The sequence below is a fragment of the Rutidosis leptorrhynchoides genome, chromosome 11 (assembly GCF_046630445.1).
Source record: "Rutidosis leptorrhynchoides isolate AG116_Rl617_1_P2 chromosome 11, CSIRO_AGI_Rlap_v1, whole genome shotgun sequence".
Classification (NCBI taxonomy): Eukaryota; Viridiplantae; Streptophyta; class Magnoliopsida; order Asterales; family Asteraceae; genus Rutidosis; species Rutidosis leptorrhynchoides.
This window is the reverse complement of record NC_092343.1, coordinates 332,109,714-332,253,892: the sequence shown is the minus strand read 5'-3', so window position 1 is coordinate 332,253,892 and position 144,179 is coordinate 332,109,714. Positions and strand designations below refer to the sequence as shown.

The 144,179-nt window shown below is 33.7% G+C and overlaps 1 protein-coding gene and 1 pseudogene across 1 annotated transcript; one reads left to right on the top strand and one right to left on the bottom strand.

The window, feature by feature from the left end:
• The first annotated feature begins 56,187 nt into the window (after positions 1-56,187).
• On the top strand, positions 56,188-59,520 carry LOC139875774 (putative disease resistance RPP13-like protein 1). The gene has a single exon (XM_071863073.1). It carries the CDS (start codon positions 56,188-56,190, stop codon positions 59,485-59,487), a length of 3,300 nt encoding a protein of 1,099 aa, XP_071719174.1. The 3' UTR covers positions 59,488-59,520.
• A 3,704-nt stretch (positions 59,521-63,224) lies between these two features.
• On the bottom strand, positions 63,225-120,541 carry LOC139875773 (G-type lectin S-receptor-like serine/threonine-protein kinase SD1-1; annotated as a pseudogene).
• Between the last annotated feature and the right edge of the window lie 23,638 nt (positions 120,542-144,179).

Below are 144,179 nucleotides of genomic sequence, written 5' to 3'. Positions count from 1 at the left end.
TCAAGTCTCAAATCAAAACCTTTTTGTGCACAAAATACAAACCGCTAACAGTTAGAACTCGCACCTTATATCGTTAGAAAGCTCTCTTGACGTAGAATGCAACTAAACACATTTCATCAACCAAAAACATAATTTGCAACAACCGACTTTCTAACTTAAATGATCAATCAATGCATCTCATTTATTGTTCAAGTTCATCAATGCACATTTATGATTCGGACATTTAATGCATACATATAACATGCCGTTCTGTAGATAATCAAGCATACAATACAACTAAACACTAACAAAACAACATGGCAAACATTCAATGCATCTAAGATTCATTTCTAGTTCACCAAACCCTAACCCAAATTCACCAAAATCACTAATCAAGTTTATGGAGTTTTCTCATGCAACCTACACATCCAATTGAAGCTAGTGACACTAGGAACACATTTAATACATGCATTTATAACATTTAACAACATTTAATCATCTAAAACTCAAGATTAAACACACCCATTTGACTAGTTCATGCTAGTTACTTCCAAACAACAAATCAAGCAATTCAAACACGTAATCATGTTAGACTTGAGCCATAGACACTAATTAACAACTTTATAACCTAAAAACATCAAGAACACAAAATCTAGTGATTTTAGAACGTTACCCAAACTTGATGAAATCGGTATGGAATCGAAGAGGAAGTTGCAAGGATTCCAAATATGTAATTTGTTTGGATTGAAGCTTGATTGATTTAAAATGGAAGATGATTTCTTGTTTGATGAATTGAGAGAAAAATTGGAAAGTAAGAAAGAAAAGAGAAAATAAAATGAAAAAGGAAGAGGATAAGAGTTGACTAGTCAAAAGCTAGTCATCTCTTTGGCATTTTGGCGAAACTAGTCCCAAGTTCGGTTGCGGGTGCGTTAAATTACCTAGACAAGATAATTTAAAACGCATATTAACGGGAGATGTTATAAACATATAACGGAGTTTAAAATAGTTTAACAGAAAAGTAATCGGAAAAGTAATCGGAAAAGGCAGGATGTTACATTACCTACTCCTTAAAAGAAATTTTGTCCCGAAATTTAAGCAGGCGTAGTAATCGTTGTTTCTTCCTCAGAATCTGACGTTTCCAAAACCGCGAATAGATGAGGGTATTTCTTTTGCATTTGATATTGCCTTTCCCAAGTAAACTCGGGTCCTCTTTTGGCGTTCCAATGGACCTTAACAATCGGGATCCGACTTTGTTTTAACTCCTTATCGGCGGTGTCCACAATTTCAACCGGTTCCTCCACAAAATGGATTTTGTCATTAATGGTAAGTTCCTCGAGGGGGATGACGATATCGGACTCGGCAAGACATTTCTTCAAGTTAGATACATGAAAAGTAGGATGGACGGAGCTTAGTTGAGGCGGAAGATCCAAACGATAAGCAACGGTTCCAACACGCTCTAAGATTTCGAAAGGACCAACATACCGCGGGTTTAGTTTTCCACGTTTCCTAAAATGAATGACACCTTTCCAAGGTGCGACTTTTAACATGACGCGGTCGCCGACTTGAAATTCGAGGTCGTTGCGTCTTTTGTCGGTATAGCATTTTTGACGACTCCTGAAATGTCCCGTTCTTATTGATTAAAAACGTTCCATATTAATTGATTTCGTTGCGAGGTTTTGACCTCTATATGAGACGTTTTTCAAAGACTGCATTCATTTTTAAAACAAACCATAACCTTTACTTCATCAATAAAGGCTTAAAAGCTTTACGTAGATTATCAAATAATGATAATCTAGAATATCTTGTTTACACACGACCATTACATAATGGTTTACAATACAAATATGATACATCGAAATAAGTTTCTTGAATGCAGTTTTTCACAATATTATACAAGCATGGACTCCAAATCTTGTCCTTATTTTAGTATGCGACAGCGGAAGCTCTTAATAATCACCTGAGAATAAACATGCTTTAAATGTCAACAAAAAATGTTGGTGAGTTATAGGTTTAATTTCTACCTATATCAAATCATAATAATAATAATAGACCACAAGATTTCATTTTTCATAACAACCATCTCAAGCAGGCATTTCGCATCGTACTTAGAGATAAAAATCATTCATATGGTGAACACCTGGTAACCGACATTAACAAGATGCATATAGAATATCCCCAATCATTCCGGAACTACCTCGGACCTGATTAAAATCGAAGTACTAAAACATCCGGTACTTTGGATGGGGCTCGTTGGGCCCGATAGATCTATCTTTAGGATTCGCGTCAATTAGGGTGTACGTTCCCTAATTCTTAGGCTACCAAGCTAAAAGGGGTATATCCAAATTCGATCATTCAACCATAGAAAGTAGTTTCACATACTTGTGTCTATTTTGTAAAGCATTTATAAAACCGCATGTATTCTCATCCCAAAAATATTTAGATTTTTTTAAAAGTGGGACTATAACTCACTTTCACCGAATGTTACTTCGTCGAGAAAAATGCTACGGGTTGATTCACGAACCTATAACAATATATACATATATCAAATATGATTGAAACATATTCACAATATTTTCTTTATTACGTGTTGATGATTTTTAGTTGTCCAGTTAGCGGTCCGAAGTTAGAAGTTCCATAATTTGTCGTACATGAATAACATAATATATATCTTGAATCAATCCACGACCCAGTGTATACATATCTCAGTATTGATCACAACTCAAACTATATATATTTTGGAATCAACCTCAACCCTGTATAGCCAACTCCCACATTCACATATAGAGTGTCTATGGTTGTTCCGAAATATATATATAGATGTGTCGACATGATAGGTCGAAACATTGTATACGTGTCTATGGTATCTCAAGATTACATAATATATAATACAAGTTGATTAAGTTATGGTTGGAATAGATTTGTTACCAATTTTCACGTAGCTAAACTATGTAATTTTTACCAATCTTGTATTACTCGCCATTTCTTCGTTTCTAATCCGTTTTGAGTGATTCAAGCGGCCACGGTTTCATATTGAACTTATATTTTTGAAACTAAACAGAAAAAGTATGAGTTTATCGTCGGAAATACAATTTTTAAGTCATTTAGTAAAAGATAGTCATTTCCGTCGAAAGAACGACATCTTGATGACCATTTTGAAAAACATACTTTCACTTTGAGTATAACCATGATTTTTGGATATGGTTTCATGTTCATAAGAAAAATCATTTTTCCAGAAATCTAGCTTTTAAATCAAAGTTCTTCATAGCTTTTAATTATCCCAACCAAAACAGCCCCCGGTTGTAGCTACGACGGTGTATATCCGATTTTATGGTGTTTATCGTGTTTCCAAGTTTCAAATCATTAAGTTAGTATATCATATAGATATAGAACATGTGTTTAGTTGATTTTTAAAAGTCTAGTTAGAAGGATTAAATTTATTTGCGAACAAGTTTAGAATTCACTAAACTATGTTCTAGTAATTACAAGTTATAATCTTCGAATAAGGTAGCTTTATATATATGAATCGAATGATGTTATGAACATCATTACTACCTCAAATATAGTAGGTAAACCTACTGTAAGTGACAAGAAATGATCTAGCTTCAAATGATCCTTGGATGGCTTGAAAGTTCTTGAAGTAGAATCATGACACGAAAACAAGTTCAAGTAAGATTTTCACTCGAAATAAGATTGTTATAGTTATAGAAATTGAACCAAAGTTTTAATATGATTATTACCTTGAATTAGAAAGATAACCTACTGTAAGAAACAAAGATTTCTTGAGGTTGGATGATCACTTGGAATGGATTTAGAAAACTTGGAAGTAAACTTGCAATCTTGGAAGTATTCTTGATTTTTATGAACTAGAACTTTTGAAATTTATGAAGAACACTTAGAACTTGAAGATAGAACTTGAGAGAGATTCATTAGATGAAGAAAACTGAAGAATGAAAGTGTTTGTAGGTGTTTTTGGTCGTTGGTATATGGATTAGATATAAAGGATATGTAATTTTGTTTACTTGTAAAAAGTCATGAATGATTTACCAAATTTTTGTAGTTTTATGAGATATTTCATGCTAGTTGCCAAATGATGGTTCCCACATGTGTTAGGTGACTCACAAGGGCTGCTAAGAGCTGATAATTGGAGTGTATATACCAATAGTACATACATCTAGAAGCTGTATATTCTACGAGTACGTATACGGGTGCATACGAGTAGAATTGTTGACGAAACTGAACGAGAATGTAACTGTAAGCATTTTTTTAACTGGAAGTACTTTGGTATATATCTTGAAGTCTTTTAAAAGTGTTCAAATACATTTAAAAACATTATAAGTATATACATTTTAAATGAGTCGTTAAGTCATCGTTAGTCGTTACATGTTTTGATTTGTTTTGAAGTCCTTAAGTTAACGATCTCATTTAATCTTGTTAATCCATTGTTTATTATATCAAATGAGATGTTAAATTATTATACTATCATGTTAACATGATATATGAATATATCTTATTAGGATATATACACATTAAAATGTCGTTACAACGATAATCGTTACGTATATGTCTCGTTTCGAAATTCTTAAGTTAGTAGTCTTGTTTTTACTTATGTAGTTCATTGTTGACACACTTAATGATATACTTACTTATCATTTTATCATGTTAAACATATATATTTATTCATATATGTATCATCATGTCATATATCACATATAGCGTTCGTGAATCATCGGTCAAACTGGGTGATCAAATATTTACAAAATTCCGTTTTCAATTAACCAAGTCTTAAAAAGTTTGATTGCTTAACATGTTGGAAACATTTAATCATGCAAATATAGTTTTCATGTATATATATAATCATAGAAGAGTTCGGAAAAGTTCGGGTCACTACATTACCTACCCGTTAAATAAATTTCGTCCCGAAATTTTAAGCGATTGAAGGTGTTGGCTCATCTTCTGGAAATAAGTGCGGGTATTTCTTCTTCATCTGACTTTCACGTTCCCAGGTGAACTCGGGTCCTCTACGAGCATTCCATCGAACCTTAATGATTTTAAATGTATTTTGCTTGAGTCTTTTAACCTCACTATCCATTATTTCGACGGGTTCTTCAATGAATTGAAGTTTTTCGTTGATTTTGTTTTCGTCTAATGGAATAGTGATATCTTCTTTAGCAAAACATTTCTTCAAATTTGAGACGTGAAAAGTGTTATGTACAGCTGCGAGTTGTTGAGGTAGTTCAAGTCGGTAAGCTACCGGTCCGACACGATCAATAATTTTGAATGGTCCAATGTACCTTGGATTTAGTTTCCCCCGTTTACCAAATCGAACAACGCCTTTCCAAGGTGCAACTTTAAGCATGACCATCTCTCCAATTTCAAATTCTATATCTTTTCTTTTAAGGTCCGCGTAACTCTTTTGTCGACTTTGGGCGGTTTTCAATCGTTGCTGAATTTGAATGATTTTCTCGGTAGTTTCTTGAATAATCTCTGGACCCGTAATTTGTCTATCCCCCACTTCATTCCAACAAATCGGAGACCTGCACTTTCTACCATAAAGTGCCTCAAATGGCGCCATCTCTATACTCGAATGGTAACTGTTGTTGTAGGAAAATTCTGCTAACGGTAGATGTCGATCCCAACCGTTTCCAAAATCAATAACACATGCTCGTAGCATGTCTTTCAAGGTCTGTATCGTCCTTTCGCTTTGCCCATTAGTTTGTGGATGATAGGCGGTGCTCATGTCTAGACGAGTCCCTAACGCTTGTTGCTATGTTTGCCAGAACCTTGAAATAAATCTGCCATCTCTATCAGAGATAATAGAGACAGGTATTCCATGTCTGGAAACAACTTCTTTTAAGTATAATCGCGCCAGCTTCTCCATTTTATCATCTTCTCTCATTGGTAGAAAATGTGCTGATTTGGTGAGACGATCGACTATTACCCAAATAGTATCATAACCACTTGCAGTCCTTGGCAATTTAGTAATGAAATCCATGGTAATGTTTTCCCATTTCCATTCCGGGATTTCAGGTTGTTGAAGTAGACCTGATGGTTTCTGATGTTCAGCTTTGACTTTAGAACATGTCAAACATTCTCCTACATATCTTGCAATATTGGCTTTCATACCCGGCCACCAGAAATGTTTCTTAAGATCCTTGTACATCTTTCCCGTTCCGGGATGTATTGAATATCTGGTTTTATGTGCCTCCTTAAGTACCATTTCTCTCACATCTCCAAACTTTGGTACCCAAATTCTTTCAGCTCTATATCGGGTTCCATCTTCCCGAATATTAAGATGTTTCACTGATGCTTTGGGTATTTCACTTTTCAAATTCCCTTCCTTTACAACTCCCTGTTGCGCTTCTTTTATTTGTGTAGTAAGGTTAGTACGAATAATTATATTCATAGCTTTTACCCGTATAGGTTCTCTGTCCTTTCTACTCAAAGCGTCGGCTACCACATTCGCCTTCCCCGGGTGATATCGAAGCTCAAAATCGTAATCATTCAACAATTCAATCCACCTGCGCTGTCTCATATTCAGTTGCTTCTGATTAAATATGTGTTGGAGACTTTTATGGTCGGTATATATAATACTTTGGACCCCATATAAGTAATGCCTCCAAGGCTTTAATGCAAAAACAACTGCGCCTAATTCCAAATCGTGAGTTGTATAATTTTGCTCGTGAATCTTCAATTGTCTAGACGCGTAAGCAATTACCTTCGTTCGTTGCATCAATACACAACCAAGACCTTGCTTCGAAGCGTCACAATAAACTACAAAATCATCATTCCCTTCTGGCAATGACAATATAGGTGCTGTAGTTAGCTTTTTCTTCAACAATTGAAATGCTTTCTCTTGTTCATCCTTCCATTCAAATTTCTTCCCTTTATGCGTTAATGCAGTCAAGGGTTTTGCTATCTTGGAGAAATCTTGGATGAATCTTCTGTAGTAACCAGCCAATCCTAAAAATTGGCGTATATGTTTCGGAGTTTTCGGGGTTTTCCACTTTTCAACAGTTTCAATCTTTTCCGGATCCACCTTAATACCTTCTTTGTTCACTATGTGACCGAGGAATTGAACTTCTTCCAACCAAAATGCGCACTTTGAAAACTTAGCGTACAATTCTTCCTTCCTCAATACTTCTAACACTTTTCTCAAATGTTCTTTGTGCTCTTGATCATTCTTTGAGTAAATAAGTATGTCATCGATGAAAACAATGACAAACTTGTCAAGGTATGGTCCACACACTCGGTTCATGAGATCCATGAACACAGCTGGTGCATTAGTTAAGCCAAATGGCATGACCATAAACTCGTAATGACCGTAACGTGTTCTGAAAGCAGTCTTCGGAATATCGTCTTCCTTCACCCGCATTTGATGATACCCGGAACGTAAATCAATCTTCGAATAAACCGACGAGCCTTGTAGTTGATCAAATAAGTCGTCGATTCTCGGTAGTGGATAACGGTTCTTGATGGTGAGTTTGTTCAACTCTCTGTAGTCAATACACACTCTGAACGAACCATCCTTCTTCTTGACAAATAACACCGGTGCTCCCCATGGTGATGTGCTTGGTCGAATGAAACCACGCTCCAAAAGTTCTTGTAGTTGGCTTTGGAGTTCCTTCATTTCGCTGGGTGCGAGTCTGTATGGAGCACGAGCTATTGGTGCAGCTCCTGGTACAAGATCTATTTGAAATTCAACGGATCGATGTGGAGGTAGTCCCGGTAATTCTTTCGGAAATACGTCGGGAAATTCTTTTGCGATGGGAACATCATTGATGTTCTTTTCTTCGGTTTGCACCTTCTCGACATGTGCTAAAATGGCATAGCAACCTTTTCTTATTAGTTTTTGCGCCTTCAGGTTACTAATAAGATTTAACTTCGCGTTGCTCTTTTCTCCGTACACCATTAAAGGTTTTCCTTTTTCTCGTACAATGCGAATCGCATTTTCGTAACACACGACCTCTGCTCTCTCCTTTTTCATCCAGTCCATGCCGATTATCACATCAAAACTCCCTAACACTACTGGTATCAAATTTATCTTAAATACTTCTCCAACCAGTTTAATTTCATGATCCCGACATATCTTATCTGCTGACATTAAGTTACCGTTTGCTAGTTCGAGTAAAAATTTATTATTCATAGGCGTCAATGGACCGTTTAATTTAGCACAAAAATCTCTACTCATATAGCTCTTATCCGCACCCGAATCAAATAAAACATAAGCAGGTTTATCATCAATAAGAAACGTACCCGTAACAAGCTCCGGGTCTTCCTGTGCTTCTGCTCCGTTAATGTTGAAGACTCTTCCACGGTTTTGCCCATTAGTATTCCCTTGGTTTGGGCAACTTCTGATCATGTGGCCCGGTTTTCCACATTTAAAACAAACAACGTTGGCATTATTTGATCCAACACTATTTGTCCCATTAGTCTTGTTAAACTTCAATCCGTAGACCTCACACTTTACTGCGCCATGACCAGTTCTTTTACACTTGGTGCAAAATGTCTGGCAGAACCCTGAGTGATTCTCTTCACATCTTGGACATTTATTGTTCTGATTGTTGTTGCCATTGTTGTTATTGAGGTTGTTGTTAGGATTTTTATTGTTGTTGAAACGGTTATTGTTGGAACGATTGTTGTAGTTGTTGTTGTTGGGATGATTTTTTTTGCGGTTGTTGCGAAAAATGGTGCGTTTGTTGTTGTAATTTTGGGGTTGGTTGTTGACACGATAGTTATTGTTGTTGTTATATTCGTAACCCCTGTCACTGGTTTCTTCCCACTTTCTCTTGAGTGGTTTCGTGTTGACCTCTTCGGTCGCTTGATTATTCATTCTCCCTTGGATCTGGTTCATGAGCTTGTGAGCCATTCGACTTGCCTTTTGTATGGAGGCAGGGTCGTTTGAACCCACATCTTCCTGGATCCTTTCCGGTAACCCTTTCACAAACGCGTCGATCTTCTCTTCTTCATCTTCAAACGCTCTTGGACACAATAGGCACAATTCTGTGAATCTCCGTTCATACGTGGTAATGTCAAAACCTTGCGTTCGTAATCCTCTAAGCTCCGCCTTGAGCTTATTGACCTCGTTTCTGGGACGGTATTTCTCATTTACTAAGTGCTTGAATTCAGACCACGGTAGTGAGTAAGCAGCATCTTGTCCCACCTGCTCGAGGTAGGTGTTCCACCATGTCAACGCTGCACCTGTGAAGGTGTGCGTAGCGTATTTCACTTTGTCATCTTCAGCACACTTGCTGATAGCAAATACCGATTCGACCTTTTCAGTCCATCGTTTTAATCCGATTGGACCCTCGGTTCCATCGAATTCCAGCGGTTTGCAGGCAGTGAACTCTTTGTAGGAACATCCGACACGAGTTCTTGCGGCGTTTGTTCCGTTGCTAGTTTCAGAGTTATTGTTGTTATTATGCATCGCGGCTTGCACTGCGGCTATGTTCGCAGCAAGAAAGGTACGGAAATCTTCTTCGGTCATATTCAAGTTCTGGCGAGTCGTTGGTGCCATTTCCTTCAAAAATAGCCAAAATAATTTAGTTAATCATATAGAATATTAGAAGTAGTCAATAATATTTCGTAGCTTAATATGAACTTATTTATAGAAGCCTTTTCTTCATATTAGCGTTTTATAATCTTTAATTCGGGTAGTACCTACCCGTTAAGTTCATACTTAGTAGCTAACGCAAAAATTAACTACTACTTGTCAAAATAATATTCTATCATGAAAAACTTAATTCATTAATATTTCACATTTAAACTTTTGATACAATATTATACAATCATACCATAGTGCTATTTTACATATGACATAAAATATAGCACACACTAGCTTTTATACAAGGTAGTTGCGAAGATAACTCTAGCTAATGCGCAAGGCGTTCCGCAAAAGCAATAAAGATACGTAATTCATACGTCCAGAAACAAGTCATGCATTCTGGTTTAACTAAGACTATTTCCCATCCTAAGTCTTGTGGAACGTAACCGTTGTGACCTTTATCAAGACAACATGTTGTAGTGTCATCAAAAGGACGAGGGTTACGTAAAGTCCAACAGTTTTGTAACAACCTAAAAACCTTGTTTCTCACCCTAACTATCGAATCTGTCACTTCTGGAAATGTTTTATTCAGCAATTGTAATCCGATGTTCTTTTTCTCACTTTGGTGAGAAGCGAACATCACTAACCCGTACGTATAACATGCTTCTTTATGTTGCATGTTAGAAGCTCTTTCTAAGGCTTGAAGTCCTATATTCGGATACGTTGAGTCAAAATAGGTTCTTAACCCGTAGCGTAAGATAACATTTGGGTTCCCCGCATTATATGCGTTAAAGTAAACACGGCGTAACTTATGGACTCCCCAATGTGATATCCCCCATCTTTCAAACGAAAGCCTTTTATAAACCAAGGCATTTTTGGAACGTTCTTCGAATGTCTTACAAACTGATTTCACCGAAAATAGTTGTGCCGAGGAATCCTGACCGACTCTAGACAGGATTTCATTAATCATGTCTCCGGGTAAGTCTTCTAAAATATTGGGTTGTCTAACCATTTTGTGTTTTTATACTGTACGATAGACAAGAGTTAGATTCATAAAAGATACATATATATATCACATAATATTCACATGTTAAATATATAGTTTCCAACAAAATGTGTTAAGCAATCATTTTTCAAGTAAACACGGTCGAAGTCCAGACTCACTAATGCATCCTAACAAACTCGGTTAGACACACACTAATGCAAATTTCTGGTTCTCTAAGACCAACGCTCGGATACCAACTGAAATGTCCCGTTCTTATTGATTAAAAACGTTCCATATTAATTGATTTCGTTGCGAGGTTTTGACCTCTATATGAGACGTTTTTCAAAGACTGCATTCATTTTTAAAACAAACCATAACCTTTACTTCATCAATAAAGGCTTAAAAGCTTTACGTAGATTATCAAATAATGATAATCTAGAATATCTTGTTTACACACGACCATTACATAATGGTTTACAATACAAATATGATACATCGAAATAAGTTTCTTGAATGCAGTTTTTCACAATATTATACAAGCATGGACTCCAAATCTTGTCCTTATTTTAGTATGCGACAGCGGAAGCTCTTAATAATCACCTGAGAATAAACATGCTTTAAATGTCAACAAAAAATGTTGGTGAGTTATAGGTTTAATTTCTACCTATATCAAATCATAATAATAATAATAGACCACAAGATTTCATTTTTCATAACAACCATCTCAAGCAGGCATTTCGCATCGTACTTAGAGATAAAAATCATTCATATGGTGAATACCTGGTAACCGACATTAACAAGATGCATATAGAATATCCCCAATCATTCCGGAACTACCTCGGACCTGATTAAAATCGAAGTACTAAAACATCCGGTACTTTGGATGGGGCTCGTTGGGCCCGATAGATCTATCTTTAGGATTCGCGTCAATTAGGGTGTACGTTCCCTAATTCTTAGGCTACCAAGCTAAAAGGGGTATATCCAAATTCGATCATTCAACCATAGAAAGTAGTTTCACATACTTGTGTCTATTTTGTAAAGCATTTATAAAACCGCATGTATTCTCATCCCAAAAATATTTAGATTTTTTTAAAAGTGGGACTATAACTCACTTTCACCGAATGTTACTTCGTCGAGAAAAATGCCACGGGTTGATTCACGAACCTATAACAATATATACATATATCAAAATATGATTGAAACATATTCACAATATTTTCTTTATTACGTGTTGATGATTTTTAGTTGTCCAGTTAGCGGTCCGAAGTTAGAAGTTCCATAATTTGTCGTACATGAATAACATAATATTTATCTTGAATCAATCCACGACCCAGTGTATACATATCTCAGTATTGATCACAACTCAAACTATATATATTTTGGAATCAACCTCAACCCTGTATAGCCAACTCCCACATTCACATATAGAGTGTCTATGGTTGTTCCGAAATATATATAGATGTGTAGACATGATAGGTCGAAACATTGTATACGTGTCTATGGTATCTCAAGATTACATAATATATAATACAAGTTGATTAAGTTTTGGTTGGAATAGATTTGTTACCAATTTTCACGTAGCTAAACTATGTAATTTTTACCAATCTTGTATTACTCGCCATTTCTTCGTTTCTAATCCGTTTTGAGTGATTCAAGCGGCCACGATTTCATATTGAACTTATCTTTTTGAAACTAAACAGAAAAAGTATGAGTTTATAGTCGGAAATACAATTTTTAAGTCATTTAGTAAAAGATAGTCATTTCCGTCGAAAGAACGACATCTTGATGACCATTTTGAAAAACATACTTTCACTTTGAGTATAACCATGATTTTTGGATATGGTTTCATGTTCATAAGAAAAATCATTTTTCCAGAAATCTAGCTTTTAAATCAAAGTTCTTCATAGCTTTTAATTATCCCAACCAAAACAGCCCCCGGTTGTAGCTACGACGGTGTATATCCGATTTTATGGTGTTTATCGTGTTTCCAAGTTTCAAATCATTAAGTTAGTATATCATATAGATATAGAACATGTGTTTAGTTGATTTTTAAAAGTCTAGTTAGAAGGATTAAATTTATTTGCGAACAAGTTTAGAATTCACTAAACTATGTTCTAGTAATTACAAGTTATAATCTTCGAATAAGGTAGCTTTATATATATGAATCGAATGATGTTATGAACATCATTACTACCTCAAATATAGTAGGTAAACCTACTGTAAGTGACAAGAAATGATCTAGCTTCAAATGATCCTTGGATGGCTTGAAAGTTCTTGAAGTAGAATCATGACACGAAAACAAGTTCAAGTAAGATTTTCACTCGAAATAAGATTGTTATAGTTATAGAAATTGAACCAAAGTTTTAATATGATTATTACCTTGAATTAGAAAGATAACCTACTGTAAGAAACAAAGATTTCTTGAGGTTGGATGATCACTTGGAATGGATTTAGAAAACTTGGAAGTAAACTTGCAATCTTGGAAGTATTCTTGATTTTTATGAACTAGAACTTTTGAAATTTATGAAGAACACTTAGAACTTGAAGATAGAACTTGAGAGAGATTCATTAGATGAAGAAAACTGAAGAATGAAAGTGTTTGTAGGTGTTTTTGGTCGTTGGTATATGGATTAGATATAAAGGATATGTAATTTTGTTTACTTGTAAAAAGTCATGAATGATTTACCAAATTTTTGTAGTTTTATGAGATATTTCATGCTAGTTTCCAAATTATGGTTCCCACATGTGTTAGGTGACTCACAAGGGCTGCTAAGAGCTGATAATTGGAGTGTATATACCAATAGTACATACATCTAGAAGCTGTATATTCTACGAGTACGTATACGGGTGCATACGAGTAGAATTGTTGACGAAACTGAACGAGAATGTAACTGTAAGCATTTTTGTTAACTGGAAGTACTTTGGTATATGTCTTGAAGTCTTTTAAAAGTGTTCAAATACATTTAAAAACATTATAAGTATATACATTTTAAATGAGTCGTTAAGTCATCGTTAGTCGTTACATGTTTTGATTTGTTTTGAAGTCCTTAAGTTAACGATCTCATTTAATCTTGTTAATCCATTGTTTATTATATCAAATGAGATGTTAAATTATTATACTATCATGTTAACATGATATATGAATATATCTTATTAGGATATATACACATTAAAATGTCGTTACAACGATAATCGTTACGTATATATCTCGTTTCGAAATTCTTAAGTTAGTAGTCTTGTTTTTACTTATGTAGTTCATTGTTGACACACTTAATGATATACTTACTTATCATTTTATCATGTTAAACATATATATTTATTCATATATGTATCATCATGTCATATATCACATATAGCGTTCGTGAATCATCGGTCAAACTGGGTGATCAAATATTTACAAAATTCCGTTTTCAATTAACCAAGTCTTAAAAAGTTTGATTGCTTAACATGTTGGAAACATTTAATCATGCAAATATAGTTTTCATGTATATATATAATCATAGAAGAGTTCGGAAAAGTTCGGGTCACTACAACTCCGGGCCGTCCGAAGCCTATCTCGGATTTGAATAATCTTCTCGGTGGTTTCGTGAATGAGTTCGGGCCCGGTGATTTGCACGTCACCCACTTCGGCCCAACGAAGGGGAGAGCGACATTTTCGACCATATAACGCTTCAAAAGGTGCGGCCTTTATACTCGCGTGATAACTATTGTTATAAGAGAACTCGGCGAGAGGTAAGTGCTTGTCCTAAGCTTTTACAAAACCGACAACGCAAGCTCGTAACATATCCTCCAAGGTTTGTATTGTACGTTCACTTTTACCATCAGTTTGAGGATGATATGCGGTGCTCATGTCCAATCGCGTTCCCAACGCTTCTTGTAAAGTACGCCAAAATCTAGAAACGAAACGGCCATCTCGGTCGGAGATTATTGATAAAGGTACACCGTGTCGGGCTACAATCTCTTTAATCTAAAGTCGTGCAAGTTTCTCCATTTTGTCGGTTTCTTTCATGGCGAGGAAGTGTGCGGATTTGTAGAGGCGGTTAACAATAACCCAAATAGTATCATAACCGCCCGACTTTTTTGGTAGCTTGGTGATAAAATCCATCGTTATTCTTTCCCACTTCCATTGTGGAATTTCGGGTTGTTGAAGCAACCCGGACGGTCTTTGGTGTTCGGCTTTGACTTTAGCGCAAGTCAAACATTTGGCAACGTAAGTAGCAACGTCCTTTTTGATGTTCGGCCACCAATATCGTTCTTTAAGGTCGTGGTACATCTTTTTGGCACCAGGATAAATCGAGTATCGTGATTTGTGGGCTTCGTCTAGGATGAGGTTTCGTAAATCGCCATATCTAGGCACTGATATCGGCTAAAAAGTCACGTTTTCACCCCGGTATTGAGGCCCAAAAACAAGAAAGATTCCAACTTTGGCGGCAAAATACCCACTTCGTCGGTTAGAATTGAAGAACAAGTAATTACGAAGGCGGTGCAAAAAGAATCAAGAGAATCGGAGCTAAAACGAAGATTCTATAGCGAAAACGGTGAAAGTCAAGAAATCAAGTTACGATCCAGGAAACAAAGGGCTGACCAGGCACGGATCCGGCTTGCCATACGGCTTGCCATCCAGCTTGCCGAATGGGTCCGGCCTGCCATATCCGCCCCACCATGCGAGTTGCCAAACCGGATCCGGTTTGCCAGATACGGCTTGCCATCCGGCTTGCCGTACGGCTTGCCGGCCGGATTTTGGCTAAATTCCATGCTTATTTAAAGGGCTTTGTTCATTCATTTTCAACACACACTTCAATTCACTTCTTTCTCTCTCTTGTACAATATTAGTCATACTCTCAAGGCCTTCGACTCCGTGCGGGAAACCTAGTACCCGGAGAAGAACGCCGAAGATTGTATTAGGAGCGGTCTGGAGTCTTGAAGTTGTCACTTTTGTATTCAGAACTCATTTAATCTACTGGTACTTCTATCCCTTATCTTATATAATGTTTATTGATATTATTGCCATGATTAGCGAGTAGTTATCCTTAGTGTATGCTATGATGTAACCAGTTATAATGCCGAAATAATATTATGGCTTGCGTATGTCGTTGAAATGCTTTCCGATTATGCTTTGAACTCAATCGCTTTTCCAACTAATAGAACGTAGTTATAGGCTCTGTTATTGGGAAGTCGCGAACCCCGATTCAGAGTACACTATCTGTGTCACCCCTTGGTAAGAGAAATCTCTCGGATACAACGTAAGATCGACTGAGGCACACCGGTTGTAGTAAGTCTATCGAGCTTTGGATTCCGGTTGAGGACTCTTTCGTAGTGAAACATCTGACTAGACCCCTAGTACATTGTCGGTCCCAGACCATGCTGGTGTAGTCACTAGCATATAAACTTCGTACGTGCACGCCGAAGCACAGCAGTTGTTGTAGGCTGTACCTCTGCTAAGTAAGGCCATGGAACACGGTTAGTGTTGACCAGTACACTGCACCATGACACGGTCTCAAGCATTGCACCCCGTTGAGGGATTCTTAGTTAATTAAGGAACTGTTTGTTTAGACGCATAAAGGATTGGACCGTTAGGATAACCGGACGTGTTCATGGAAGTCATCTAGACTTGGCCATGGTGTTCCTTTATGGTTGAACTCTTTTTAGGGCCTAACTATCTTTTACCAATCATTAACGAAAGCATTGAAACACATCACGTCTCTCGGGTACGGTAAGTCATGTATTCTATTACGCTTAAGAAAGTTTAGACTATTTTGGAACGTTAATACGCCACCCAACCGAGTCGCTCAATTGGATGAGCCGTCTGAACGTGTATGCCTGTAGTCAGACTGCACGGGCGTCGGGGGTAAGGGGCGTTGCTGTCTATTCAGAATCTTCAAGCCTAACGCATTTCCCAGTGACCTGTCTTATAACAGTGGCGTTTAGGACTAGTGTAATGAATACAAGGCCTCTGCCTATTCATGAGCCAGCATTCCATAATCTCGGCAGAATAACTGATGAAGTCATAGTATGCACTTACTTTAACCTTATCTGAATTACAAATTTTATTGCATTTACTTTATCTATCTTATAAAATCGGAAAACCCCAAAACAAATATTTACTACTCCCTAACTATCTTAGGTAGAATATAGGTTCGATGCTACTGATATCTCAAAAATACGACCCTAGGTCATACTTCCCTTACTTATAAGGAGTATTAAGATTTAGGCCCCGCTAAATATAAATTTAAAACAAGTACCCTCTCCCACGAGTGGCTGATTCTGGCGAGCTGCGGCCTGACGACACCGCGCAAATAAAACTGTCCGTTTCGGCCATATCAGGAGAACTACTAGTTTTTGGCGAATCAGAATATTGATCCCGTTTCGGCCATATCATAGAAATTGATCCCGCAAGCATCAAAGTGGAGAATCAGAATATTGAAGAAACCCGTTCATCAGACGCATCCTCAGAGGAGCAAGATACCGATGATGACGAGGAAGAGCATAAAGAAGACATTCTGACTAACTCGCACTCTCCAACCGAACCAGATCAAGGAGAGCCGGACTCTTCCTCAGATCGAATTCCAGTTATATCCACACATGCAGACATGATAACCTACATTAATGATACCGATGATTTTGAAGACATTCTCGAGGCCATCCGAAAATCAACCATCGATTTTTCGCTACGCTTAACAGAACGAATCACGGCTATCAGAGAAGAGCACCGTCTCTATATCCGAAGAGAGGACAATGATGTTGAAATCCTGGAAGAGTGCATTCAAGACTTTATCAATTCTCTTCACGATCATATCTATCACGAAGAAAGGCAGCGAGAGCATAATTCAGTGGTTCGCACTATTTTAGAGACAAGACTCTGTCGAGATCAGAAGATCATTTACTCTAAGGTGTACAACGCCTTAGCCGGATCTGCACTTCCGTTCTCACGAAACGAACGAGCACTACTAACTCTCATCCGGAAGCATATGGATCTTTCCACCGGCCGCCCGGCTTATCACTCTGATTTGCAAATGATCGAGGATATTCATAGCTTTTTCGCTCTCTTAGATAGAGATAACTTTGAAAGCACACCAGACAGGCTAGTGATTTACGTAACAATTGATCTCCATGCTGATCTGATTATCAAGGAGTTACAAGACGCTGTTATGGAGGAAGCAAGGCGAAACAATCCGTTCTCTCATCTTGAACCAGATCGAGTCAACATCGCCACCTATGTTACAAAGCAGTTATCACGTATCTTCCACGAATCCACCGATCCTAATTTCATATTCAAAGTCGGATGTCGGGAGATATACTCAAAGACAGTGAAATTGATACTCGGATCAGGATTGATGTTCACTTCTTTCCAGCTTCGTCTTTTAACTGATCTGTGCAAAGCTACCGACTCTTATTGTGGAGATCACCGTTCCGAAGACTTCGAAATTCTAAAGATACAGTTTCTTACATTATTTGAAGACCTCAGAAATGAGCATCCCGTCAGAGAAATCATTAACACCAGCACTGCTACCATGATTGACATCCATGGGTCAACAAGCAGAGCTGTGGATCATATTCTCATCGGACTTCAGGACTTATCAAGAGCAGAAACTGCGCACTACTTATCTTTTAGAAGATCTTCAAGAGAAGTACCGGATCTATTACCACTTTTGGTCCGACACTTTCTCAGGATTTATCCACCGAGACTCACATTCCCTAGAGAAGACCAAGATTACTACCATCAGCGAGGAATGTTTGCTTTTTGAAGCGTCACTACGGTCGAGCCAACGACCTTAAACAAAAGCGCTTCCCGGGAGGCAACCCGTGCAATAAAGTAGAGTAGAAGAATAAAGGATGACAAATGCACCAATGAAGAAGCAAGGAAACCAGCCGTATCCGCTAAGGGTATTTCTTTCTTTCGCTACTAGCTCAAGATTCAAAACTATACCGCATCCTAGCTTATCACTAAGTGTGGGATAACACCCAATCAAAACACTAGACAAACACTCCCAAATCTTCAACTAAAACTCCTAAGTGTGGGATACACTGGGAACATTGAGGACAATGTTCGTCTAAGTGTGGGATGTTGGTATCTTTTATGCTATATCATAATAAACCATTACGAAGATTCCAAGTCCTTAAGCCAAATTTCAAAATTTTAACTCTTTTTGGAAAATATTTTTGAAAACCCAAACGTTTGTCAATAAAAATAAGGCTTAAGTAAGGTGGAATTCTTGTTAGGTTGAAATCTCTAATAGAGCATTGCATGACTAAGGCATTATCGACCTAAATTGATTATGGTGAGGTACCCCAAAAAGACTAGCATTCATCTTTAATGCTTCACTATTTTCCGTTGAGAGTGCCGATGTCTGTGCCCAGAATCAGAACTTACTCTAGATCTACATCTCCAAGCAGCAAAGCGTGTCCGGTTGTAATCAAAATAGCTTCTCATTTGTCAAACATAAGCCTTCCGCACCTCCGTTACTTCTACTCCACCACATCCACATCACCTTTATTACTTATCCAAAAACCCAGAAAATGACATTCATTCCGAAAACCCAATGTTATAAACCTCTCAAGTATCATGGCAAAGGTCTTGAAGAAAAGTTTACCGGCAAAAAGTTTCTCGAAAGAAAGTCTCTAAAAAATAAAAAATAAAAAAAAATAAATAAATAAATTTTATGAAGTTCTGAGAAAATGAGCAGAACTAAGAGAAATGCCGAAGAAGAACTTGACCGAAAATGATTATCAAAAGAAGAAAAGTTCGAAAGTGCTTCTCAAATACTTCAGCACTCCTATCTATTCAAATAAAAAGTCTTATAAAGACTATATTACCGTTTCATATCACCCCTCAAAAACAACTTCACCACCACTCCAAAATTCCCTCTCCATCATTGACAAATGACCCATAAAGCTGAGATTACTACCGTTTTCGCGTATGCAGCAAGGATTTGAGTCTTTATCAAGCCTATGATGATGGGTGCAACATGACTGGCTATGAGCGTACTTCATTTCTTAGATCTATAGGGAACCCCTAAACACTTGAGTGATTTGAGTGACCCGTGAAAGCTAGCCTATGTCATGTAACCTCCTCGCATGCTTGCAGAGATAATTTCAATCCTAACATAGATGACTCACCTTATCTTTTTGCGCTTATAATAAAAGCAAACCGTTTAGGCTATTAGAAAAGAAACGCCGAAAGGTTAAATGAGAGTTTGCTTGAGGACAAGCAAAGTCTAAGTGTGGGATATTTGATATCGGCTAAAAAGTCACGTTTTCACCCCGGTATTGAGGCCCAAAAACAAGAAAGATTCCAACTTTGGCGGCAAAATACCCACTTCATCGGTTAGAATTGAAGAACAAGTAATTACGAAGAGAATCGGAGCTAAAACGAAGATTCTAGAGCGAAAACGGTGACAGTCAAGAAATCAAGTTACGATCCAGAAAACAAAGGGCTGGCCAGGCACGGATCCGGCTTTCCATACGGCTTGCCATCCGGCTTGCCGTATGGGTCCGGCCTGCCATATCCGCACCACCATGCGAGTTACCAAACCGGATCCGGCTTGCCAGATACGGCTTGCCGTACGGCTTGCCGGCCGGATTTTGGCTAAATTCCATGCTTATTTAAAGGGCTTTGTTCATTCATTTTCAACACACACTTCAATTCACTTCTTTCTCTCTCTTGTACAATATTAGTCATACTCTCAAGGCCTTCGACTCCGTGCGGAAAACCTAGTACCCGGAGAAGAACGCCGAAGATTGTATTAGGAGCGGTCTGGAGTCTTGAAGTTGTCACTTTTGTATTCAGAACTCGTTTAATCTACTGGTACTTCTATCCCTTATCTTATATAATGTTTATTGATATTATTGCCATGATTAGCGAGTAGTTATCCTTAGTGTATGCTATGATGTAACCAGTTATAATGTCGAAATAATATTATGGCTTGCGTATGTCGTTGAAATGCTTTCCGATTATGCGTTGAACTCAATCACTTTTCCAAATAATAGAACATAGTTATAGGCTCTGTTATTGGGAAGTCGCGAACCCCGATTCAGAGTACACTATCTGTGTCACCCCTTGGTAAGAGAAATCTCTCGGATACAACGTAAGATCGACTGAGGCACACCGGTTGTAGTAAGTCTATCGAGCTTTGGATTCCGGTTGAGGACTCTTTCGTAGTGAAACATCTGACTAGACCCCTAGTACATTATCGGTCCCAGACCATGTTGGTGTAGTCACTAGCATATAAACTTCGTACGTGCACGCCGAAGCACAGCGGTTGTTGTAGGCTGTACCTCTGCTAAGTAAGGCCATGGAACACGGTTAGTGTTGACCAGTACACTGCACCATAACGCGGTCTCAAGCATTGCACCCCGCTTGAGGGATTCTTAGTTAATTAAGGAACTGTTTGTTTAGACGCATAAAGGATTGGACCGTTAGGATAACCGGACGTGTTCATGGAAGTCATCTAGACTTGGCCATGGTGTTCCTTTATGGTTGAACTCTTTTTAGGGCCTAACTATCTTTTACCAATCATTAACGAAAGCATTGAAACACATCACGTCTCTCGGGTACGGTAAGTCATGTATTCTATTACGCTTAAGAAAGTTTAGACTATTTTGGAACGTTAATACGCCACCCAACCGAGTCGCTCAATTGGATGAGCCGTCTGAACGTGTATGCCTGTAGTCAGACTGCACGGGCGTCAGGGGTAAGGGGTGTTGCTGTCTATTCAGAATCTTCAAGCCTAACGCATTTCCCAGTGACATGTCTTATGACAGGGGCGTTTAGGACTAGTGTAATGAATACAAGGACTCTGCCTATTCATGAGCCAGCATTCCATAATCTTGGTAGAATAACTGATGAAGTCATAGTATGCACTTACTTTAACCTTATTTGAATTACAAATTTTATTGCATTTACTTTATCTATCTTATAAAATCGGAAAACCCCAAAACAAATATTTACTACTCCCTAACTATCTTAGGTAGAATATAGGTTCGATGCTACTGATATCTCAAAAATACAACCCTAGGTCATACTTCCCTTACTTATAACGAGTAGTAAGATTTAGGCCCCGCTAAATATAAATTTAAAACAAGTACCCTCTCCCACGAGTGGCTGATTCTGGCGAGCTGCGGCCTGACGACACCGCGCAAATAAAACCGTCCGTTTTGGCCATTTCAGGCACCCAAATTCTTCCGGCATAATATCGAAGTCCGGTCTCCTTAACTTCAAACCGGGAGACGAGAATGTTTAAAAGTTCACGTGCAATGTTGTTGTCCTTAAGAGCCTCATCTTGGGCTACCCGAATTTGGCTATTAAGGTTGGTGTGGATGGTGATGTTTAAAGCTCGGACGCGAAGAGGCACCGCTCTTTCCTTTCGACTTAAGGCATCGGCCACTACATTTGCCTTTCCGGGGTGGTAACGAAGCTCGCAATTGTAATCGTTCAAGGTTTCAATCCACCTTCGTTGTCTCATGTTTAGTTGCTTTTGGTCGAAGATGTGTTGGAGACTTTTGTGATCGGTAAAGATGGTACTCTTGGTACCAAGAAGATGATGTCTCCATAACTTAAGTACAAAGATGACGGCTCCGAGTTCAAGATCATGCGTTGTGTAGTTTCGTTCGTGTACCTTGAGTTGTCGAGAGGCATAAGCAATGACTTTCTTTCGTTGCATTAATACACACCCATAACCGTTCTTCAAGGCATCGCAATATACAACAAAATCATCATTGCCTTCGGGAAGTGACAAGATAGGAGCGGTGGTTAGCTTTGTCTTGAAGATTTGGAATGCGGTTTCTTGTTCGGATGACCAAATGAACTTTCGCCCCTTGTGAGTTAACGCGGTTAAAGGACGAGCGATTAAGGAGAAATCCTTGATGAATTTACGATAGTATCTGGCGAGACCCAAGAATTGACGAATGTGAGTAGGAGTAGTAGGAGTCTCCCATTTACTAATGGCTTCGATTTTTGCGGGATCGACTTTAATGCCTTGATCACTTACAACATGACCGAGGAATTGAACTTCCTTCAACCAAAATTCACACTTGGAGAACTTGGCATAGAGTCGTTCTTTTCTCAAGAGTTCGAGCACGAGTCAGAGATGTTCTTTGTGTTCCTCTTCGCTTTTAGAATAGAGCAAAATATCATCGATGAACACGATAACGAATTTGTCGAGGTACGGTATGCACACGCGGTTCATGAGATCCATGAACACCGCCGGTGCGTTAGTGAGACCAAAAGGCATGACAAGGAATTCATAACTACCATAACGAGTCCGGAAAGCGGTTTTGGAGACATCTTCTCCCTTAACCCTTAGTTGATGATAACCCGAACGGAGATCGATTTTTGAATACACACAAGACCCTTGTAGTTGATCAAAGAGGTCATCGATGCGAGGAAGAGGATATCGGTTCTTAACCGCCAATTTATTTAGTTCACGATAATCAATGCACATTCGTAGGGATCCGTCTTTCTTCTTAACGAACAAAATCGGAGCGCCCCATGGTGAATGGCTAGGTTGAATGAAACCACGGTCAAGTAACTCTTGGATTTGACTTTGCAATTCTTGCAATTCGGATGAAGCGAGTCTATATGGCGCACGTGCTACGGGTGCGGCTCCCGGAATAAGATCGATTTGAAATTCAACCAGTCGATGAGGTGGAAGACCCGGTAATTCGTCGGGAAATACATCGGAAAAATCGCTAACAATTGGCACATCATCGATGCTCTTTTCATTGGCCTCGACTTTCTTAACGTGAGCAAGAATCGCGAAACAACGCTTGGGGAGTAGTTTTCTAACTTTAAGGCACGAAACGAGATTGAGTCCGGTGCAATTCTTGTCGCCATAGACAATCAATGGTTCACCATTCTCGATAGGAATTCGGATTGCGTGAAGATCACAAAGAATGTGAGATTTATTTTTGACCATCCAATTCATACCGATTATTACATCAAAACTCCCTAGTTCCATGGGTATCAAGTCAATTTCAAATTCATTACCCAAAATGTTCAATGTGCACCCCTGGTAATATGTGTCGGCGCTTAAAAATTTTCCGTCGGCCACTTCGATGGAATAAGTAGTATCTAAGGGGTGTGGTGGAGTGCAAAGAGTAGGAGCCAAAGTCTTAGACACAAAACATTTATCGGCACCCGAATCGAATAAGCAAGTAACATAAGTGTTGTTGAGAAGAAACGTACCCGTGACTAGTTCATTGTCATCCCGGGCTTCCTCGGTGTTGATGTTGAAGGCTCGGCCTCGGTTGTTGGGGTTGGCTTTCTTCTTCAGGCATTCGTTCCTATAATGGCCCGTTTGACCACATTCGTAACAAGTGGCCGTCTTGGGAGGATTAGGCCCCTTTCGAGCTACGAGAGCGGCGCTTGTGCAATTGTTGGCCTTGTGACCAACCCCTTGGCACCGGTGGCAAATTAGCTTGCTACATTCGCCATGGTGATGCTTGTGACATTTTTTGCAAAAAGGTAAGTTTCCGGCATAACCTTTCTTGTCGTCGTTGTTGAAAGGCTTTTTGGTGGAGGTGTTGTTGTTGTAGTTGGTTGATGGAGTGGCTTTCCATTTCCTTTTGTTGCCACCCGACTTGTGTAACGACCCGGCTTTTTCGATTTGCTTTTGTGCCTTGTATTTTTGCGAAACTGCGTATTTGTGCGTACTGCGTTACTTATTTACTCTGGAACCTTAGCACACGTGTTATATATGTATATATACTCTAAACGTGCCTTGGTATGATTAGAATGCTTAACTTGTACATTGGATGCTTTATAACCGTTAGCGATATTTGCCGTTACGATTAAACCGCGGACTGCGCGCACGTTTGACTTTTGTCGGAACCGGAACTTTTGGACAGCAAAGTATTAATTATTATTTTATAATAATAATTACTTGGGCCTTTGGATGCTTAATTTTAATTATTTAATTGTTAAAGCCCAATAGTTAGCCTTTTGGACTTTTAGCCTTGTTGGGCTCAAGCCCACCCTACTCTAGCTAGTGACCCAATTAATTAGCCCAACCATATTTACTAGTGGCCCATAATAATTAAATAATTCAATAATAAATTAATTAGTGAGTCATGAAGCATTATGGATAAGGTTTATCCTCATGTTCCATAAGATTCTAGCATAAGGACACACTTTAGACACCATTAACCAAAAAGTGAAAAAGTTGTCCTTCCCTCCACCACCATTGTCGTCCACCATATCCATCCCCATCCTTGCCATGTCATAAATCCATGTGATCCTTGAAAGTCTATAAATACTAGCCATTTCCCTTCATTTCAACACTTGATCATTTTGGTTTTTCACACACTTTCTTTCTTCCTTTTCCACACTTGTAAGTTTTCTTTTCTTCCTTTCTCTTCTTTTCAATTCGTGATCATCATCATCATTGTATGAAAGATCTAGTTTCCTTTTAGCTTTGATCTTACTTATATCTTGTTGATTCAAGTTTGAATCTTTCAAGAACAACAAAGATTCAAGCTTTCTAGCTTGAATCTTCATATCTTTTGTAGATCTAGTTATTTTATACTTTGTTCATGTTATTTGGTTAGAAAGATTCAAACTTTTGTTTGTAATCTTCATGCATCTTCAAGATCTAAGCTTTATGCTTCAAGATCTTCAAGAACACTTAAGATGCAAGCTTTCTAGCTTGAATCTTCATATCTTTTGTTGTATTTAAGTTCTTTTCTTACTTTGATCATGTTGTTTTGTTGAAAGGATTCAAACTTATGTTTGTAATCTTTATGTATCTTCAAGATCCAAGCTTTATGCTTCAAGATCTTCAAGAACACTTAAAGGTTCAAGCTTTCTAGCTTTGTGACCTTGTTACTTGTGTGAAATGGATCCAAGCTCTCTAGCTTAGGGTTCCATCACCTCTTTTGACTTAGGTTGTGGTTATACTTGCTTATTTGTTGTAAAGTTTGTAGCTTTAGTTGTTTTGTGATTTGTTTTGGTGTTAAGACTAAGGATATGATGTAACCTTGGTTCATCATTCATCTAAGACTCATGAATGAGTTGTATTCCTACTTGGTCTTAATATATTATGTATTGATGGTGAATCCTTAGTCAAAGTGATGCTAAGTCATCAACGAGTTGTACACTTGAAGCTATAAGCATCAAGGATGAGAACCGTGATGAGCATCAAGCACTAAGAATCCCACCGGAGCACATTAACCTCTGATTTTCGTGTCTGATCAAACCCCTAGGCTACTGGAAAACTTGATTTTCAGATATCCTAGTTCGAGTAGATGAATTTTCGTTTAAGACTCGTCTCAAACAGAGTTACCGTTTGAAAGTTATGGCCTTTTCCGTGTGGTAACACCTTTGTAACGTCGTGCTGAAAATTCGGACCTACTCGCACTCCGACCGTCACCACGGTCAAACTAAGTCGAGTTTGAGTCTAGAAATTGGTCAGCAACTATAGGACTCCCATACGGAACTATGGCCACTGATTTTGTGTGTTTTTGATTTACGTAGTGGCCATAGCAGCTGATCCATTTCAGCCTATCGTTTCAACCTCTACACTTGACTAGTTTACTTAGATTTTGCTATGATGATTGATGATGATGATGACACGTAGACTTAATTATGAACTTGATTACCTTGTATAGACAACCTACTGACTTAGTGACCTTTTACTTAGGTTGACGACCATTCGGACCGACTTGATACTTGTCTACTTTCGTTACAACTTGTCTTGCTTATTCACTGTGAGTTATAGCATCCCTTTTTACTACTTTTACTATTTTTGGGACTGAGAATACTTGCGCTTTTTATACGTTTTACATGTTAGGCACGAGTACTTAAACTTTATATATGTGTGGGTTATATATCGGCAGAAACATTCCCTTTAGCTCGGTAACGTTTAATCATTGGTTTTTGAACCGTGAACGCGAATCTTAGATATGGATCCATAGGGTTTGACATCCCCACTCGGGCTAGTCGCGCTAGCAATTAACGAGTGTTTAATACTTCGAGGTTATATGCACTTGCCAAGTGCACTTTCAGGGGGTACATAAACGTTAAGTTAGTTACCGGGTGCCCACGGTTAAGCATATACTTTTACATACTTTTGAAACGCTCGTTGTAGCACTGAAATCTCGTGGCCTACTTACATTACTGTTATACTAAAACTATAGCTCACCAACCTTTGTGTTGACATTTTTAAGCATGTATTTCTCAGGTGCTTAGAGGTTTGATGCTTCCGCTGTTAGATTGCTGTCATGCTGTTTTTGAATTGTTGTTATGGACTTGCTGTTTAGTTATCCGCTGCATACTAGAGATGTCTCAACTTATGGAACTTATGTTTTGCATTCGTAGACTTACGTCATTTTCGAACAATGTTTTGTATTAAGTCTTATGTCATGTTATCTTTTGTAAAACGTTATCTTTTCAATGAATGCAAATCGTTTTTCAAACCGCATATAGTGTTTGACCATGTAAAGATCCTGTTGTTGACGAATCGTACACGATGGTTTTGTACGGGGCGTCACATTTGGTATCAGAGCATTGGTTGTAGGGAATTAGGTTGCATTAGTGAGTCTAGACTGGACCTAAGTAGGCTACACTAATAGGACTAATCTACAACTTGCTAGTTTACTTGTTTCTGCGGACCACTGCATGCTACTATGTTATATTACTGCATGTTACTGCTTATTACAACTGCATGCTACTGCTTACCTTTACTGCCATGTAAACATACTGCATACTGCTACTTATTCTCGTTACTGCATGCTACTACCTACTTTTGCATGTTACTTCTGTTTAGAACTGTTCCATTGCCATGCTATACTGCTGTAGACGATCTAGGTTGCTGTAGTGCCTGATTACGTGCTTGTTACCTGCCTTCTATTCGCTGTACCGACTTGAGAAACTTACTTTTCCTAATTCAGAAGTTTTTCTGAACCCCTCTCCCGCTCGTCCAACCCGAAGGATTAGTATTATAAACCACCTGTTACTACCGTTCCACCGTTTCAGAGATCGAAATGTTACTTCACGAAATCTAGAAGGAGTACCCATCGGATTACACGCCCACTAAAGTTGATCCTCAGAGGAGGAAATACGTGAGGACTTGTCGGAGTAACCGCACCCCGTCCCATCGCCCGAGCTCACCCTAACTAGCCACATACAACGTATGAACATCAGGAGGTTGTTCAGTTTCCGCAAGTCGACTCGTATCCCGTACGCTTTCATGACCGTCGCTTATCCCTTTCATTCTTCCCCACTACTCGACGATCTAACGACACTTCTGGACTTAGGTCCCTAACACTCTTAGGAATTGGAGAAGTCAGGAAGGACATCTCCTTTCACAAGGTCATAGTATCTTTCACTAATGCCCAGCCATACCCAAATATTTGGGAGACTCCTCAAAACATATCGTACTACCACTTGCTACACGTACAACTCGACGTGAGACCCAAATTGAATTTCTAGAAAGGAACCCAACGACATTACCTGAACCCGAACATTTTGAAGGAATTTCGGGACAGTTAGGCATTGATGCATGACCTACGGAACCTACGCACCCACACCAAGAAACCGTGAGATTAATTATGTAGATTTTGTTTTGAGATAGCATAGATTAAGCACCGTTAGATAAAATTGAATAGAACTTGGAGTGATCACGTTACATTGACCATATGGAGCGATATTGGAATGAACGTACGACTTAGTACAATATAATGATGCCAGGCCAGCATGATTATATTGAAGTAAGTCATACAAGAAGTCCCAATGTTATTACATGAGGAATATGAAGTGATTCAAAGAAAGTTTTGGTAGGAACCAGTTGAGTACACGCATTATGGTCTGATAAAGGTAGGGAAAGAATAACCACTTAGCCCAGATACGGTACTAGAAGGGCCTTGATTGCAGAATTGATAAACCGAGAATTTGTTATGGATATAGACACCCTGGATACTTAAGGAAAAAGTTCTCAAACAGGAAAAACTTTGGACTTACTTGCGGTAGAGCAATTGTTATCTCAGCTATGGAAACTCGCATGGATCTTGATTTTAGTTAGGGTACGTTTCGAAGTTGTTTAATACTAGAGCAATAGAAACCTTAAGAACCTTAGTGTTATGACTAGTAAGCCATTAACAACCATGAGAGTTAACTATTCTATAGGACAAAGTAATGGTAAGCTGACAGAGATAGAGGAATAATTTAAGGTAGTACCTTAAAATTAACAGGTGGGTCATTGGAAATGACCTCATGTCAACTAAACTTGGAAGTTTTAAAGTAGTAGTTCGAAAGGATTAGTTAAATGCGCACAAGCAGATGTTATTTGAGAAGGTTGATAGAATTTTTTTTTTTGCGATAGTATAATAAGATTTAGTTGGAATGGACTTTAAGATTAACCTAATACTCATCAAATCAGGAAGTTTGATATAAAAGTTGGAATGGACTTTAAGATTAACCTAATACTCATCAAATCAGGAAGTTTGATATAAAAGTTGGAATGGACTTTAAGATTAACCTAATACTCATCAAATCAGGAAGTTTGATATAAAAGTTGGAATGGACTTTAGGATTAACCTAATACTCATCAAGTTTGGAAGCTTTGATGAAATAGTTGGAACGGACTGACTTTCAAGGATGAAAGCGTAAGTTATTTATAGTAAGGAGATTATTCATATACCTCGCGAGGATAGTGAGCCAAAAGCCATCTGGGTTACTTCAACAACCCGAGATCCCACAATGGAAATGGGAGGGGATGACAATGGATTTCATCCCGAAGCTACCAAAAACAACAGGCAGTTATGACACTACCTGGGTTATTGGTGATCGTCTCACCAAATCTGCTCACTTTCTAAATATGAAAGAAACCGATACAATGGATAAACCTGCACAACGATACATAAAGGAAATTGCATCCCGTCGCTTCAGCGATTCGAATTCTATATTAAGGGCTACCCAAATCTCACCTGATACTCATTCTTACGCGATTATGAATCCTAACTTATTCCGAGAGATTTCTTATTTGACGTTAATCATACCATCATCCTTCCTACTCCGATATTAGTCATACCAGTTCGAGATTTCCCATCCTCATACTCTCCCTTTCGTATCTCACTTATAAGCAACAACTTTACACTTAAACATTTTTGGTCGAAGGACTTATGCACTACTAATAGTTATCAACCACATTTAAATTCAACAGTTTTCATTACCTCGTAACATTTTTGCTCAAATGTCACCCGAAATTTACAAAAACCTTTTACTCAATCTTTTTCCAACTTGTAACCTTCGAATTATGAAAATTTTGTCTGCCAAAAATTTTTTTTCACACTATTTTACGGTACGATCTCCTCAAAGTTTTATAAAAGTAAATTTATTTTATTTGCCATTCGTGCAAATTTTTGAAATCATATATGTTATATAAAGTAAAGTAAATGATTACTTATTTTTGACAAATATTTTACTTCCACTTTTACAAATCGAATCTTTTATTCAAAAGATATTTTACCTTGAATGGTACGTGTTTTATATAACCCTAGTTACTAAGAACTTCGTTTCTTTTCTTACATTGTCACCTAAAACGATTTCTATAAAAAATTTCGTTGCTTATTATACAAAATTCTTCGTTGCTTATTCGTATCCAAGTCTTCATGGAGAATTTACAACCGTCGAAACTGAGAGATTCATGTGTGTGTATGTGATGAAGGCACTTACTACCACGCCATGCAGAGCCTTCGGGCATCCACTAACACCTAAACCATTCAAAATTCTCGCGTTACCCCAGGGATCTTATTTGTCACACCTGTCAGAGCAATGATCTTTCTTACAAAATTCTAAGTCCTGACTTATTCCAAGGGATTCTCATCTAGCGATATCAACGCCATCAGTATTCCAACTTTAGTATTAGTCATAACCTGTTTGGCATTTTTGCAAAATCAAGAAGCAATTAACTTCTCATCCTCATGCTCCATTCTTCATACCTCACTTCTTAGCAACGGCTCCGCACGTGAACATTTTTGGCCCAAGGACTTGTGTTATCAAAACTACATTTAATTTAATAGTTTTCATTACCTAGTAACGTGTCACCCGATGATTCAAAGATTTTCCACTCAAAATCTCTTTTTCAAATCGTAACCTCTGAAATACGAAAAACTATGTTTATCAAAGATTTTACCCGTTGATTTTTACACGTTGTTTATTTACGCGGTCCTCGCGAGATTTATGGAAAAATGAAAGTACTAAAAGCTTTTCTGTCACTTATGCCACATATATGTATAAATTTACCCCTACTTATTTTGGTTAGTACATACCAAGTTATACCTTCAAATTATTTAAACATCGCTCCTCTATTGAGTTGTTTAACTTAAGTCAAATAGTTTTGTTCAAAATGGTACACATTGTACACACTTCTAAATTTACTAAGAACTTCGTTCCGTTTATGTTATCACATTAAACGTTTAATGGTTTTCAAAATTTCCTCGGTTGATTTATTAAAGGTTTTCGTATTAAACTACACCATGTATGGATCACACTTCTTCTCGCCCTCCGATTAAGATTTTTGCTAAAACCCCTTGAGCCACTCTGGATGGCAGTTTTATAAAATTTGTTAGAAAGTCTTTGCGCTCATAAAATGTTCCTTTTAAGGTTAAACATGGCAAAAACACGGGCCGATAAATCCATCTTCTGAGGTACACTTAGTGGTCACCCTATCGTAGGAAGGGCATTTAACGGGTTTCTACTCTCAATATTTCACGACTAACCGCAACACCCTCATAAACATCATCTCTATGAATCAGTATATTGAGGTACAAGGAATCATTTTTGGAGATTCTTTTCACTTGGGGTAAACCATTCTTTAGGACCAAGAGTTCACGTATCTTCTCATCCGTGCATCCCCTTAAGTATAAGGATAAATTCAGGACGAACCTCTCGGAGCGTTCACTCTCATTCGAAGATCACATCTCTCGTGCGATTTTCTTTCAGAAATGTGGTGTAAAATACCTTGGAAATCTATGAATCTTGTTATCCTCTTGGAAGGGGACTGCTTAAACATCTACGACACTGATGTGGTTACTCTACATATTCCTTCCTACGTTGGTTACAACTATATGTTGTCCTAGATTAATGTAAACCCTAACTTCAACATGTAACTGAAAGGATAAAGTTACATTATAGAACTGTGCTTTCATTCCATCTCAAGATAAGTTCACCTGCAGTATGGTAAACTAGGTGATATCCTTCATTGCTCGTTCTGACCGTCCTGAAGACACTATAAATATGGTTGTGTTGCACATTAGTCCGATTAGTCACCTTCAGCTAAAATTTCAGTTCATTTAGTCAAATGAAACGTTCTCATATATCGGGTTCTTTAAGCCTATGGACTCATTCCGAAATCTAGGGGTTAGTAAAATCCGCGGCTAACACTATCCAGACATCAAATCGCATTGTTATGATCACCATGTTTTCCATTCTACCTGCCAGCTTGTATTGCGACAATAAGCGCTCGACGTTTTAGATGAGTTTAATAACATTCATGATGCATTTTACGCATCCAGCTTACTGAAGATGCCTGTAAGGCTAAACGCATCATCTTTCCCTCTGTGGATACATATATTCGGATGACATACTCATGATAACCGGAGACGAAATCAAATTGTTGATCTCTTAGGACAAGAGACTTAATTAATGGCATATGCCTATTCTTACTTTTATACGCCCAAGTACCTTTCGAGGCAAATAACTCACTTCTGAGCCCACGAGTCTCACGGAACTTTGATACGCTACTTCTTATTTAAATACTGTACCATTTTTGGTCACTCCTCAAATTTCGGGACGAAATTTCCATTAACAGGTGGGTAATGTAACGACCCGGCTTTTTCGATTTGCTTTTGTGCCTTGTATTTTTGCGAAACTGCGTATTTGTGCGTACTGCGTTACTTATTTACTCTGGAACCTTAGCACACGTGTTATATATGTATATATACTCTAAAACGTGCCCTAGTATGATTAGAATGCTTAACTTGTACATTGGATGCTTTATAACCGTTAGCGATATTTGCCGTTACGATTAAACCGCGGACTGCGCGCACGTTTGACTTTTGTCGGAACCGGAACTTTTGGACAGCAAAGTATTAATTATTATTTTATAATAATAATTACTTGGGCCTTTGGATGCTTAATTTTAATTATTTAATTGTTAAAGCCCAATAGTTAGCCTTTTGAACTTTTAACCTTGTTGGGCTCAAGCCCACCCTACTCTAGCTAGTGACCTAATTAATTAGCCCAACCATATTTACTAGTGGCCCATAATAATTAAATAATTCAATAATAAATTAATTAGTGAGTCATGAAGCATTATGGATAAGGTTTATCCTCATGTTCCATAAGATTCTAGCATAAGGACACACTTTAGACACCATTAACCAAAAAGTGAAAAAGTTGTCCTTCCCTCCACCACCATTGCCGTCCACCATATCCATCCCCATCCTTGCCATGTCATAAATCCATGTGATCCTTGAAAGTCTATAAATACTAGCCATTTCCCTTCATTTCAACACTTGATCATTTTGGTTTTTCACACACTTTCTTTCTTCCTTTTCCACACTTGTAAGTTTTCTTTTCTTCCTTTCTCTTCTTTTCAATTCGTGATCATCATCATCATTGTATGAAAGATCTAGTTTCCTTTTAGCTTTGATCTTACTTATATCTTGTTGATTCAAGTTTGAATCTTTCAAGAACAACAAAGATTCAAGCTTTCTAGCTTGAATCTTCATATCTTTTGTAGATCTAGTTATTTTATACTTTGTTCATGTTATTTGGTTAGAAAGATTCAAACTTTTGTTTGTAATCTTCATGCATCTTCAAGATCTAAGCTTTATGCTTCAAGATCTTCAAGAACACTTAAGATGCAAGCTTTCTAGCTTGAATCTTCATATCTTTTGTTGTATTTAAGTTCTTTTCTTACTTTGATCATGTTGTTTTGTTGAAAGGATTCAAACTTATGTTTGTAATCTTCATGTATCTTCAAGATCCAAGCTTTATGCTTCAAGATCTTCAAGAACACTTAAAGGTTCAAGCTTTCTAGCTTTGTGACCTTGTTACTTGTGTGAAATGGATCCAAGCTCTCTAGCTTAGGGTTCCATCACCTCTTTTGACTTAGGTTGTGGTTATACTTGCTTATTTGTTGTAAAGTTTGTAGCTTTAGTTGTTTTGTGATTTGTTTTGGTGTTAAGACTAAGGATATGATGTAACCTTGGTTCATCATTCATCTAAGACTCATGAATGAGTTGTATTCCTACTTGGTCTTAATATATTGTTTATTGATGGTGAATCCTTAGTCAAAGTGATGCTAAGTCATCAACGAGTTGTACACTTGAAGCTATAAGCATCAAGGATGAGAACCGTGATGAGCATCAAGCACTAAGAATCCCACCGGAGCACCTTAACCTCTGATTTTCGTGTCTGATCAGACCCCTAGGCTATTGGAAAACCTGATTTTCAGATAGCCTAGTTCGAGTAGATGAATTTTCGTTTAAGACTCGTCTCAAACCGAGTTACCGTTTGAAAGTTATGGCCTTTTCCGTGTGGTAACACCTTTGTAACGTCGTGCTGAAAATTCGGACCTACTCGCACTCCGACCGTCACCACGGTCAAACTAAGTCGAGTTTGAGTCTAGAAATTGGTCAGCAACTATAGGACTCCCATACGGAACTATGGCCACTGATTTTGCGTGTTTTCGATTTACGTAGTGGCCATAGCAGCTGATCCATTTCAGCCTATCGTTTCAACCTCTACACTTGACTAGTTTACTTAGATTTTGCTATGATGATTGATGATGATGATGACACGTAGACTTAATTATGAACTTGATTACCTTGTATAGACAACCTACTGACTTAGTGACCTTTTACTTAGGTTGACGACCATTCGGACCGACTTGATACTTGTCTACTTTCGTTACAACTTGTCTTGCTTATTCACTGTGAGTTATAGCATCCCTTTTTACTACTTTTACTATTTTTGGGACTGAGAATACATGCGCTTTTTATACGTTTTACATGTTAGGCACGAGTACTTAAACTTTATATATGTGTGGGTTATATATCGGCAGAAACATTCCCTTTAGCTCGGTAACGTTTAATCATTGGTTTTTGAACCGTGAACGCGAATCTTAGATATGGATCCATAGGGTTTGACATCCCCACTCGGGCTAGTCGCGCTAGCAATTAACGAGTGTTTAATACTTCGAGGTTATACGCACTTGCCAAGTGCACTTTCAGGGGGTACATAAACGTTAAGTTAGTTACCGGGTGCCCACGGTTAAGCATATACTTTTACATACTTTTGAAACGCTCGTTGTAGCACTGAAATCTCGTGGCCTACTTACATTACTGTTATACTTAAACTATAGCTCACCAACCTTTGTGTTGACATTTTTAAGCATGTATTTCTCAGGTGCTTAGAGGTTTGATGATTCCGCTGTTAGATTGCTGTCATGCTTTTTTTGAATTGCTGTTATGGACTTGCTGTTTAGTTATCCGCTGCATACTAGAGATGTCTCAACTTATGGAACTTATGTTTTGCATTCGTAGACTTACGTCATTTTCGAACAATGTTTTGTATTAAGTCTTATGTCATGTTATCTTTTGTAAAACGTTATCTTTTCAATGAATGCAAATCGTTTTTCAAACCGCATATAGTGTTTGACCATGTAAAGATCATGTTGTTGACGAATCGTACACGATGGTTTTGTACGGGGCGTCACAACTTGTCCTCGGCCTTAGGAGCCGGCACTATGATTTCGTCAACCGTTTCAATCAATTGGCGGGCCATGTTCAAAACGGCTTGATGATTAGTGGGTTTGGATGACATCACACCTTGTTTGATGCTTTTTGGAAGACCATCCATGTAGAGCTCAACCCTTTGAGATTCGGGGTTAACGAGATTAGGACACATCAAAGATAGTTCGGCAAAGCGTTGATTGTAGGCCTTGAGATCATTTCTGACCGCCTTCAAAGTTCTTAGCTCTTGCTCGAGTTTTCGGGTTTCTTCGCGCGGGAAATATTCAACAATCATCTTCTCCCTTAAATCAGCCCAAGAGAGGGCATGAGCTTCATCGGTACCCACCGATTGAACATAGGTGTTCCACCACGTGAGAGAAACACCGGAGAATGTGTGGGTGGAGTATTTGACCTTGTCTTGGTCCTGACAACCGCTTATGCTAAAGACGGCCTCCGTTTGTTCGAACCAACGAGTAAGAGTAACCGGTCCCCCGGTTCCATCATAAGTGTGAGGTTTGCACCCCATGAAAGCTTTGTAGGAGCACCCTTCGCTAGAGTTACCGGCTCCTTGGTTGTTGTTGTTGTGGTTGTTGTTATTGTTGTTGTTGTTGGTGGAGTGGTCGGCCATGGCGGCCTCAACGGCGGTGGCTACCATTCGTTGCAAAGCTTGTTCAGGAGTTTCACGGCGTGGCACACGACGAGGAGGCATTGTTCCTTCAAAACAAAAGAATACCGTTGGTTAGTATTCTAAATAATACTAACCGTGATATGGAATAAAGATAGAGAGAAAATTTATCCTTGACTCGCCTTAAATTCTTTATGTCATAATGTCGGAATGTTCATATGAGTCACCGTAATATAATCCCGAAAATTATATTACCCTAATTCATATGTGCATTCGACATTACTTCATATAGTCAAGGTGGTGTGTCAATTAAATTAAACAACGTAAGATTAAGATAGAATAAGAGTAGAGATGAGTAGGAGAGTTCGAGTATAAATGCACAAGTAGTCAAGTAATTTCTACGTCGAGTCTATATGCCGGTTGTAGTCTAGACTCACCAATGTACCCTATGACTCGGGGTCGACACCAATGAACTCTAAATCCCTACAACCAATGCTCTGATACCCCTTGTAGCGACCCCAACAAATCGTCAAATGACGGCGTCGTCTACGTATGGTCCCATTACATGGTCGTAAGTCTTTAAGACAACGTTTAACCGAAAATATGTCGCATTCATTTCATAAATAAGGATGTTTCAAAGTTTACAAAAGTAGTTCCCATAACTAGTACATAACATTGTTTAAAGTTGATATGAAACACGTGCGACACAGTTTAATGTAGTCAAAAAGACGCTCCACGTATGCAAGTATACTCGACATCCAAAGCAAGTATCAAAAAGTATGAGCGGAAGCATGTAACACCTAAGTTCAAGGACCTGAGAAAAACATAGGAAATCTGTCAACGAAAACGTTGGTGAAATCATAGGTTTAAATAAGTAAATGAGTAAAAGTAAGTCGAACCACAAGATTTGCAACATTTAAAAATAGTAATACATTCTAAAAGTTAATATTCACGAGCACCCAATTATCAAGGCTTAACATTCCGTCCGTTGAACCCCATCACAATAGTGTTAGAACATACACTGTTTCTCGAAAATATATTTCACCCGTAGATGGTAGCGAACCGTCCGAAGTGAGGGTTTGTCAAACCCATATGGCCATATAACATAAGTTCTCGCTTACACCCGTCAAGTGTAACTAATGATAATCGAATTGAGGATTTTGTTCTAAACTCGTATGTAGAATGTTTGTTTCCCTGTACTTGTGTTCACTTAGTTAAAAAGAAATGTTTATGTTTTCTCATCCCAAATGTAAGTTCAAGAAAAGTAAAAGTGGGACTATGATCTCACCTTGTATGCACGAACAAAAAGTACTTCGACAAGTAACGTGTGCAAAGGACAATGCTAGTCTTGACCTAAACAAATAGGTTGTATCAATAATGATAGTCACGAAGGGTCAAAGATGTTCAATTAGTCCTATGGCTCAATACGACTCGATTATGTAGCATGTGAATCAAATTGTCAAGTTTCATGCAAGATACAAGTATAGAATCATGTTAGAAAGGTTGCATAATCAATTGGTTAAGTTTGACAAAAAGTCAAACTTTGGTCGGTCAAAGTCAATGAAAAAGTCAACATGTTCGGGTCGGGCCTCGGACTATTTTTCTATGCTAGTTATTCATATATAAGCATGTTAGAACAAGTTACATGTGAATTGGAGGTCTAGAACATGGCAAACATTTTCCGTGAAATGGACATTGGAGACAGAAAGCTGGGCACGGCTTATGCCGCGCCGCAGCACCCAGTTGTCGCGCCGCGACAATGCACGGGAGCTGGTGTTTGGCCAGTCTCAAATGTTCAAGTCTCAAATCAAAACCTTTTTGTGCACAAAATACAAACCGCTAACACTTAGAACTCGCACCTTATATCGTTAGAAAGCTCTCTTGACGTAGAATGTAACTAAACACATTTCATCAACCAAAAACATAATTTGCAACAACCGACTTTCTAACTTAAATGATCAATCAATGCATCTCATTTATTGTTCAAGTTCATCAATGCACATTTATGATTCGGGCATTTAATGCATACATATAACATGCCGTTTTGTAGATAATTAAACATACAATACAACTAAACACTAACAAAACAACATGGAAAGCATTCAATGCATCTAAGATTCATTTCTAGTTCACCAAACCCTAACCCAAATTCACCAAAATCACTAATCAAGTTTATGGAGTTTTCTCATGCAACCTACACATCCAATTGAAGCTAGTGACACTAGGAACACATTTAATACATGCATTTATAACATTTAACAACATTTAATCATCTAAAACTCAAGATTAAACACACCCATTTGACTAGTTCATGCTAGTTACTTTCAAACAACAAATCAAGCAATTCAAACACACAATCATGTTAGACTTGATCCATAGACACTAATTAACAACTTTATAACCTAAAAACATCAAGAACACAAAATCTAGTGATTTTAGAAATTACCCAAACTTGATGAAATCGGTATGGAATCGAAGAGGAAGTTGCAAGGATTCCAAATATGTAATTTGTTTGGATTGAAGCTTGATTGATTTAAAATGGATGATGATTCCTTGTTTGATGAATTGAGAGAAAAATTGGAAAGTAAGAAAGAAAAGAGAAAATGAAATGAAAAAGGAAGAGGATAAGAGTTGACTAGTCAAAAGCTAGTCATCTCTTTGGCATTTTGGTGAAACTAGTCCCTCAAGTTCGGTTGCGGGTGCGTTAAATTACCTAGACAAGATAATTTAAAACACGTATTAACGGGAGATGTTATAAACATATAACGGAGTTTAAAATAGTTTAACGGAAAAGTAAACGGAAAAGGCGGGATGTTACAAAACGTGTACTGTTGTCTAACAAATGTAAGATCGAAAACCTAAGTATCGTAATTTGAGCAAACAATTCACATATAGCAAACCTTTTAGGAAATAAATATTAAAATAGTAAAATAGTAAGAGTATAAATGTAGGCCTGTTAATACCTTTCTTCTTCGATCTTCTTCGATCTTCTTCTTGTTGTTGTTCTTCGATGTTGTTGTTGCATCTTTAACCTCTAGTACAATCAATCCCTTTCTTCTCAGGATCAGATTAAAAACCCCAAAATTCAACAAAATCAAATTGAGGCAAAACAAAAGTTTAAATATTCATCCACATTTGGCCCACCTACAACGACACATTTCACTGCATTTTTTTTCTTTTTCGGTTGTTAGATTTACAAGGAAACAACAACGTATCCACCGAAACGAAAAAGATGGTTCCGAACTCAAAAACAAAAGAAAATATCAAAAAGAAGATAGTAAAAAGATACCTCCGCAGGGCGATGAAACCGTAACTTTTCAGAACTTCGCAATCGTTCGTAAACTGATAAACCTTAATCATCAAAACATAGTATCCTTATTTGACTACTCTTTCAATTATAGATTAACTAAAACAAATGATTAAGCCAAACTATTTGCATTTGCTATGAATTATACAGACGTATATGTAACGACCCTGGTTTTTCCAACTTTTATTAATAATATTTTATTATTAATGCTTGCGTTTAATGAATATATTTTATTACATTTACTTGTTAGTTGATTGCCATGCTAGTTAGGAGTTGCATGCTTGGATTCTGTGAAATATGTGCACTGTATGTTAGACACCAATCCTGTCATAAGGAGGGTTGGGACCTACCTTGTCTCAAGAGGGTACTGGTCCATATGAGGTCAACCCAGTCATTACAAGGGTTGGGTCAGGAATTGCTAGTTGTTCAGTATAGCATAGAAGGACGCATTCTTTGCGTCAGGATAGTTATGCAGTTGATTCAGCGTGATGGACTATTGGTATACTCTAGCCAGACCGGTTAGAGGTCGCATGCCCGTACAATCCGCCGATCCTCGTATTGTCTTTGTTTATATGCAAATTCAGGACGTTAGCTGAATATTATGACTGTTGCATGATTGATGCTTATGCTTAGTCTGTTAGATATATTTCATTCACTTAGCTTCGTGCTAACTCCCCCACATTTTCTACCCCTGCAGGTTTTGGTACTGCTAATTTAGCTGGGCTTTTGCATGTGAAACTTGTTTGACTCATGAACTCTGATGTGGACTATGTAACCAGTGTTTTGTATTAAGTAACATCATTTTGTATTTATAAACTTAATTACGCGACTTTTTGTAATTAATGTTAATGAGTTATATTTACTTAAAATGAATGCTTTCCATTGTGTTATATAAAAAAAATTTGGCAGGTGTTACAAGTGGGACATATTGTTTTTGTATCTACTGTTCTTTCTTTTCTTTTTTTTTTCCCTAAAAAATGATAACATTAAAATGAAGTTTTTTCATCAAAGATGAAAAAACGCACGAAGATGCAATCAGAGCAAAGGATAACCACGAGGCTAGGAAGCTGAAAAACAAACCCTAACGCTAAACATCGAGAACAAACTATCTAAACCCGTGCCTTGATCGAACTGAGCCATAAAGACAAACCCACAACCAAAGAAAGGCAAAGACCAAGCAACTTTGTCTTTTCCTTTCTTTGGACCAAGCAACTTAACAAAATTCACCGGGTGACCGAACCTTTACCAAAAAAAAAGCAACTTAACAAACTACCACAAACACACAACATATGAGAAACAAACAAACCAAACACGAAGCTAACAAAAGGAGAACACATTCAACAAAACTAAACAATGTCTAGATAACTAGTCGGCCCTCGATTTACCTTTACCTTTCCGACACTTAATGATCGACTTGACCAACACACCATCAACTGTCAAACGGTTAAATATGTTACCCGAACTCAATCACATATACTGTACTTATTAACACGGGAAATTGGTCAAGATACACTTTCTTTAAAAGTCTTAAAAAAATATACACTGTTTTCAAAAAAAAAAAATGGCAATATACACCATTCAGTCTACCAACCATTTGGTAGACTACCTCACAGTGTGGTCGACCACCTATTTTGCAAGGTAGTCGACCTAAAAATAACACGGGCGGCCAAAAATTTGGTCGGCTACCATATTTTTAAAGATGATACACATTAGAATTAGATGTGGTAGTCGATCAACATTTTGGTAGACTATCTCATAGAGTGGTCGACAGGGGCGGATCTATTACTACGGGAGTGGTAGCACGTGCCACCAGTGAATTAAATCCATATAGTGTAAATTTTTTAGAATTTTAGGTAGTGCAACCAGTGAAATTTCTTGTTTTCTTTGTATGCTACCATCAGGAAAATAATGGAGAAGAAGAATGGTGGAAAAGAGTGGGAGAGAAGAAGGAGAGAGGTAATATGGAGTGAGAATAAATGAAGATATGTAGTGTTTGTACTTTGTGTAGTACTTTTCAGAGAGTTGGTAAACATCACATATTTTAAGAAGTGTTTGTTAAAATTTTTTATTTTCATTGTATAGACATAAACATATATAAAAATATAAAATTTACTCCGTATATGTTAAAGCTTATTATTATTGTACTAGGTAAAAGTATAAAGTATTAGCATAATTTATGTAAAAAATTCAATTATGTTTATAAAAGAAGTGTGTTACTCTGTATGTCTTTAAATGTGTTTGACTCCACTCAATTTTAAATGTATCACTTTTAAATATGTTTGGTAGTCGGTGTTGTTTTTAGGTCGACTACCTTGCAAAATAGGTGCTCGACCACTATATAAGGTAGTCTACCAAATAGTTGGTGAACTACCATAATTAATTTTAGTGTGTACTATCTTTAAATAAATATGGTAGTCGACCAAATTACTGGTCGCCCGTGTTATTTTTTTGTCGACTACTATGCAAAATAGGTGGTCGACCACTCTATGAGGTAGTCTACCAAATGGTAATGTATACCATCTTAAAACAAATGATAGTCGACCAAATTTTTAGTCGCCCGTGTTGAGTTTTGGTCGACTACCTTGCAAAATAGGTGGTCGACCACACTATGAGGTAGTGTACCAAATGGTTGGTAGACTGAGTGGTGTATACTGCCAATTTTTTTTGAAAAAATTGTATATTGTTTGAAGACTTTCGAAATAAGTGTATCTCGGCCAATTTCCCAAAGAACATTTCGTTCATCGATCCTAAATCTTCGAATTCGTGTTCTAATCGCCAAATGTCCCGTTTTTCACCTACATCTCCATGGGCGCATCTAGTTTAATAGCAGTGGTAGGGGCTACCACTGAAATACGCAATTTAGTGAAAAAAAATTTAACGGTTTTTAACTAGTGATACCACTGGATAGTGTAAATTTTTTTGGGTGATACATAGTGTAAAATTTTTTGAACTTTTAACTAGTGACACCAGTGACTAATATTCCTAGATCCGCCACTGGTGGTCGACCACCTATTTTGCAAGGTAGCCTACCAAAAAATAACACGGGCGACCAAAAATTTGGTCGACCACCTATTTTGCAAGGTAGTCGACCAAAAAACAACACAGACGACCAAAAAAATAACACGGACGATCAAAAAAATAAAAAAATAACACCATCGACCAAAAATTTGGCCGACTACCATATTTTTTCCAACGATGGTACACATTAGAAGTAAATATGGTAGTCGACCAAATTTTTGGTCGCCCGTGTTGTTTTTTGGTCGACTACGTTGTAAAAAAGGTGGTCGACCACTCTATGAGGTAGTCTACGAAATGGTTGCACTACTACAAAAATAAGCAAAGAAACCCCTATTAAGGTTTTTTAAAAAAGTCCAAAAAAACCGGTTCCAAAAATCATAAGAGACCGGTTTCTTGAAGTTTAATTAAAAAGAGGTTTCTTTGGTCCACTTTAGAAACCTCTTTTTAACAAATATCCGCTTTCAACATTTGGAACCCCTTTTTCCTAAAAATACGGTGCATTTATTTTCAATTTAGGAACCTTTTTCTTAATAAAACCGGTTTTAAACTTTTGAAACTCTATTTTTGCATTTCTTTTAGAGGGAACTAAAGCGGGAAATGAAAAATTAAAAGCTTTATCTCAAAAACTTATACTTCAAAAACTGAAAACGCAAAGTAATTATCGCAAAAGTAAAATGCAGGCCAAAATTAAAAACCCTAATCCCCTTTTGTTAGCTGCCGTGATATGAAATGGTACGCTGAAGTTATAGAAGCGACTCGCAGCTAGCATCCTCAAGTGCGGTCGCTGCAAGTGTGGACTCGATCCAAATGAAGGCAATGAGATCTTCTTGGCCAATTCTCGTATGATATCATTCTTTTTCATGTTTCATTCACTTTTTCCATGTATTTTGTGCTCTGTATCATAATTTGTATTATTATCCATAATTGAAACGATTATTGTTTATATTTTTAGCTTATCACTGGTTATTTGTTGCTTATCCAATTAACTGTTCAGTTTAGACTAGATATATTAGTTGATTTTGAAATCAGCTTGCTTTGTATGTGATTGCAGATAAATTGGAATTCATATCGACTTATTGATAAATTAAGTCGTCGTTGATTTGTGGTTTTAATTTTATCTTAAGGAGCTGAAAGATATCGTTTGGTGTTATTTTTAAAGTTTATTAAATTGGAGTTGGATAAATACAAATTTTTAATAGCTATAGGTTGATAATATTAGAGAATGCAAGTAAGTTATTGTTTGTTTTATGACTTAATATGTATTAAGTGTTCTGCTTGAACATATAGTTAGATATATTGTGTGAGCTGTGTAGATCTGTGTCAGGCTCATTCACTTTTATTATTGCATCGGTAGCTAAAATGTTCCATTGTATAAATTAGAAATTAATGAAACTTTCAGTTTATATGTAGCTAAGCATCGCGGTATGTACAGTGCATATACATATTTTTCTTTATTTTTGTTTTTTAATCGGTTGACCATCCAATTGTGATGCTTGATATTTTTGTTGGTTTATACTCCGTAGTACTTAAATGCTCTCCTAAAGTTGTTTAACTATTGCATTACAGAACTGATGGAAAATCGTGTGTACTTTTAGTCAGATTAACGCAGCGGATAGTTAAATAATAATCTTTTATTATTGTATAAACTTTTACAAGATTAAATAATCACTTATTTAATTAAACATGCACACGATTAATCTTTCCCAATGATTCAGTTACACCATAATAGTTGTCATGAATATAAAATTAAAAGATGAGTTAACGATATACCTTTCTTGAAGAAATGGATTGACGAAGAGAAACACACGATCAAAAGTATGACCGTCTCTTTGGATAGTCCACACTACACTTCAAACGACCGTCAATGGATGCTAGTCCAAACCCAATTAATAATTAATCAACCTTTGATTAATATTATGAACCCAAAATAATACTCCGTATGAAACAATGTTATTTTTTTTCTTACTTTCTCTCTTTCAATTCTCTTGTATATTTTTATGAAGGCAAAAGACCATATTTATAATATGGAGTATATAAAAAACAAAAACAAGATTTTAAGATCTTTTATCATATCAAATATGATATGGAGTATATATTAAATGTAAAAAATCTTATGTATGTACAAAAACAAAATCTCATATATGTACAAAACAAAAGATATCTTGTAGGATTTTGTTCAAGTATACAAAACAAAATCTCATGTATGTACAAAACAAAAAATATCTTGTAAGATTTTGTTCAAGTATGTACAAAACAAAATCAAAACAAAATCTCATGTATGTACAAAACAAAAGATATCTTGTAAGATTTTGTTCAACTTGATTTATTTACTTGGTTAATATATATACATCATATATATATTTTATTTGACGTCTCGGTGTATATGTGTGTGACTCCGAAGGCTCAAATGAAGTTGGCCATATAGTTATATGTTGTACCTTGCACATTAATCCTACAGACTCCCACTTGTGCATGGCACAACTCCAAGTAACCATACAGACAATGGTAAGCGTCTAGCAACACGTCAGTGTCCCCAAATTCACGTGAGGGTAGTTTCTCGAAACTGTTTATGATAAGTGTTAAATGTCATTCGTCCTTTTGTTTCAGATACTTTAGTTAAACTTGAGATATGGATCATCGGTCATTCTCATTTGTTTAACAATTTTGTTTCTCGATCTTAGAACTGAATTAGATCACCAAATTAATTAAGTATCATCTTAATTACATCTGGGTGCGGCCACACAAATATCTTCTTCATTCATCGAGGAGCTCAAAAAGTATCTAACTCCAAACATTTTAGAGGAACAAATCCTATATTGCATACACGTGTCTATCATGAGCTTTACATTATACCCAATAATGGCCTTTATAACAGCCTTATTCCAGACAGTGTTTAACCATATCAAAATACAATGCTACACTCATCAAGACGGTCGCGCATCTCAAGTCTAAGGACACAAAGACATAATCACTAAAAGATTCACTACTGACTACGATCCATGTAGTGACATCTCATGGTTGGATCATTCCAATATTCATCATCAATGAATATATATGAATTTTGGTCTCAACAAGTTAACTATTCATCATCAATGAATATAACCAAACTTCACATTAATCTTAATTCATGTTATTCCCATAACATGACCGATTATGGAGATTTTGAATAATCAACAATTATTTATGGATTAAACATGCTAATATAGAACACAATGATATAAATGAAACTGATCATACCAACTATATATCAATTTATTAAGATAAAACTGCTTAATGTTCCAAAAATATCCAAATACTAAATTACAAATTAAAAAGATCAGCAGCATAACGAAGTCCAATACTACTAGCATGATCATCATGCTTGTTGTGTGTCATGGGCTTCGTGAACGGGTCAGCCACATTATCATCTGTATGAATCTTAAGAATACTAATATAATTCCTCTCAACGACTTCTTGAATATAGTCAAACTTTCAAAGAATGTGTCAGCTACCTTTACGTACACGTGATTCTTTTGCAAGTATAATAGCACTTGAATTATCACAGTACATTTCCATAGGGGATTCAATGCTGGGAACTACTCCGAGTTCAGCAATAAACTTCCTAATCCAGACAGCTTCTTGAGCAGCTATGTATTCTGCTTCCGTTGTAGACTGTGCAACTGTGCTCTGCTTTGAGCTTCTCCAATCAACTGCCCCGCCATTCATGACAAAGACATACCCTGACTGGGATCGAGAATCATCTCGATCAGTTTGGAAACTAGCATCTGTATAACATCTAATACTCAACTCTTCTTCCAAACCACCGTAAACCAAAAACATATCTTTAGTCCTTCGCAGATACTTAAGAATGCTCTTAACATCAATCCAATGTTCTTCACCTGGATTCTGTTGATAACAACTCGTCAAACTTAAGGCTAACGAGACATCAGGTCTAGTACATAACATGACATACATAATGGATCCTATAGCAGAAGCATACGGAACACATTTCATTCGTCTTATCTCATCAGGTGAGATAGGACTTTGAGACTTGCTCAAGGTTATGCCTTTTTGCATGGGCAATGCTCCGCGCTTAGAGTTTTGCATGTTAAATCTTCGTAAGATTTTGTCAATGTATGTACTTTGACTCAAACCAATAAGCCTTTTGTATCTATTTCTATAGATCCTGATTTCAAGAATATACTTAGCTTCTCCAAGATCTTTCATGGCAAAATATTTTCCAAGCCAAGATTTGACATCTTGCAAAGTTGGAATGTCATTTCCAATAAGTAGTATGTCATCAACATACAAGATCAAGAAGACAACTTTGCTCCCACTAGCTCTAATGTAAACACAGGGCTCATCTTGGTTTTGAGAAAAATCAAACTCTTTGATTTTCTGATCAAACTTAAGATTCCAGCTCCTGGATGCTTGCTTTAATCCATAAATGGATTTTAGAAGCTTGCATACTTTAGTAGAATACTTAGGATTCACAAACCCTTCCGGCTGAACCATATATACGTCCTCGCTTAGGTCGCCATTTAGGAAAGCGGTTTTGACATCCATTTGCCATATTTCATAATCATGAAAAGCAGCTATGGCAATAAGTATCCTAATTGATTTAATGCTTGCAACTGGTGAATAAGTTTCCTCATAATCAATTCCTTGAGTTTGAGTATAACCTTGTGCCACCAATCGAGCCTTAAAAGTGTTTACATTACCGTCCATGTCTGTCTTCTTCTTAAAGACCCATTTACACCCCACTGGTTTACAGTTGGGTGGAAGATCAATCAAGTCCCATACTTGATTATCTTTCATGGACTGCATCTCTGCATTCATAGCATCTCGCCATTTGTCAGATTCTGGATATGATATGGCCTCACTGTAGCTAGAGGGTTCATCATAATCCCCTAGATGAGGTTCATCTGAATTAATCAGAAGATTCAACTTCTCAGGTCGATGAGGAGTTCTACTAGATCTACGAATTACAGGTGCAACACGTTCTGGCTCACCAACAATGTGTTCAGTTTCAACGTGCGGTTGGCTAGTGCCTTCAGAAGGTATGTTACTTTGTGATTCTTGAATTTCTTCAAGATCTACTTTACTCCCACTGACTTCTTGTAAGAGAAGATCTCTTTCAAAGAATTCAGCAAAACGAGCAGTAAACACTTTGTTTTCAGCTTGGTAGTAAAAGTAGTAACCCATTGTTTCTTTTGGGTATCCCATAAAGTGACATTTGATACCTCTGGGTTCTAACTTGTTTGAAGTGTCACGTTTCACATACGCTTCACAACCCCAGACTTTCAAATAAGACAACTTAGGACTCTTTTCATGTCATAACTCATATGGTGTCTTTTCTACCTTCTTGGTTGGAACCATATTGAGTATGCGTGCAACAGACTCTAATGCATAACCCCAAAAAGACATTGGTAGAGTAGTTAGACTCATCATAGATCGAACCATATCAAGTAAAGTTCGATTCCTCCGTTCAGACACACCATTGTGCTGTGGTGTGTAAGGTGGAGTGAACTGTGAGACAATCCCACGATTCTTCAGATGGTCCAAAAACTCTTGACTCATATATTCCCCTCCCCGATCAGAGCGAAGGGCTTTAATGGTCTTTCCAAGTTGATTCTCTACCTCATTTTGGAAGATTTTGAATGTATCAAAAACTTCATGTTTATGTTTCAGCAAGTAAACATAACCATATCTACTATAATCATCAGTAAATGTAACGAAGTATGATTCACCATTTCTAGACATAGTTCTAAAAGGGTCACACACATCAGTATGTATTAGTCGTAAAAGATCTTCAGCTCTCTCACCTAAACCGGAGAAAGGAGCCTTTGTCATCTTTCCACATAAACATGACTTGCATACATCAAATGACTCAGAGTCAGTTGATTCCAAAAGCCCATCCGATTGGAGTTTTGAAATGCGTTGTTTATTTATATGACCAAGACGACAATGCCATAGATAGGTCTTGCTCAAGTCTTGCTTGAATCGTTTGGCAGTACAGGTATATACAGAATTATTATTTGAAATCACACCATGCATATCAATTTCAAAAATACCATCACGTGGAATAGCATTAAAATAAAATACATTATTCTTAGAAACTGAAATACCAAAGTGCGTAAATGTAAGTTCAAAACCAACATTTTTCAAAAGAGAAACTAAAATTACATTGCTCGTAATACTTGGAGCATAATGACATTGCTCCAACAAAACAATAAGACCACTAGGTAGAGTAAGCTCATAGGTGCCAATAGCTTCAACAGCAGCTCGAGCCCCATTGCCCACTCTTAAGTCTAGTGTGTCTTTCTTCAGTCTCTTACTTCTTCTCATTCTCTGCATATTGTTACAGATGTGAGTACCACAACCAGTATCAAAAATCCAGGAATCACTAGAAAAAGTATATAACTGTATATGAAATATACCTGACTTGCTGGTCTGGCCAGCTTTGCCTTTTCTCAACTCAGATAGGTATGAAGGACAGTTCCTCCTCCAGTGGCCAACCTTTCCACGGTGGAAACAGTCGGCGTCTTTAGCTGGGTTTTCTTTCTTGGGGGGTGGTGGAATTTTTTTCTTAGCAATTGACTTGCCTTTTCCTTTTCCCCAAGTTTTTGGCTTATTCTTTTTCACCTTACCATCCCTAATCATCAGGATACCCGAATTGGAAACCTTAGATGGAATATTCTGTTCAGCAGTTTTAAGCATCGAATGCACCTTTGCCAGAGATTTCTCCCAACCTTGCATATTGTAATTCATCACAAATTGATCATATGATTTTGGTAGTGAATTCAAAACCGTGTTCACAGCCAAGTTAGGCGGCAAGGTAGTTCCAAGTTTTTCCAATCGGTCAATGTAGCTTTTCATTTTCAAGACATGAGAGCTCACTGACTGACCCTCCTCCATTTTGCATGTTTGAAGAAGCTTATAAGTTTCATACAACTCTTGACTAGCTTGTTTCTGAAACATATTTTTCAGCTCAGTCATCATATCATATGCTGTACGATCTTCCATTTCCTTTTGGAGGTCAGGAGTCATACTAGCAAGCATGATTAAAGCTATCTTCTCTTGCTCATCGAACAACTTCCGATAAGCAATTTGTTGAGTAGCAGTAGCTGTCTCAGGAGGAGCATCGGGTAAGGGTTCTTCAATTTTGTTCAACTTCCCTTCGTATTTGAGAACGATTCTCAAGTTGAGGAGCCAGTCTAGGAAGTTTGAACCATTGAGTTTCTCCTTCTCCAACAAAGAACGGAGATTGTTTTGGTTTACGTTTTGATTGTTTGACATCTTACAAAAGAACAAGATTCAATTTAGTATTTTCGATATAAAACTTTAATAAATTAACTACCCAAGTTTTTATATATTTTAAAAACAATTAATTTACGAAAGCCTAAGATCTACATAGAGGTTCCATAACTACATCTGTTGATCAGCTAGTAGTTATAGAGTCTATTGGTAGGTAGCGGTTACCAATTGCATTACAAGTGCAACTCTTAGATCTTTATGGGACTCAAAAATATGTGTAGTTCAACAAACCACTATTATCTACTAGCATGTTTGTCCCATCCTTGCCTCGAACTCAGGTCTCATCGTGAATACGATTAAGTCGTCCAATTTGAAAACAGTGAAAATTCAGCCTAGTCTCACTCGTAACTGAAAATCCACCTCGTGGCTATAATTCGATTAGGTCTCACCGTAACCAAAAAAATAACGAGGAGTGTTTGCAAGCTCATTGGATGGCATGACTTAAATTTGACGGGTATTTTGAAAATGTTTGTGTAAACGAATAATGCATGCACACAAGATTCGCTAGACTATTTGTTAAAAATCATTTTAACCAATTTTATATATGTCGATCGTGTTTATGCGTCTAGTTTGTTATTTTATTTTATATATAAAAGTTACAAATACACAAACGTGTATCGTTTTAAAACAATTTTAAAAGGTTTCGATCATATATAATTTGAGTTTCAAAATCATTTAACTTTAAACTCGTTAGAGTTTAACTTTTTAAAATCATCAATTTTAATTTTTGAAACTGTTTACTAGTTTTATTTGATGTTTTCATCAAAAACATTTAGCATATATTATGATCAACAATTAAATATAAATGCGTAAAAATAAAACACAACAATACCATGCATCACACACACATAGCCTAGCCCAAAAATCCTATGCTCGATCCCATGAGCCGACATGGGATCAAGAGGTCAAACTATGGGTAATATCGTAGCTCCCACTTAATTCAAGAATTAAGTGAAAACTTGACAAACGCCATCGTTGTCAAATTGACCTGTTCGCCATCTTCTAAGTCAAACTTCGCGTTGCATCTTTATCTTCAATTTTCATCTTGTTACATTTATTTAAAATTGAAAAATATAACTAATCTAATACTTTTACAATTTAGAATAAACTTAAATACAATACTATGACAATGAAAAATAAATATAATACAACTTTGGCTCCAAAATGGCCTTTCTAATAAAATAAATAATCAACATTATATAATATTGCCGTAATCAACAATCACAACAATTACATAGGTCGGGGCATTACGGGCTATGTATGCAATCACAATTTTAATAACTACATTATTAAAACCTACATATGGCTTGTCCATGGTTACAATGCATGTGTACAACCATTGAATGAAATAAACAACAATTATTCAAGCCATAAAAAATAAATTCAAAATTTATAATAGTAATTTTTTCCAGATCTTATTCGTGCGTCATGAGGTAATCAACAAAGTTGACTTTAAAAACCATAAAGGTTTTGACTGTTACCAATTCACCACAAAGCTAAATCTAAAGAAAATCACGCGACAATTAAGATGGTGTAAAAGCGGCTCGGATACCACTGATGGAAAATCGTGTGTACTTTTAGTCAGATTAACGCAGCGGATAGTTAAATAATAATCTTTTATTATTGTATAAAACTTTTACAAGATTAAATAATCACTTATTTAATTAAACATGCACACGATTAATCTTTCCCAATGATTCAGTTACACCATAATAGTTGTCATGAATATAAATTAAAAGATGAGTTAACGATATACCTTTCTTGAAGAAATGGATTGACGAAGAGAAACACACGATCAAAAGTATGTCCGTCTCTTTGGATAGTCTACACTACACTTCAAACGACCGTCAATGGATGCTAGTCCAAACCCAATTAATAATTGATCAACCTTTGATTAATATTATGAACCCAAAATAATACTCCGTATGAAACAATGTTATTTTTTTCTTACTTTCTCTCTTTCAATTCTCTTGTATATTTTTATGAAGGCAAAAGACCATATTTATAATATGGAGTATATAAAAAACAAAAACAAAATTTTAAGATCTTTTATCATATTAAATATGATATGGAGTATATATTAAATGTAAAAAATCCTATGTATGTACAAAAACAAAATCTCATATATGTACAAAACAAAAGATATCTCGTAGGATTTTGTTCAAGTATGTACAAAACAAAATCAAAACAAAATCTCATGTATGTACAAAACAAAAAATATCTTGTAAAATTTTGTTCAAGTATGTACAAAACAAAATCAAAACAAAATCTCATGTATGTACAAAACAAAAGATATCTTGTAAGATTTTGTTCAACTTGATTTATTTACTTGGGTAATATATATACATCATATATATATTTTATTTGACGTCTCGGTGTATATGTGTGTGACCCCGAAGGCTCAAATGAAGTTGGCCATATAGTTATATGTTGTACCTTGCACATTAATCCTACAAGAACATCAGGAAGTTGGTCAAGACGGATTTATCATCAGAAACCCAACCAAGATCCATTCTCCATCTCGTGCACGTCACATGAATGAGGTTAAGAGAAAGGGACGTCATTCTGTGTGAATGAGGTCAAGACGGATTTATCATCAGAAACCCAACCAAGATCCATTCTCCATCTCGTGCACGTCACATGAATGAGGTTAAGAGAAAGGGACGTCATTCTGTGTGAATGAGGTTAAGAGAAAGGGACGTCATTCTGGATACGGTATATTTCAGTTTGTTTTGTTATTTGTATTTACATGCCTTAATGGCTACTTCACATGCATGTCTTTGTTAACTACTTTGTTTCGGACAAATGTTAAGCTTAGGTCACTGAATATCGTTTTCATACGAATGCAATTCATTTGTAATATATCATCTGTAGGAAAGCGTAAGGGTACCAGGGAGGCTAGGTTGCCCACTAAGATTCTATGGATGAGAAGAATGAGGGTGTTAAGGTGATTGTTACGGAAGTATCAAGAGGCAAAGAAGATTGACAAACACATGTACCTCGACATCTACATGAAGGTTAGAGGTAATGTTTATAAGAACAAGCGTTGATGGAGAGCATTCACAAATCAAAGGCTGAGAAGGCCCGTGAGAAGACCATAGCTGACCAGTTTGAGGCCAAACGCCAAAAGAATAAGGTTTGCAGAGAATGGAAGTTGGCTTGAAGGGAGGAACGATTTGCCCAGAGTGCTCTATTATTTTTAGTTGTATATCGATTAAGAATGTAATAGTGCACATTTCAATAGTTGACATTCGAGCAAAATTAATATGGTCATATGATTGTACCCATTCTTTTCTTTTGTTATAGTATTAATAATAAGAGAATCAATTGTTTAAACTATATTGTCTATTGTTTAACCTTTTTCAAATTTCGTGAAAACAAAAATTGGGTTATTGAATATAGAGAGCGATTGGAAGTGGATTTTTTAATTATTGTGTTTGTAAGTTGTAATTAATCCTTTTTTAGTGTTTGACAAACAAAATCAAATAAGTGATTATTTACGTTTGTTGATCTTGAAAACGGGAAAACCCAACAAGTGGGTAGGAGGTTACTGTGTGCAATCATGATTTCTTAAAAACAATACTTGCCATTTATTTGACAATTATATCCTTATAAAAACCAAAAAACCCCTCTTATCTACATATTAACTAATAACTAATACACAAACCGTTATGAATATTAATCAGGGGCATTTTCGACTTTTCACTTTTTTTTAATTTTAACTAAATTTCATTTTACCAACAACGCTCACGACATTTTTTTAAAAAATTCAAATCGACCCCCCAAACAGGGGGTAAAGTGTCAAATAACAATTTTCATAAATAATCTTAAATAAATTCCACCCAAATATTCAACGGGCTATATCTTCTCGCTCGCAACGAGTTAAATTTTTCCGACACCATCGTTAAACTCGAAATAATTTTAGGAACACAATGTCACTAGCTATACGCAAAACGGACGCTTTTTAAAAAACGCTAAATATTTGGGGTACTTTTCATACACGTTGATTTTGCGTTAAATTTTTAAAAGTCGACAATTCAATAGCGAAACGCGGAGATGCACATATATTGTTAATTTAAAATAACATTTAAATCTCTCACGGGTAATACCCTTTAGTTCGACTCGAGTTGCGCTTCAACGACATCGTCGTTAGCCACAAAATAATTTTACTAAACGCAATACAATACATTGAAAACCGAACCCCCGGCGCGAAGCGAGGGTTTCGATAACTAGTTATTATTATATTCATAAAATATCAAAGCCAGTACTTCTCTTTTTTCTACAGTGGCTACTGCACTATATGCATACTCAACTTTGACCAACTTTATTTATCTTCATAAAAAAGAAAAAAAAAAATACAACATCATTACGATATAAAATTATTAATCAACCTAGTCCATATGTTTTTGCGTACTGCAATTGTTCTTATCAAGCAATCCATTATGACTTCATATTTGTTAAATCATGTGCAATATGAACTCTTTAAATGTTACGTTTCTTATATTAATATTCAGAATTCTATGCAAATAATATATTGTTTATAAATTAAATGTTGATGTTGAATATCATATCATTACCATATATTTGGTAACAGTTTTTACAATCTATGAAAAAATGTATTAACATATTAAATCTATTTTTTTTTTTTTTTGAAGAATGTCCCTTTTGGTAATTTATATGTTAAGTTATGAAATAATCTGATTTTACCAAACACTCAAAATACTGATTATCTCATTATTGCGATATCAAACAGCATGATCAAATCCAAACACCAGTCAACCAAATCACGTTTTGATACAGCTGATCTGATTCTAATCATTTAAAACGCATAATCAATTTTCAAAACGCTAATCCAAACACCCCCTTATTATAAATATATAAATATATATATATATATATATATATATATATATATATATATATATATATATATATATATATATAGTGGTATGATCAAGAGGGAAGTAACCATTCGGGGGGAAGCAAATTTTTTTTTTTCGTTTTTTTTAAAAAACTTTGTTCACGAACATTATAGATGAGATGAAAATATGAACATTTAGTAGAGACACTTTGTGATAAATGTTTTTATTTTGGCAGGAAAACGCTCGAAAAGTAATATATAACAATTATCGTATTTTTCGAGCGTATTTTGAGGTTTTAGCTATTCGGGTTTGGATATTAGGGTTTAGATATTATGATTTATAGGGTTTAGATATTAGGGTTTAGAAATTTAGGGTTTAGGGTTTAGATTTAGGGTTTAGATTTAGGATTTAGATTGAGTTTTTAACACGAACGGTTTAGAGTTTTAGGGTTTAGGGTTTGGTGTTTTGGGTTTATGGAATAAACCCAAAACACCAAACCCTAAACCCTAAACCCTAAAACTCTAAATCGGGCTAAATTTTACTTCACAAAACATGAAAAAAAAACGTTCATATTCTTTACGAACAATATTATCTTGAATGTTATTTTTGTCGATCGTTTTCCCGCCTAAATAATAACATTCATCACGAAGTGTCTCTTCTAAATGTTCATATTTTCTTGTGATCTTGATGCCGGAAAAAAAAATTTCAAAAAAATGATTTTTTTTTTTTGCTTCCCCCCGCTTCCCCCCGAATGGTTACTTCCTCATTGATCCTGCCCCTATATATATATATATATATATATATATATATATATATATATATATATATATATATATATATATATATATATATATCCTTTAGGAACCGGTTTGATGGTGAAAACAGGTCTCTTTGATGAGCCAAAGGAACCTGTTATATCTTTAAAAGAGGTTCCTTTTGTTAAAAAAGAAACCACTTAAGCCTAAAAGAGGTTTCTTATGTCATGAAAAAAAACCTCTTTTTTATTAAAAAAAGGTCTCTTTGCTCCATCAAAGGAATCGGTTCATTAACCGGTTCTATCCTTTTAGAACCCCACTTAAAGGAACCTTTTGTAAAACCGGTTCCTAAAGGTTAAAAAAGAGGTTCCTTTAGTTAGTTTTTGTAGTAGTGTTGGTAGACTGAATGGAGTAAATTGCCAAATATTTTGTAAAAAGTGTATATTTGTTTAAAAACTTTAAAAAATAATGTATTTTGCCAATTTCCATGTTAACACAACTACAAGTGAAATATTAAAAGTTTAGTAGTATAACGTCAGGTACCTAACATTTCCCGGATTAGACTTAGAAAGTCAAACGGTGGGATGCTGTCCTGAAAGTGGCGAGCTTATGGAATCTGAATTGGGCTATTTGGTTTTTGATTGTTTGTGGTTTGTTGTTTTGGGCTTGTTTAGTGTTTGTTGGTGTTGGGTTTTTTTGCTGGTTTTGGGCTATGGGTATATCCATACCTTGTATTTGTTTAGCGTGAAGTTCTAATATTTAATTGGTTTTTGTTACAATCGAGGACCAATTGAATAGTGATTTTCTTTTTGTCCTTTTTGTTTTCCAATTGATTTTATTTATAATTTTCTTTTTGTCCTTTTTGTTTTCCAATTGATTCTATTTATAATTTATAATTTGCCAAAATAAAAAAAAAAATAAAAATAAAAAAAAAAAATTCCCGGATTCAATCAACACCACACAAATATCTAAAGTCTTGGTCAACTCCTTCATCTGCAATTTCCCATCCTTTGAAATCATTCAGATCTCATTCTCTAAATAAAAACAACAAAAATAAACAAACAATATTTCGTTTTTTTACATACAAATGGCTGATATCATTGTTGGTGCAGTTGTGGGTGAGCTGATCGAAAAGCTAATGTCTGATGACTTGGTGAAGTTGGCTCAATATAAAGGAATTGATTCTCAGCTGAACAAATGGACGGACAAGTTGACTTTGATCCAAGATGTGCTTGCTGATGCAGCCCAGAAGCAGATTACACAAAAAGCTGTTGAATCATGGCTACATAGCCTTGAGGAATTGGCCTACGACATAGATGATGTGGTTGATGATATGGCCACTGAAGTTATAAAGCGCAAACTGAATCAAGAACCGCATGCTACTACTAGCACTAGTAGTAAGTTACTGAAGCCTTTTCCAGCTTGTTGTACCAATTTACATCCTCATAACATGATCTATGGTCATAAGATGAAGTCTAAGGTAGAAGAGTTTACCAGTCGACTAAATGATCTTGCTGATGAGAGAAACAAACTAGACCTGTTGGGTGTCAATGTGAAAGCTAAAACTGGATACAAGGGAAATTATGTAAGATTCCAACAAACTTCACTGGTTGATAAGTCCACGGTTTTGGGTAGGGAAGCGGATACAGAGGCATTGATCGCGAAGTTGTTGGAGGATGAAGACTTGAATCGAAAAGTAAGCGTCATGTCCATCGTAGGTCTCGGTGGGATCGGGAAAACAACTCTTGCAAAAATTTTGTACAATGATGAGAAAGTAAGGGATCATTTTGAACTCAGGGCATGGGTTTGTGTGTCAGACGAGTTCAACGTATTCAATATCAGCAAGGCTATTCTTCAAGCAGTAGAGGGACGTAACCAAGAGTTTGCAAGTCTCGATCTTCTTCATGTGGCCCTGAAAGAAAAACTAGCAAATAAGAGGTTCCTTGTTGTATTAGACGATGTTTGGAACGAAGACCACAGTCAATGGGAACTCCTTAAAAGCCCTTTGGTTTTCGGGTCCCCTGGAAGTAAAATCATCGTCACCACCCGCAAGAACAAAGTTGCTTTAGTGATGGGCTCTGATAAGCCTTATGATCTGGACTTTTTGTCTGATGAGATAGCTCTGTCATTATTTGCTTACAATGCACTTAATGAAGAGAACTTTGACAAATATCCATCACTTAAAGTAATTGCTCAAGGTATAATTAAGAAATGTCATGGTTTGCCTCTGGCTTTGGTAGCAGTTGGGAGGGTCTTGAAGATAAAAGGAACAAGTGAAGATGAATGGCAGGAAGTGTTAGAAAGCGAGATATGGGATATAAAGGATGGAGGCGGCATTCTACCAGCTCTAAAGTTAAGCTATATAGACCTCCCTCTACATCTAAAGAAACTCTTTGCATATTGTTCTTTATTTCCAAAGGAGTACTTATTCAGCAAGGAAGAGCTTGTACTCTTATGGATGGCAGAAGGTTTTATATCCCAATCGAAGGGCAGTGAGAAAATGAAAATGGAGGATCTGGGTCGCATGTACTTTGAAGAGCTCCAATCAAGGTCATTTTTCCAACAAGTCACGGAAAACGAAACAAGATTCACTATGCATAACTTGCTGATTACTTTAGCCATAGCTGTTGCAGGAGATTTCTTCTTTATGTTGGATGATAAGAAAGATTCAAATGGTAGGAACGCTGCTTTTGAAAAGTTCCGCCACTTTTCTTTTTTAGGTAAACCAGGTGAAGAATATAGAAACCTCAAGGAACTTCACAAATCTAGACGCTTGCGAACATTTTTACCTGTGTCAGGTTGTTGGCCATACTTCAATACACCGGACAAAGTTCTTGTGGATTTACTTCCCCGATTACAGCTCTTGAGGGTGCTAAGCTTAACTCGACATTCAATCACAAGCGTACCACGATCCGTCGGTCATCTGAAGCATTTGCGGTACCTCAATTTTTCGGAAACAAGAATAAAAAAGGTACCGGAACAAGTGAGTGAGCTTTATAATCTACAAAGCTTGTTGGTTCGTGGTTGTGAGGAGTTAGTTAGCTTGCCAGTTAGTTTTGCTAAGTTAATAAATTTGCGACATCTTGACATGAGTAATACTCCAATGTTGAGGAAGACACCCTTAGGTATTGGTAGGTTAACGAGTCTACAAACGTTGTCTAAAGTTTATATAAAAGGAGCTGATGGTTTCAGGGTATCTGACCTTAATGGCCTGCTGAATCTTAGAGGTCAACTTTCAATCATAGGATTGGACAAGGTGATAGATCCACAACAAGCAACTGATGCCAACTTAGAAGGAAAGGAGGATCTTATTAGTTTGAATATGGAATGGAATGATGTACTTTATGATTCTCAGAATTTAGAGAAACAAGGTGTTGTATTTGAAAACCTACGGCCTCCAACTAAATTGAACAAACTGAAGATTTTTCACTACGGGGGAAAGAAATTTCCCAGTTGGTTAGGAGATCCCTCATTTGATATGTTAACAGAGCTTAGTTTAGGAGGGTGCAAATATTGTATTTCATTTGAAGGTGCTTCATTTCCATTACTAAAGTTATTGGAAATTAATGATATGGAAGCCTTGGAGAAATGGTCAATTGGATCATTTCCTCATGTTCGTGAAATTCGTATCGAAAATTGTCCGAAACTGCCTGAGATATCAATTGATTCGATACCTTCACTTGAGGTTTTTGTTTTAAAAAAATGTTCTAATTGTAAGAAGTTGGTATCAGAGGAAGAAGAACATAATGTTAGAAGTGTCCTTAGAGACATTTATCTTTTTGGCTGTGATTCATTAGAAAGTTACAATTGTCCTTATAGTGTTGAGGTATTAAGGATCATTGAATGTTCATCAATGAAATCGTTGACCTTTTCAACAACCGTGGAAGAGCTTCCATCCCGTCTCAAGAGTCTTGAAGTCCGTGATTGCAAGAATTTACAGTCATTTCCTCATAAGCATTTGCAAAGTCTCAAGTTGTTGGAAAATATGGAGATAGCATATTGTCCAAGCATGGATGATTCATTTCCATGTGGGTTGTGGCCTCCTAATTTGAAGTTCCTAAGAATAGGGGAGTTGAATAAGCCAATGTCAGATTGGGGGTTGCAAAACTACCCAGAATCACTTGTTCAAATGTGGTTATGTGGTGAAAATTCAGAAGTGACTTCATTTGCAATGCAAGGAGATTTTATGAATACTGCTCCAACATCTTTTCTTCTTCCACCATCTTTGCATTCTCTAACAATCTACGATTTTAGGGATGTGGAATCAATTTCAGAGGTGGTGGTACAAAAGCTAACTCACCTTCAACATCTTTATATTCTTTTGTGCCCGAATATTAGAGATGTGCCACAAACAACTTCATCTTTGGCAGTCTATGTCTACGAGTAGAAAAGGTATGTCCTCTTATCTCTTACAATATCAAATGCCACTTTCTTTGAACATAACTGTAGCTCATTACTGCTCTTGTACATTAGCCCTCTAATTGTTTGATTAAACACCTAGAACACTTCCTAATAATTTGTTATCATTGCGTGTTATTGTGTTTGTACAATAGCTCTCCACTGATTAGTGCCTGTATTTATAAGATTGTGTTATCTATACTTGTTATAATTCTTATCAATTACTCAAAGAGACAATCAACTTTCAAGGGGTGTTTTAGTCTAGTGTGTATTACTTTTATTGTGTCAATCTCTACGGATGCCATGACACCTTAAAAAGACATAATAGCAAAATATGTGAAGTCGTAAAGATGAAATTTTGAAATTTGAATCCATTAAAATAGCATATTTTGAGTACACACAATAGATATTGGGTACAAGTTGAATGCATTTTCATTCAGTTATCCCATCTCTAATTTCTTACGGAGTATTTTATATCTAATTTCTGCTTACAATGTTTTAAGAAAAACTATGAGCATAATATCTTCTTCATTTGTGCGTTTTCTTTCCTATTCTTGGAAAAATTATGATTTGCTATGATGTTACACTAGCTATTTATGACTTATTAAGCGATTACTTTCATTCTTTGAAGTTTTGAAGTAGTAGGATAATCGAGAACTTCATATGATATGTGTCCAATCTTACAGGTGATTCATCTCGTGCACAACTGTGTTGAGGACAATCAAAGGGGTGGAATGAAGGGACTGTCATTGCAAAAGTTTCAGAGTTGTGATGAAGATGAGAAGTGTATGTTTGCAATTACAACTATGTAGCTGTGTTGAAAATTAGTTAAATTGTGTGATTTCTGTTATTGGCGTCTATTATGTAGCACAGTTTGGTTATTGGACATTTACTTAGGTTTGGAAGTTCTTATGTGTGTAATGACGTTGGATTACTTCTAGGTATTATTGTGTTTATCAAATATGTAATCGTGTGAGAAGTTTGTTTTGTTTTATGTAACGACTTATGGCACGCTTGTAATGTTGTTTAAATAAAAGGGAAGTGTACTGGTTTGCTTAACCTATTCATTTTCTGTCTGTATACAGTTAACTTACTTTACTTGTTACTGTATTAGTAATTTACAGTTAACATCCATAAGTATGATATAGAAGTTATTATATATACTGAATATAGCAAGCATGTATGTATACCCAACTGAGCTCAAACTGGTCCTAAGTTCCTGTTTAAAAAACTTCCAAATTTCAAAGCTTATTTTAAGAAAGAAAAAAAAAACGGCGACTACAACTCCAAAGATGCTGATTGAGAGTATACAACTTCAATAACAGCAAAATTTAACTACTAATCCTATCAAAGAATGACTAGTATGTACAATCCATTACATATATAAGGTAGTAATCTTGACCCATAACCAAATGACAACAAAAGACACCATTTTGAGCATGGTTTCAGGAAGTCTACCCACTAGTCAAATCCACCAACAGCATAAGCCTTCCAATCTCGCAGAAGCCCATCAACTATCTAGCCATCCAACTTACCCTTTTCCTTTCGTGCACTTAAATCTATAATAAAAGTCAACAACGAAAAAAGTAAGCTTTACGCTTAGTGAATGCAATAAATATGTATATACATACACATAAGTTCTATTAACAATTAGCAATAAGCATGCTCACAAGTGTCTAACTCATAGTCCACTTTAGTGGCCTAACTCATAGTCCACTCGCCCCGTGGTCTAACTCATACTCCACTCGTTAGGTGGTCTAACTCATGGTCCACTTTATCACCTACACAGCAGATACACAATTATTATACTCACCTTATATCTTCGAGTGATACAATTCACGAGTTTTGAGCACCGTCAATGCAAACACCTATTGCAATAATCACATATTAAGCTAAATACACAATTTGGCTATATAACCAACTATAACCATTTCAACACTCTTACTAGTGTAAACTTGACCCATTTACACTTGACATCAATGACTAACACATGTTTTACCCATATTCAGTAGTAAGCTAGTGATTAGGTTCACAAAACATCAATTGAGACTACAATTCAATTACTCATGTATAATTTCACAATTTAGACTCAAACCCTAGTTTGACCTAATCAAAGTCAACTTCCAGGTTTGACCAACAACAATAGCAATATTCCCAAACACTAATTAATAGTAAAAAAGGATACTAATTACATTACTACTTGATCAAAATCAAGCACCCAACCCAAAAACCCACCTTCAAAGATTACATATCCAAGTACCAGACTCATTAAACCCCAAACCCTAAGGTATAAGGGTTTATCATCACTATCCCATCAAACCCTAACCCCAATTCAACAATTAGAGATAAATTTCGAATTCTAGGGTTTACCTCAAGTAATAATTGAAGTCTAGTAGCTAGATCAACTATAAACAAGCTTCAATTTGGGTTGTAATCACCTCCTTCTTCTCCAATTTACTTACTTCGTTCTAAGGTTTCTTCACAAGAGAGAATTTAATTTCTGGAACTTCTGAGATGATTATGAGAGATGTTCCAGACCCCCAAACTGAAGCTTAACACGTTTTTAGACCTATTTACACAAATAGTCCCTCAATTTTGAAACTTGGCAAAACAACCCAGAGTATAAAAATGAACGCTACATATTGACCTCACTAAACCTCGTTTAGCCAAGTCCACTTCATCATATTTTGCACACAAATTAACCAATCTACCCAGGACAAATCAGTCCATTCGGGTCCCACTGAAACTCTCACACACCCAATAAACTCTCACACATAAACTCATTAATTTCACAATTGCTTTATGTAATCTCTGAAAAATCTTTAATCCTTCTACATTTTTATTCCACAATGACAACCACATGAAACAAGTGACATCCAAGAAACCTTGTTCGATTCCAAAATCTGATCAAAAACCGACACAACAACATTCATCATCCCACATCTCCAATATAAATTAACCCAAGCATTCTCCACAAAACTATTACTTAACCAGAATTCGAAACACCTAAACTAGAACAGCGTGAGCATGCAAAAACATAAGTATAGTAATTCGATACACTACCATCAACCAACATTGGTCTTAAACAATCCAAAGCTTCAACTGACATAATATCCATTTGACAATAAAATGAAATTAAAGTCGTCCACAATATAAGTTTTTGTTGGGGCATTTTATCGAACACCTGGCGGAAATCTTTGAAGGTTTATTTTGCAGCACACATTGTAATCAAATGGTTGAATGTATAAACATCTGGAACAACCCCAGATTTGATAGGCATGGCGTGAACTGCCCTGCTTTGGAAGTGATGGTAAATGATGAATGTGGTGTAATTATTTACTATTTTCAAAATAATATAGTTTATAGTTTATTAATTAGATTATATATATACCCAAGTTCATCCACATATTCCTTTTCCTCTTGTATAAATATATATTATCCTTGTGATCTGTTTATATATAAACATTGCTTTCTCTTCTCACTCAATATCCTTATGAATTCTTTGATAAATAGGAGTCGATCAAGCGTATATATTACTTGTAGAATTATCAAAAAGTATCTTGAATATTTTACTATATCAACGGAGTAACTATATACAAATTCAAATATATATAACAAATCTGATTTTTTGTCTGATAGCCTTTTATTTTTGCAAGATTATTCTAAAAACTGCTTAAAACTACACACGAGTGCTTGTGTTCTAAATAGTAATTAATACGTTGACCTCTACAATGTGGTATCATTACTTGAGCTTTGTGTTTGCTTCCTGACCTGACCGTTTTCTTCAGTGTAAAAACCAGGTTGTTCCGGATCAGGTAACTTGTCACTTTGGCCACTTAACATCATAACTACTTCAGACATGTTCGGTCTGCATTTCGGGTCACGTTGAACACATAGCAAACCCACATGAATTGACAACAACATTTCAGATTTGCAACTGGACGTGTTTAAAGATGGATCAATTAGTTTAACTGTCTCCCCATTCTTGTAGAGAGTCCACGCCTGATCAAGATCGTTTAACAAAATTCGTCATCATTATAAATATACTATCTTATAACGCAAAACGTTAATTATATAATTAATTTACTTACATGTCCAACGAGATTGTGATAAGTAGATTCATCAAAAAATCCTCTGCTTTTTTTCCCGCTCACAATCTCCAACACTATAACACCAAAGCTAAATACGTCTGATTTTACTGAAAAGATCCCATCCGATGCGTACTCTGGTGCCATATATCCGATGCATCAGATTAAAAGAATTAAATAAACCTTACATATTGTTTATGGTGAAAAAAATTCAATCTTACTATGTTCCAACCACCCTATTCGTGATTGTTCCATTCTCATTTCCTCCGAAGCTCCTTGCAAGGCCAAAATCTGATATTCTTGGGTTCATATGTTGATCAAGTAACACGTTTGCCGCTTTAAGGTCTCTGTGGATGATGAGAAGTTGAGAATCTTGATGAAGATAAAGTAACCCTCGTGCTATACTGCTATCCCATTAATGATGTAAAATCGTTGTGTCCAGTCGAATATTTTGGGTTTAATTTCTCCTGTGAAAACGTTTGATACATTGTTTAGTTCACTTGAATGGATAAACTAAAGTATTGATTGTGTAGCGTACAAGTGCTTAACTCACCGAACAAAATTAAATCAAGGCTGCTGTTAGGCATGTATTCGTAAATTAATAACTTTTCTGTTCCTTCAATGCAACAACCTAGAATTTTGACAAGATTTCGATGTTGAAGCTTTGAAATGAAGATAATTGTAGAGACCCGTCCTAATCCATCCGGACGAAGTCCATATCGATTATAAACGATTCACAACAGTTGATTACATCGCGAGGTACTTGACCTCTATATGATACATTTTACAAATATTGCATTCGTTTTTGAAAACACAATCTTTCATTACATCGAAAGTTGACGGCATGCATACCATTTCATAATACATCTAACTATAATTGACTTAATAATAATCTTGATGAACTCAACGACTCGAATGCAACGTCTTTTGAAATATGCCATGAATGACTCCAAGTAATGTCTCTAATATGAGCTAATGCATAGCGGAAGATTTCTTTCATACCTGAGAATAAACATGCTTTAAAGTGTCAACCAAAAGGTTGGTGAGTTCATTAGTTTAACATAAATAATCATTTCATAATTTTAATAGACCACAAGATTTCATATTTTCATTTCTCATAAACATACGTCCCATACATAGAGACAAAAAAATATCATTCATATAGATTGAACACCTGGTAACCGACATTCACAATATACATATAAGAATATCCCCATCATTCCGGGATCCTCCTTCGGACATGATATAAATTTCGAAGTACTAAAGCATCCGGTACTTTGGATGGGGCTTGTTGGGCCCGATAGATCTATCTTTAGAGTTCGCGTCAATTAGGGTGTCTGTTCCCTAATTCTTAGATTACCAGACTTAATAAAAAGGGCATATTCGATTAGATAATCCAACCATAGAATGTAGTTTCGATTACTTGTGTCTATTTCGTAAAGAATTTATAAAAGCAGCGCATGTATTCTCAGTCCCAAAAATATATATTGTAAAAGCATTTAAAAAGAGATTAATGAAACTCACAGTACTGTATTTTGTAGTAAAAATACATATGACGACATTTGAACAATGCAGGGTTGGCCTCGGATTCACGAACCTATACCATTTGTATATATATATTAACACATATAATCGTATTCAAACATATTTGTATATTATATCTTAAATTATGTATTATATATATTTAACTTGTGTATATTTATATAGTTATTATTATGTATATATACATATATATAGTTATTTAAAAATACTTAATTTGTAAAAAAAATGTTAATATGATTAATACATACTTATACATAATATTACTTATAAGTATATTTTTATATAAATAATAGTAACATAGTTTGTATTTGAGTATAATGGTAATATTAATAATAATAATAATAATAATAATAATAATACTAATAATATTTAAAGGGTACAGTTTATAATAATCTTAATATTATCTTTAAAATTTTTATTTTCCTACACGTAATTATTTTTAGTAATAATGGTATTAATAATAATACTAGTACAGATAATCATAGATAATCATAATAACTACAAAAATTTTTACTACAATGATAATATTGATAATAATAATAATGATACAATAATAATAAATACAAGTAATAATAATGATATTACTAATAGTTTTATATGACAATACTAGTAATAATAATATTATAAGTTATATTAATAATAATAATTTTAATATTATAAATAATAATGATAACTAGCATATTAACAATAATTAGATTATCAATAATAACAATAGATAATAATAATAATAATATTAATAATAATAATAAAAATAATACTAATAAATATAAAAACTACCTTTAAAGGATTAAAAGGAGTAAACTGCTAAAGCCGGGACTTGAACCCGTGACCTCTCGCTCACACGAACCACTCCTAAACCACTCTTCCATTTCTTCTCTTCTGAATTTAGTTCGCTCCCGATTATATATATATATATATATATATATATATATATATATATATATATATATATATATATATATATATATATATATATATATATATATATATATATATATATATATATATATATGTCTTTTATTCGCCTTGTTTCAGCCCAACTTATTAACAGGTCACGGCCCAAACAAAACAGCCCAACAATTCGTCTGGGTTTAATATCGTGCAGATGGCCCAACATGAAATAAATAATCTTGGCTTAATAATCCCTAACTCTCGGCCCCAACTTTACTAGTCCCAACTCGTAAGATCAAATACCCCTCGATTTGCAATTCGTGGCCTGCTTAGCGATTGCTGGAACTCGACTGGAAGAAGAAATACTACGGCTGCTAAATTGCAACACCCACTATCACTTGTCTATCAATCATTACCATCGTAAAAGAAGAAAAAAAAATATGCCAAATATCTATATTGTTTTGTAAAAGATGGATTCCCTTTTCCCCACCCACTTGGATATGCCGTCACCCATCAAGGATTTGATAAATCAAGAACAATATCATACACATTCTTTTATATTTATATCTCATCTTTATAGTCATCATGCATATTCTCTCAACACTCTAATCATCTCTTTTTTCATTTAGTATTCGCACAAAACATAAGTGGTTCCAAAGAAGAACCAAATAAAAGGTGGTGGTTTCGGTTTAGTCTCAATACAGAAAAATTATAGGAGCTGAAGCAAATACAATTGGTGGTGATAGTTGTCGGATTGTAGCAGGAACATGGAAAAGGAATCAAAAAAAAATATACAACGCAGCAGCTGCAGTTTAACGTTGTGATTGTTTTGAGTGTTTGCTGGGTTTATTACCGAAGAAGATGTAAAAGTAGTAGCTAGTAACAGTTTAAGACAGAAAGATAGTAAGCGTAGCAGGTTCGATAGAAACAGGAATACAATTTAAATGGGTTTTGGTTTTGGGTCTCGTTTAACACAGAAACAGTCTGATGGTGGTGGTGATCAAGATGAGTGATGATTGTTGAAGTGGTTCGAATGGTTTACATTGAAGTATTGTAGAGGGCTAGAGAAAAGAGAGCAAGAGGGTTTGTGTTTTCGTGGGTGTTGGTTTGGGATTCACGACATTGGCCAGAACAACAAGGGAGTGTGTTGGTTATTGGTTTCATTGATCTAAACGGAAAACAGTGAACAAAGTGTAACAACAAGATAGTAGTAAAAGCGTGAGGGTCTTGAAGTGGGTGAAGGTGATTCACATAGATGGTGATGGTGATTTGAGTCGATCCTTGGCTAGCAACGACATCCAAGCAATAGCCGAGCACATGGTGGTGTCCGATTATCATGGTGTTGAAACGAATGGAATAGTAGTAGTAATAATAATGGGTTTAGTTTTGTGTGGGTAACCGAAAGAAAGGGTAGCAGAAGTACCCATCTGTTGTAGTCGATAGGTGGAGTTCTTGTTTTGAAGATTGAGATAGATAATGTTAAGTTTGATTTGATAATGCGTACCGTAGTTAATCGGTGATACTATATGGGTGTTGCAGGTTTGTTGAATGGGGTGATGAAGTGACTGATGAGTTTGCAGCCGTCTTGTGGTACTTTGATGGTCACAGAAAACAAAATATTTAAACAAGAAGTAGAGACTAGTGGTGATGGAGGTTATTGGGTTTCAATCGAGTATCAATTATAAATGGGTGTAGACAGGTAGAATCAAACCAAGGAAGAAAGAACAAAAAAATATCAAAAGTGGAAAATGACTTCAAACGGAATTTGTTTGTATACTGAAATTAATTCGATATATTAACACAATTAGAAACAAAAACAAACTTCATAAAGTCTGATGTTGATATAAAAATAGATTCTGTAATATTTGTTTGATATGTTGATTAAAATATAGATATGTTAATAATATCTTAATAATAATAATACTTTCCATGTTATTAATAATTAATAACTATAATTACATTAATACTAATAATATTACAATATCATTAATAATGATAAAAATTATAATATTGTTATTAATTATAATAATAATAATATCTAAAACAATGATAACAATTTTAATAATAATATGTTAATGATGATATCAATCATAATAATAATATTGATGGTAAAGACAATAATAATAATCATCAAGGATAATGATAATAATATGATAATATTAATAATAAAAATAATACTATAACAATCAATATTATATTTGTATCCTAATATTATTAATCATGATTTTAATATTTATTTAATTTTAATATACTTTAGTTATATATAAATATGTAGTAAATGGTAATTATTATAATATCATATTTTTATTTTATTTTACATAATTAATTCTAATAACTAACAATATAATATTTCAAATTATATTTCGAATTAATATATATATTTATATTTTTAAATATATATGCATCTATTTATAAATAGTTGTTCGTGAATCGTCGAGCATAGTCAAAGGGTAATTGATTACATGAATATAATTTCAAGATTTTCGAGACTCAACATTACAGATTTTGCTTATCGTGTCGGAACCATATAAAGATTAAAGTTTAAATTTGGTCGGAAATTCCCGGGTCATCACAGTACCTACCCGTTAAAGAAATTTCGTCCCGAAATTTGAGTGAGGTGGTCATGGCTAACAATAAAAATGTTTTCATGACAAATATGAGTTGATAAATTGAGTTTTATCATCATTGAGTAATATGGATAAAAATAATTCGATTATTCGAAGAGTACGAATGAAACTATCATGAGAGAGGTCCCAACGGGCATCGTCCACCTTCGCCCAAAAACTTGCCCAAATTTTTAGCCGTTAGTAAAATAAATAAAAAAATTCAACGGCTATCCCAACGGTCACTTTTACACTATATAAACACCAACCATATACTTCATTTTATACACACAAACATATATTTCTTTTATATTTTCACCTTTCTCAAAATCAAAATCAAACACTCCCAAACTGCAAAAATGTTAACACTTCCCCTAATGATTGTTTCATTCAATGTTCATTACGGAGGTGATTTCCGTAATCAAATGAAGGAATATAAGTGGGGCGACAGTATTTCATTTGAAGATATCGACATTCGTGATGTTGGTTTACAAGATTTGCTATCATTTCTGAAAGAAAAAGTTCCGTGTGAATTCACGTCTGTGTTCTTTTATAAAGACGATTATGATACGGATTGTAGGGCAAGTTTTCTATGTACCGATGATCAATGGTACTTTATAAAAGATACCATTGAAGATCGCGGTAAACGCATTTCTTTGTATGCGGTTCTTGAAGATGAAGAGACGTTGGGTTATCGTTACCTCGATGAATCAGCTGAAGCAGTAGTTGAAGCATCAAGAGAAATACCAATGTCTCCAGAGTACCTCACGGATGGTGAAATGACTGGTGAACGCTACTTTCCAGATGACAATTGACGACGATGAGTAGTTTGATTGTAATCTTTTAATTTTTAATTGTCGTGATGTTTTAATTTTTAATTATTGTAATTTCAGTGTTGTTGTCGAGTTTTATATCTTCCTTTATATTTCGGAGCTCTTTGTCTTTTTAATCTCCTCTCGATCTCTAGTAAAACGAGTAATGGTCCATAATTTGTAGATATAGAGTTCTGAATGATTATAATGTTCTAAGCAGGGTGGAACGTGATAGCACGATTTGATTTTCAAATTTATCAAAATACAGACGATAGAACTATCAAGAATATATTCTTCTTGATATGTTCGGAGGTTATGTAGAATGAAAGAGTTATGTAATATGACACATGATGATGGTATAATCTACTGTGAACCATCATCACGTTTCATTAGAAACTTAGCATGACTTACTGTAATATAATCACGTTGATCAAGTGTCATTATATTATACTAACTCATGCATCAGTTCCCAACACTACTTCAAAAACATTCATATTTTAAGCTCGAAAGTTTACAGAATATAGAAACTAACAGTTTCTATATGATGTAACATTGATAGCACGAATAGATTATTGATTTCAGATAAGAATAGTTATGAAAATATCTTCAGAAATATGGGGGATATTTATAATGAAAGATACGATGATATCTTGGAATTTCTAATATCAATGGATGGTGAAGAAAATTTGTCCGCAAGAGTTTGGATTCGGAAGCAAGGTATTCGCTAAAGATTTCATCAGAAATAGAATCATTTGAATTCTTTGAAGTCAAACTTATTCTTTGTGATTTGTCCACGACTTCCTTCATAGTTTAGCATAATCCGCTTTTCGGTACTAAATTTTCTATTGAATGTTTCCAATATAATGATACACAGGAAGCACGAAGAGGTATATAATTTCGGACGAGAATATTTATGAAAATATTCTCAGAAATATCGAAGATATTGATGATGATATTTTGGAATTTCTAAGTTCGATGGTTGATGGAGAAAGATTTTCCGCAATATTTTAACATGACTTCAGAGCAAGATATTCACTAAAGATTTCAACGGATCCAGAATTATCTGGATTCTTTGAATATAGGGTATGGTCCTTGTATTTGTCCTTGGTCTCCTTCATGGTTAACTCTATCCGTTTTCCAGTTCCAACGTTTCTGAGCTTTTCCAACATATTATTCTTTATCATTAAACTTTCGATGATTAAAGTCGTTTACGGTTGTCTACGGTTTCTGCTGCTTCATTCAGTTTTTTCAACATTCAAAGTATTGATTTGTAGACTGAGTGCTTTTCAGAATTTTAGAATGAAAGACCATAATTCTAAAAGATACATGTTATACATATAACTGTTGATGTAGATATGCTGTGAGTTTTCAAAACACCAATTACTGATTCCCGGTATTTGATATGACAGTTCTCGTTACAAGATGCGGATGAGAATATGATGAGACTTTAATAGATAAATGTAGTGATTTGTCGGAGGGATTTAAGCCCAAAGAGCAACGAGGTTGTAGGTACGTCTGCTGGTAATAAGATGAAATATAAAAGGTTTCCCGGTAACAATAAAAGAGCATGCATATAAATCAAGGTGATAATAAGGTTGTTTCGAATGAAAAGTCGAAGTTGACTTGTTGGAGCTGTGACAAAATTTGTTACTTTGAAAGGAATTACTAAGTTATTTTAGGTCATAATAACACTAAAGGAATTAGCACAGATATGTGTTAAATGTTTATTTAGGTTCTGAGTGTTTTCAGGTGCATAACTATATGCATCAATCTTTTCTTCCATAGATGAAGTGCGGTTGGTTCATCCTCTCGATTGAGGTGTTTTCAAGAATCATGAAAGGTTTGAACGCATATTGTAATCGTCAAGATACAAATGAGGTTTAAGATAAAATCAAGTGGAAAACTTGAAGAATTATTTAGTTTCATATATTATAATTAATATTATAATTCATTTTAATTGTCCAACATTATTAGTCCACAGTCGATAGTCCACAGTTAACAATTCAATAATTCATATATATATATATATATATTCGAATTAATTAATACGTATCGTGACCCTTATTCGTCTCAGACTCGATCACAACTCAAACTATATATATTATTGTAGAATCAATCTCAACCCAGTATAGAGAACTCTATCATTACTGCATATAGAGTGTCTATGGTGATTCCAAATAATATATATAGATGCGTCGATATGATATGTCAAAACCTTGTATACGTGTCCCGATATTTAAAGTGCGTAAAATAAATAACAGAAAATAAATGACGATAAATAAAGTGCGTAAAGTAATTAACAAAAATTAAATGACGATAAATAAAATTGCGAGAATTTAAATTACGATAAATAAATTACGATAAATAAATTGCAATAAATAAAATGTACTACGAAATTAACAGTTAGCTAGGAACAGTTAGCTAGGATTTTGTTAGCGTGGTTTCTTAATAAAAATTAATATTGTTAATTAGTCTGTTTCTAATCAATTTTTATTGTGTCCATTATTTCTTCATTATGCCACTTGTTGGATTCTGATAGGTCAAAATCCAAATATGAACTTGAATTTGAATAAAAATAGTTATTCTTTGGTGAACGGATACGTATAGCTGTGGTTGCAAGTAGGATAGTAAATGACTGTTGAATCAGATTCGAAGAATGTACAATGTAGCTTATTAATATGAAATCTAAATATTCCTCGGGTATTACCTACCCGTTAAAATATTTTCACAATTAACACTTTGTATGAAAGAATTTTTAATTACAATCTTTATGAAAACATATATACATATATATTTTCTTCAGATGTAATTATAGATTTCATGAGTTAATATAGTATTAATCTCATTTGATTTACCGTTATAACTAAGATACATAATCTATAAAACATTAGAGATTACATAATCGCCATGTCAAACGAAGATAAAATAGATAGAACGATACGTAAAACGATGATTATGCTCGTGATACAGAATGTGATATTAAGGCAAGGATTGTTGATGATACAGGTGCTGTTACTGATGGTACTGTTGGTGTCGGTGATGTTGCTGAAGCTGGTAAGTTTTGCACCATGTTCTCCAAATTTGATTATTCGAGCGCGAAGCTCGTTGACTTCTTGGATTACTCCAGGATGATTGTCGGTCAGAACGAGCGGATGAATAAGGTTTAGAATTTGGAATAGTATTTAATCGTGATGAGATACTCTGGAAATGAGAGAGAGAATGGTGTTTCGAATAGGTTCGTCGGTAAGTGCTTCATGTTCTTTGCCAAAAGGTGAATTCGGTTAGTGGAAGGGATCGCCTTCTGCGCGTCTCCATTGATTAAGTTAATTACGAATCCATCAGTTGAATTGGGGATGGATGATTGGTTAATTCATTCTGGTGACGTTGCTTTCGGAGCTCGAGTGCAACTCCATATCGGAATAGCTGTCGGAATAACTATCGGAATAGCTATCGAAATCTGAGGACTCGAACTGGTTGAGGGATTCATCTCGTATGATCAGATGAAGGATTTTCAATAAGAAATAGATTATAGGATGTAGATTAGTACCCTGCAATACATAATTTACATATGCATATATAATACTAAAATCCCATAAGTTACGGAGGAATCTACGGAAGTTGTCAGGCAAAGGTAACAATAACAGATACGCTAAGATATGAATTTATCTATACACTGTCTATGTAATCACTGCAGTAAGATGTGTCTACACTAAGAATGATAAGCAGGTAATTCCCTAAGGATGATAAACAGATGATTTCCGACAAAAATGATAAGCAAAACATTTAACATGCAGACACGGTCGAAGTCCAGACTTACTGATGCATCTTAACGACTTATCAGTTATATACACTAATGCAGACCTGGTTTGCTAAGACCACCGCTCTGATACCAACTGTAGATACCCGTCCTAATCCATCCGGACGAAGTCCATATCGATTATAAACGATTCACAACAGTTGATTACATCGCGAGGTACTTGACCTCTATATGACACATTTTACAAACATTGCATTCGTTTTTGAAAACACAATCTTTCATTACATCGAAAGTTGACGGCATGCATACCATTTCATAATACATCTAACTATAATTGACTTAATAATAATCTTGATGAACTCAACGACTCGAATGCAGCGTGTTTTGAAATATGCCATGAATGACTCCAAGTAATGTCTCTAATATGAGCTAATACATAACGGAAGATTTCTTTATTACCTGAGAATAAACATGCTTTAAAGTGTCAACCAAAAGGTTGGTGAGTTCATTAGTTTAACATAAATAATCATTTCATAATTTTAATAGACCACAAGATTTCATATTTCCATTTCTCATAAACATACGTCCCATACATAGAGACAAAAAAATATCATTCATATGGATTGAACACCTGGTAACCGACATTCACAATATACATATAAGAATATCCCCATCATTCCGGGATCCTCCTTCGGACATGATATAAATTTCGAAGTACTAAAGCATCCGGTACTTTGGATGGGGCTTGTTGGGCCCGATGGATCTATCTTTAGAGTTCGCGTCAATTAGGGTGTCTGTTCCCTAATTCTTAGATTATCAGACTTAATAAAAAGGGCATATTCGATTAGATAATCCAAACATAGAATGTAGTTTCGATTACTTGTGTCTATTTCGTAAAGCATTTATAAAAGCAGCGCATGTATTCTCAGTCCCAAAAATATATATTGCAAAAGCATTTAAAAAGGGATTAATGAAACTCACAGTACTGTATTTTTTAGTAAAAATACATATGACGACATTTGAACAATGCAGGTTGGCCTCGGATTCACGAACCTATACCATTTGTATATATATATTAACACATATAATCGTATTCAAACATATTTGTATATTATATCTTAAATTATGTGTTATATATATTTAACTTGTGTATATTTATATAGTTATTATTATGTATATATACATATATATAGTTATTTAAAAATACTTAATTTGTAAAAAAAATGTTAATATGATTAATACATACTTATACATAATATTACTTATAAGTATATTTTTATATAAATAATAGTAACATAGTTTGTATTTGAGTATAATGGTAATATTAATAATAATAATAATAATAATTCTAATAATATTTAAAGGGTACAGTTTATAATAATCTTAATATTATCTTTAAAATTTTTATTTTCCTACACGTAATTATTTTTAGTAATAATGGTATTAATAATAATACTAGTACAGATAATCATAGATAATCATAATAACTACAAAAAATTTTACTACAATGATAATATTGATAATAATAATAATGATACAATAATAATAAATACAAGTAATAATAATGATATTACTAATAGTTTTATATGACAAAACTAGTAATAATAATATTATAAGTTATATTAATAATAATAATTTTAATCTTATAAATAATAATGATAACTAGCATATTAACAATAATTAATAATAATTAGATTATCATTAATAACAATAGATAATAATAATATTAATATTAATAAAAATTATAAAAATAATACTAATAAATATAAAAACTACCTTTAAAGGATTAAAAGGAGTAAACTGCTAAAGCCGGGACTCGAACCCGCGACCTCTCGCTCACACGAACCACTCCTAAACCACTCTTCCATTTCTTCTCTTCTGAATTTAGTTCGCTCCCGATTATATATATATGTCTTTTATTCGCCTTGTTTCAGCCCAACTTATTAACAGGTCACGGCCCAAACAAAACAGCCCAACAATTCGTCTGGGTTTAATATCGTGCAGATGGCCCAACATGAAATAAATAATCTTGGCTCAATAATCCCTAACTCTCGGCCCCAACTTTACTAGGCCCAACTCGTAAGATCAAATACCCCTCGATTTGCAATTCGTGGCCTACTTAGCGATTGCTGGAACTCGACTGGAAGAAGAAATACTACGGCTGCTAAATTGCAACACCCACTATCACTTGTCTATCAATCATTACCATCGTAAAAGAAGAAAAAAAATATGCCAAATATCTATATTGTTTTGTAAAAGATGGATTCCCTTTTCCCCACCCACTTGGATATGTCGACACCCATCAAGGATTTGATAAATCAAGAACAATATCATACGCATTCTTTTATATTTATATCTCATCTTTATAGTCATCATGCCTATTCTCTCAACACTCTAATCATCTCTTTTTTCATTTAGTATTCGCACAAAACATAAGTGGTTCCAAAGAAGAACCAAATAAAAGGTGGTGGTTTCGGTTTAGTCTCAATACAGAAAAATTATAGGAGCTGAAGCAAATACAATTGGTGGTGATAGTTGTCGGATTGTAGCAGGAATAGGGAAAAGGAATAAAAAAAAATATACAATGCAGCAGCTGCAGTTTAACGTTGTGATTGTTTTGAGTGTTTGCTGGGTTTATTACCGAAGAAGATGTAAAAGTAGTAGCTAGTAACAGTTTAAGACAGAAAGATAGTAAGCGTAGCAGGTGTAGGTTTGTTCAATAGAAACAGGAATACAATTTAAATGGGTTTTGGTTTTGGGTCTCGTTTAACACAGAAACAGTCTGATGGTGGTGGTGATCAAGATGAGTGATGATTGTTGAAGTGGTTCGAATGGTTTACATTGAAGTATTGTAGAGGGCTAGAGAAAAGAGAGCAAGAGGGTTTGTGTTTTCGTGGGTGTTGGTTTGGGATTCACGACATTGGCCAGAACAACAAGGGAGTGTGTTGGTTATTGGTTTCATTGATCTAAACGGAAAACAGTGAACAAAGTGTAGCAACAAGATAGTAGTAAAAGCGTGAGGGTCTTGAAGTGGGTGAAGGTGATTCACATAGATGGTGATGGTGATTTGAGTCGATCCTTGGCTAGCAACGACATCCAAGCAATAGCCGAGCACATGGTGGTGTCCGATTATCATGGTGTTGAAACGAATGGAATAGTAGTAGTAATAATAATGGGTTTAGTTTTGTGTGGGTAACCGAAAGAAAGGGTAGCAGAAGTACCCATCTGTTGTAGTCGATAGGTGGAGTTCTTGTTTTGAAGATTGAGATAGATAATGTTAAGTTTGATTTGATAATGCGTACCGTAGTTAATCGGTGATACTAAATGGGTGTTGCAGGTTTGTTGAATGGGGTGATGAAGTGACTAATGAGTTTGCAGCCGTCTTGTGGTACTTTGATGGTCACAAAAAACAAAATATTTAAACAAGAAGTAGAGACTAGTGGTGATGGAGGTTATTGGGTTTCAATCGAGTATCAATTATAAATGGGTGTAGACAGGTAGAATCAAACCAAGGAAGAAAGAACAAAAAAATATCAAAAGTGAAAAATGACTTCAAACGGAATTTGTTTGTATACTGAAATTAATTCGATATATTAACACAATTAGAAACAAAAACAAACTTCATAAAGTCTGATGTTGATATAAAAATAGATTCTGTAATATTTGTTTGATATGTTGATTAAAATATAGATATGTTAATAATATCTTAATAATAATAATACTTTTTCCATGTTATTAATAATTAATAACTATAATTACATTAATACTAATAATATTACAATATCATTAATAATGATAAAAATTATAATATTGTTATTAATTATAATAATAATAATATCTAAAACAATGATAACAATTTTAATAATAATATGTTAATGATGATATCAATCATAATAATAATATTGATGGTAAAGACAATAATAATAATCATCAAGGATAATGATAATAATATGATAATATTAATAATAAAAATAATACTATAACAATCAATATTATATTTGTATCCTAATATTATTAATCATGATTTTAATATTTATTTAATTTTAATATACTTTAGTTATATATAAATATGTTGTAAATGTTAATTATTATAATATCATATTTTTATTTTATTTTACATAATTAATTCTAATAACTAACAATATAATATTTCAAATTATATTTCGAATTAATATATATATTTATATTTTTAAATATATATGCATCTATTTATAAATAGTTGTTCGTGAATCGTCGAGCATAGTCATAGGGTAATTGATTACATGAATATAATTTCAAGATTTTCGAGACTCAACATTACAGATTTTGCTTATCGTGTAGGAACCATATAAAGATTAAAGTTTAAATTTGGTCAGAAATTCCCGGGTCATCACAATAATCTCATTTTTAAACTCTTCAACTCCTTGATTTGAATTTGAGGAAAGCCGTTTACTGCAATTTCTTGTCCATCGTCTAAACATCCCTACAAAAGTATGGGTTATATAAAATAAGTCAAGAAACTGAAAATATTTGTCGTTTAAATAGCGGCAACATGATGTCGCCTCAAAAAACATTCGTTACTGAAACCCTCTTTTATTGTAGTGTCTACTAATATTACTAGATAATATAAAATTGATGTGTTAAGACGCGACCTTTAAAATGTAGACAATATGCTTAGTAATTAACACATAATACAGGCAACTATAACCCGATCATGTAGTAATTAGCAAGTACATTGACCAGTTCGTACCACAGGGAGCAGTTTGTTTTCAAGGACTTTAAACAATTAATTATTCTAAAAGGGAATTTGTATTTGAAGTTGGAATTCGTTTAATACTACAATAATCAAGATATAGTAAATAACAGGAATGAGAAGGTGGTGTTTACTTCTATACTTGATAAATGACATGGATTGTTCTTTTGTAATTAAAACGGTTGTTTCATAGTTACAAGTAATTAGTTTATATCAATTTCACAATATCTATAAACTTAAGAGTTATGTTTAATCAACAAGATTCTTTCGTGGTTGAATTCACATAAAACCTAGTTTACTAAGACCACTCTAAGTAAACTACATGATTGTATATCCTAGATATCATTCAATTAACATCCTATACTCACATATAGGTGGCTAAATCACTAGGTGTTGAAGTATAAGCTATGACCTTTGATAAACTCACATAAACCAAGTCATAACTTACATAATTGAACTAGGATACAAGGATGGTTACAACAATGGATCTTTTGAAGGTGACTTAGATTGATTAACTAACTAGACCCAACCCGGTTAAACTCACGTGAAACCAAAATTAAAACAATCACTTGAGGTAATTTCATAACTATGTTGCTTTGGAACTTATTCAATTACCGAATTAAACACATAACAAAATCACTTAAGCTTATGCATCTAATCGTGTAGATTACTAGGTGTATTGAAGTATAGATTGTTTTCCTAGTTAACTCACATTAATAGGTTTGCAATCTATATAATTGAAGTAATGAACTAAGCAAGCATAACAATGGTTCTTATGGTTGAACTAGATTAATAAATCAATCAAAATATACTTGTAACTATTATAACATCAAAATATAGAACAATCCCAAGCCATAAATCTTACATTAAAGTAAACACAAAAGGTTTTTAGCTAGACATGATTAAAACAAGAACAATACAACAATTCGTATACTTGAAATTCATAAACATAACAAGAAGTGAATGAAAACAAGAATACCAATCGAAATAGATGAACTAGCTTCAATCTTGGTGTTGAAAGAGTGTTACTTCCTTCTTGACAAGCCTTAGAACCCCTCTTGAACTTTCTAATACGAGCTATTTACTGATATATGATGTGTGTTTGAGTACAAGGGATAACCACCATTAAATAGGCTTAAAAGTTAGGTAGAAAAGTGTTCTGGAGAGGGATTGATAAGGCTAAAAGGAACATATATTTCATAGCATTATTCCTCAAGAAAGACAAGCTTTTAGTTGCAATTGTTCTATTTACAAGTGATATTCGTTTAAATAATAAAAGGTGAAGACAAAAGACAGATTCAACGAATTGAAGACGCAAACGACCAAAAAGCTCAAAAGTACAAAATACAATCAAAGAGGTTCCAATTATTGATAAGAAACGTCTCAAAATTACAAGAGTACAAGATTCAAAACGCAAAGTACAAGATATTAAATTGTACGCAAGGACGTTCGAAAATCCGGAACCGGGACCAGAGTCAACTCTCAACGCTCGACGCAACGGACTAAAAATTACAAGTCAACTATGCACATAAATATAATATAATATTTAAATAATTCTTATAATTATTTAATATATTATATTTATTTATAAAACCGTAGGTAAACAAAGAGCCAAACTTGTGTGAGCTGTATTTACAAACTCCGCGACTCGCGGAGTTTGAAGGCCAAAAGGGCCGCGAGTCGCGGAGCCCCAATTTCTGAAACTCCCTATAAAGCTCGCGCATTCTGATCGTAAAAAAACCATCTAATATATCCATCTCTCCATCTATATCGTATATATTTATATTTATATTTTAATTTTAATTTTAATTTTAATTTTAATTTTAATCCTAATAATAAGGGTATGTTAGCGAATGTTGTAAGGGTGTAAGTCGAAATCCTGTCCGTGTAACGCTACGCTATTTTTAATCATTGTAAGTTATGTTCAACCTTTTTAATTTAATGTCTCGTAGCCAAGTTATTATTATGCTTATTTAAAACGAAGTAATCATGATGTTGGGCTAATTACTAAAATAGGGTAATTGGGCTTTGTACCATAATTGGGGTTTGGATAAAAGAACGACACTTGTGGAAATTAGACTATGGGCTATTAATGGGTTTTATATTAACTAAACAATACCTTGTTAATTTAATATACAAACTTATAATTTGACGTATTTATATATAACCACATACGCTTGACTGGGTACGGTGGGCGGGATATCTATAAATACCAATAATTATTCATTTTACCGGATACGGACCTGGATTAATAGTTAATAGACTTGTTGAAACAGGGGTGAATTACATTCAAGGGTAATTGGTGTAATTGTTAACAAAGTAGTAAAACCTTGGTTTACACTCAGTCGATAACCTGGTGTATTCATTAAACAAAGTATTAAAACCTTGTTACAATTCGAATCCCCAATTAGTTGGAATATTTGACTTCGGGAATAAGAATAATTTGACGAAGGCTTTCGCTCTTTATATTTATGACTGATGGACTATTATGGAAAAAATCCGTATGGACATATTAAATAATCCAGGACAAAGGACAATTAACCCATGGGCATAAAACTAAAATCAACACGTCAAACATCATGATTACGGAAGTTTAAATAAGTATAATTTTTTATTTCATATTTAATTTCCTTTATTTTATATTTAATTGCACTTCTAATTATCGCATTTTTATTGTTATTGTATTTAATTGCACTTTTAATTATCGTACTTTTTAATTATCGCAAGTTTATTTTATCGCATTTTCATTATTCGCAATTTCATTATCGTTATTTACTTTACGCTTTAATTTAAGTCTTGTATTTATTTTTAATATTTTACATTTGGTTTTAACTGTGACTAAAGTTTTAAAATCGACAAACCGGTCTTTAAACGATAAAAACCCCCCTTTATAATAATAATATTACTTATATGTATATTTGTATTTTTTTTAAAAGTAAACTAATATAGCGTTAAGCTTTGTTTAAAAAGATTCCCTGTGGAACGAACCGGACTTACTAAAAACTACACTACTGTACGATTAAGTACACTGCCTATAAGTGTTGTAGCAAGGTTTAAGTATATCCATTCTATAAATAAATAAATATCTTGTGTAAAATTGTATCGTATTTAATAGTATTTCCTGCTAAAATTTAATAGTATTTTATATACACCCCGCTGCACACATCAAGTATTTTTGGCGCCGCTGCCGGGGAATCGCTTAAAAGCCGGAAGCGCAACACTAATAAAAAAAAAGTATTTTTAGTTTACTTTTATTAAAATTCATTTTTATAAAAATACGTTTTAAATATTCGAAAATATAAAAAGAAAAACAAAAATATAAGTATTTTTTTTTTGAAGTTTGTTAAATATTTAAGTTTTATAAAGTTTCTTTAGTTTGTAAAAATATAAGTTTTATTTAATTTATTTTATAAATATAAAACTGAAAAAAAAATAAATATATATATATAAATCTAGCTTTAAGATTTTTATTTTTAAAATTATAAAGTAGTTCCATTTTTATTCTAGTTTTTAAAATATAAGTTTTTATTATATATAAATTTTAGATTATAAAACAGAAAAATATAAAACAGAAAATTAGAAAACATAAAAAAAAAAAACGCGTCAATTTAAACTGTTCCAGAGTTGAAAACTGGAACCCCGCGACTCGCGGGGTTCGTTGCTTGGAATACCGCGACTCGCGGAGTAATTCTGACACCGACAGAAACCCTAACTGCAATTAATTACGGGTAATTAATTATTATTATTATTATTTAACCCTAATTATTATTATTATTATAATTAGTTTTATTTAAAGTTTTACTTTTTATTTAATTTGTTTTATTTAGTTAAATTAGTTTAATTAAATTATAAAATTAGTAGTTTTATTAAATAAATAATATAAAAATAATATTTTTATAAAAATTGTACTTTTTACAACTTTTTGTATATTTTTATATTTTTTTAATTGTTTTAGCGTAATATTTGTATTTTTCGCTCATATTTAGTTTTAAACTTAGTTTTTGCCATAGTTATTTTTACTTCTAGATTTTTAGGCTTTGCCGTAGAATTCCTTAAGTGCTTTTTCTTTAGACTAAGATTTAGGTGCTTTAGAATTTTGCGACGCCTTTTTAAGTTTTAGTTTCTTTTTAAGTTATTTCCATTTGGGATTTAGTTTTTCCTGTAAGCTTTAATATTTTTAGACGACTTTTACCTATGTATCAATTATCATTCCAATTAGTAATCTCAATTTGCGATTATAATTTTAAGTTAGTTGTAGTGATAAGGTTGGGTTAGTCAAGTATTTTTAAGTTTTATAAGTTTCTTTTATTTTTCCGTCACCTTTTATTTTTCAACCATTTTTCTTTTTCGACCTTTTTTCGACGAACTCTTTTTCTTTCTTATTTCTCGCTATTCTAGTTTTAGGACATAGATTTTTATTCTACTTCTTATCTAAATTTCTTAAAATTTTGAAAATTTATTTTAAGTGGTTATATTGATAGACATCAAAATTTTCTGGTTCGTAGTAATAGTTGGATTTGTACGTGGACCGGGTTATTGGAGCCAAACAGTCCTCAATTATATTGAGACCAAACGAATCCTGCCCCTCTGCTGCATCTTTTGGCTATTCGAAACGTGGGCAAAATCAGAAAAGTCTATTGATTGGATAACTTATTATCATTTTTCTTTCCTTTTAAAAACTAATAGGATATTCAGTGAATGCACCGAGCAAGACGTTCACCACCTTTTGTACGTTCATCACCTGTAACTAGATCAAGACATTTAGCAAATATTACTGCCGTTGATTTTTCTTTAGAATCGTCATCCAGTCGACCAAGTACTCCAGTTCAAATTTCCGATAATCCATTTTTTGAACCCGACCTCACAATTGAGAATCCGGAGAATATTCAGGAACGATTCGTAGATCCTGAACCACTAAACTTTCCTCCGGAACCACCAATCGTTCAAACAGAGATTGTTGAGGAACGAACCATTAAATCAGAATCCTCTAGTTATTCCGATTCAACAAATTCAATTATGGAGAATCTGGAACCTTTAAGTATGGAAGACCGAATGAGAGCTAAACGCACTGGCCAAGGTCACGCAATTACTCATCCAGACATTAATGCGCCAGATTATGAAATCAAAGGACAAATTCTACACATGGTGACTAATCAATGCCAATTTAGTGGTGCGCCGAAGGAAGATCCAAATGAACATCTACGTACCTTTAATAGGATCTGCACACTATTTAAAATCCGAGAAGTGGAGGATGAACAGATATATCTCATGTTATTTCCCTGGACTTTAAAGGGAGAAGCCAAATATTGGTTGGAATCGTTACCTGAAGGGGCGATTGATACATGGGACGTTTTAGTTGAAAAATTTCTTAAACAATTCTTTCCTGCATCTAAAGCCGTAAGACTTCAAGCAGAAATTGTTACGTTCACACAGAAACCAAATGAAACTCTATATGAGGCATGGACTAGATATGGAAAGTTATTAAGAGGATGTCCGCAACATGGTTTAGACACCTGTCAAATAGTACAAATATTCTACCAAGGATGCGACATCACTACAAGGAAAGACATAGATATAGCAGCTGGTGGTTCTATTATGAAGAAAACCGAAACTGATGCTTACAAAATTATTGATAACACTGCTTCCCACTCACATGAGTGGCACCAAGAAAAAGATATCGTTAGATCATCTAAAGCAGCTAGAGCCGATTCTAGCCATGACTTAGATTCCATTTTCGCAAAGATAGATGCTGTCGAGAGACGAATGGAAAAGATGACTAAAGATATTCACTCAATACGAATTAGTTGTGAGCAGTGTGGAGGACCACATTTGATAAAAGATTGTCTCAGTATTGAATTAACAATGGAACAAAGAGAGAATATTTCATACATAAACCAAAGGCCTGGAAATAATTATCAGAATAATTATCAACCGCCAAGACCTATTTACAATCAAAACCAGAATTATAACAGAAATATTCCATACAACAACCAACAAGGTCCTAGCAATCAACAAGTATCCAATAATACTTACAATCAGTAAAGACCTAATTTTCAAAACAAACCACCACAACAAACCGATGATAAAAAGCCGAATTTAGAAGATATGATGACGAAGCTAGTTGAAACTCAAACGCAGTTTTTCACATCTCAGAAACAAACTAATGAACAAAATGCTCAAGCATTTAGAAATCAAGAAGCTTCTATTCAAAATCTGGAACAAGAAGTAAGTAACCTAGCAAGGTTAATAGGTGAAAGAAAACCGGGAAGTCTACCTAGTGATACAAATGCTAACCCCCGGAATGAAACAACTAAAGCTATTACCACAAGAAGTGGTACAACACTTAAACCACCTGAAATACCTGTAACTTCTGATGAAGCTATTCCTACTCCACAAGAACCACAACCTAATCAAGATAAGGAAAAAGAACCGGTAGTTGAAAAGGTTAATGAAGATAACACAGTTAAGGATAAACCTTATGTTAAACCATACCAACCACCACTTCCTTACCCGAGTAAAATGAAGAAAGAGAAACTTGAAGCCGAGCAATCCAAATTCTTGGATATGTTTAAACAGATAAATGTAAATATTCCTTTCATTGATGTAATTTCAGGAATGCCTAGATATGCTAAATTCTTGAAAGATCTAATCTCAAATAGAAAGAAAATGGAAGAACTCTCGGCTGTTACCATGAATGATAATTGTTCAGCAGTGCTGTTGAATAAGATACCAGAAAAACTATCTGATCCAGGAAGCTTCACAATTCCATGTTTTCTGGGTAGTCTTAGTTCAATAGAAGCATTGGCAGACTTAGGTGCTAGTATAAATTTAATGCCGTATTCACTATACGCTAAACTAGACCTTGGAGAATTGAAACCAACCAGAATAAGCATACAACTAGCCGATAGATCAATAAAATATCCTAGAGGGATAATGGAGAACATGCTAGTTAAAGTTGGTACTTTAGTATTTCCAGTAGATTTTGTTGTTCTAGACATGGAAGAAGATTCTCAAGTTCCTCTCATATTAGGAAGACCATTCTTAAACACGGCTAAAGCAATGATAGATGTGTTCGGTAAGAAATTGACCCTAAGTATAGAGGATGAGAGTGTTACCTTTTCAGTTGATAGAGCAATGCAACAACCACAATCTGCAGATGATACATGTTATTATATTCAAACTATAGAGTACGCTTCCAAACCATTTGGAGTACGCTTATTTACATGGTGAATCTGAATTACCTGTAATAATATCGTCTTCTCTTACTGAAAATGAGAAATCACAACTCATTTCTGTGTTGAAAGCCCATAAACCAGCCATTGCATGGAAGATTCATGATATTAAAGGAATAAGTCCTTCGTATTGCACACATAAAATCCTTATGGAAGAAGGTCATAAAACGTATGTGCAACGCCAACGAAGACTAAATCCTAATATGCAAGATGTAGTTAAGAAAGAAATTATTAAACTGCTAGATGCAGGTCTAATTTATCCAATCTATGATAGTCCATGGGTAAGCCCAGTTCAATGCGTGCCTAAGAAGGGTGGCATGACTGTCATTACAAATGAGAAAAATGAGCTTATTCCTACTAGGACTGTAACAGGATGGCGTGTATGTATTAATTATAGAAAATTGAATGACGCCACCAGAAAAGATCACTTTCCCTTACCTTTCATTGATCAAATGTTGGAAAGATTAGCCGAAAATAGTTACTATTGTTTTCTAGATGGATTTTCCGGATATTTTCAAATTCCAATAGCACCCGAAGATCAAGAGAAAACCACATTCACGTGCCCTTATGGTACTTTTGCTTACAAACGCATGCCATTTGGACTTTGCAACGCCCCTGCAACCTTTCAAAGATGCATGATGGTAATTTTTCACGACATGATAGAAGAATGCATGGAAGTTTTCATGGATGACTTTTCAGTCTTTGGTGATACATTTGAATCATGTCTAGTTAATCTGGAACGAATGCTTATTAGATGCGAACAGTCAAATCTAGTACTTAATTGGGAGAAATGCCATTTCATGGTTAAAGAAGGCATCGTTCTTGGTCATAAAATTTCAAAAGAAGGAATTGAAGTGGATAGAGCTAAAGTAGATGTAATTGCTAAACTTCCACATCCCACCAATGTTAGAGGAGTTAGGAGTTTTCTAGGGCATGCCGGTTTTTACCGACGTTTCATAAAAGATTTTTCTAAAATTGCCACTCCTATGAATAAACTCCTAGAAAAGGATGCTCCATTCATCTTTTCAGATGAGTGTATCAAATCTTTTAATATTCTTAAAGAGAAACTAACTAATGCGCCGATCATGATAACACCAAATTGGAATCTACCATTTGAACTAATGTGCGATGCAAGTGATTTTGCAATGGGAGCCGTTTTAGGACAAAGGATTGAAAAATGATTTCAACCTATATATTATGCTAGTAAGACGTTACAAGGAGCACAAACGAACTATACAACTACTGAAAAAGAACTCCTTGCTATTGTCTTTGCTTTTGACAAATTTCGATCATATCTCGTTCTAGCAAAAACGGTGGTCTATACCGACCATTCTGCTCTTAGATACCTATTTTCAAAACAAGATGCTAAACCAAGATTAATCCGTTGGATCTTACTCTTACAAGAGTTTTATATTGAAATCCGAGATAAAAGAGGAGCAGAAAATCTCGCCGCTTATCATCTTTCTCGTCTTGAAAATCCCGAATTAGAAGTTCTAAATGAATCGGCCATACAAGACAACTTTCCTGATGAATATCTATTGAAGATAGATTATAAAGAAATTCCATGGTTTGCAGACTATGCAAACTACTTAGTTTGTGGATTCCTTGAAAAAGGATTATCCTACCAAAAACGAAAGAAATTTTTCAGTGATATAAAACACTATTTCTGGGAAGATCCACATTTGTTTAAAAGTTGTCCCAATGGAATAATACGCCGATGTGTATTTGGAGATGAAGCTAGTAAAATATTAAACCATTGTCACACAGGACCAACAGGAGGGCATTATGGGCCTCAACTAACAGCGAGAAAAGTTTATGATGCTGGATTCTATTGGCCTACAATTTACAAAGACGCACACCTTCTTTGCAAATCCTGTGATGCTTGTCAAAGGGCCGGAAAAATAAGTCAACGTGATGAAATGCCACAAAATGTCATCCAAGTATGTGAAGTATTTGACATTTGGGGTATTGACTTTATGGGTCCATTTCCAAAATCTCATAATAATCTATATATACTCGTAGCCATTGATTATGTATCTAAATGGGCGGAAGCACAAGCTCTCCCAACTAACGATGCACGAGTTGTAGTCAACTTTTTAAAATGTCTTTTTGCAAGGTTTGGAACACCGAAAGCTTTAATAAGTGATCGGGGTACTCATTTCTGTAATAATAAACTTGAGAAAGTTCTTAAAAGATATGGAGTAACTCATAAAATCTCCACCGCATATCGTCCACAAACAAGTGGACAAGTTGAAAATACCAACCGAGCTTTAAAACGTATTCTAGAGAAAACCGTAGGATCAAATCCGAAGGAATGGTCCATTAAATTGGAGGATGCACTCTGGGCTTTTAGAACAGCCTACAAAACTCCAATTGGAACCACACCTTTTAGACTTGTTTATGGAAAAGCATGTCATCTTCCAGTAGAAATTGAACACAAAGCATTTTGGGCTTTGAAGACATGTAATCTTGATTTACATGAAGCCGGACGTCTACGATTAAGTCAACTAAACAAATTAGAAGAATTAAGACATGAAGCATACGAAAATTCATTAATCTATAAGGAAAGAACGAAGAAATGGCATGATAAAAGAATCAGAAGTTCAAAAGAATTTAAGGAAGGAGACAGAGTTCTTCTTTTCAATTCATGATTCAAGCTATTTCCTGGAAAATGGAAATCAAGATGGTCTGGACCATTCATAGTCAAAAGAGTTTTCCCATACGGAATGATAGAATTAATAAATTCAAACGGGATTGAATTTAAAGTTAATGGTCACAGAGTTAAACATTACATACATGGTCCGATGGAAGTTGACAATGAAGTTAATCATAATTTCACCACCCAAGAAAACCTTCAAAATGAAAACATAAATATGTTATCAACAACATATGAAAAATCAAAACTGGAATATAGGGAGGATTCAAATTTGATTGATGAAGAAGAATTCCTATACAAACCTCCCATTCCAAGAAACGAAGAAAAATGTGAACAAGAAATTCAAATAGAAATGAAAGAACCAAGGAAAGAACACCCGAAAAAAGTTTACAAACCAACTCGACTTACTAAAGCAGGAGACCCGGGCGAATTTATCATTTCTTGCTTACTTAATGATGGTGCTGTATATAATGGACTCGCAAATTTAGGAGCAAGTGCAAATATTATGCCTCTTTCCTTATACAAAAGATTAGGCATGGGCAAATTAAAACCAACCAAAATAGGTGTTCAATCATTTGACCAAACTATTAAACACCCGGTTGGAATAGCAAATAATTTACTTGTTAACGTGGGAAGTTTGACCTTTGTTGCAAACTTCATAGTGATTAATATAGAGGAAAACCTTGATATTCCTCTAATTCTAGGTCGCCCATTTTTAGCAACCACCGAGGCATTCATTGATGTAAGAGAAGGTAGAATGACACTTAGGGATGGTGATACATCGATCACCTTTGTGAACCGAAACTTTAGATCTCCACAAACCAAAACTGTTAGACCAATAAAAATGCATAAGTGTGGGGAAGATGAAGAAACACTTAATGATGATCCAATCACAAAGAATGCCGTTGATGATACGAAATTAGATGAACCCATTTTTAACAGTTCAACGAAGAAACTTTATAAACGGATTCACGATGCTAAGATTAAAGGAAACTTTAAGTTATATAACCGATTAATATCCAATTTATCGTCAAAAGAAAAGGCAATGTTAGTTGAATTTGTGAAAGTTACGGAGGAAATCAACAAATGGATTGAAGTAAAAGTCAAAGATATACAAGTTGTTGATGATTCAATTGAGAATAATGTTAATCATAATTTCGATACCACAGCTGACTAAGTGTGGGGAGAATCAAGGGGTTTATGTATTTCTGTTAGAGTTAGATTGTCTGTTTTCATGTAGTTCTCGAAAATGGAACCCGAATGGTCTTTCCCTAGCAGACCCTAAAGAACTAGTCTTCTCCCCCCATTCTGAATTTTTATTTTTTTTAGGTTTTTACGAAATGAAGACTGCCTGTGAACTAAACCATGGTCTAATGCTACACGCTTTGATCACTAAACGTAATAATGACACACTACCGAGTGAAATAGTATCAGTAATCAGAGAAAGAATGGACGGAGTTAGAAAAGAATCCAGATGCGAAGATAATAAGTTACAATTTGGTAAAGGAAAATCAAAATCCGCAGCAAAAAGAAGAGCACGACACCTAGAAAGATGTCACAAATGCGGAAAATGGTCACATGGAGGTAAATGTTCAAATAATCAAACCTATTCAAATACCGAATTTGTTACTTTATGCAGAGACGGACCGTTCATATGTTTAGAAGAAAAGACACTGAATGCTCGAGGTTACGCCTATGTAGCTATGGAAAACCAATTAAACCGACTATCTTATGAATGGGATAGATCATATAACTAAGAAATCTATTTCACAGGTATGTCTGTACAGTTTTTATTTTTTTTTATTTTTAACCTTTTGATAATAAACGCTAATTTGTTTGCTAAAAAGTATTAAATTGGTATTGAATAAAATTAGGTTTGGCGACCGAAATTATTGATATCATTCAAAAATTTATTACATCACTGCGAAATTTAACGTTTATTCTTAAGGTATAAATATCTTTAATCAATCAACCCAAAATATTTCAAAAATTCGTCATGAGTTAAATAAGGTCTTGGAACCGAAATTACTTTACCGAAAAGAGGGGCGCATATTTTTGATAATATTTGATTAATTAAAGTGGGATAAAAAGCCAAAAAGATTTTTAATTTTATTTTTACCATGTTTTTAAAATTAATATTTAAATCTTAAATTAATATTGTAAACTTTATAAAAACAATATATTTAAAATTGTAAATATTTGAAAAATTAATATAATTTTGGTGTGAATTTATAAAATGAATTTTTAAATTAAGTTTTGTGTGAATTTTTAATTTTTAAAATATGAATTTTTAATTTTATGCATTTTAAATTGTAAGTTTGGTGTGAATTTTTAATATTAATTTTGAATTTTATATTTAAATTGTGTGAATTTAAAAACAAAAATTTACTTTATCTCATTAAGTTAAAAATATGATTTTTAAAATTCGTCGTAAGTTGAAGACTAGGTCTTTGAACCGAAATTGCTTTACCCAAGGGAGGGACGAGAACTTTTATTGTCATTATTTTTAATCTTATTGAATTAAAGTATGCCAAAAACATTAAAAAACCCAAAAATCTTAGCTTTTAAAACAATTGCTACAAAAAGAAAAATTTTAAAATTTTGTCGAGGAACGGACTAGGACATCGATCCGAAACGACCTCGTCCTAAATAACAAGGGAAACAAAATTTTAAAAATTAATTACTTAATTATTTTATAAGTTAAAGATTATATATATAAAAAAAAACAACTCCGCGACTCGCGGAGTTTGAAGGGTAATTCACCGCGAGTCGCGGAGGGATCGGATTACAGAAAAAATAAAAAGAGCTGAAACAGCTCAGTCCACACAACACACAAAGAAAACACTGCGAAATACTGCCAAAAAATAGCGAAAAATACACCCCAAAATCACAATTTTTAACCGTTAATCATCAAATCTTTTACTAAAATCATGTTGAGAAGGATGCTATCAAGGAATTACTCAAGAAAAACGGTAAATTTCTACACCTAAACACCATTTAATCCGAAAATTAGTGTTCTTGAGCAATTTTTTCCCCAATTTGATTTTGATGCTTTTTAGTGTAATTAGGCTTAAATTGTTTATGTATTATGCTTGTATAACCTAGATTGATGCTGTTTAACATGATTAGAAGCCTTAAACTTCAAATTTTGAGTAATCTAGGGTTTGTGTCCTTGAGCAAATTTGGGGCTTTTTGATATAAACAGGTTATGGCCGATTTTTGTCATGAATTGTTGCTAAATTAAGTAGTGTAACATGTTTAGGTAGTTAAATGATCCAAACTTTGAGCCTAAACATGAGTTTGAGAATTAAAGTGGACTTTTTCAAGTCTAATATTCATGAACTTGATTTTTGAGAGATAATGCCATTTGAAACTTGTTTAATTGCTAGTAATGATTATTTTGACATGTTATTTGAGTTGAATGCTTATGAACTTGGCGAACATTTTCGTATATGCTTATTTGAAAAAGTGTAGATTTGATAAAAATGTGAAAATGAGCTTAAGTTTGATATAAATTGATCATGTCATTGTAATTATTTTGATTGATGATTTTGCTGACACTAATGCATATTTGGATGCACAAAAATTGTGTTTGATGTGTTTTGCAGACTGAAAGGGGTGAATCTTCATCCCAAGCTCGCAATGCTCCTGCTGAGAATGCGGAACAACAGGAGGTGGATAGCTTCTACAAACAAGATATACCTCATCCAGTCATGACATTTTCTGATATGCACTTGGAAGAGTTGCACCCGAACCTGAGATTTGACAGACTTTGGATAGATTATCCAAAATATCAAAGGGGTTTGCATACTCTTCATTCTAAAGTTGTTGAGGTACCTAGGGTCATAGAATGGGGAGCCTTAGAAGCTGTAGAATTGGCCGGGCCAATTAGGGAATTACTTGCACAGAGGTATGGTAATTCTACTTTTAATGACTGGGTACGTTTATTCACCATGCATAGACCTGTATATAAAGTATGGTGTGAAGAATTGTTGTGTAGTATAGAGTTGAATGATCGGGTAGCTAGTTTAACCGATCGATCTTTTATTAGATTTTTGTTAGGAGGTTCGATGTGCCACATGTCTTTACTAGACATGGCTCAGGCTTTACGTATATATACGCCTGAGGAGTTAGCATCTACCGATTGTAGAGGGTTGATACTAAATGGTAGAAAGATAGATGAAAATTTTGATACACAAGGTGTATGGAGTCAAATGACAAGCCATCACCGATTCAAAGGGGGAAATTACTCTTATTTGGATATAGATAGAGCTGAATTAAGAGTAATTCATAGGTTTTTAGCAAATTCGATTACACAAAGAGGTAAGAACAAGGAAAAGGTAAATGAACAGGATTTGTTTTACCAAATGTGAATTCGAGACCCACAAAGCGCTGTAAGTATACCTTATTGTGTGGGTTATTATTTATCAGCTATGGTTAGGGGGATGAGACCGCATAGCATAATAGGAGGTGGTATTTTTATTACTTTGATTGCTGAATATTTCGGTGTGGATATAAGTCAGGGGAGATTATTAGTCGAAGAACCAGAACCCCGCGATACTATAGGTTTAAATGTATACCATGGTGCGAAAGTTTTGAAGAGGCGAAATAACGCCGCAGTACAATACCATGGTAGACATCCACAGGTTGAGAGAAACCAACAGCAAGGTAATGTAGGAGGGGGAAATGAAATGCAAGAAATGCAAAGGTTTATAGCTTCACAGGAATACGAAAATGCTAGACAGAGAGCATTTGAAGATTGGAAAGTTTATCAAAACCAAATCATAGCTCATTGCCAACATATAGGTAGAAACTATATTCCTACCCCAAAACCCATATTCCCTCCCTGGTCAATAGAGATGCAACCACCGTATCCTACGTATAACCCTGCTGAAGCATTTTATAGCACCTATGGTTATGCCTGGAACCCCTATTGGTATCAGTATCATCCCTATTCTACTTTGTTTTATTTATTTTGTAATTTGTAATATTGATACGTTTAATACTTATGATAATATTGTAATAGTTTTTATAATTTTCTAACTTTTATTCTTAGATTTTAATAATTTTTGAATGTGGGGTAATATACCTGAAATGTCCCGTTCTTATTGATTAAAAACGTTCCATATTAATTGATTTCGTTGCGAGGTTTTGACCTCTATATGAGACGTTTTTCAAAGACTGCATTCATTTTTAAAACCAACCATAACCTTTATTTCATAAATAAAGGTTTAAAAAGCTTTACGTAGATTATCAAATAATGATAATCTAAAATATCCTGTTTACATACGACCATTACATAATGGTTTACAATACAAATATGTTACATCGAAATCAGTTTCTTGAATGCAGTTTTTACACAATATCATACAAACATGGACTCCAAATCTTGTCCTTATTTTAGTATGCAACAGCGGAAGCTCTTAATATTCACCTGAGAATAAACATGCTTTAAATGTCAACAAAAATGTTGGTGAGTTATAGGTTTAACCTATATATATCAAATCGTAACAATAGACCACAAGATTTCATATTTCAATACACATCCCATACATAGAGATAAAAATCATTCATATGGTGAACACCTGGTAACCGACATTAACAAGATGCATATATAAGAATATCCCCATCATTCCGGGACACCCTTCGGATATGATATAAATTTCGAAGTACTAAAGCATCCGGTACTTTGGATGGGGCTTGTTGGGCCCGATAGATCTATCTTTAGGATTCGCGTCAATTAGGGTGTCTGTTCCCTAATTCTTAGATTACCAGACTTAATAAAAAGGGGCATATTCGATTTCGATAATTCCACCATAGAATGTAGTTTCACGTACTTGTGTCTATTTTGTAAATCATTTATAAAACCTGCATGTATTCTCATCCCAAAAATATTAGATTTTAAAAGTGGGACTATAACTCACTTTCACAGATTTTTACTTCGTCGGGAAGTAAGACTTGGCCACTGGTTGATTCACGAACCTATAACAATATATACATATATATCAAAGTATGTTCAAAATATATTTACAACACTTTTAATATATTTTGATGTTTTAAGTTTATTAAGTCAGCTGTCCTCGTTAGTAACCTACAACTAGTTGTCCACAGTTAGATGTACAGAAATAAATCGATAAATATTATCTTGAATCAATCCACGACCCAGTGTATACGTATCTCAGTATTGATCACAACTCAAACTATATATATTTTGGAATCAACCTCAACCCTGTATAGCTAACTCCAACATTCACATATAGAGTGTCTATGGTTGTTCCGAAATATATATAGATGTGTCGACATGATAGGTCGAAACATTGTATACGTGTCTATGGTATCTCAAGATTACATAATATACAATACAAGTTGATTAAGTTATGGTTGGAATAGATTTGTTACCAATTTTCACGTAGCTAAAATGAGAAAAATTATCCAATCTTGTTTTACCCATAACTTCTTCATTTTAAATCCGTTTTGAGTGAATCAAATTGCTATGGTTTCATATTGAACTATATTTTTATGAATCTAAACAGAAAAAGTATAGGTTTATAGTCGGAAAAATAAGTTACAAGTCATTTTTGTAAAGGTAGTCATTTCAGTCGAAAGAACGACGTCTAGATGACCATTTTAGAAAACATACTTCCACTTTGAGTTTAACCATAATTTTTTGATATAGTTTCATGTTCATAATAAAAATCATTTTCTCAGAATAACAACTTTTAAATCAAAGTTTATCATAGTTTTTAATTAACTAACCCAAAACAGCCCGCGGTGTTACTACGACGGCGTAAATCCGGTTTTACGGTGTTTTCGTGTTTCCAGGTTTTAAATCATTAAGTTAGCATATCATATAGATATAGAACATGTGTTTAGTTGATTTTAAAAGTCAAGTTAGAAGGATTAACTTTTGTTTGCGAACAAGTTTAGAATTAACTAAACTATGTTCTAGTGATTACAAGTTTAAACCTTCGAATAAGATAGCTTTATATGTATGAATTGAATGATGTTATGAACATCATTACTACCTTAATTTCCTTGGATAAACCTACTGGAAAAGAGAAAAATGGATCTAGCTTCAATGGATCCTTGGATGGCTCGAAGTTCTTGAAGCAGAATCATGACACGAAAACAAGTTCAAGTAAGATCATCACTTGAAATAAGATTGTTATAGTTATAGAAATTGAACCAAAGTTTGAATATGATTATTACCTTGTATTATAATGATAACCTACTATAAGAAATAAAGATTTCTTGAGGTTGGATGATCACCTTACAAGATTGGAAGTGAGCTAGCAAACTTGAAAGTATTCTTGATTTTATGAAACTAGAACTTTTGGAATTTATGAAGAACACTTAGAACTTGAAGATAGAACTTGAGAGAGATCAATTAGATGAAGAAAATTGAAGAATGAAAGTGTTTGTAGGTGTTTTTGGTCGTTGGTGTATCGATTAGATATAAAGGATATGTAATTTTATTTTCATGTAAATAAGTCATGAATGATTACTCATATTTTTGTAATTTTATGAGATATTTCATGCTAGTTGCCAAATGATGGTTCCCACATGTGTTAGGTGACTCACATGGGCTGCTAAGAGCTGATAATTGGAGTGTATATACCAATAGTACATACATCTAAAAGCTGTGTATTGTACGAGTACGAATACGGGTGCATACGAGTAGAATTGTTGATGAAACTGAACGAGGATGTAATTGTAAGCATTTTTGTTAAGTAGAAGTATTTTGATAAGTGTATTGAACTCTTTCAAAAGTGTATAAATACATATTAAAACACTACATGTATATACATTTTAACTGAGTCGTTAAGTCATCGTTAGTCGTTACATGTAAATGTTGTTTTGAAACCTTTAGGTTAACGATCTTGTTAAATGTTGTTAACCCAATGTTTATAATATCAAAAGAAATTTTAAATTATTATATTATCATGATATTATGATGTACGAATATCTCTTAATATGATATATATACATTAAATGTCGTTACAACGATAATCGTTACATATATGTCTCGCTTCAAAATCATTAAGTTAGTAGTCTTGTTTTTACATATGTAGTTCATTGTTAATATACTTAATGATATGTTTACTTATCATAATATAATGTTAACTATATATATAACCATATATATGTCATCATATAGTTTTTACAAGTTTTAACGTTCGTGAATCACCGGTCAACTTGGGTGGTCAATTGTCTATATGAAACCTATTTCAATTAATCAAGTCTTAACAAGTTTGATTGCTTAACATGTTGGAAACATTTAATCATGTAAATATCAATCTCAATTAATATATATAAACATGGAAAAGTTCGGGTCACTACAGTACCTACCCGTTAAATAAATTTCGTCCCGAAATTTTAAGCTGTTGAAGGTGTTGACGAATCTTCTAGAAATAGATGAGGGTATTTCTTCTTCATCTGATCTTCACGCTCCCAGGTGAACTCGGGTTCTCTACGAGCATTCCATCGAACCTTAACAATTGGTATCTTGTTTTGCTTAAGTCTTTTAACCTCACGATCCATTATTTCGACGGGTTCTTCGATGAATTGAAGTTTTTCGTTGATTTGGATTTCATCTAACGGAATAGTGAGATCTTCTTTAGCAAAACATTTCTTCAAATTCGAGACGTGGAAAGTGTTATGTACAGCCGCGAGTTGTTGAGGTAACTCAAGTCGGTAAGCTACTGGTCCGACACGATCAATAATCTTGAATGGTCCAATATACCTTGGATTTAATTTCCCTCGTTTACCAAATCGAACAACGCCTTTCCAAGGTGCAACTTTAAGCATGACCATCTCTCCAATTTCAAATTCTATATCTTTTCTTTTAATGTCAGCGTAGCTCTTTTGTCGACTTTGGGCGGTTTTCAACCGTTGTTGAATTTGGATGATCTTCTCGGTAGTTTCTTGTATAATCTCCGGACCCGTAATCTGTCCATCCCCCACTTCACTCCAACAAATCGGAGACCTGCACTTTCTACCATAAAGTGCTTCAAACGGCGCCATCTCAATGCTTGAATGGTAGCTGTTGTTGTAGAAAAATTCTGCTAACGGTAGATGTCGATCCCAACTGTTTCCAAAATCAATAACACATGCTCGTAGCATGTCTTCAAGCGTTTGTATCGTCCTTTCGCTCTGCCCATCAGTTTGTGGATGATAGGCAGTACTCATGTCTAGACGAGTTCCTAATGCTTGCTGTAATGTCTGCCAGAATCTTGAAATAAATCTACCATCCCTATCAGAGATAATAGAGATTGGTATTCCATGTCTGGAGACGACTTCCTTCAAATACAGTCGTGCTAACTTCTCCATCTTGTCATCTTCTCTTATTGGCAGGAAGTGTGCTGATTTGGTGAGACGATCAACTATTACCCAAATAGTATCAAAACCACTTGCAGTCCTTGGCAATTTAGTGATGAAATCCATGGTAATGTTTTCCCATTTCCATTCTAGAATTTCGGGTTGTTGAAGTAGACCTGATGGTTTCTGATGCTCAGCTTTGACCTTAGAACACGTCAAACATTCTCCTACGTATTTAGCAACATCGGCTTTCATACCCGGCCACCAAAAATGTTTCTTGAGATCCTTGTACATCTTCCCCGTTCCAGGATGTATTGAGTATCTGGTTTTATGAGCTTCTCTAAGTACCATTTCTCTCATATCTCCAAATTTTGGTACCCAAATCCTTTCAGCCCTATACCGGGTTCCGTCTTCCCGAATATTAAGATGCTTCTCCGATCCTTTGGGTATTTCATCCTTTAAATTTCCCTCTTTTAAAACTCCTTGTTGCGCCTCCTTTATTTGAGTAGTAAGGTTATTATGAATCATTATATTCATAGATTTTACTCGAATGGGTTCTCTGTCCTTCCTACTCAAGGCATCGGCTACCACATTTGCCTTCCCCGGGTGGTAACGAATCTCAAAGTCGTAATCATTCAATAATTCAATCCACCTACGCTGCCTCATATTCAGTTGTTTCTGATTAAATATGTGTTGAAGACTTTTGTGGTCGGTATATATAATACTTTTGACCCCATATAAGTAGTGCCTCCAAGTCTTTAATGCAAAAACAACCGCGCCTAATTCTAAATCATGCGTCGTATAATTTTGTTCGTGAATCTTCAATTGTCTAGACGCATAAGCAATCACCTTCGTTCGTTGCATTAATACACAACCGAGACCTTGCTTTGATGCATCACAATAAATCAAAAAATCATCATTCCCTTCAGGCAATGACAATATAGGTGCCGTAGTTAGCTTTTTCTTCAATAACTGAAACGCTTTCTCTTGTTCATCATTCCATTCAAATTTCTTCCCTTTATGCGTTAATGCAGTCAAGGGTTTTGCTATTCTGGAAAAGTCTTGGATGAACCTTCTGTAGTAACCAGCTAGTCCTAAAAACTGGCGTATGTGTTTTGGAGTTTTCGGGGTTTCCCACTTTTCAACAGTTTCTATCTTTGCCGGATCCACCTTAATACCTTCTTTGTTCACTATGTTACCGAGGAATTGAACTTCTTCCAACCAAAATGCACACTTTGAAAACTTAGCGTACAATTCTTCCTTCCTCAATACTTCTAACACCTTTCTCAAATGTTCACCGTGTTCTTGGTCATTCTTTGAGTAAATAAGTATGTCATCAATGAAAACAATGACAAACTTGTCAAGGTATGGTCCACACACCCGGTTCATAAGGTCCATGAACACAGCTGGTGCATTAGTTAAACCAAACGGCATGACCATAAACTCGTAATGACCGTAACGTGTTCTGAAAGCAGTCTTTGTAATATCATCTTCTTTCACCCGCATTTGATGATACCCGGAACGTAAGTCAATCTTTGAATAAACAGACGAGCCTTGTAGTTGATCAAATAAGTCGTCGATTCTCGGTAGTGGGTAGCGGTTCTTGATGGTAAGTTTGTTCAACTCTCGGTAGTCGATACACAACCTGAATGTACCATCTTTCTTCTTGACAAACAAAACAGGAGCTCCCCACGGTGATGTGCTTGGTCGAATGAAACCACGCTCTAAAAGTTCTTGTAATTGGCTTTGCAGTTCTTTCATCTCGTTGGGTGCGAGTCTGTAAGGAGCACGAGCTATTGGTGCAGCTCCTGGTACAAGATCTATTTGAAATTCTACGGATCGATGTGGGGGGTAATCCCGGTAATTCTTTCAGAAATACATCGGGAAATTCTTTTGCAACGGGAACATCATTGATGCTCTTTTCTTCAGTTTGTACTTTCTCGACGTGTGCTAGAACAGCATAGCAACCTTTTCTTGTTAGTTTTTGTGCCTTCAAATTACTAATAAGATGTAGCTTCGTGTTGCCCTTTTCTCCGTACACCATTAAGGGTTTTCCTTTTTCTCGTATAATGCGAATTGCATTTTTGTAACAAACGATCTCTGCTTTCACTTCTTTCAACCAGTCCATACCGATTATCACATCAAAACTCCCTAACTCTACTGGTATCAAATCAATCTTAAATGTTTCGCTAACCAGTTTAATTTCTCGATTCTGACATATATTATCTGCTGAAATTAATTTACCATTTTCTAATTCGAGTAAAAATTTACTATCCAAAGGCGTCAATGGACAACTTAATTTAGCACAAAAATCTCTATTCATATAGCTTCTATCCGCACCCGAATCAAATAAAACGTAAGCAGATTTATTGTCAATAAGAAACGTACCCGTAACAAGCTCCGGGTCTTCTTGTGCCTCTGCCGCATTAATATTGAAAACTCTTCCGCGGCCTTGTCCATTCGTGTTCTCCTGGTTTGGGAAATTTCTAATAATGTGGCCCGGTTTTCCACATTTATAACAAACTACATTGGCATAACTTGCTCCGACACTACTTGCTCCGCCATTACTCGTTCCGACACCATTTGTTCCTTTCGTTCTATTAACCCCTGGTCCGTAGACCTCACACTTCGCTGTGCTATGACCATTTCTTTTACACTTGTTGCAAAATTTGGTGCAGAACCCCGAGTGATTCTTTTCACACCTTTGGCATAGCTGCTTCTGATTGTTGTTGTTGTTGCGGTTATTATTGTTGTTGGGATGATTGTTGTAGTTGCTGTTGTTGTTGTTGTTGTTGTTGTTGGGCCATTTGTTGTAGTTGCGATTGATGTTGCGATTGTTGGGATAATTGTTGCGATTATTGTTGTAATTGCTGTTGTTGTTGTATTGGTGATTCTTATCACCGTTTTCCTCCCACTTTCTTTTGACTTGCTTCACATTGGCCTCTTCAGCAGTCTGTTCTTTAATTCTTTCTTCAATCTGGTTCACTAGTTTGTGAGCCATTCTATATGCTTGTTGTATGGAGGCGGGCTCGTGTGAACTTATATCTTCTTGGATTCTTTCTGGTAATCCTTTCACAAACGCGTCGATCTTCTCTTCCTCATCTTCGAACGCTCCCGGACACAATAGGCATAATTCTGTGAATCGTCTTTCGTACGTGGTAATATCAAATCCTTGGGTTCGTAACCCTCTAAGTTCTGTCTTGAGCTTACTGACCTCGGTTCTGGGACGGTACTTTTCGTTCATCAAGTGCTTGAATGCTGAAAGGATCCGAAACTAATCATCCGGACGATGTCCATATTGATTACAAACGAATTACAACAGTTGATAACATCGCGAGGTACTTGACCTCTATATGATACATTTTACAAACGTTGCATTTATTCTTAAAAGGCAATCTATCTTTACATAAAAAAATTAATAAACTCGTCAAACATTTCTCGATATCCAAATGACCTAAACTGTCATTTACTTAATAAATGTCTTTAATGATCTTCAATGACTCGAATGCAACGTTCTTGTATCATGGCTTAAATGGTCCCAACTAGTATCCTTAATATGAGCTAACGCACAGCGGAAGTCTTAATTCATACCTGAGAATAACATGCTTTAAAACGTCAACATAAAGTTGGTGAGATATATAGGTTTGATGCTAGCAGCGATATAACGATGGACCACAAGATTTCATATATAAACATTTTAATAAAAATATTCTAAGTGGTTGAGCACTTGGTAACCATACTTAACAATTAATCACGTCGCATATTCCCTTTAATATGAAATCTTACTACACTGTACCAAGTGTAGTCACGAAACGAAGTACTGTGCAACCGTTGAATACTGGTCGTCCAGTCCGGTTGGGGTTGTCAGGCCCGATAGATCTATCAACAGGATTCGCGTTTACAATACCGCTGTAAATATTAGTTACCAAGCTACAGGGAAGTATGCCAGTGGTACAACTCAACGTAGAATATATTTTTCAGTTACTTGTGTCCATAATGTAAAACATAAAATACATGTATTCTCATCCCGAAATATTTAGAGTTTAAAAGTGGGACTATATACTCACTTTCGTCTTGAAGATATATATATAATTTGACTTGGTCTCCGGTTGATATCACGAACCTATCCATATATAATATATCAATACCTTTTCTTTTTTAAACAAACGTCACATATATATACTTGTTATACTTTTAATACTTTGAATAATTCCTTAGTCCGTAGTTAGCAGTTCGTTGTTAGTAATTCAATTTTAATGGTTCATATTTAGATGTTTAATAAACCCCCAATGAAATAAATAAAACCCTCATCGTATATGTATTGGTCGAGATTAATCTTGACCCACGGTACCGGTGTTGTCAAATGACGTGTTGCGTACATAAAGTACCGGTGTTGTCAAATGACGTGTTGCGTACAATCATGGGATCTTATGATTAATCTTCTCGTATTGTTTATGGGTGATCCTGAACCATATAAAATTGAATTATGAGTACACATATATAAAATATCATGTTATTTTAGAAAGATGTGATTTTATTTAATTTTTCCCAATTAATCCCGAAGTTAAACAAGTCTTGGATAACCAATTTTGTTTCGGTCATAGTTTCTTCGTTACAAATCCGTTTTCATTGATTCAACTTGCCATCTCCTTGGATCGAGTCCCTCTTTAAGACTATGAACTGAAAATACCATGGTTTGTATTCAAAATCACACGGCATAGGTGAAACTTTAGTGAAACTTATGAAGTTAAACATTTTCCTTTATTTAAACAACCTTAAATGATTATTTTTCTAAAAATACTTATACTTTGAATTAAATCATGAAATTTTTATGTGTTATCATATTCATAGTAAAAATCATTTTTCCAGAACATAAACCTCCAACTCAAAGTTTAAGATAGTTTTTAATTATCCAACCCAAAACAGTCCCCGGTGGCACTCCGACGTCGTAAAAACAGTTTTTAAGATATTCTTTGAAAAACCAAATTATACCTTGTTAAATTAGCATATATTTAAGTTATATTAAAGGTCTTGAAGTATTTTAAAAGTTAAGTTAGAAGGATCTATTTAGTTTGCAAACAAGTTTGAAAACATTCAAACTATGTTCTTGTTGTTAAACTTTTATACCACAAAATAAGATAGCTATATATATATGAATCGAATAAGGTTATGAACATAGATACTACCTCAAGTTCCTTGGACAAGGTTGCTATAAAAGAGGAGTAAGAAGCTAGAATCAAAAGGGTGATGGAAGTGGATGAAAGATTGGAAGTAAGTTTGTGTTCTTGGAAGGATTTCTTGAAGTGTTTTTGTATGGTTTTCTTATGGTGTTTAAGTAAGGTTTTTGAAGCTAGATCTTCATGGAACTTTGCTGAATGTTTATGGAGTTTAATGTTCTTGAGAGTGTGGGTGTTTTTAGCTAGAGAATGGAAGTAAAAATGAAACAAAATGAGGATACATATATACTCCTAAAAAAATGTTTATGTAGTAGACATGGACAAATTTTTAGTTTGTATTTTTGTAATTAGTCTTACAATCATTCAAAAGTAATTACCTTATACATAAGGCATGAACAAGGGCTGGTTAGGTGGTGATTTGATGTGTATATACCAATAGTAAATACGTATAGAAGCTAGGTATGATACGAGTACAAATACTCTAGATATACGTATAGAAATTTTGTGAAAAATGGAATGAGGATTCAAATATAGCTATCTTTTGTGAATACACTTATATGATTTTATGTATTTAAGTCTTTAAAAGTGATTAAATACATTACTTATACGATATATGTATAAACATTATAAGTCTTAAGTATTTATGTCAAATAACGTTACGTATAGTTATCGTTTTGAAAACTTAAGTTAGTAGTTTCAAAATATACTTATAACTTATTGTTATTAATACAAAATGAGATATTAAAACATTCATTAATCATGTTAAATATGTATATATACATATATATACACAAACGTATAATTATCATATATTGTATAGTTCGTGATATCATCGGTCAAACTAGACGGTCAAACGTTGTGTAAAACTCTTTTCGGAAACATAAATCTCAACAATTTGGATTGCTTATCATGTTGGTAAGGTTTAATTTATGTAAATATTAATCTTATAAGTATAGAATGATCGAAAAAGTGCGGGTCAACTTTAGGGTTTTTGCTTATCGTGTCGGAACCATATAGAGATTAGAGTTTAAATTTGGTCGGAAATTTCCGGGTCGTTACAGTACCCATCCGTTAAAGAAATTTCGTCCTCGAAATTTGGTAGAGGTTGTTATAAACAACAATAGGAATGTTTTCATGACGAATATGAGGTAATAATGAAATTTTATCATTATTGAAAGATTTAGATAAAACGATTTGGTTATGTGAGACGCACGAGCGAAGCTATCACAAAAGAGTGAAATGAGTAAATATAGAATTGTTGTAACCGATGACGTGATTATGATCGATTTCCGGGATTTAAGGGTTTTAAAGAAAATCTTATGTAATAAGATTTAGTTTTGCGGCGATCAGGATCTTCTTTGATTTAACGCGGCAATCTGTTTTGATTTCTTTGTCGAATATTTCACTATAAATTTACCTCCTTCCCTTTCTTTCTTCCCACATCTTCTATTCTTTCTCTTTAGTTCCTACTTTAAGACATTCGCTAATATGCTCCATCCCATTCTAACCCTTGTTATATTTCTAACTTTCATATCTTTCATTCTTCTTTTTCATCTATCACCAGAAGAATCTATTCTCTTTTATCCTTTCCTTGGAATTATAATGTTTTTAATTCTCCCGTGCCTTTACGTTGCAATACGTATTGATATGCACGGTTTGTAGTTTCGGGGTTGTTGTTAGGTTTTATACCTTCCCTTATATTTCGATGTTCCTACTCCCGTCCCTTAAAATCATTATCATCCACAGTTAATGCTCTCTCTTATTTGCTGTGGTTTATGTTCCTATTTCTATTCTGAAGTTTTGTCCCTTCATTTCTTCTTCCCATCCTCGAGCCAAGCTAACAATGGTCCGAAATTCGTAGGTAGGAAATTTGGAATGAACCTTGCTATTGGTTTTAGAATGAAATTGTAATGGCACGATCTTGATTCGTTAAATTACTCGAATATTCCAAAAAAAAAAATAGAACTATCAAGGTGATACGTTCTAATATGTTTGAAGACTTGATAGAATGTAAGAGCCGTGTAACATGGCACATGATGAAGGTACTGTGAATCATCACATTCCATTAGAAACTTAACATGACTTACTGTAATATAATGAAGTTGATCAAGTTTCATTATATTATACTAATTCATGTATCAGTTCCCAACACTACTTCAAAACATTCATATTTTTAAACTTAGAGATTTCAGAATTTAGAAACTAACACAGTTTCTTTTATATTGTAGCGCAGATGTTACGGAGAGTTAAATGATCGCAGATAGGAATAGTTGTAAAAATATCTCCAGAAATATGAAAAATATGTATAACGAATGAAGATATCTTATAATATCTAAGATAAAATGATGGTGAAGAATATCATCTTGAAAAGTTTAGAATAAGGAGCAGTGTTCTTACTAACGGTTTCAGCAGGCACTGGATCATTTGGATCCTTTGAAGGCAGGTTCTGTTTTCATGATTTGTTCACGGCCTCCTTCATACTTTGCTCAATCCGTTTTCCAGTTCCAAACCTTCTCTTTTTCTCAGCTTTACCACCATACCATTCTTTATCATCAATCTTTTGATTGTTAAAGTCGTTTACAGTTTTTGCTGCTTCATCAGCATTTCAAGAGCTACTTCATAGTTCAGGGTGTTTTCAGAAATCATGAAAGGATTTGAATGCGAATTGTAATCGTCAAGTTACGAATGAGGTTTAAGATAAAATCAAGTGGCAAACTTGAAGAATTGTTTAGTTTCATATGTTACAATCAACATTTTAATTCATTTTAATTGTCCAATGTTTGCTTCTTTATGCCACTTGTTGGATTCTGGTAGGTCAAAATCCGAATATGAAATTTGATTGAAAATGGTTATTCTGGGGTGAGCGGATACGAATATCGGTGGTTGTAAGTAAGATAATAGATAACCGTTGAATCAGATTCAAGAATGTACAATATAACTTATTAATGTGAATTCTAAATATTCCTCGGGTACTACCCACCCGTTAAAATATTTTCATCATTAATAGTTTGTACGCAGGAATTTTTAATTACTATCTTTATGAAAATATACTTGCATATATATTTTCTTCAGAGATAATCATAGATTTAATGAGTCAATAAGATATTAAACTCATTTGATTTATCGTTAATTCTAGATTACATAATCTCTAAGACTTTAGAAATTACATAATCGTCATACGATACGTAAAGCGAAGATAATCGATGTAGAACGATATATAGAATGAAGATCATACTCGAAGTACAGATATTGAGTCGTGTGATGTTGATATTCGAGATACAGATTGTGATGTTGAGATTGTGATTGGGGTGATAAAGGTACTGTCGGCGTTGACGATGGTAGTACGGATTATGCTGCTGGTGCTGCTGTTGGTGTTTGTAACCTTCGCACCATATTCTCCAAAACCACTACCCGAGCACGGAGTTCGTTGACTTCTTCTATTATACCGGGATGATTGACGGTTGGAACGAGCGAATGAACAAGATTTGAAATATGGGATAGTATGTAATCATGACGAGATACTCTAGAAATGAGCGAGAAAATGGTGTTTCGAATGGGTTCGCCGGTAAGTGCTTCAGGTTCATCGTTAAGAGGGCAATTTGGTGGATGAAATGGATCACCTTCTTCTTGCCTCCAGAAATTTAGTATATTACGAACCCATCCCCAGTTCATCCAGAATAGATGATGGGAAATTGGTTGATCCATTCCGGTGACGCTGTTCTCGGAGCTCGAATGGAAATTCATGTCGGCGTAGCTATCGAAGTCGGAGGAATTCGAACTGGATGAAGAATTCATCTTGTATAGTTGGAGAAATGAATTTTTTTGGTTTGGAATAGATTATAGGAGTTGGGTTTGGTACTCTTCAATACATAATTTTCATATGTATATATAATACCGAAATCCCGTGAATTACGGAGAATCTTTGAAATTCGTCGGGCAATGTTTATAGTAATAGATACGCTAGGATATGAATTTTGTCTATACACTATCGATGCACTAGATGCAGTAAGACGTGTCTAGACTAAATAATGATAAGCAGGCAACTCCCTAAGGATGATAAGCAGATGGTTTCCGACTAGAAATGATAAGCAAAACTTTTTAGCAGGTAGATACGGTCAAAGTCCAGACTCACTAATGTATCCTAACAACTACCAGTTAGACACACTAATGCAAGGCCTGGTTCGCTAAGACCAACGCTCTGATACCAACTGAAAGGATCCGAAACTAATCATCCGGACGATGTCCATATTGATTACAAACGAATTACAACAGTTGATAACATCGCGAGGTACTTGACCTCTATATGATACATTTTACAAACGTTGCATTTATTCTTAAAAGGCAATCTATCTTTACATAAAAAAATTAATAAACTCGTCAAACATTTCTCGATATCCAAATGACCTAAACTGTCATTTACTTAATAAATGTCTTTAATGATCTTCAATGACTCGAATGCAACGTTCTTGTATCATGGCTTAAATGGTCCCAACTAGTATCCTTAATATGAGCTAACGCACAGCGGAAGTCTTAATTCATACCTGAGAATAACATGCTTTAAAACGTCAACATAAAGTTGGTGAGATATATAGGTTTGATGCTAGCAGCGATATAACGATGGACCACAAGATTTCATATATAAACATTTTAATAAAAATATTCTAAGTGGTTGAGCACTTGGTAACCATACTTAACAATTAATCACGTCGCATATTCCCTTTAATATGAAATCTTACTACACTGTACCAAGTGTAGTCACGAAACGAAGTACTGTGCAACCGTTGAATACTGGTCGTCCAGTCCGGTTGGGGTTGTCAGGCCCGATAGATCTATCAACAGGATTCGCGTTTACAATACCGCTGTAAATATTAGTTACCAAGCTACAGGGAAGTATGCCAGTGGTACAACTCAACGTAGAATATATTTTTCAGTTACTTGTGTCCATAATGTAAAACATAAAATACATGTATTCTCATCCCGAAATATTTAGAGTTTAAAAGTGGGACTATATACTCACTTTCGTCTTGAAGATATATATATAATTTGACTTGGTCTCCGGTTGATATCACGAACCTATCCATATATAATATATCAATACCTTTTCTTTTTTAAACAAACGTCACATATATATACTTGTTATACTTTTAATACTTTGAATAATTCCTTAGTCCGTAGTTAGCAGTTCGTTGTTAGTAATTCAATTTTAATGGTTCATATTTAGATGTTTAATAAACCCCCAATGAAATAAATAAAACCCTCATCGTATATGTATTGGTCGAGATTAATCTTGACCCACGGTACCGGTGTTGTCAAATGACGTGTTGCGTACATAAAGTACCGGTGTTGTCAAATGACGTGTTGCGTACAATCATGGGATCTTATGATTAATCTTCTCGTATTGTTTATGGGTGATCCTGAACCATATAAAATTGAATTATGAGTACACATATATAAAATATCATGTTATTTTAGAAAGATGTGATTTTATTTAATTTTTCCCAATTAATCCCGAAGTTAAACAAGTCTTGGATAACCAATTTTGTTTCGGTCATAGTTTCTTCGTTACAAATCCGTTTTCATTGATTCAACTTGCCATCTCCTTGGATCGAGTCCCTCTTTAAGACTATGAACTGAAAATACCATGGTTTGTATTCAAAATCACACGGCATAGGTGAAACTTTAGTGAAACTTATGAAGTTAAACATTTTCCTTTATTTAAACAACCTTAAATGATTATTTTTCTAAAAATACTTATACTTTGAATTAAATCATGAAATTTTTATGTGTTATCATATTCATAGTAAAAATCATTTTTCCAGAACATAAACCTCCAACTCAAAGTTTAAGATAGTTTTTAATTATCCAACCCAAAACAGTCCCCGGTGGCACTCCGACGTCGTAAAAACAGTTTTTAAGATATTCTTTGAAAAACCAAATTATACCTTGTTAAATTAGCATATATTTAAGTTATATTAAAGGTCTTGAAGTATTTTAAAAGTTAAGTTAGAAGGATCTATTTAGTTTGCAAACAAGTTTGAAAACATTCAAACTATGTTCTTGTTGTTAAACTTTTATACCACAAAATAAGATAGCTATATATATATGAATCGAATAAGGTTATGAACATAGATACTACCTCAAGTTCCTTGGACAAGGTTGCTATAAAAGAGGAGTAAGAAGCTAGAATCAAAAGGGTGATGGAAGTGGATGAAAGATTGGAAGTAAGTTTGTGTTCTTGGAAGGATTTCTTGAAGTGTTTTTGTATGGTTTTCTTATGGTGTTTAAGTAAGGTTTTTGAAGCTAGATCTTCATGGAACTTTGCTGAATGTTTATGGAGTTTAATGTTCTTGAGAGTGTGGGTGTTTTTAGCTAGAGAATGGAAGTAAAAATGAAACAAAATGAGGATACATATATACTCCTAAAAAAATGTTTATGTAGTAGACATGGACAAATTTTTAGTTTGTATTTTTGTAATTAGTCTTACAATCATTCAAAAGTAATTACCTTATACATAAGGCATGAACAAGGGCTGGTTAGGTGGTGATTTGATGTGTATATACCAATAGTAAATACGTATAGAAGCTAGGTATGATACGAGTACAAATACTCTAGATATACGTATAGAAATTTTGTGAAAAATGGAATGAGGATTCAAATATAGCTATCTTTTGTGAATACACTTATATGATTTTATGTATTTAAGTCTTTAAAAGTGATTAAATACATTACTTATACGATATATGTATAAACATTATAAGTCTTAAGTATTTATGTCAAATAACGTTACGTATAGTTATCGTTTTGAAAACTTAAGTTAGTAGTTTCAAAATATACTTATAACTTATTGTTATTAATACAAAATGAGATATTAAAACATTCATTAATCATGTTAAATATGTATATATACATATATATACACAAACGTATAATTATCATATATTGTATAGTTCGTGATATCATCGGTCAAACTAGACGGTCAAACGTTGTGTAAAACTCTTTTCGGAAACATAAATCTCAACAATTTGGATTGCTTATCATGTTGGTAAGGTTTAATTTATGTAAATATTAATCTTATAAGTATAGAATGATCGAAAAAGTGCGGGTCAACTTTAGGGTTTTTGCTTATCGTGTCGGAACCATATAGAGATTAGAGTTTAAATTTGGTCGGAAATTTCCGGGTCGTTACAAATGCTGACCACGGTAGTGCGTACGCATCGTCTTGTCCCACTTGCTCTAGATAGGTATTCCACCATGTAAACGCAGAACCTGTGAAGGTATGCGTAGCGTACTTCACTTTGTCCTCTTCAGTACACTTACTTATGGCAAACACCGATTCGACCTTCTCGGTCCACCGTTTCAATTCGATCGGTCCTTCGGTTCCATCAAATTCCAAAGGTTTACAGGCAGTAAATTCTTTGTAGGTGCATCCTACACGATTTCCTGTACTGCTAGATCCAAGGTTATTGTTGGTATGTAGCGCAGCCTGTACTGCGGCTATGTTTGAAGCTAGAAAAGTACGGAATTCCTCTTCATTCATATTCACGGTGTGTCGAGTAGTCGGTGCCATTTCCTTCAAAATAGTCCAATGGAACAAGTTAATCATACAGAATATTAAGAGTAGTTAATAGTATTTCGTAGCATAATATGAACTCATTTATAAAAGCTTTTTCTTCATATTAGCGTTTTATAAGTTTAAATTCGGGTAGTACCTACCCGTTAAGTTCATACTTAGTAGCTAATATACAATTCAACTACTACAATTCTATATGAAAAACTGATTATAATAATATTTCGCGTTCAAACTTTTATACAATATTTTACAAACTTACAATACCGCTTATTTTACATAAAGCATGAAATATAGCACACAATAACTTTGATACAAGATAGTTGTGAAGATAATTCTAGCTAGTACACAAGTCGTTCAGCAAAGGCAATAAAGACACGTAATTCATACGTCCAGAAACAAGTCATGCATTCTGGTTTTACTAGGACTACTTCCCATCCTTGGTCTTGTGGAACATAACCGTTATGGCCGTTGATAAGACAGCGTGTTGTAACGTCGTTAAAGGGACGAGGGTTACGTAATGTCCAACAGTCCCGTAATAATCTAAAAACCTCATTTCTTACCCCAATTACCGACTCCGTCACTTGTGGAAACGTTTTGTTTAATAGTTGTAACCCGATGTTCTTGTTCTCACATTGGTGAGAAGCGAACATTACTAATCCGTAAGCATAACATGCTTCTTTATGTTGCATGTTAGCCACTTTTTCTAAATCACGAAGTCCAATATTCGGATATATTGAGTCAAAATAATTTCTTAACCCGTTGCGTAAAATAGCATTTGGGTTCCCCGCAATATATGCGTCAAAGTAAACACATCGTAACTTATGGGTTTCCCAATGTGATATCCCCCATCTTTCAAAAGAAAGTCTCTTATAAACCAAGACATTCTTGGAATGTTCTTCGAATGTCTTACAAACTGATCTCGCCTTAAATAGTTGTGCCGAGGAATTCTGACCGACTCTAGACAAGATTTCATCAATCATGTCTCCGGGTAGGTCTCTTAAAATATTGGGTTGTCTATCCATTTTGTGTTTTTAAACTGTAAAATAGACAAGAGTTAGATTCATAAAAAAATACTTATTAATACAAGCAATTTTTACATATATCATAAAGCATAAGCACACTATATTACATATATTACACCACACGAATACAACTATCTTATTCCGACTCGCTCGTTTCTTCTTCGGTTTTGGTTCGTTTTTCCAGGTTTCTAGGGATATATGATGTTCCCCTAATACGAGCCGTAATTTTCCACATTGGTTTAGAAAAACCTGGTGGTTTAGAGGTTCCCGGGTCATTGTTACAACTTAAGGACTTCGGGGGTTGACGATACATATAAAGTTCATCGGGGTTGGAATTAGATTTCTCTATTTTCATGCCCTTTCCCTTATTATTTTCTTTTGCCTTTTTAAATTCAGTTGGGGTAATTTCTATAACATCATCGGAATTCTCGTCGGAATCCGATTCATCGGAGAATTGGTAATCCTCCCAATATTTTGCTTCCTTGGCGGAAACACCATTGACCATAATTAACCTTGGTCGGTTGGTTGAGGATTTTCTTTTACTTAACCGTTTTATTATTTCCCCCACCGGTTCTATTTCTTCATCCGGTTCCTCCTCTTCCGGTTCTGATTCTTCTTCCGGTTCCGACTCTTCTTCCGGTTCCTCTTCGGGAACTTGTGAATCAGTCCACGAATCATTCCAATTTACATTTGACTCTTCATTATTATTAGGTGAGTCAATGGGACTTGTTCTAGAGGTAGACATCTATCACATAATATCAAACGCGTTAAGAGATTAATATATCACATAATATTCACATGTTAAAAATATATAGTTTCCAACAAAATTTGTTAAGCAATCATTTTTCAAGTAAACACGGTCGAAGTCCAGACTCACTAATGCATCCTAACAAACTCGATAAGACACACTAATGCAAAATTCTGGTTCTCTAAGACCAACGCTCGGATACCAACTGAAATGTCCCGTTCTTATTGATTAAAAACGTTCCATATTAATTGATTTCGTTGCGAGGTTTTGACCTCTATATGAGACGTTTTTCAAAGACTGCATTCATTTTTAAAACCAACCATAACCTTTATTTCATAAATAAAGGTTTAAAAAGCTTTACGTAGATTATCAAATAATGATAATCTAAAATATCCTGTTTACACACGACCATTACATAATGGTTTACAATACAAATATGTTACATCGAAATCAGTTTCTTGAATGCAGTTTTTACACAATATCATACAAACATGGACTCCAAATCTTGTCCTTATTTTAGTATGCAACAGCGGAAGCTCTTAATATTCACCTGAGAATAAACATGCTTTAAATGTCAACAAAAATGTTGGTGAGTTATAGGTTTAACCTATATATATCAAATCGTAATAATAGACCACAAGATTTCATATTTCAATACACATCCCATACATAGAGATAAAAATCATTCATATGGTGAACACCTGGTAACCGACATTAACAAGATGCATATATAAGAATATCCCCATCATTCCGGGACACCCTTCGGATATGATATAAATTTCGAAGTACTAAAGCATCCGGTACTTTGGATGGGGCTTGTTGGGCCCGATAGATCTATCTTTAGGATTCGCGTCAATTAGGGTGTCTGTTCCCTAATTCTTAGATTACCAGACTTAATAAAAAGGGGCATATTCGATTTCGATAATTCCACCATAGAATGTAGTTTCACGTACTTGTGTCTATTTTGTAAATCATTTATAAAACCTGCATGTATTCTCATCCCAAAAATATTAGATTTTAAAAGTGGGACTATAACTCACTTTCACAGATTTTTACTTCGTCGGGAAGTAAGACTTGGCCACTGGTTGATTCACGAACCTATAACAATATATACATATATATCAAAGTATGTTCAAAATATATTTACAACACTTTTAATATATTTTGATGTTTTAAGTTTATTAAGTCAGCTGTCCTCGTTAGTAACCTACAACTAGTTGTCCACAGTTAGATGTACAGAAATAAATCGATAAATATTATCTTGAATTAATCCACGACCCAGTGTATACGTATCTCAGTATTGATCACAACTTAAACTATATATATTTTGGAATCAACCTCAACCCTGTATAGCTAACTCCAACATTCACATATAGAGTGTCTATGGTTGTTCCGAAATATATATAGATGTGTCGACATGATAGGTCGAAACATTGTATACGTGTCTATGGTATCTCAAGATTACATAATATACAATACAAGTTGATTAAGTTATGGTTGGAATAGATTTGTTACCAATTTTCACGTAGCTAAAATGAGAAAAATTATCCAATCTTGTTTTACCCATAACTTCTTCATTTTAAATCCGTTTTGAGTGAATCAAATTGCTATGGTTTCATATTGAACTATATTTTTATGAATATAAACAGAAAAAGTATAGGTTTATAGTCGGAAAAATAAGTTACAAGTCATTTTTGTAAAGGTAGTCATTTCAGTCGAAAGAACGACGTCTAGATGACCATTTTAGAAAACATACTTCCACTTTGAGTTTAACCATAATTTTTGGATATAGTTTCATGTTCATAATAAAAATCATTTTCTCAGAATAACAACTTTTAAATCAAAGTTTATCATAGTTTTTAATTAACTAACCCAAAACAGCCCGCGGTGTTACTACGACGGCGTAAATCCGGTTTTACGGTGTTTTTCGTGTTTCCAGGTTTTAAATCATTAAGTTAGCATATCATATAGATATAGAACATGTGTTTAGTTGATTTTAAAAGTCAAGTTAGAAGGATTAACTTTTGTTTGCGAACAAGTTTAGAATTAACTAAACTATGTTCTAGTGATTACAAGTTTAAACCTTCGAATAAGATAGCTTTATATGTATGAATCGAATGATGTTATGAACATCATTACTACCTTAATTTCCTTGGATAAACCTACTGGAAAAGAGAAAAATGGATCTAGCTTCAATGGATCCTTGGATGGCTCGAAGTTCTTGAAGCAGAATCATGACACGAAAACAAGTTCAAGTAAGATCATCACTTGAAATAAGATTGTTATAGTTATAGAAATTGAACCAAAGTTTGAATATGATTATTACCTTGTATTAGAATGATAACCTACTGTAAGAAATAAAGATTTCTTGAGGTTGGATGATCACCTTACAAGATTGGAAGTGAGCTAGCAAACTTGAAAGTATTCTTGATTTTATGAAACTAGAACTTTTGGAATTTATGAAAAACACTTAGAACTTGAAGATAGAACTTGAGAGAGATCAATTAGATGAAGAAAATTGAAGAATGAAAGTGTTTGTAGGTGTTTTTGGTCGTTGGTGTATCGATTAGATATAAAGGATATGTAATTTTGTTTTCATGTAAATAAGTCATGAATGATTACTCATATTTTTGTAATTTTATGAGATATTTCATGCTAGTTGCCAAATGATGGTTCCCACATGTGTTAGGTGACTCACATGGGCTGCTAAGAGCTGATCATTGGAGTGTATATACCAATAGTACATACATCTAAAAGCTGTGTATTGTACGAGTACGAATACGGGTGCATACGAGTAGAATTGTTGATGAAACTGAACGAGGATGTAATTGTAAGCATTTTTGTTAAGTAGAAGTATTTTGATAAGTGTATTGAATTCTTTCAAAAGTGTATAAGTACATATTAAAACACTACATGTATATACATTTTAACTGAGTCGTTAAGTCATCGTTAGTCGTTACATGTAAATGTTGTTTTGAAACCTTTAGGTTAACGATCTTGTTAAATGTTGTTAACCCAATGTTTATAATATCAAAAGAAATTTTAAATTATTATATTATCATAATATTATGATGTACGAATATCTCTTAATATGATATATATACATTAAATGTCATTACAATGATAATCGTTACATATATGTCTCGCTTCAAAATCATTAAGTTAGTAGTCTTGTTTTTACATATGTAGTTCATTGTTAATATACTTAATGATATGTTTACTTATCATAATATAATGTTAACTATATATATAACCATATATATGTCATCATATAGTTTTTACAAGTTTTAACGTTCGTGAATCACCGGTCAACTTGGGTGGTCAATTGTCTATATGAAACCTATTTCAATTAATCAAGTCTTAACAAGTTTGATTGCTTAACATGTTGGAAACATTTAATCATGTAAATATCAATCTCAATTAATATATATAAACATGGAAAAGTTCGGGTCACTACAATACCAAACTTCAAAAATATGTATATATGTTTGCAGTTTATCTTATGAACACAACAGGGTAAAACAACGCATTTTCAAAGAATGGCATTAAGTTCAGCAAAAGCAACTAATTTTGACGACAAGATGCAAAATATATGTGAAATAACAACAAGATAGAATGAACAAATGATGTGCACCATTTATCATTCAGCAAACAAACGCCAATATATTTGGAAACTTTGGTAAAAATTTAATCATTTTCACACAAATCACCCTCAATAATTTAAATTGTTACTGATTTCTTGCAAATGAGGGCATTGCAAGATCTTAAGTGTGGGAAGGGGTTAAATTCTTTCGGATTTTAAAATTTTTATCTTAAACACTGGGTTACCATTAAAAATACTAGTAAAGCAGTAGTTGTATTAGAATCTAGTGCTCTCTGATAATAAAGAACAGCCCTAGTCTTATATACTGACTACCCAATTCTAGTAAAATTTTTCAAAATTTTCAATTAAATGAACTCAAAATCATGTTTATACATATTTATGAACGATAAAACTAGGTTTTAACACCGAAATTATTGTAACCTCGGAAAGGACATAAATTGAGAAACAAACCAAAATGTTAAAATTCATTTAAAATGGAATAGAGGACGATAAAAAGGAAAATAAAAGCCAAGTGTGGGAAAATTTACCAAGTTATCTTAAACATATGTCACATATATCTGTAACAAATAACTGAAAATACTTTTGCTTTGGACTAAACTAAACTGTTTTACCCGATGAAAGAAAAGAAGAGATGGATCTACACGATGAATCAATTCCATCATTAAAAGGAAGTAAAGTCTTCCGAAAAAGACACGCGCTTCTTGATTTAGGTCAAGAAGTTGTCGTCCAGACCAGCTGTAGGTTGACGAAAAATCTAGAAAAGTCATCACTAAAATCAGCAGGAAATCCACGGACCTCAGCATTAAACAGGGTCGCCAAGTGGTCAGATTTATCTTAACCATGAGAAGGATTTATCTCGTAAAATGGGGGGGCACCATGCAAATTAGCTGGATAAGACTAATGAATCAGATCCCCAGAAAGGATAATCTCCTTAAAAAGATCAAAAATCAGTTTTTAAGCCTGATATTACTCAATCCTTGAGATTGACCTTAAAGATTGAGAATTACAAACTCATGGAATTCAATGATATCTAAACTCGAGCTTGAACGAGAAAATATTTTGATCAAAATTACAAACCGATTTGTTTTCTGAAAACCCTATTTTCAATGCGTTCATTACCATTGAACGTAAAATCCTAGGAATTCACCTGGAATTCATTAGGTCACCTGAACTAAATCGGGTGTCAACCGTAAGAACGGTGGTTGCATAGCATGGTCAAAGATGGGACCTTGTGCCAGACCGGAAAATCATAAGGGTGAGCTTTACTATTGCTCCTACCAAGGATAGTAATTGCGTCCGACACGTTATAGACCACAATTAAAAGCATGTCAGGGGACATTGCCTTAACAGTTGCTTGTTCAACGCTTTCCTTTACAACCGGACGGTAGTTTACCGAAAGGTAATATACGGGACAAGTAAACTGGACGTGTTGCTTTCCAAATACAAGGTTAGCAAGTGGGTGACACAAAACCATAAGTTTTGAGCTAAAATTTTCAAATCTGAAACCCACCAAACCCACAAAAATATTTTGCAAACACCGGTAAAGGGTTATTCCGGAAAACTTATCTAGGGTAAAAACTAGATTTAATTTTCAAAAGATCAAATGTTTTCATAAAGATCTAATTTCCTTAATGGATCTAAATTTTTATAGTCATGTGGGACTGTAAACCATATCGTTACTACCATTGTTTATACCACCGTATAGAAATCACTGATGTATAAAGTATGAAGAATAAAGAAGTGATTCTAGTATTTCAAGACGATATTGCTTGAGGACAAGCAACGCTCAAGTGTGGGGATATTTGATAAGGCTAAAAAAGAACATATATTTCATAGCATTATTCCTCAAGAAAGACAAGCTTTTAGTTGCAATTGTTCTATTTACAAGTGATATTCATTTAAATAATAAAAGGTGAAGACAAAAGACAGATTCGATGAATTGAAGACGCAAATGATCAAAAAGCTCAAAAGTACAAAATACAATCAAAGAGGTTCCAATTATTGATAAGAAACGTCTCGAAATTACAAGAGTACAAGATTCAAAACGCAAAGTACAATATATTAAATTGTACGCAAGGACGTTCGAAAATCCGGAACCGGGACCAGAGTCAACTCTCAACGCTCGACGCAACGGACTAAAAATTACAAGTCAACTATGCACATAAATATAATATAATATTTAAATAATTCTTATAATTATTTAATATATTATATTTATTTATAAAACCGTCGGTAAACAAAGAGCCAAACTTGTGTGAGCTGTATTTACAAACTCCGCGACTCGCGGAGTTTGAAGGCCAAAAGGGCCGCGAGTCGCGGAGCCCCAATTTCTGAAACTCCCTATAAAGCTCGCGCATTCTGATCGTAAAAAAACCATCTAATATATCCATCTCTCCATCTATATCGTATATATTTATATTTATATTTTAATTTTAATTTTAATTTTAATTTTAATTTTAATTTTAATCCTAATAATAAGGGTATGTTAGCGAATGTTGTAAGGGTGTAAGTCGAAATCCTGTCCGTGTAACGCTACGCTATTTTTAATCATTGTAAGTTATGTTCAACCTTTTTAATTTAATGTCTCGTAGCTAAGTTATTATTATGCTTATTTAAAACGAATTAATCATGATGTTGGGCTAATTACTAAAATAGGGTAATTGGGCTTTGTACCATAATTGGGGTTTGGATAAAAGAACGACACTTGTGGAAATTAGACTATGGGCTATTAATGGGTTTTATATTAACTAAACAATACCTTGTTAATTTAATATACAAACTTATAATTTGACGTATTTATATATAACCACATACGCTTGACTGGGTACGGTGGGCGGGATATCTATAAATACCAATAATTATTCATTTTACCGGATACGGAACTGGATTAATAGTTAATAGACTTGTTGAAATAGGGGTGAATTACATTCAAGGGTAATTGGTGTAATTGTTAACAAAGTAGTAAAACCTTGGTTTACATGCAGTCGATAACCTGGTGTATTCATTAAACAAAGTATTAAAACCTTGTTACAATTCGAATCCCCAATTAGTTGGAATATTTGACTTCGGGAATAAGAATAATTTGACGAAGGCTTTCGCTCTTTATATTTATGAATGATGGACTATTATGGACAAAATCCGTATGGACATATTAAATAATCCAGGACAAAGGACAATTAACCCAAGGGCATAAAACTAAAATCAACACGTCAAACATCATGATTACGGAAGTTTAAATAAGCATAATTCTTTTATTTCATATTTAATTTCCTTTATTTTATATTTAATTGCACTTCTAATTATCGCATTTTTATTGTTATTGTATTTAATTGCACTTTTAATTATCGCAAGTTTATTTTATCGCATTTTTATTATTCGCAATTTCATTATCGTTATTTACTTTACGCTTTAATTTAAGTCTTGTATTTATTTTTAATATTTTACATTTGGTTTTAACTGTGACTAAAGTTTTAAAATCGAAAAACCGGTCTTTAAACGGTAAAAACCCCCCTTTATAATAATAATATTACTTATATATATATTTGTATTTTTTTTAAAAGTAAACTAATATAGCGTTAAGCTTTGTTTAAAAAGATTCCCTGTGGAACGAACCGGACTTACTAAAAACTACACTGCTGTACGATTAGGTACACTGCCTATAAGTGTTGTAGCAAGGTTTAAGTATATCCATTCTATAAATAAATAAATATCTTGTGTAAAATTGTATCGTATTTAATAGTATTTCCTGCTAAAATTTAATAGTATTTTATATACACCCCGCTGCACACATCAGGGATGCGCAGCATCCCTTTAGTGATGCGCCGCATCACTTTAGGCTCAAGTGTTTTCCAACTCGTTTAGCACTCAGGAACTATCGGCATGCAAGGGATGCGCCGCATCCCCTCACAGATGTGCCGCATCTGACTCCTTGGATGCGCTTCATGGATCAGAAACCCCGCATCTAAAACTTTCGGCATTTTTTTGTCTTGGATGCGCCGCATCTAAAGCAGATGCGCCGCATCTACCTCTGAATAATAGTAATTTTCCAACATGAGTTTGTAGAGCTCCGCTGAATAATAGTAATTCACCCTTTTTCGAGTTCGTATGATCGAGTTATGGCCAAAACGGTGCAGGTGCGCAGAATCTTCTAAAATCAGCAATATTTTCCATAAACCTTCGCTTCAACACTCGCAACAGATTGTACACACATTTTAACTTATTACAATACACAAGTACAACAATTACATACAAAATGATACAAAATCAGATCGAAATAACGACAACAAATATGTATAATTATGGCGTTATCAAAAATCAATATGCAAATTAACAAATAAAAGTTTGAATTATGAACATTACCTTATAGACAGGTCCAAATCCACCTTCTCCAAGCTTATTATTAACCGAGAAATTGTTTGTTGCAACTCTCAACGTAGATAGACTGAAGACCTGAAGGTCAAGATCTTCGTCCTCAACCACTCGATCAATCATTGCTATGAAATTAAAGCAAATTGTGTTAATATCGAAAAGGATAGTAATAACTATATGAAGCGATCGATAGTTAAAACAAATTACCTTGTCCCTGTCCTACCTTCTTCTTCATCTTCATGATTATCATCAATATAAGTAATCCAGCTAAAATGATTAATCCGAGACTCATGAGAATAATGAAAACCACCCTAACTCTTTCTTTTCTTCCAGATCGCTTTTTATCTTTCTCTGCAAAAGATACATAAATTAAGAGTGAATGTTTTACTCTTATCTAGATAAACAATCAATGAGCTAATAGCTTAGTGGTACCCTGTTGCCTTAGAAACTAGGGCCCCCCATGTGAAAGTCTTTCCCAAAATGCGCGCAGGTTCGGGTCCCACTCTTGGTAAGGATTTACGACCCTTGACAAAGTGGGATGATACTCGATCCTGCCACATGGGAGTATTTGGTGGAAGTATTTTACAGGCATCCACTTCTTACGGGTTGACTGAGTTTGGTGGTTTCCAAAGGAAACACATAATTTGAGTGTTCATGCCTATATACACCACATTTAGACTAAACATATTCAGCCAGCAGTTACCTACTTCAATAGAGGACATGCGAATGTAAATGTCTTGCCCATTATTAGGACGCATTCTCATATCGATCAACTCATTATACCATAACAAACAACCACTTCCAAGTTTAATGTCCAAAGCCGCATAAGCTGTACAATTACACTCTTTTGTACATCTCACCCTACATTGCTCTACACTCATACTTTTATCAAACCATGATTTTCGAGTGTCTGGTAACTTCATATTTGAATATTTCCGAAACCCTTCATCTACAACACAATCTAATGCTATATCCCTTTGACAACCGCTAGACTATGTTGGTGCATAAAGGCCCAAGTTCGTATCAACCGAAACAAGTTTAAAGTTAGCCGGGTCAGACGAACGACTAACGGGCCTGATCGACTATCGGGCCCAGTCGAGTATATAATGAAAGCTTAGCTTTCATTTGTGACTAATGATCCTGAAACCCTATAAGGCGGTTTCTCTCTTCCACAACAGTACCAAAACCCACCCAAGTCGAATAATGACTCTAGGCGTTGATCTAATCCGATCTATATGATCCGGTTCGACTAAATCGACACCCGAAAGTCAAAGATTTGCTAGAACATCGATTCGAAGATCCGAATATCTCCAACAAAGTGGTATCAGAGCTGGAGTTGTAGGATCGAATCGTTACAGTGAAGAATCATTTTTTGAGTTGTTAAAAAAATTGATTTTTTGTGTATTTTTCAAGTTTTTGCCCTAAATTCATCGTAATCATTTTCGTGTGTTAAAAGTCGAAATTGATTGTTGAAAAGCGTTCTTTAGGGTCCAATAATCTCACACTAATTTACAGATCTTGATTTCGCTGCATGATCATCGCAAAATCGTGTTTTAAAAGTCGAAAAAAACAAAGTTTTTGGTCCGCTCGTTTTCATAGATCGAGTGTTATTTCGAAAATATAAAATTGCATAAGTGTTTGAAGTAGTTTATTACCTCTATCTGCAAGTTTTCGAGTCCTAATTCGTTGTTTTGAGCCTCCTCCGCCACTCACCACCACGAACCACCACTACCCTGAAGTGACCCGTCCTAATCCATCCGGACGAAGTCCATATTGATTACAAACGATTCACAATAGTTGGATACATAGTGAGGCACTTGACATCTATATGATACATTTTACAAACATTGCATTCGTTTTTAGAAGACAGACTTTCATTACATCGAATGTTGACGGCATGCATACCATTTCATAATATACCCGACTATAATTGACTTAATAATAATCTTGATGAACTCAACGACTCGAATGCAACGTCTTTCGAAATATGTCATGAATGACTCCAAGTAATATATCTAAAATGAGCAAATGCACAGCGGAAGATTTCTTTCATACCTGAGAATAAACATGCTTTAAAGTGTCAACCAAAAGATTGGTGAGTTCATTAGTTTAACATAAATAATCATTTCCATCATTTTAATAGACCACAAGATTTTCATTTTCAGTTCTCATAAATATACGTCCCATGCATAGAGACAAAAATATCATTCATATGGATTGAACACCTGGTAACCGACATTAACAAGATGCATATAAGAATATCCCCTATCATTCCGGGAAATCCTTCGGACATGATAAAAACGAATTCGAAGTACTAAAGCATCCGGTACTTTGGATGGGGTTCGTTAGGCCCAATAGATCTATCTTTAGGATTCGCGTCAATTAGTAGATCGGTTTACTAATTCTTAGGTTACCAAGCAAAAAGGGGCATATTCGACTTCGATCATTCAACCATATAATGTAGTTTCGATTACTTGTGTCGATTTCGTAAAACATTTATAAAAATTGCGCATGTATTCTCAGCCCAAAAATATAGAGGGTAAAATGGCAAATGAAACTCACAATTGTGACGACCCGGGAAATTCCGACCAAATTTAAACTTAATCTTTATATGGTTTCGACATGATAAGTAAAGTCTATTAAATTGAATATCAAAATTTTTGAACTATTTTATGAAATCATTTGACCTTCGACCAAGTTCCGATGATTCACGAACAATTAATTGTAAATAATAAATTTATATTTCATATAAATAGTTATGTGATAATGTATATATATATATATATATATTTTAATTATTATTAGTAATTATATATTATCAAAATAATTATTAATATATTTGTTATTAATTATTAATATTAATATTAATATTAATTAAATAAACATTATGGATATAGATAGTTACAAAAAAAATCAGTTTCCAATCTAATCTGCTTTTAACGGGTAGGTAATACCCGAGGAATATTTAGACTTCACCTTAATAATTTACACTGTACATTGGTCGAAGCTGATTCAACAGTCATTTACTATCCTATTTACGATCACCGATATACGTATCCGTTCACCGCAGAATAACCATTTTCATTCAATTTCATATTTGGATTTTGACCTATCATAATCCAACAAGTGGCATAATGAAGAAAACATTTGACAAAATAAAATTTGTTAGAAACAAACAAATTAACTATGAGGAATTTTTTTTAAGAATCCACGCTAACTGTTCCTAGCTAATTGGTAATTAATATATTAGCTCGTACAATGTTTTGTCCGTAGTTATTTGTTCAGAATATGAAATATTCCCACTAACTCTATTATATCTAAATATATACATATGCATTACTTTATCACCTATCAATATTATCCATATATGCATATACTGCATCAGAAGATGAAAACACCAACATCATGAAACCTCTCTTCCTCTCTATATATAACATACATACTTATGTAAGCATACAACCCGGACAACCATCTTCACTCTTGTAAACTGAGAATTCATTTTCTAACACCATAATCTATCATAATTCACCATCTTGTAGTTAATAATACCCTTGAACAACACCACTATCATCAAACCCACGACATAACATGAGAACCAAACTACTACTACGATTGGCGAGCAAGATCAACAATGAAAATCAATCAAGGTTATTGCTATTGCTTTCTATTTGTAAAAGAACACCACCTTTGTTTGATTACTTCTATTTGCATCTGTTTTCTAACCGAGAGAAACCCAACTCGAACCCACTCCCTATTTGCCAAAACAACACTCCACCGTCATCGTATACCATCAAAATCGCCCCTACAATCATCAAATGGCTGCTACTGTTATGTTATTACTTTTCTATTTTTACAGCCATGAAACAATCGTAAATGACAATCACCAATAAAACGTTACGCCTGCTGCATTCTTGCTGTTCTGCAGCCTATCTATTACACATTTTTTTTCGCGTTAAAACATCTTCTGCACTTTTCATTATTGATTCATTCACTAGTATTATAAAAGATAGAATATTAACAAATAATAATGATGAGGACAGAAAGTAGTAGAAGTGTCGACTAGTTTGTTAGTGGAAGATAAAGTCGATGATAAAGAAAGAATATGGGGCTGTGTTAATATTAATCGAGTTATAAGATACACCGAAGCTCTACTTGCTATTTCACTACTGTTTCCCATTTTGTTCCTTTTCGTTTGTCAACCTAAAGCCACAACATCATGGGCCGAATATATGTTGGGCTCCATCTAAAATATGGATTACAATATAGGTTACTTGGGCCGAAAAATAAGATACATGTTGTTGGTAATGGACAGTGAGAGTGGTGATAACATTAATGGGGTTTGATAGATGATGATGTTAATGTGGTATGATGAAAGTTTGATGACTGTGATGATGACGAAAATGATGATGAAATGAAGACCAAAGTTGTTGTACGATGCAGAGATATTGATGATGGATTGATGATGGTGATAATCACGAATAGAGGGTAAACGATAATGATTAAATGATAATGATTATGATTAGGATAATAGATGATGATGATGGAGGTTTATGAAGATTATAAATGAATATGATGAAGATGTTAAATGGGTTAGAAGAAGGAAATAACATTGATAGTTAAATAAATTAAAACGCGATTTAAAAACAGAAAGTAGCTAGTGGTTTAACGGTATAAGGATGTTTGTGTTCAACGAGAGGTTGTAAGTTCGAAACAAGTTGCCTGCAAGTTATTTTTTTTATTTAAAAGCTGCCTTAAGAAGTGTGTTTCTGTTGGGCCGAAGTTGGGCTGAAGTCTAAGGTGTCTGTTGGGCTATTAATGGACTAAACTTTAGTTAACAAATAAAAACGGGTTATATATCATTTAATTCGGGTTTTACAGCAGAAAATCATGATAGTTAAGTGGTTGAGGGTGTATTTGTGGAGCGAGAGGTCACGGGTTTGAGTCCCGTCCCAGGCAATTTATCTCTTTTATTGTTAAGGTATAAATTGATTATTATTATTATTATTATTGATATTATTATTACATTTATCGTTATTGTTATTATTATTATCATGAAATATTGGAATTAATATTATTATTATTGTTAAGTAGCATTATTAATAATTAGTATTATTATTTAATGTAGTTATTATTATCATTATCCTAAATATTACCATTAACTTAGTTATTATTAATAGAATAAATATTATTATTATTATTATGATTATGATTAGGATTATTATTATTATGAAAATAATACAAGTTATCATTAATCTCATTAATATTAGTATTAGGATCTTTTTTTTTGTAACTAATAGTATTATTGTTATTTTTATTAAACAAATGTAACATTATTAACAATATCAACATTATTATTAATACTATCATTTTTTTTAAGTTATTATCATTATTATCATTATTAAATCATTAATATCATAACTATCATAAACAGTAAGATTAATATTGTTACAAGTATTATTATTAATATCATTGTTATTATCACTAATAGATTTATTATTAACATAAGAATATTATTAATGTTATTATCATTAATTTTACTAATATTAACTTAGTATAATTAGAAATACTATTTGATAAACAATTGAAATATATATATATATATATATATATATATATATATATATATATATATATATATATATATATATATATATATATATATATATATATATATATATATATATATATATATATATATTATTAATATAAAAATGATATAACTAATACGTTTATATATATATGTATATATATATATATATATATATATATATATATATATATATATATATATATATATATATATATATATATATATATATATATATATATATATATGTGTGTGTGTGTGTGTGTGTATGTGTGTGTGTGTGTGTATGTGTTCAATTACAAATATGAATATTAATAAATATACAAATGATATAGGTTCGTGAATCCGAGGTCAACCCTGCATTGTTCATTATCGTCATATGTATTTTTACTACAAAATACATTAGGTGAGTTTCATTTGCCCTTTTTACCCTTTTATATTTTTGGGCTGAGAATACATGCGCTGCTTTTATAACTGTTTTACGAAATAGACACGAGTAAATGAATCAACATTCTATGGATGGATTATTAAACCGAATATGCCCCTTTTTAGTCTGGTAATCTAAGAATTAGGGAACATGCACCCTAATTGACGTGAATCCTAAAGATAGATCTATCGGGCCTAACAAGCCCCATCCAAAGTACAGGATGCTTTAGTACTTCGAAATTTATATCATGTCCAAAGGAGGATCCCGGAATGATGGGGATATTCTTATTTGCATATTGTGAATGTCGGTTACCAGGTGTTCAATCCATATGAATGATATTTTTGTCTCTATGCATGGGACGTATATTTATGAGAAATGAAAATCTTGTGGTCTATTAAAATGATGGAAATGATTATTTATGTTAAACTAATGAACTCACCAACCTTTTTGTTGACACGTTTTAAGCATGTTTATTCTCAGGTATGAAAGAAGTCTTCCGCTATGAAATTGCTCATTTTAAAGATATTACTTGGAGTCATTCATGACATATTTCAAAAGACGTTGCATTCGAGTCGTTGAGTTCATCAAGATTATTATTAAGTCAATTATAGTTAGATATATTATAAAATGCTATGCATGCCGTCAACTTTCGATGTAATGAAAGATTGTCTTTTCAAAAACGAATGCAATGTTTGTAAAATGTATCATATAGAGGTCAAGTACCTCGCGATGTAATCAACTATTGAGAATCATTTATAATCGATATGGACTTTGTCCAGATGGATTAGGTCGGGTCCTTTCAGTTGGTATCAGAGCGGTGGTCTTAGCGAACCAGGTCTTGCATTAGTATGTCTAACTGATAGTTGCTTAGATGCATTAGTGAGTCTGGACTTCGACCGTGTCTGCATGTCAAAAGTTTTGCTTATCATTTCTAGTCGGAAATCATTTGCTTATCATCCTTAGGAGATTACCTGCTTATCATTCTTAGTCTAGACATGTCTTACTGCCTCTATTTCATAGACAGTGTATAGAGAAATTCATATCTTAGCGTATCTGTTATTGTTACCTTTGCCTGATAGTTTCCGTAGATTCCTCCGTAAATCATGAGATTTTAGTATTATATATGCATATGTAAAATTATGTATTGCATGGTACTAATCTACATCCTATAACCTATTTCTTATCGAAAATCCTTCATCTGATCGTACGAGATGAATCCCTCAACCAGTTCGAGTCCCTCAGATTTCGATAGCTATTCCGATAGTTATTCCGACAGCTATTCCGATATGGATTTCCACTCGAGCTCTGAAAGCAGTGTAACCGGAATGAGTCAACCAATTAGCCATCATTTATTCTGGATGAATTGGAGATGGGTTCGTATTCAACTTAATCAATGGAGACGCGAAGAAAGCGATCTTTTCCATCAACCAAATTCACATCTTGACGAATAACCCGAAGCACTTATCGGTGAATCAATCCGAAACACCATCTTCACCCTCATTTCCAGAGTAACTCGACATGATTATATTCTATCCACAATTTGAAACCTTATTCATCTGCTTCCTCCGACCGATAATTATTCCAGAGTAATACAAGAAGTCAATGAACTTCGCGATCGAGTAATCAATTTGGAGAATATGGTGCAAAACGTACCAGCTTCAGCAACATTACCGGCAACACCAGTACCACCAATAACCCAAGTTTCAACATCACATGCCTCAATATCACCATCTGTACTTCGAGTATGATTTTCGTTCTACATGACGTTCTACATCATTTATCTTCGTTCGACATGATAATTATGTAACCTATAATATTTTAGAGATTATGTACTCTAGTTCTAAACGTAAACCAAATGAGTTTAATATCATATTAACTCATTAAATCCATGATTACATCTGAAGAAAATATATACGTATATATGTTTTCATAAAGATTGTAATTAAAAATTCCTTTGTACAAACTGTTAATGGTGAAAATATTTTAACGGGTAGGTAATACCCGAGGAATATTTAGACTTCACCTTAATAATTTACACTTTACATTCGTCGAAGCTGATTCAACAGTCATTTACTATCCTATTTACGATCACCGATATACGTATCCGTTCACCGCAGAATAACCATTTTCATTCAATTTCATATTTGGATTTTGACCTATCATAATCCAACAAGTGGCATAATGAAGAAAACATTTGACAAAATAAAATTTGTTAGAAACAAACAAATTAACTATGAGGAATTTTTTTAAGAATCCACGCTAACTGTTCCTAGCTAATTGGTAATTAATATATTAGCTCGTACAATGTTTTGTCCGTAGTTATTTGTTCAGAATATGAAATATTCCCACTAACTCTATTATATCTAAATATATACATATGCATTACTTTATCACCTATCAATATTATCCATATATGCATATACTGCATCAGAAGATGAAAACACCAACATCATGAAACCTCTCTTCCTCTCTATATATAACATACATACTTATGTAAGCATACAACCCGGACAACCATCTTCACTCTTGTAAACTGAGAATTCATTTTCTAACACCATAATCTATCATAATTCACCATCTTGTAGTTACTGATACCCTTGAACAACACCACTATCATCAAACCCACGACATAACACGAGAACCAAACTACTACTACGATTGGCGAGCAAGATCAACAATGAGCATCAATCAAGGTTATTGCTATTGCTTTCTATTTGTAAAAGAACACCACCTTTGTTTGATTACTTCTATTTGCATCTGTTTTCTGTCCGAGAGAAACCCAACTCGAACCCACTTCCTATTTGCCAAAACAACACTCCACCGTCATCGTATACCATCAAAATCTCCCCTACAATCATCAAATGGCTGCTACTGTTATGTTATTACTTTTCTGTTTTTACAGCCATGAAATAATCGTAAATGACCATCACCAATAAAACGTTACGCCTGCTGCATTCTTGCTGTTCTGCAGCCTATCTATTACACATTTTTTTTCGCGTTAAAACATCTTCTGCACTTTTCATTATTGATTCATTCACTAGTATTATAAATGATAGAATATTAACAAATAATAATGATGAGGACAGAAAGTAGTAGAAGTGTCGACTAGTTTGTTAGTGGAAGATAAAGTCGATGATAAAGAAAGAATGGTGGGGCTGTGTTAATATTAATTGAGTTATAAGATACACCGAAGCTCTACTTGCTATTTCACTACTGTTTCCCATTTTGTCCCTTTTCGTTTGTCAACCTAAAGCCACAACATCATGGGCCGAATATATGTTGGGCTCCATCTAAAATATGGATTACAATATAGGTTACTTGGGCCGAAAAATATGATACAGGTTGTTGGTAATGGACAGTGAGAGTGGTGATAACATTAATGGGGTTTGATAGATGATGATGTTAATGTGGTATGATGAAAGTTTGATGACTGTGATGATGACAAAAATGATGATGAAATGAAGACCAAAGTTGTTGTACGATGCAGAGATATTGATGATGGATTGATGATGGTGATAATCACGAATAGAGGGTAAACGATAATGATTAAATGATAATGATTATGATTAGGATAATACATGATGATGATGGAGGTTTATGAAGATTATAAATGAAGATGTTAAATGGGTTAGAAGAAGGAAATAACATTGATAGTTAAATAAATTAAAACGCGATTTAAAAACAGAAAGTTGCTAGTGGTTCAACGGTATAAGGATGTTTGTGTTCAACGAGAGGTTGTAAGTTCGAAACAAGTTGCCTGCAAGTTATTTTTTTATTATTTAAAAGCTGCCTTAAGAAGTGTGTTTCTGTTGGGCCGAAGTTGGGCTGAAGTCTAAGGTGTTTGTTGGGCTATTAATGGACTAAACTTTAGTTAAAAAATAAAAACGGGTTATATATCATTTAATTCGGGTTTTACAGCAGAAAATCATGATAGTTAAGTGGTTGAGGGTGTATTTGTAGAGCGAGAGGTCACGGGTTTGAGTCCCGTCCCAGGCAGTTTATCTCTTTTATTGTTAAGGTATAAATTGATTATTATTATTATTATTATTATTATTAATATTGATATTATTATTACATTTATCGTTATTGTTATTATTATTATCATGTAATATTGGAATTAATATTATTATTATTGTTAAGTAGCATTATTAATAATTAGTAGTATTATTTAATGTAGTTATTATTATCATTATCCTAAATATTACCATTAACTTAGTTATTATTAATAGAATAAATATTATTATTATTATTATGATTATGATTAGGATTATTATTATTATGAAAATAATACAAGTTATCATTAATCTCATTAATATTAGTATTAGAATCTTTTTTTTGTAACTAATAGTATTATTGTTATTTTTATTAAACAAATGTAACATTATTAACAATATCAACATTATTATTAATACTATCATTTTTTTTAAGTTATTATCATTATTATCATTATTAAATCATTAATATCATAACTATCATAAACAGTAAGATTAATATTGTTACAAGTATTATTATTAATATCATTGTTATTATCACTAATAGAGTTATTATTAACATAAGAATATTATTAATGTTATTATCATTAATTTTACTAATATTAACTTAGTATAATTAGAACTACTGTTTGATAAACAATTGAAATATATATATATTATTAATATAAAAATGATATAACTAATACGTTTATATATATATATATATATATATATATATGTATATATATATATACATATATATATATATATATATATATATATATATATATATATATATATATATATATATATATATATATATATATATATATATATATATATATATGTATATATATATATATATATGTGTGTGTGTGTGTGTGTGTGTGTGTGTGTTCAATTACAAATATGAATATTAATAAATATAAAAATGATATAGGTTTGTGAATCCGAGGTCAACCCTGCATTGTTCATTATCGTCATATGTATTTTTACTACAAAATAATTAGGTGAGTTTCATTTGCCCTTTTTACCCTTTATATTTTTGGGCTGAGAATACATGCGCTGCTTTTATAACTGTTTTACGAAATAGACACGAGTAAATGAAACAACATTCTATGGATGGATTATTAAACCGAATATGCCCCGTTTTAGTCTGGTAATCTAAGAATTAGGGAACAGGCACCCTAATTGACGTGAATCCTAAAGATAGATCTATCGGGCCTAACAAGCCCCATCCAAAGTACCGGATGCTTTAGTACTTCAAAATTTATATCATGTCCGAAGGAGGATCCCGGAATGATGGGGATATTCTTATTTGCATATTGTGAATGTCAGTTATCAGGTGTTCAATCCATATGAATGATATTTTTGTCTCTATGCATGGGACGTATATTTATGAGAAATGAAAATCTTGTGGTCTATTAAAATGATGGAAATGATTATTTATGTTAAACTAATGAACTCACCAACCTTTTGGTTGACACGTTTTAAGCATGTTTATTCTCAGGTATGAAAGAAGTCTTCCGCTGTGAAATTGTTCATTTTAAAGATATTACTTGGAGTCATTCATGACATATTTCAAAAGATGTTGCATTCGAGTCGTTGAGTTCATCAAGATTATTATTAAGTCAATTATAGTTAGATATATTATAAAATGGTATGCATGCCGTCAACTTTCGATGTAATGAAAGATTGTCTTTTCAAAAACGAATGCAATGTTTGTAAAATGTATCATATAGAGGTCAAGTACCTCGCGATGTAATCAACTATTGAGAATCGTTTGTAAACGATATGGACTTTGTTTAGATGTATTAGGTTAGGTCCTTTCTACAATAATGTGATTTGTAGTAAAAATACATATGACGACATTGAACAATGCAGGGTTGGCCTCCGATTCACGAACCTATATCATTTGTATATTCATTAATAAATATAATCGTAATCGAATAATATATATATTATTATTAGTGATATACTTTATATATTTAATAATTTATAAATTTCGTTATTTATATATTTTCATTTTATATAAATAATTGTTAATATAGTTAAGTAATGTGTATTAAGTACATATTTATATATATAATCTTTATTTTTACGCTTATGACCTTAATAACGTCATTAGAACTTTTATTTTAGTAGTCATAATTATTTTAATAATAATGATATAGATAATACTGATACTAATAATAATGATAGTAAAATATTAATTTTAATAACAATGATAGATTTAAAAGTAATGGTACTTTTAGTAATAATACTACTTATTTTTATAACAATGATACTAATAATAATATTTATGAAAATAATAACATAATGTATTGTTTTATAACGATAATAATATTAATAATCCTAATCATAATAATAATAATAACAATAATATTAACAATAATAATACTTATAATAATAATAACATTAATAATATTAATAATATTAATATCAGTAGTTTTTAATAAAAATGAAAAGTTTACTAATTAAGATAATGAAAATAATACTTTTGATAATAATACCTAATACTTAATAATAACAATCTTATTACTAATGTTAACATTAATAATAATACTACTTACCAATACTACTAATGGTAATAATATTAATAAAGATAAAAATAATAATCACTATAATGGAAAATTATAGTTGTTAATGATAACTAATACTTATATCGATAATGCTAATAATAATTAGTAATTCATATCTAATATTAATAATAACTATAATAATACTAATAATAATTGTGATAATTATAATACTTGTAATAACACTAATTAATAATAATAATAACAACATTAATAATTATATTAATAATAATAATGATAATAATAATAATAGAAATAAGAAAAATAAGAGGTTATACCCTTTGAGAAGCTTTGTAAATAAAAAATTTACCCATAATGGGGCTCGAACCCGCGACCTCCCGCTACCCCGCAACACCCCAAGACCACTCACCCATTTCTGTTTTTCTGGAATCAAATCCAAACTAAATACATATATTCGTATTCTTTTCAATCTGATTTTCTGCTTCTGCTTCATCCTTCATGTCGCCCAGCAAAAGACAAAATAAAAACTACCAATGATTTAGGTTTTTTAAACATAAAAGATTTCATCTGTACTTTTGGATTTAACAGAAAATGATAGAAAAAGAAAGAAGAAAAAAAAATATAAAGAAAAAAAACTGCCCGTCGCTGCTTCTAAACAAAAAAATATTGATTATGAGATTAAGATTGTTTTAGGCTTTGATTTCTATATGAAATAGATTCCAAATCCCTCCTAAAAACTTTCTGGATCGTCTATTGAACCTGAATCATAAAAACAATCTCGAATTTTAATGAAGAACAATGGTTGACTTTTTATTTTAAAAACTTTAACCTCGAAATTCATACTCGTTAAGAGGAATTGGAGTTTAGGATTTTGCATTTAGATTAAGTAAAACAATTCCTAACAAAACAGCATTAACACAATTTGAAAGTTGAATTGAATTCGAGCTTTTAAAAAAATTGACATGAACAGAGGTATCGAGTAAAAAAAATTCTGTTTAATTTAATAAGTATAAATTGGTTAATACCAGTTATAATTGATGAAGGAGAGAACGATTATCCATAGAGTTAAGTTAAACATTTGTTTTATAGCAATGAGGAGTCGACAACTTCTTCAATTAGGAGCAGAAGAATGAAGAAAAAAATAAATAAAAACAAACAAGGAAAAGAAACTAATTTGTACGATAATTTGAATTTGATATTAATCAGTATTAGACAGAAATCAAGTTGGAAGAAAAATTTAAAAGTGGGAAAATGACATGAAACAGATTTGATTCCTATCTTGACTAAATATATGTATTTATATAATTAATATTAGTAATTAGTAAATATAATTATATTAATAATAATAAGACTTTTAATATTATTAATAATATTATTAATATTAAGTATAATAATATCTATTAATGATAATAATAATAATAATAATAATATTAATAAGATAAATAATGATAATAAAAATAATAATTTTAATAAGTTTAATAATAATTAATGATAATGTTAATAACAAAAATGTTTAATAATAATAAAAGGTATTAGTTCCTAATAATAATACTAATTTATAATAATACTAATAATTCTTAATAATAAAGATAATAATATCTACTAATACAAGTGATATAAAAGATATAACAAGTTACTTATATTCTATTTTTATATTAGAATAATGATATTAGTAATACAGATATTGATATTAGTATTAATTATAACAATAAATGTAATAATAATATTATACAAGTATATTTTCAACTTGTAGTTACATTTAGCATATTAATGTTACAGTTTATTAACAATATCTTATTTACTAATTATATAAAAATAACATATATTGAATATTTAATCTTTATAAATTTTATATATATTACAATATATATAATACTACTTATATATATATATATATATATATATATATATATATATATATATATATATATATATATAGATTCATTTTAGTAACAACTTAATTATTCTGCATATTATTTTATATTTACACATCATCTTATTAAATTGTATTATATTAATTTAAATTAATATATATACACTTATACTTATATTTACATATTTAATTGCACACAAATGTTCGTGAATCGTCGGGAATGGTAAACGGTTAAATGATTCTATATAATAGTTCAAAAATTTTGAGACTCAATCTAACAGACTTTGCTTATCGTGTCGGAAATATATAAAGATTAAGTTTAAATTTGGTCGGAAATTCCCTGGTCATCACAGTACCTACCCGTTAAAGAAATTTCGTCCTGAAATTTGAGGGAGGTGGTCATGGCTAACAATAAAAATGTTTTCATGACGAATATGAGTTGATAAATTGAGTTTTATCATCATTGAGTAATATGGATAAAAATAATTCGATTATTCGAAGAGTACGAATGAAGATATCACCAAAGAGTGAAATAGGAAAGTAAAGATTCATCTTAACTTTTGACAGAGTCAGGGTTGAATTCCGGAAATCAAAGGATTTAAAGAAAATCTTCGAAATCTAAAAGATTTGATTCTTCGGCGAGTAAGGAAATTAAGATCTCTATAATTAAATACGATGATCTACCTCGATTACTCTGTCTGATATTTCCATTATAAATTAAGCTCTTCCATTCCATTATTCTCATCATTCCTATACTTTCTTTGTTAGTTCATACATCCAAAAGATTGTGAAAATGCTTAATCCAGTTCTAATCCTTGATATTTTTCTAATTATCATTTCTGTCATCCTTCTTTTCAATCTTTCATCAGAAAAATCTGTTCACTTTTACTATTACCTTGGGGTGATACTATTCTTAATTCTACCATGTCTTTATATTGTTATTCATATTTATATTCACAGTTTGTAATTTATGTGTTGTTATCGGGCTTTATATTCTCCCTTATATTTCGAAGCCCTATGCTTTTGTTTTCTCTTCCAGACTTCAAGTTAAGCGAATAATGGTCCAGAATTTGTAGGTATGAAGTGTCGATTAATCATAATGTTCTAAGCAGGAAGGAACGTAATAGCACGATTTGATTTGGTAAAATGCCGAAAATTCAGAAGATAGAACTATCAAGAATATATTTTCTTGATATGTTCGGAGGCTAAGTTAGAATGGAAGAGTTATGTAACATGGCACATGATGACGGTAGGATCTGTGAATCATCACATTCCATTAGAAACTCAGCATGGCTTACTGTAATATAATCAGGTTGATCAAGTGTCATTATATTATACTAAATCATGCATCAGTTCCCAACATTACTTCAATAACATTCATATTTTAAGCTTGAAAGTTTACAGAATATAGAAACTAACAGTTTCTATATGATGTAACACTGATAGCACGAAGAGATTAATGATTTCAGATAAGAATAGTTATGAAAATATCTTCAGAAATATGGAGGATATTTATAATGAAAGATACGATGATATCTTGGAATTTCTAATATTGATGGTTGATGAAGAAAGATTTTCTACAAGATTTTAACATGAGTACGGAGCAAGATATACGTTTTAGGTTCCTTTGGATCCAGAATTACCTGGATTCTTTGAATATAGGGTATGGTTCTTGTATTTGTCCTTGGTCTCCTTCGTGGTTAGCTCAATCCATTTTTCAATTTCAACTTTTCTGAGCTTTTCCAACATACTATTCTTTATCATCAACTTCTGATGATTAAGGTCGTTTACAGTTGTCTACAATTTTTGCTGCTTCATTCAGCTTTTTCAACATTCAGAGTATTGATTTATAGACTGAGTGCTTTTCAGAATTTCAGAATGAAAGATCATAATTCTAAGAGATAAATGTTATACATATAACTGTTGATGTAGATATGCTGTGAGTTTTCAAAGTACTGATTGCTGATTCCCGGTAATTGGTATGGCAGATCTCGTTACAATATGCGGATGAGTATATGATAGGATTTCAATGAATAAATATAATGATTTATCAGAGAGATTTAAGCCAAGAAGTAACGAGGTTGCTGGTACATCTGCTGGTAATATGGTGGAATATAAAAGGTTCCCTGGTAACAATAAAAGAGCACGCATATATATCAAGGTTATAATAAGGTTGTTTCGAATGAAAAGTCGATGTTGACTTGCTGGAGCTGTGACAAAATTTGCTACTTTGAAAATGAATAGCAAAGTTATTTTTGGTAATAACAACGCCAAAGGAGCTAGCACGGATACGTTTTAAGTGTTTACTCAGGTTCCGAGTGTTTTCAGGTGCATAACTATATGCATCAATCTTTTCTCCCGTAGATGAAGTGCAGTTGGTTCATCCTCTCGATTGAGGTGTTTTCAAGAATTACGAAAGGTTTGAACGCAGATTGTAATCGTCAAGATACAAATGAGGTTTAAGATGAAATCAAGTGGCAAACTTGAAGAAATGTTTAGTTTCATATGTTATAATCAATTTTTTAATTCATTTTAATTGTCCAATGTTATTAGTCCACAGTCGATAGTCCACAGTTGACAGTCCAATAATTCATATATAGTTTAATATACAATATTCGAATTAATTAATACGTCTCGTGACCCGTGTACATGTCTCAGACTCGATCACAACTCAAACTATATATATTATTGTAGAATCAACCTCAACCCTGTACAGCTAACTTCAGCATTACTGCATATAGAGTGTCTATGGTTATTCCAAATAACATATATAGATGCGTCGATATGATATGTCAAAACCTTGTATACGTGTCCCGATATTTAAAGTGCGTAAAATAAATACAGAAATTAAATGACGATAAATAAAATTGCGAGAATTAAAATTGTGATAAATAAAATGCGATAAATAAATTGCAATAAATAAATTGCGATAAATAAAAGGTAATACGGAATTAACAGTTAGCTAGGAACAGTTAGCGTGGATTCTTAACAAATTTTCTCATAGTTAATTTGTTTGTTTCTAACAAATTTTATTTTGTCCAATGTATTCTTCATTATTCCACTTGTTGGATTCTGATTGGTCAAAATTCAATTATGAAATTGAATGAAAATGGTTATTCTGCGGTGAACGGATACGTATATCGGTGATTGTAAATAGGATAGTAAATGAATATTGAATTAGATTTGAAGAATGTACAGTGTAACTTATTAATATGAAATCTAAATATTCCTCGGGTATTACCTACCCGTTAAAATATTTTTACCATTAACAGTTTGTACAAAAGAATTTTTAATTACAATCCTTATGAAAATATATATACATATATATTTTCTTCAGATGTAATCATGGATTTAATGAGTTAATATAATATTAATCTCATTTGGTTTACCGTTAGAACAAGAGTATATAATCTCTAAAATATTAGAGATTACATAATTGCCATGTCGAACGAAGATAAATGATGTAGAATGATTCGTAGAGCGATGATTATGCTCGTGGTACAGAATGCAATATTGAGGCATGTGATGTTGAAACTTGTGTTGTTGGTGGTACTGTTGATGCCGGTGATGTTGCTGAAGCTGGTACGTTTTGTACCATATTCTCCAAATTGACTACTCGAGCGTGAAGTTCGTTGACTTCTTGTATTACTCCGGGATGATTGTTGGTCGGAATGAGCAGATGAATAAGGTTTAGAATTTTACATAGAATATAATCGTGGTGAGATATTAGGGAAATGAGGGTGAAAATGGTGTTTCGGACTGGTTCGTTGATAAGTGCTTCAGGTTCATCGCCAAGAGATAAATTCGGTTGGTGAAAAGGATCGCCTTCTTCGCGTCTCCATTGATTAATTCGACTACGAACTCATCAGATGAATTGGGGATGGATGATTGGTTGATTCATTCTGGTGACACTGCTTTCGGAACTTAGGTGAATATCCATGTCGTAATTGCTGTCGGAATAATTATCGAAATAGCTATCGAAATCTGAGGGACTCGAACCGGTTAAGGGATTCATCTCGTACTATCAGATGGAGGATTTTCGATAAGAAATAGATTATAGAATGTAGATTAGTACCCTGCAATACATAATTTACATATGCATATATAATACTAAAATCCCATAAGTTACGGAGGAATCTACGGAAGCTGTTAGGTAAAGTCTATAGCAACAGATACGCTAAGATATGAATTTTGTCTATACACTGTCTACGCAATAGAGGCCGTAAGACGTGTCTAGACTTTAAGGATGATACGCAAGTAATTTTTGATACGAAATGATAAGCAAAACTTTTTACATGCAGACACGGTCGAAGTCCAGACCTACTAATGCATCCTAACAACTACTAGTTAGACACACTAATGCAAAACCTGGTTCGCTAAGGCCACCGCTCTGATACCAACTGAAGCGACCCGTCCTAATCCATTCGGACGAAGTCCATATCGATTACAAACAATTCACAATAGTTGGTTACATAGCGAGGTACTTGACCTCTATATGATACATTTTACAAATATTGCATTCATTTTTAGAAGACAGACTTTCATTACATCGAATGTTGACGGCATGCATACCATTTTATAATATACCCAATATAATTAACTTAATAATAATCTTGATGAACTCAATGACTCGAATGCAACATCTTTCGAAATATGTCATGAATGACTCCAAGTAATATCTCTAAAATGAGCAAATGCACAGCGGAAGATTTCTTTCATACCTGAGAATAAACATGCTTTAAAGTGTCAACCAAAAGGTTGGTGAGTTCATTAGTTTAACATAAATAATCATTTCCATCATTTTAATAGATCACAAGATTTTCATTTTCAGTTCTCATAAATATACGTCCCATGCATAGAGACAAAAATATCATTCATATGGATTGAACACCTGGTAATCGACATTAACAAAATGCATATAAGAATATCCCCTATCATTCCAGGAAATCCTTCGGACATGATAAAGATGAATTCGAAGTACTAAAGCATCTGGTACTTTGGATGGGGTTCGTTAGGCCCAATAGATCTATCTTTAGGATTCGCCTCAATTAGTAGATCGGTTTACTAATTCTTAGGTTACCAAGCAAAAAGGGGCATATTCGGCTTCGATCATTCAACCATATAATGTAGTTTCAATTACTTGTGTTTATTTCGTAAAACATTTATAAAAATTGCGCATGTATTCTCAGCCCAAAAATATAAAGGGTAAAAAGGCAAATGAAACTCACAATAATGTATTTTGTAGTAAAAATACATATGACGACATTGAACAATGCAGGGTTGGCCTCGGATTCACGAACCTATATCATTTGTATATTCATTAATATATATAATCGTAATCGAATAATATATATATTATTATTAGTGATATACTTTATATATTTAATAATTTATAAATTTCGTTATTTATATATTTTCATTTTATATAAATAATTGTTAATATAGTTAAGTTATGTGTATTAATTACATATTTATATATATAATCTTTATTTTTATGCTTATGACCTTAATAACATCATTGGAACTTTTATTTTAGTAGTCATAATTATTTTAATAATAATGATATAGATAATACTGATACTAATAATAATGATAGTAAAATATTAATTTTAATAACAATGATAGATTTAAAAGTAATTGTACTTTTAGTAATAATACTACTTATTTTTATAACAATGATACTAATAATAATGTTTATGAAAATAATAACATAATGTATTGTTTCATAATGATAATAATATTAATAATCCTAATCATAATAATAATAACAATAATATTAACAATAATAATACTTATAATAAAAATAATATTAATAATATTAATATTAGTAGTTTTTAATAAAAATGAAAAGTTTACTAATTAAGATAATGAAAATAATACTTTTGATAATAATACCTAATACTTAATAATAACAATCTTATTACTAATGTTAACATTAATAATAATACTACTTACTAATACTACTAATGGTAATAATATTAATAAAGATAATAATAATAATCACTATAATGGAAAATTATAGTTGTAAATGATAACTAATACTTATATCGATAATGCTAATAATAACTAGTAATTCATATTTAATATTAATAATAACTATAATAATACTAATAATAATTGTGATAATTATAATACTTGTAATAACACTAATTAATAATAATAATAATAATAACAACATTAATAATGATATTAATAATAATAATGATAATAATAATAATAATAGAAATAAGAAAAATAAGAGGTTATACCCTTTGAGAAGCTTTGTAAAGAAAAAATTTGCCCATAACGGGGCTCGAGCCCGTGACCTCCCGCTACCTCGCAACACCCCAAGACCACTCACCCATTTCTGTTTTTATGGAATCAAATCCAAACTAAATACATATATCCGTATTCTTTTCAATCTGATTTTCTGCTTCTGCTTCATCCTTCATGTCGACCAGCAAAAACCAAAACAATAACTACCAACGATTTAGGTTTTATAAACATAAAAGATTTCATCTATACTTTTGGATTTAACAGAAAACGATAGAAAAAGAAAGAAGAAAAAAAATATAAAGAAAAAAAAACTGCCCGTCGCTGCTTCTAAACAAAAAAAAATATTGATTATGAGATTAAGATTGTTTTAGGCTTTGATTTCTATATGAAATAGATTCCAAATCCCTCCTAAAAACTTTCTGGATCGTCTATTGAACCTGAATCATAAAAACAATCTCGAATTTTAATGAAGAACAATGGTTGACTTTTTATTTTAAAAACTTTGACCTCGAAATTCATACTCGTTAAGAGGAATTGGAGTTTAGGATTTTGCATTTAGATTAAGTAAAACAATTCCTAACAAAACAGCATTAACACAATTTGAAAGTAGAATTGAATTCGAGCTTTTAAAAAAATTCACATGAACAGAGGTATCGAGTAAAAAAAAAATTCTGTTTAATTTAATAAGTATAAATTGGTTAATACCAGTTGTAATTGATGAAGGAGAGAACGATTATCCATAGAGTTAAGCTAAACATTTGTTTTATAGCAATGAGGAGTCGACAACTTCTTCAATTAGGAGCAGAAGAATGAAGAAAAAATAAATAAAAACAAACAAGCAAAAGAAACTGATTTGTACGATCCTTTGAATTTGATATTAATCAGTATTAGACAGAAATCAAGTTGGAAGAAAAATTTAAAAGTGGGAAAATGACCTGAAACAGATTTGATTCCTATCTTGACTAAATATATGTATTTATATAATTAATATTAGTAATTAATAAATATAATTATATTAATAATAATAAGACTTTTAATATTATTAATAATAATATTAATATTAAGTATAATAATATCTATTAATGATAATAATAATAATAATATTAATAAGATAAATAATGATAATAAAAATAATAATTTTAATAAGTTTAATAATAATTAATGATAATGTTAATAACAAAAATGTTTAATAATGTCATAACCCGACCTTAACCATAAGGACGAATACAATAACATATGATTTCATCGCGAGGTATTGACCTCTATATGCGACATTTTTCAAAAACTGCATTCGTTTTTACAATACAAACCATAGCTTTTATTACAAATACAAGGTTTAAACAACTTAATAATGATTATCGTTTAGCGATAATCTTAGACTTAGAAACTTTACATGTGATAATAACAATACGACTTCCAACATATTTTACATTACAAATCCTCCGATATGCAGTTTTATTTTTGACACAAATATGCATACTCAAGATCTTGCTTAAATTCAACATGTTGCAGCGGAAGCTTTTAGTTATCACCTGAGAATAAACATGCTTAAAACTTCAACATAAAGTTGGTGAGATATAGGTTTAATGCCGGCAGCGTTATAAATATAGACCACAAGATTTCATATATAAACGTTTTAATAAAAATATTCTAAGTTGTTGAGCACTTGATAACCATACTTAACATTTAATCAACGTCGCATATTCCCTTTATTATGAAATCTTACTACACCGTACCAAGTGTAGTTACCGAAACGAAGTACTGTGCAACCGTTGAATACTGGTCGTCCAGTCCAGTTGGGGTTGTCAGGCCCGATAGATCTATCAACAGGATTCGCGTTTACAATACCCATGTAAATAGTAGTTACCAAGCTACAGGGAAATATGCCAGTGGTACAACTCAACGTAGAATATATTTTTAAGTACTTGTGTCTATTTTTTAATCATTTATAAAAGCAGCGCATGTATTCTCAACCCAAAAATATATATTGCAAAAGCAATTAAAAAGGGAGCAAATGAAACTCACTTTTGCCTTGAAGGTATTTATCACGACTTAGTCTCCGATAGATATCACGAACCTAACCACATATATAATATATCAACATATTGTCTTTTTAAGTAATCGTTACATATATATATATATATATATATATATATATATATATATATATATATATATATATATACTTTTTATACTTTTAATATTTTCTTAGTCCGTAGTTATCAGTCCGATGTTAGTGGTCCATAATTAGTTGCTTAAATAAAATAAATAAAGACCCCATCATATTCGTATTGATCAGAATTAATCTCGACCCATGGTACCATGTTGTCAAGTGACGTGTTGCGTACATAAAGTACCGTGTTGTCAAATGACGTGTTGCGTACAATCATGAGGTCTTATGATTAATCTTCTCGTGTTGTTTACGGGTGGTCCTGAAATATATAAAATCAAATCATAAGTAAATATATATGAAATATCATATTAATTAGAAATATATGATTAATTTAATTTTTCTCCAAATATTTTCGTAGCTAAACTAGCTTCGGATACCCGATCTTATTTTAGTCGTAGTTTCTTCATTACAACTCCGTTTTTGTTGGTTCAACTTGCCACTTCCTTGGATCGAGTCAAATTTTAAGAATATGAACTGAAAATACCTTAGGTTGTATTCAAAATCACAGGTTATAGGTCAAACTTTGGTGAAACTTATGAAGGTGATCATTTTCCATCATAAAAACAACATTTTATGATCATTTTTCTAAAAATACTTACACTTTGAGTTAAACCATGAAATTTTTATGTGTTAACATATTCATAAGAAATATCATTTTTTCAGAACATGAACTTCCAATTCAAAGTTCAAGATACTTTTTATTTATCCAACCCAAAACAGCCCCCGGTTGCACTCCGACGACGTAGATTCGGTTTTTAAGGTGTTCTTTGTAAAACCAAGTTATATCTTGTTAAGTTAGCATATCATTATGATATATTATAGGTCTTGAAGTGTTTTAAAAGTCAAGTTAGAAGGATCTATTTAGTTTGCGAACAAGTTTGAAATCATTCAAACTATGTTCTTGTTGTTAAAATTTTATACCACAAAATAAGATAGCTATATGAATATGAATTGAATAAGATTATGAATAAGGTTACTACCTCAAGTTACTTGGACAAAGTTACTGTAAGAGATGAGAAAAATCCTAGAATCAAAAAAGTGGTGGAGTTGGATTGAAAGGTTGGAAGTAAACTTGTTTACTTGAAAGGATTTTTGAAGTGTTCTTGAATGGATTTTCTTATGATGATTAAGGGTTGTTTTTGAAGCTAGATCTTCATGGTTATTTTCTGAGATTGTGAAGAACACTTAAGGTTCCTAAGAGTGTGTTTTTGGTTAGAGAAAATGTGTAGTAAAAATGAAAATGGAATGGAGTATAAATGGTGGTGAAAAGATGTATAAATTTGTAATATTGTGCAAAAGTCTTGTAATATGCCAAATTGATTAATCATGCATGCTAAGATCCAAAATTGGCTGACTCATGGCTGCTAATAAAGTGATTGTGATGTGTATATACCAATAGTAAATACGTATAGAAGCTGGGTATGATACGGGTACATATACCCTAGATATACGTATAAAAATCTTGAGAAAACGGAACGAGGATTCAAATATAGCTATCTTTTGTAAATATACTTATACTGTTTTATGTATACAAATCCTTTAAAATTGATAAAATACATATCTCTACGATACATGTATAAGCATTATAAGTTTTAAGTATTTAAGTCGAAGAACGTCACATATAGTTATCGTTTTGAAAACTTAAGTTAGTAGTCTCAAAATATACTTATAACTCATTGTTATTAGTACACAATGAGATGTTAAAACATTCTTAGATCATGTTAAATATATAAAA

Coding starts and splice junctions, on each gene's coding strand:
- LOC139875774 (XM_071863073.1), top strand. CDS start 56,188: ATGGCTGATATCATTGTTGGTGCAGTTGTGGGTGAGCTGATCGAAAAG.